The sequence below is a fragment of the Budorcas taxicolor genome, chromosome 11, assembly GCF_023091745.1.
Source record: "Budorcas taxicolor isolate Tak-1 chromosome 11, Takin1.1, whole genome shotgun sequence".
NCBI lineage: Eukaryota > Metazoa > Chordata > Mammalia > Artiodactyla > Bovidae > Budorcas > Budorcas taxicolor.
This window is the reverse complement of record NC_068920.1, coordinates 133,436,633-133,578,842: the sequence shown is the minus strand read 5'-3', so window position 1 is coordinate 133,578,842 and position 142,210 is coordinate 133,436,633. Positions and strand designations below refer to the sequence as shown.

Below are 142,210 nucleotides of genomic sequence, written 5' to 3'. Positions count from 1 at the left end.
GGCCCCCCATAAACAATTTCAAAGGGGGTTAGGTTTAACTTGTAGGGGGTATTACACGCTCGGAAGAGAGCGAAGGGAAGGAGAGTCACCCAGTTCCCACCAGTCTCTATTGCCAGTTTTGCCAAAGTTTCTTTTAAAGTCCGATTCATTCTTTCTACCTGTCCTGAGCTCTGGGGATTGTATTCGCGATGCAGTTTCCATTTGGTCCCCAGAGCTAAGGCCAGTCCCTGAACAATTTGACTCACAAAAGCAGATCCATTATCAGAGCCAATGGTTACCGGCAGCCCGAACCTAGGCACTATCTCTTCTAGGAGTTTTTTAGCTCCCATTGTTGCTGTTTCCCTCTTAGTGGGATATGCTTCTACCCACCCAGATAAAGCATTGACCAGAACTAACAGATAATGGTACACATACTTGCCTGGCCTTACCTCTGTAAAATCTATCTCCCAGTGTTGTCTTGGCCTTTCTCCCCAGTACCTTATACCCGTGTGCTGTCCTTTTCCTGGTCTCATCATCTGGCACGCCTTACAGGCACGGACTATGTCTCGTATAGTTGCCTTTTGTCGGGGAAACCGCAGACGCGATGTCTGTAAGAGTGCTAGAGTCTTTTTCTCTCCCAGATGGGTGGTCTGATGTAGGTGCGTGCAAAGGTGTCAACCCAAGTTAGCCAGAAGCAACAAGTTGTTATTTTGGTCTCAATACCATCCGTCTTTGCCCTCCAGACAGTTGGCATTTTCTTGAATCCAGCTTAGATTGGAAGAGGAATACTCGGGGGTCGGGGGCAGGGTTCCCATTTCCGGGGGTGGCAATCTCACAGTCAATATGGGGGTTTTACAGTCTCCGAGGGCTGCTTGAGAATCCCTTCAATGGCATGGGGAGTGTAGACCAGGAGCTGTTGTCCATATGTTAACTTGTCGGCATCATGGACCAGGATAGCAGTGGCTGCAATGATTCGGAGGCAGGGTGGCTACCCCGTGGCCACTGGGTCCAGTCTTTTAGAGAGGTAGGCTACAGGTCACTTCCAAGGCCCCCATTGCTGCATCAAGACTGCCTTTTCTACTCTCAGTTTTTCATCCACAAACAGTTGGAAGGGCTTAGATGGGTTAGGGAGAGCAAGGGCCAGGGCTTTCAGCAGAGCCTGCTGAAGTTCTTGAAATGCCTGCCTCATTGGCTCAGTCCAAGTCCAGTTTTTACTTTCTTTGCTCCCTTCATATAATGGCTGGGCCTTTTCAGCAAACCCCAAGATCCATAGCCTGCAGTACCCAACAGTCCCAAGAAATTTTCTCACTTGACGAGGAGTAAGGACTGAGTATTGGGCCCCCGTGTCCACCATGAAGCCGACCGGTTTCCCCTCCACATGTATAGTTACCCAGGACTCGGGGAGGGGGGCTGAGCCCTGACCCCCCTAATCGCTATCATCTCCTGCATATAAGACGTGGGCCCCCGGGGAAGGTGCTTCTTCCCTGGTGGGCTTTTCCCCCGGTTTTCTTTTAGGGCACTCTCTTCTCCAATGTCCTCACTCTTGACAATATGCACATTGGTCCTTTCTTAGTCTCTTTCTTTCGTCTCTCGGCCTGACTTTACTAGTTCCCTGAGAATTAGCTCCTTGTCTCACCCCTGCAAAGAATATCTGGGCTAATTCTTTTTGATTCCTGCGGTTTTCCTTGGCCCTGAACTCTCTCTCTTTCCCTCTAACACATTCTTTTCTTTCTTCTGGAGTTTCCCTATGGTTAAAAACCCTCTCTGCTGCCCTCACCAGGTCTTGTATGGATTGTTCCCCTAATCCCTCTATTTTCTGGAGTTTCCTCCTGATATCCGGGGCTGCCTGATTCACAAATGCTAGCATAACTGCCACGCGTGACTCATCAGCCTGTGGGTCCATGGGTGTATACTGCCTAAAAGCTTCCATTAATCTCTCAAGGAAGGCTGCCGGGCTCTCATTTGGCTCCTGTCTACCCAGATTTACCTTAGCCAAATTTGTTGGTTTTTTGGCGGCTGCTCGGAGACCAGCCATGAGAGTCTGGCGGTACACTCGGAGATGCTCCCTACCTTCAGCGTGCTCAAAGTCCCACAGGGGCCGTGTCAGCGGGAATCCTCATCAATCATATTAGGTTGCGTTGTAGGTCTCCCATCTACCCCTGGAACATTTTTCCGTGCTTCCGACAATATCCGTTCACGTTCCTCTGTAGTGAAAAGCACTTGTAATAGCTGCTGACAATCATCTCAAGTGGGGTTATGGGTGAAAAGAATGGATTCTAAAAGGTCAATGAGGCAGGCTGAAGGTTCCCTCTTGCGGCCAGCTGACATTAAAGGCAGGCCACTCGGTGGAACAAAAAATCATTAGTTTGTTCTTCTTCACCAACACCGATAGATTTCGTGCTCTAGACTTAAAATCAGAAAAGTGGTTAGTCATAAGGGACAAAGGAGTAGAAGTTGCTTGCCCCGTGATTACAGAGAAGAACACAGGAGACAAAATGAACACATAAAGAGCAGAGACAATGCTGGCACTCACACAGACACGACAAACAGATAACAAATACACATTGGCCGAGAACACAGCACTAGGTCTTCCTGGGCCCCCCGAAACTTCCTTTCCCTTGAGGTTATCTTACCAACAAGGTGTCCACAGAGTCAGCCGCCTTCCCAGCACGATGCCGGGCCTCGGCCTTATGCCAGCTAGGTCGACCTCTTTCAGGTTAAGGAACCCCTTCTGCCAGGAGGGTGTTATTCCCCTCAGTTAAAAGGTATCCCGGACGAGCCCCCAAATGTTATGCCCAGGGTCTGAGTCCCCAAAACTGAGAGAATAAGACGTCCACAGCAATGCAAAAGCATAAAGGGGTTTATTGCTAGCTCGAGCTAGGGCTCAAGTCTCATCCAGAGCAGTGGAGTCTTGACGAGAGCCCCGAGCTCTGAATCACAGCTGCTTATATACAGGCAGTCTTTTGTCTCAGCAATAGTGTAGTTGGCGTGTGGTGATTGACTCAACCTTGGATCATCATGGTGATTGACTTAACCTTGGCGTCATCGGGGGGGACCTTGGTGTCATCGGGGACCTTGGTTTTATCAGGGACCTTGGTGTCATTGGGGACCTTGGTGGGGCTTCCCAGAATTATGACTCATGCTTACAAGAACCTGAGGCCTAGATCTAGTGTGGCCGGTCGAGACTGTCATGGCTCAGGTCAGGTCCCAACACCCTCCAGCTGTGGAGGAGGGAAGGGAGGGCACAGTGCGGAGAGAGCCTGGAGAGGAAGAGACAAGCTGAAGGGCCCCAGGGAGGAAGGGTCAGAAAAGGGCCAAGGCCGGGCCTTGGGTCTGACTGGATGCTGGGCAGAGAGGATGAGAGGAGGAAGTCAGGCAGGATTTAGGCATGGCGCTGGGGGAGTGGACCAGGAGGACCGGAAAGGGGGTGGGGTTGGGTGGGGAATGGCTGAGACACCATGACTGTGAAGCAGCTGCTGTTCAACATGCCCTCTGCCCAGTGCCAGGCCCCCAGTGGGCGCTCACACGGGGCTTCCTGGGCGGTGGGGAAAGTGCGGCTCAGAGAGCCAAGGTGGGGGCTTCATTCATTTGAGGAATGTTTATGGACCCCTCCTTGTACCAGGAGAGATCCAGTCTATGCTCCCAAGAGGACTTTAGTTCTAAAGGGAAGTCGATAATGAATTAGTCCACAAATAATTTCAAGTTGTGATTAACACATATTCTTGTCTGGAAACCCATAGACAAAGAAGCCTGACAGGCTACAGTCCATGGGGTCACAAAAGAGTGGGACATGACTTCATAACTAAACAACAGTGATAAAGACTATGAAAGAAGGGGAGGGGAAAGGCTTCTTAGCAGAAGGAAGAGTGTGAAAAGGCCCTGGGGCAGAGAAGAGAAGGGGTTCCTGGCGCTGCTGGAGAGGAAGCAGGGAAGGGGAGCAATCCTTGGAATGAGGGACACAAGGCGCCAGGCCTTGGAAGCTGTGAAGTTTGTCAGATGACAACTTAGATTTTATGCCAAGCACAGAGGGCAACCATTGCTGGGTTTTAAGCAACAGAATGACAGGATCCAGTACAATTTCTTGAAAAGACAGCTTTTAGGGATCGAGAACCAGAGAGCAAGCAACCAATGGCCTCTGAGGGGGAGGGGGGTCAGAATCAATAGGACTTGGAGCAGATGCGGAAATGAAGCAAAGGAGCAGGTGAGGTTAAAGATGGTTCAAAGATTTCTGTCTTGAGCAGCTGGATGAGGTGTGGGGCCATTCAGTGATCTGGAGAAGCCTAAGGGGCAATTTGGCTTGGAGGGAGAAACCACGAGTTCTGTGATTTTGGGCAAGTTATTCAACTTCTTTGAGTTTCTCTGGGCACCTCCAAAGCTTCAGCCCACAGTGCTTAAGACTCATAAGCAGGGACTTTCCTGGTTGTCTGGTGGTTAAGAATCTATCGTTCAATGCAGGGGACACATGTTCAATTCCTGGTTGGGGAATTAAGATCCCATATGCCACAAGGCATCTAAGCCTGCCTGCCACAACTGCTGAGCCTGTGTGCCTCAACCAGAGAGCCCGCATGCCACAATTAAATATCCCACATGCTGCAACTAAGACCTGACACAGCTATAAGTAAATAGACTCATAAGCAAATGCAAGAAATTCTAACTATTATTGTAATACCATTAGATTCTTGTCAATAGAAACACTAATTATGAATTCCTCCAAGGGGAGCTTGATGGGCCTCAGGGAGCAGAGGTAGGGCTAGTCTCTAACAAAGGACCCTGAAGTCTGGAGCACCATGAAGGAGAAGGTCTCCTGGGCCCCAGATGGCCCAGGGACCGGGGGAGGGTCCCACCAGCCCCCTTGATCCCCAGCAACACACTCCCACTCAGAGCCCCTTTCACTCACTGCACGCCCCCATTCAGCACTGTGGCTGGACCATTTCATTGGCTTCCAGTCTGACCCCAAGGGCAAAGAGGAATCAATTTGTGCAAAGAATGGGAATGGAAGCGATTTCAATTGACCTTTGAATGGGGTTTTAATTTGCTTTATTACAGCCAAAGGAGCCTCAAGAAGACACTCTTGAGACTGCTTTTATCCGCTAATGCCTGCACCCTTGCAACCTCCTGGGCCTCCGTCTAGATGCTCAGGATGCTGGGGGGCAGGGGGGCAGGGTTAGAGGCGCTGGGGAACCAGTGTTCATGACCCTCTAGGGAACTGGTCTGCAGCCCCCTTCAGGCCCAAAGTGGAGTCAAAAGTACAGGCAGGGGCAGCAGGAGGGTAGCCCACCCGGGTTCCAGCCCCAGCCCTGTCTCAGGCTCTTTATCTGAACAGAGCCCGGGATTAGGGACATGGACAAGAGGGCCCCTCAATCCCTTCCAGGCCTGATGGTCTATGTTGGCTTGTTTGTTTTAATATTTACACTTAGTTATTTGTTTGACTGCACCGGGTCTTAGTTGTAGCCTAAGAACTCATAGTTGTGGCGTGTGGGATCTAGTTCCCTGACCAGGGCCCCCTGCATTGGGAGCAGGGAGTCTTAACCGCTGGACCACCAGGGAAGTCCCTGATGTTCTGTGGTTTTAAGCTCAGATCTAGAGTCAAACTCTGTAGTGGATGATAACTAGTCTCACAGAACACGCCTAGAGTGAAGACAGCAGAGCCCACCAGGCCAAGGAGCTGAGCCCTTTCTGTTCATCAGTCTCTTGGGTTTCCCTTATGTCTTATTTTTCTCTAAATTTCTACTTGAGTCCCCTTGCAGGAGCCAGTCAATTCTCTGTTCTCTCCTCTCCAGATTCCAAAGGAAGCCCATGGAGTCCCTTGACTAATTATCTACTCTCTTCCTGGTCAGAGCTACCTTGGGGGTCCAGCAGCCTGCAGGTGGCCAGCCCCAGGCAAAGAGCACCCTGCAATTGCTTCTCTATACCCTGTAACACCCCCAGGAGAGGGGTCTGTGAGTTTGGGTTCACAGTCCCAGGTTAGAAATCTCAGGCTCTCCTCCCTGGCACTGTGAGTGTATGGCCACATGGAACCACGTGTGTGTTCCTTTAGAACAGCTCCCTGGGACTACCTGGTGGTCCACTGGATAAGAATCCACCTGGCAATGTAGGGAACAGGGGCTCCATCCCTGGTCTGGGAAGATTCCACATTCCGCGGAGCAAGTAAGCCTGTGGATCACAACTACTGAGTCCAGACTTCTAGAGCCTGTGCCCACAAGAGAAACCACCACGACGAGAAGTCCACGCACTGCAATTAGAGAGTAGCCTCTGCTCACCGCAACTAGAGAAAGCCTGCGTGCAGCAGTGAAGATCCAGCACAGCGAAAAATTAGGTAATTTTTTAAAAAAAGAACTGCTCCCTACCCTAATTCCTTTTTTTCAAACAGAGGAGCTGTTCCTCTGCAACCAGAGCAGACTTCTTGAAGGTGGGGTCTTGCTGAAGGTGTCGTGGACACTGAAAGCACAACAGACTCCAGAACCCAAGCACCAGCAGTCACCGCCTGACACAGTGGTGGTCGTAATGGTCCTTTTGTGGGGAAATGCCTTTGTTAGGGCCTTCAGAATGACAGCCACTTTTCCAGAAGAATGCCGAGTTCTCCAGCCAGGGGTGGAGGTGGGGAGAGTGCTGCGTGGCCAGGAAGGACGCTGCTAATGTACATCCATTAGTGCATTCAGAGCCCCCGGAACCATCCTCCTTCCTCCCGAGCCAACAATGGCTGCATGGAAGGGGCTGAAGTGGCCTTTTTAACAGGCACTCAGCTCAGTGCCATCTCTGCGCCCTGCCCGCTGAGGGCCTGACTTCCATTTCCATGCTCTCCTCAAAGCAACCTGGACAGCAAATCCTCAAGCAGCCGGCCTGCGCCCCAGAGAGCCCCCATGTCCGGTTGCCCTGGGGGAGTGACGCCAGGCCCGCACAGAGCTGGTGCATCGTGACCTGCCCTGCTGTGGCCGCAAGTCCGTGACTCTGCATCTGCGCCTGCACACGCGTGTGAGCATGTGATCTGAGTCGCGCAAGGATGTCTGAAAGGTGGTTTTTTGGTTTTTTTTTAAAACAAATTGGCCAAAACCTTTACATGAAACAAAAGTGGTTTCCTTCAAAACGTCCCCTGGGCCAGTGTCTTTGACGCCAGAGATCTGGGGCTGGGGTTCCAGCTTTTGGCAAACACTCTGGGGGAGCCACCTCCAAGGCCAGTTTCTAAGTCACCCAAGAAGGCCTGTCTTTGAGTCCAGGATCACATTTTTTTAATGTATCTATTATGTTCCTTTTATTTCTTCTTTACACAGTAGTTGGGTCTTTATATTGAAATATTTTCTATTCATGATGGGTGTGGGAAGGTTATCTTATGTATAAATTTCATTTCAAGATAGTAAATAAGATCTTATAGTATATTTACTCTTTTTTTGTATATTTACTAAATGGGAGTTTTGTGACTGGTTGGAATGTAAAATAATGTATCAGTATCAGTTCAGTCGCTCAGTCATGTCCAACTCTTTGCAATCCCACGGACTGCAGCACACCAGGCCTCCCTATCCATCACCAACTCCCAAAGTTTACTCAAACTCGTGTCCATTGAATCGGTGATGCCATCCAGCCATCTCATCCTCTGTTGTCCCCTTCTACTCCTGCCTTCAATCTTTCCCAGCATCAGGGTCTTTTCTAGTGAGTCAGTTCTTAACATCAGGTGGCTAAAGGATTGGAGTTTCAGCTTTAGCATCAGTCCTTACAATGAATATTCAGAAATACTTTCCTTTAGGATGGACTGGTTGGATTTCCTTGCAGTCCAAGGGACTCTCAAGAGTCTTCTCCAACACCACAGTTCAAAAGCATCAATTCTTCAGCTCTCGGCTTTGTTTATAGTCCAACTCTCACATCCATACATGACTACTGGAAAAACTATAGCCTTGACTAGACGGACCTTTGTTGGGAAAGCAATGTCTCTACTTTTTAATATGCTGCCTAGGTTGGTCATAACTTTTCTTCCAAGAAGTAAGCGTCTTTTAATTTCATGGCTGCAATCACCATCTGCAGTGATTTTGGAGCCCCAAAAAATAAAGCCAGCCACTGTTTCCACTGTTTCCCCATCCATTTGCCATGAAGTGATGGGACCGGATGCCATGATCTTAGTTTTCTGAATGTTGAGCTTTTTCACTCTCCTTTTTCACTTTCATCAAGAAGTTCTTTAGTTCTTCTTCGCTTTCTACCATAAGGGTGGTGTCATCTGCATATCTGAGGTTATTGATATTTCTCCCAGCAATCTTGATTCCAGATTGCGCTTCATCCAGCCCAGTGTTTCTCATGATATACTCTACATGTAAGTTAAATAAGCAGGGTGACAATATACAGCCTTGACATACTCCTTTTCCTATTTGGAACCAGTCTGTTGTTCCATGTCCAGTTCTAACTGTTGCTTCCTGACCTGAGTACAGATTTCTCAAGAGGCAGGTCAGGTGGTCTGGTATTCCCATCTCTTTCAGAATTTTCCAGTTTGTGGTGATCCACACAGTCAAAGGCTTTGGCATAGTCAATAAAGCAGAAGTAGATGTTTTTCTGGAACCCTCTTGCTTTTTCCATGATCCAGCGGATGTTGGCAATTTGATCTCTGGTTCCTCTGCCTTTTCTAAAACCAGCTTGAACATCTGGAAGTTCACAATTCACGTACTGTTGAAGCCTGGCTTGGAGAGTTTTGAGCGTTACTTTACTAGCTTGTGAGATGAGTGCAATTGTGTGGTAGTTTGAGCATTCTTTGGCATTGCCTTTCTTTGGGATTGGAATGAAAATTGACCTTTTCCAGTTCTGTGGCCACTGCTGCACTTTCCAAATTTGTTGGCATATTGAGTGTAGTACTTTCACAGTGTCGTCTTTTAAGATCTGAAATAGCTCAACTGGAATTCCATCACCTCCACTAGCTTTGTTTGTAGTGACGCTTCCTAAGGCCCACTTGACTTTGCATTCCAGGATGTCTGGCTCTAGGTGAGTGATCACACCATCATGGTTATCTGGGTGATGAAGATCTTTTTTGTACAGTTCTTCTGTATATTCTTGCCACCTCTTCTTAATAACTTCTGCTTCTGTTAGGTCCATACCATACCAAAATAATGTGGCTTCTTTGGAAAATAGTTTGCAGTTCTTCCAAAAGTTAAACATTTGTTAAAAACAAGACAACAGGCCCAAGATGGAGTTGCTTATGCTAAGCTCCATGTCCCCAAACCAAAACTTAATTAGTTTCAGCTGTCCCAGAAATGGGATCTTAAACCAGTCAATCAAGAATTCAGAAATCACCTGACCAGCACTAATTAGGTCATCTGCCTGATGGACCCTGGCCATCCCCTAAAGGGAAGTAACTTTGCAGTAACCAACCTGCTTTTTGCTAGTGTAATCTCTTTGTCCCCAACCCCTTCTGACATAAAAGCCTTATGTTTTGTTTATTTATTTATTTATGGCTGCGTTGAGTCTTCTTTGCAGTTTGCAGGCTTCTCATTGTGGTGGCTTCTCTTGTTCCAGAACATGGGCTCTAGAGCACAGGCTTAGTAGTTACTGAGTACACTACTCAGTAGTCACAGTACACTACTACTTGCTGCACGGCAAGTAGAATCTTCCCAGATCAGGAGTCGAACCCACGTCCTCTGCAGTGGCAATTGGATTCTTAACCACTGGACCACCAAGGAACTCCCAAAGTTTTTTATTTTGGACAGTTCCTCAGACATCCTCTTTATCTGCTAGATTTGGATGCTGCCTAATCGAATTAATTTTTGGTCAAGTAAACTCTTAAAATTGTTAACATGGCTTGGTTTATCTTTTAACAATATAGAGTTACCATATGTCCCAGCAAATCCAAACCCAGATATATACCCCCAAACTTATACATGAATATCCATAGCTGTGTTATTCATAGAATCTAAAAAGTGGAAACATCCCAAAAGTCCATCAATTGGTGAATAAGCAAAATGTGGTATATCCATACAATGGAATATGATTTAGCAACAAAAAGAAATGAAGTAAAAATAGATGCTACAACATGGATGAATATTTAGAAACATTATACTAATTGGAAGAAGAGACAAGATAGTAAAAGCTACATACAATGAGATCCCATTTATATGAAATGCCCAAAAGAGGTAAATCCGTAGCAACAAAAAGTAGATTCTTAGTTGCCAGGGGTTGAGGATGCTGGGAAAAATAAGGAGTGTTTGCTAATGGGTATGAGGTTTCTTTGTAAAGTGATGAAGATGTCCTAAAATTGATTGTGGTAATGGTTGCACAGCTCTGAATATTACAAATGTCACTTTATTGTACAGTGTGTGAATTGTATGGGATGTGAATTACATCTCAGTATAAATGGTTACTAAAAAGAGGGTGATTTTTTGAAAGACAGAGAAGTGACTACAAAGAAATGCATCGTCTTTCAACATAGCTAAAGAGGAGGGAATCCTCCAGGTACAAAGATGTGACCTTTCATCCCTTTGTGCAAGCAAAACCACACAGTTTTCCCCTCCTGTTGCTCTTTCCTGTGTGTTTCCTTTATTACTCACACCGAACACTTCACTGCTAACACTTCCGGTCACCAAATACGTGGGGGGTTCTCCCCACACGTGGCTGGTGGTGTTCTCTACGACAGCCGAGCGTCCTACAGTTTCCCTCGATTCGCTGCCTGCAGACAGCGTCAGATCCCCCAGGCTGAAGGCTCAGTCCCACCCACAGGACTGCTGCCCCCCAACTTCAGATGCCAATTGTAAGCATTTGGTCCCCAAGTTCCCCACAACTTCTGTCCAGTTTGGCTGAAAACTGAGATTCTGGTGACTCCCTCTTCATGTTTGATTCACTTGCTAGAGCCACTCACTGAACTCAGGGAAACACATTCACCAGCTGATTAAAGGGTATGATAAAGGACACAGATGAACAACCAGAGGAAGGGATACACAGGGTGAAGTCTGGGAGGGTCCCGAGCACAGGAGCTTCTGTCCCTGTGGAGTCGGGGTGCAGCCCCCTCCCAGTGTGGATGTGTTCACCCACTTGGAAGCTTCCCAAACTTTGCACTGTTGGGATTTTATGGAGGTTTCCTCACGTAGGCAGGAAACTCAATTTCCAGCCCCTCTCCCTTCTCTCAGGGGTGAAGAGTGGGGTTGAAAATTCCAAGCTCTAATCATGACTTGGTCTTTCTGGGGACCATTTGCCATCCAGGCCTTGAAGACACTGGCCGTGGGACGATCACTGAGAGGAAACAAATGTCATCGAAGGGCCCTGGCTTCTCAGCTGAAGCCAGAGGGAGACAGAGGGCCCACCAGGCCCTGCCTTCCCCTGACAAAGACGTGGTCTCGTCGGGCAATTGCTGCCTCCGCTCCACAGGCCTAGATGGGGAGGGGCGGAGGGAGGGGGCAGAGCGGTGGGGGGGGTGGGGTGGGGGAGCACAAAAGGGGTACATCTTCTGCTGCTGCTTTTAAAAAGCTCAAGAGCTGAGAGGGGAGGTGGTGTGCTGGGCCCTGAGGTGAAGAGGCAGGTTTCCCAGATGGAGCTGGAGGGGCGGTGAGTTGGAGGAGGGGAGAGGCTTTCAGGGGAGCCCAAGGGGCTGCATCAGCGCAGGCGGGGAGCCATTTGCCGTTGTGTCCGCGGCCTTCAGCCCGCTGCGCTCCACTCAAGTGGATGGATGACAAAGGCCTGGGAGCCCGGTGACTCGTGGCCCTGCGAATGTTTTAGATGCTAATGATGGCCAGACCAGGGTCATGGGATGTGAAGAGCAGAGGCCTGCAACTGGGGATAAAGGAAGGGAGGAGGGAGGCTGGGATGGGGGTGCCTCTCAGGAGTTCTCAGAGACCCTAGGGTCTCTCCTCTGCAACCCACCTCCCCTGCTCCCCTGACTTGGGAGTCTGCTTGGGCATCTGGAAGGACAGACTCACACCTCAAGGTTTTGAGGGGAGGGAAAAGGACACACACCCTCCTCCAGTCCTGAAACTGGCCATACGTATGGCCCAGAATGGGGCGTGGGGGAACCTGGGGCCAGAGGGCAGGGCCAGCAATCTAAGTGGATGAGAAGGCTGCTGCAGACGTGAGGGTCCAGAAGTCCCTCCCACAATATGAAACTCTGTAATGATGTGGCAAGACATTCAAGCTGTTATTAAGTAATAAACAGCAAGTGATAAATCAGTACCTATGATGTTTTGACACCATTTTCACCGTTTTGACAGAGTGTACAGAAGAGAATCAGACGCTCCAGAGGATGCGCAGCACATGCTGATGGTGCTTATTCAGGGACTATGGGGAAATTTTGATTTCTTCCTTTCACTTGTCTCTAAATTTTCCAAATTCTCTAAAATAAGCATATAGTCCTTTTGTGAGAAAGTAATTTTATTAATAATAAATTTTAAATGAATGACACACAAAATAAATACAGTGCTCCCTCTTTCACATCCTGCCGTTGTGTCTGAAGCCCCCCCACCCCATAATAATCCTTCAGGTCAAGACTTTGTCTTTTTTTTTAATTTAAATTTATTTATTTTAATTGGAGGCTAATTACTTTACAATATTATATTGGTTTTGCCATACATCAACATGAATCCGCCACGGGTGTACATGTGTTCCCCATCCTGAACCCTCTTCCCACCTCCCTCCCCGTACCATCCCTCTGGGTCATCCCAGTGCACCAGCCGCAAGCATCCTGTATCCTGCATCGAACCTGGACTGGCAATTAGTTTCTTATATGATGTTATACATGTTTCAATGCCAAGGAGTGAAGGACAGGGCCCTGAAGGGTCGGTGCTGGTGCAGCTGAGCCCCATCTCATCACACCTCAGGCCTTTGTCCTGTGTCTTCTGCCACAGAGGCCTCAGTAAGTAAGGAGTGAAGGACAGGGCCCTGAAGGGTCGGTGTCGGTGCAGCTGAGCCCCGTCTCATCACACCTCAGGCCTTTGTCCTGTGTCTTCTGCCCCAGAGGCGCCTCAGTAAAGACGTGTCACCATCTGGAGCGAGTGTGTGGTCACAAACCGGACCCTGGTGTGACAGGAAGAAGAGCCCAGCCTCAATGTGGGGCTCAGGGGGTCTGGGCAAAGTCTGTTTGGTCTTTGGAAATACTCTAATCCATGACCTTGAAGAGAGGGCTTCAACTGACATCAGTCTTTCAAGGCTACAGGTCTACAGGAGAGTGAGATTCTGAGCTGCTGGGGACAAATGCAGAGCAAGGAGGATGGAGGGGTTCGGGGAGTCTAACGCAAAGCAGGAGCTCTGTGTTTAACACAGTTGGGTTCTCTATAAAGACCAGGAAAGGGGTCGGAAAGACAGCCTGTTCCCTGAGGGCTGACAGTACGCTTCAGAGAGACCAAAGCATCAGTGGGTGTGAACAAGGAGGTCACCAGAAACAAAAAACAGAACGAGGTGCAGCCACCGTATCCAAGACGCCTCCGGAGTCCCGGCCACCACGTCCACACTGGACACAGTGGGAAAGTGAGTCAACGACAGTTATTTCCCACTTTCCAGATCCACAGAAATGTTCGAGTGTGCTGATACCTGGGGCCGGGGGAGGGGCAAAAAAGGGACTCTCACTCATGACACGACTTAGTGCCTGAATAGCAGCTGCAGTTGACTGGGCGTGGGTGGGGGTCAGTAGGCTGCAGCAGCTTGGCTGAACATCAGCCTGGTTTTGCATCTCCATACTGCCGATGTGCCTGCCCCTTCCCACGGAGGTCTCACTTCTGGGATGCTATGCTAAGGAACTAGCCAGGACGTGGAAGCAACCTAGATGCCCATCGACAGATGGATGGGTAAAGAAGTCGTGGTACCTATATACAACGGAATATTACTCGGCCATAAACAGGAATGAGTATGAGTCAGTTGTAGTGAGGTGGATGAACCTAGAACCTGTTACACAAAGTGAAAAAGTCGGAGAGAGAAAAACAAATATCGTATATTAATGCAGATATATGGAATCTAGAAAAATGGTACAATGAACCTATTTGCAGGGCAGGAATGGAGATGGAGATGTAGAGAATGGGCTTGTGGACACAGTAGGGGAAGGAAAGAGTGGGATAAATTCAGAGTGGCATCGACATATACACCACCGTGTGTGAAATAGACAGCTAGTGGGAAGCTGCTGTAGAGCACAGGGAGCCCAGCCCAGCAACAAGTTAGATGAGTGGGATGGGGAGGGGGTGGGGAGGAAGGCTCACGGGAAACAGGATACAAAAATGCTTAAGACTGATTCAAGCTGTTGCATGGCAAAAACAAACACATCGCTGTCAAGCAATCATCCTCCAATTAAAAATAAAATAATTGTTTATGTTTTAAAAAAGAAAATGCATGAAAATGTACATGAAGATATATAAAGGAGGGCTTTTGTATTTGTAAGAGGAAAAAATAAAAACCACCTAAATATTCATCAACTGGGGACTGGCTTGATAAGCCGTGGTGCTTCCACATGTTGGAGTGACTGTAGCCCCTCAAGGACAGAGCAGACATCCGCTCCATCAACACAATACACTGAGCACATAGAACAGGGTCTGGCACACAGCCGGCATTTGTTCAATGAAGAAAAGAACAGGGGCTTCCCCGGTGGTCTGGGGGCTAGGACTCCGCACTCTCAATGCAGAGGGCCTGGGTTCAAACCTCAGTCAGTGAACTAGATCCCACGTGCTGCAACTAAGACCTGGCACAGCCAAAAAAAAGAACAAATGAACAAACATAAAATGATATTGTGAAGTGTTTTAGAGGAATGAAGCTGAGGTTGGTTCTACTGATACAAAAAGACAGCCACAGTGTGTTGGTGAGTAGGAAATACAGATCACAACCCAGCACCATGGCTTTGTATATACATTTGTTTAAGCCTGCAAGGAATTACAAGAAAACAAACACAAAGAGTCTGGAGAGGACACACTGGAGATATTAACAGTGCTCATTGCTAGAGGAGGGAGACTATCAAGTCTTTTCTATCTGATCTTTTGTTTACATTTTCTGACTTTTCTACAATAACCATATTTCAGTCTTATAAGACAAAACACAAGTTAGTTAAGCTTTGAAAGCAATGCAGAGGTCAGTTCCTGACACACAGAATCCTTGAGGGTAATAAAGTAGTCACTTTGAAGCTGCAAAATTTAGGAGATTTAGCAGCGATAAGAACCAAAACAGTGATAATCTGGAAGAGTATGCAGCCTTCATAGCTCCTTGTTTCTAAATACTGAATACTATCATTTAGAGATAGGTTCTACAATTTGCCTAACCAACCAGTCACTGGTGGCCATATATGTTGCCAGTTTTTGCCGTTTGTTTATTCAGTAAATACTTATTGAGGATCTATTAGTACTGGGTGCGGGGAATACCCTAGTAAACAAAACAGGCTTTGTTCTAGAAGCTTATGTTCCAAAGAGAGACAGATATTTAAGAAGGTGAACAATCAAGTAAATACATAATTACAAATTGTGATAAGCACCATGGAAGGAAAAAAAAAAAAACACCTTAGACTCTCTAATATAGTGCCACACTAAAAAATGATCAGGATTAGAATGGTGATAATAATAAACATCGCAGGGAATGACACAGGCAATTAGAAGCTCTAGGAAAAGAAAAAGCTGTTTAAGGAAGGAAACATCATGAGGGGGCAAATTTGTCTGCAGGGAACGATATTTCCATATCCTAATGATTTAACTCAATGTAAAATATCAGTTTGGGGATCATGGAAAGAGGTAGCAGGGTCAGAGGAAGTTGATAGATGTTTAAAATTGATAAGTCAGAAATAGCAGCAGTTGCACGTTATTTAGAGAAACAGGGAAACAATGGAGAATGGTTACCCCTGAGGTAGAGAACTGGAGGAGGGGAAAGAGATAAGAGGCAGAACAGTTGAGTTTCCTTCATTCATTTATTCATTCAACAGGTATCTACTGAGCTACTTGGCTGACAGGTCTTGTTCAAGGCACTAAGGATACGGAAGTAAACAAAACAGCCAAAAAATGGAGTTTATCTTCTAGAAACGGAGATAATAAATAAGAAAAATCCAAAGTAGGATACAGGGGAACTCCCTGGGGGTTCAGTGGTTTGGACTCTTCACTTGCCCTGCCAAAGACATGGGTTCCATCCCTGGTCAAGGAACTAAGATCCTGCAAGAAGTTAAGGAGCAGCACCTCGACACTAGTGGTAAAGAACTCGCCTCCCAGTGCAGGAGACTAAGAGATGTGGGTTCAGTCCCTGGGTGGGGATAGACCCCCTGGAGAAGGGCATGGCAACCCACTCCAGGACTCTTGCCCAGAGAATCCCATGGACAGAGGAGTCTGGTGGGGTACGGTCCATAAGGTCACAAAGAGTCGGACACAACTGAAGTGACTTAGCACGTGCACAAACACCCCCACCAAAAAATGTAGGAAGCAGGGTGATGATAAGTGCTATGGGGGGTAAAAAACAAAACAAAACAGGAGAGAAAGATAAAATAAGAGAAGGAGGGTTACAGTTTTAGAAGATGGGCCAGAGAATGTATCGCTTAGTGATGTTTAAGCAAAGAGGTGAAGGAGGCAAAGGAGAGAGTGTGCCATCCCAAGCAAAGGGAACCACATGTGCAGAGGCCCTGCAGCAGGAGTACTCCTGGCGGGTTTAAGGGACAGTGAGGAGACTTGGGAGGCCGGGCTGTAGTGAGCCAGGGAGAGAGGCAGGTAGTCAGAGCAGGGAGGGCCTTGTGGGCCATTGTATTATCTCATAATAGTTGATTCCTTTTACCATGTGTATGTATGCCTTTTGGGATTCCCAGGTGGCTCAGTGGTAAAGAATCCACCTGCCAATGCAGGAGATGCAGGAGAGTTAGGTTTGATTCCTGGGTCAGGAAGATCCCCTAGAGGGGACATTTCCATATTCTTGCTGGGAAAATTCCCATGGACAGAGGAGCCTGGTGGGCTACAGTCTATAAGGTCGAACAGTCAGACATGACAGAGCAGAAGCACAATGTATAACTTTTACTTAAATCTTCTATTTTTAAATTTTATTTTTTATTTTTTTATGTTTGACCTCACCTTGAAGCTTGTGGAATCTTAGTTTCCCAACCAGGGGTTGAATACTCTCTCAACAGTAAAAGTGCAAAGTCCTAATCACTAAACTGCCAGGGAATTCTCTTACTTGAATGTTTAAAAATTTACTTTAGTGGTGGGAGACAGACGTGTGAGGCATGTATAAGAGGCAGAGGGAGGTGGCAGGGGGTATAAGATGGAAAGGACTTATGTATACCTGTGGCTGTTTCATGTTGATGTATGGCAAAAAAAAATCACAATATTATAAAGTAATTATCCTACAGTTAAAAATGAAATATGCAAAAATTTATTTTAAAGAAGTGACTCTGCTAGAGAATAGATTGGAGGGAGCAAGTTGGAGGTGAGGATCCCAAGAGGAGATGACTGTTTGAGTGAGTCATGTTGGTAGACAGGGTGTGTGCAGGGAGATGGAGGGACTGACAGGCTTGAGGCTTATTTACAGAGATAGAATTGAGAGGAATTATTGGCTGAAGGGGTCAAGAATGCAGGCGGTTTGAAGAATGGTTCCCAAGTGTCCGGCTTGCACAGTTGCGTGTCATTCATCCCAGCAAAGGAGACAGTGCATCCCGGTGCGGACCTTCAGGAGGCTGGGGGTTGAAAGCCTCACACACTGTGGGTGGGGATGTAAAATGGTGCGGCTGGTTGGAAAACAGTTCATCAGTTCCTCAAGAAGTGAAGCAGAGGGACTTCCTCGGTGGTCCAGTGACTAAGAATTCGTGCTCTCAGCTCCGGTCAGGGAACTATTAATAGATCCCACATGCCGCAGCTAAGACCCTGTGCAGCCAAATATTTTTTTAAAAAGTGAAACAGGGAGTTATCAAATGACCCATTCAATCCATCCCTGAGTATAGACCCAGGAGAAAACGTATTCAAACAAACACTTGTACACAAATGTTCACAGCAACATTATTCACGATAGCTAAAAAAAATGAAGAATCCAAATACCCATCCACTGATGAATGGGTAAACAAAATATGATTTACACTTATGGTATACGATGACCCTTTATTTGGACAAAGAAAGGAATGAAGTACTCATACGCGCTACAACATGGGTGAGCCTCGAAAACATTATGCTACGTGAACGAAGTCAGACACAAAGGCCTTCTGTCACGCGATTCCATTTATAGGAAATGTACACAACAGGCATATTCACAGAGACAGAAAACAGATTAGCAGCTGCCTAAGGCTGAGGGGAGAGGGTAACGGGGGTGGCTGACTGCTCAAGGGTCCAGGGTTCCTTTTGCAGGTAACAAAAATGTCCTGGAATGATACAGTGGTGATAGCTGCACAACCTGGTGAATACACTAAAAACCACTGAAATACACACTTCAGAATGGCAAATTTTATGGCATGTGAATTATATCTGAAAAATAAAAAATAAAAGGACAGTTGAGTGGGAATTCCCTGATTCTTATCAGTGCCTACGAGTTCACCTGTCTATGGGGGGGCTTCCTAGGTGGCTCAGTGGTAAAGCATCTGCCTGCCAATGCAGGAGACATGGATTTGACCTCTGTGTTGAGAAGATCCCCTGGAGGAAGAAATGGCAACCCACTCCAGTGTTCTTGGCTGGGAAATACCATGGACAGAGGAGCCTGGTGAGGAATCTGTCGGGCTACAGTCCATAGGGTGGCAAAGAGTCGGACATGATTGAGCAACTGAGCACACTCACGCAGGGGACACGGGATGGATCCCTGGTCTGAGAAGATCCCACATGCCAAGGAGCAACTAAGCCTGTGTGCCTAGAGTCTGTGCTCCGCAAAAAGAGAAGCCCGCGCAGCTCAGCAAAGAGCAGTCCCCACCCACCGCAACTAGAGAAAGCCTGCACACAGCAACAAAGACCCAGCGGAGCCAGCAACAAGAAAGGCAGGAGGTTGAGTGAGACCCAGACAGAAAGGGAGAGAGGGAGGAGGCCTTGTGCCCAGAGCAACAGCCACATTCAGGGCTTGGGTGGCAGAGTCACAGGATGCAGGGGCCACTTCAGTTAGTCAGTTTAGTCGCTCAGTCATGTCTGACTCTTTGCGACCCCATGGACTGCAGCACGCCAGGCCTCCCTATCCATCTCCAACTCCCAGAGCTTACTCAATCTCATGTCCATCTCGTCGGTGATGCCATCCAACCATCTCATCCTCTGTTGTCCCTTTTTCTTCCCATCTTCAATCTTTCCCAGCATCAGGGTCTTTTCCAATGAGTCAGTTCTTCGCATCAGGTGGCCAAAGTATTGGAGCTTCAGCTTCAACATCAGTCCATCCAATGAATATTCAGGACTGATTTCCTTTAGGATGAACTGGTTGGGTCTCCTTGCAGTCCAAGGGACTCTCAAGAGGGGTCACTTCAGAGGGGGCTATTTCACAATGCAGGGCCCTCCGTGGCGATCCCTGGGCAAGAGTTTCCATGTGTCTCCACAGGATAAGTCCTGCAGGGGGATTCTAGGTCTAAGGACATGGCACTTATACTTTTGACAGACACTACAAGTTCTCTCTCTCATCAGCACTGCATGACAGCGTCAGCCATGGATCAAATCTATTTCTGCTCTGAATTACGAGTGAGAGAACCGGGGAGTCAGCCAAGTGGAAAGAGGACCAGAGCCGGCTGGGGGTCCTGGGAAGAACAGGGCAAGGTTGGGGAGGCTGGGAGCAACTTGGCCAAGCTGGCGAGTAGCCAGACCTCGGCAGGATCCCAGGCCAGGAGTGACTCATACTGTGGGAACAGAGAAGAGCCCACCTGGGAGCCTGGGAAAAGGAAGGAAGCAGTGAGAGATACACAGTGCAGGGCAAGAGTCCTCATTCCCGAGTCCCAGGTGGCCACTGTGACGCTGGATGAGTCACCTCACTGCCCTGGACTTCAGACAGCTCCTCTGCCAAATTCAAGGTCTGGTTGGGCATTTCTAGCCAGGAGCCTTGCCCTGTTAGAATTCTGGTTCCTGATGGAGAATAGTGGGGGGAAAAAAGTCTTCCTTTTTATTATCCCAATCACCAAAATTGGGGCAGTTTTTCCTTTGGAAGTTTTGTTCCTGTGGTGCTTTTTCCATTCCCCACAGCGAGCCAGGGAGTCATGATTTCAAGCCAAATCAGACCAGAATAGCTTAGTTCAACAAGCGTTTACTGAGGGTTCTGGGTGTAAAGCCACTATCAACTCACCTGGATAACCAATCCCCCTGTGGCCACCTTGTGCCTCCCCAGACTATTCTCAGTGCAACTGCTGAGAGGGAAAGGCTATGGCCTGCAGGGTCTGTGGGGTCGTGTGCTACTCCAGGACATGTGTTCCCACCCGTACACACATTCCCACCCGAGCACTCTCCTGCCTCAGGGCCTTTGCACACCTTGTCCCTGCTTCTTTCTCCCAGAAGGCCATTAGTTCTATCCCTTCACTTTACTGAGGTCTCTGCTCAAAATTAACCTCCTCGGAGATTCCCCTGACTTCTTGATACAAACAGCACCACCAGCCCATCACTCTCAATGCGCTTATCCAACCTGTGTTCCTTCATAGGGCTCATCACCACTGTCACACTCTGTTTCCTTGTCTGTCCCCCCATCACCACCACCAACAAACTGTGAGCTTCATGAGGCTAGGGTCTGCTGCCTCCCCGGGGCCTTGAGCAGTGCCTGGGCAGAAAAGGGACCTGGTGCCTATTTGGGGAGAATAAATGAATCCTCTCACAAGTCCTAACTTCCGGACCAGTATAACTTGCTGTTTGAATAGACACAAAAATAAATAAGGTGGGTTCCTAAATCAAGCTCTCTTTTTTTTTTTGCCAAGCTTGGCATCTTTTCAGGCCCGAGTTTCCCCGTGTGAATCTGAAGGTTATAATCAGAAGGGACAAGCTTCGTGGAGGTAACCAAGTCCCACTGACTGCTGATCCCAGAGAAGATACTCAGAAGGGGCTCGGCACTCAATAAATTAAAAGCTGGTTCAGAGAAGGTGCAGGACCCAATGGGACAGGATGTATTCCTCACACAAAAGCTTTTGCCTCTAATCTGGGAAGCTGAGATCTGAGTGAGGGAGAAGTGGAATTGATTCCTGTCACCAGGAAGGTCCCAAGGGTATAACTAAACCTCTACGTGACTTCCAGGCTTTAGAAGAAACTTGGTTTGGTGGTTACTGTCCCCAACAGTAGGGCAGCCCTGCCCTCTGGTGGCCACCTAGTGCAATGCCACCTCGGAAATGCTTTGACCAAAAACGTAGGGAAAAAAATTTCATTCCAGGAGTTGCCTAACTCCATTATAGACAATGGGGAAGACATAAAATAAGGGAATAAGGACTAATCACGTCACCTTAATACCTTTGATGCTGCTGGAACCTCCAATCCTATGCCAATTTTATGCCCAGTTCATTCATTCAATCAAGCATCAGCAGAGTGCCCACCATGACCCAGGCACTGTTCTAGGCAATGGCTGTGAACAAACAAGTAAAAGAAACCGGTTACGTATTTGTGCCACTTACATCCTGGCTGTAGTCAGTGTGTACCTTTTGCACTGATGCCATCACCTCTACCATCACTTATGTTGCCGCTCAGTCGCATCCAGCTCTTTGCGACCACAGGGACTGTAGCCCACCTGGCTCCTCTGGCCATGGGGTTCTCCCGGCAAGAATACTGGAGTGGGTTGCCATGCCTTCTCCAGGGGACCTTCTCCACCCAGGGATCAAACCAGGTCTTCTGCATTGCAGGCGGGTTCTTTACCGTCTGAGCCACCAGGGAAGCAGAAGTAGGTAACAGGAATCTAACGAAAAGCTGTTAACTTTACTGAGGCACAAAAGAGAAGACTCGAATAAATGGAAAGACATGTTTGGTCTTGAACAAAAGCCAGTATTGTGAAAATGTGAAGTTTCCCTAGGCTTATCTGTAAGTTTGCCACATACCTATGATATAATGTTCTGAATTATTACACTCACCCAACTCCTACGACCTTTCCCCCAAATCACATACCACGATGCGATTAAACCATTGTGTAATACATATTTCAGCATCTGCCTGCAGTGCAGGAGACCCGGGTTCAATCCCTGGGTTGGGAAGATCCTTTGGAGACGGAAATGGCAGCCCACTCCAGCACTCTTGCCTGGAAAATTCCGTGGAGGAAGGAGCCTGGTAGGCTACAGTCCATGGGGTCGCAAAGAGTCGGACACAACTGAGCAACTTCACTTACCCACTATATTGATAAAATAACACTAAAATTCATCTGGGAAAAAATATGAGTGAAGAATGACCAGCAAGTTTCTAAAAAAAAACCTAAGTAGGAAAAAAATACACGATAAAGCTGGGGTAAATAAACCAATTTGGCACACATATAAGAATAGGTAGAAAGATCAGTAGAACAAAATAAAGAGTCCAGAAACAGACTCACCTATAGGTAGACATTTAGAATATTGTAAAGCTGGCATTACCTGATTAGGGGAATGGATTATTCAGTAAATAGTATTGGGAAAATGGCTAGCCATTTGGAAAACAATTAAATGCAGATCCATACCTTTCTCCTTCACATCGAATAAATTGCAGGTGGGTCAAAGATCTAAATGTAAAAATCGAACCATGAAAGCATAAGAAGAAAGCATGAATATATTTCTATTGTAATGGCAAAGCAGAAAAGCATGGTACTAATTCCATAAACCGAGAAAAAAATGATTAATTAATTTGATTCTAAAAAGCATAAAACTCTTTCCTGGCAAAAATACAGAAAGTCGGACCATTGAAATTGGGAGAAATATTTACTACAATATGAAAGACAATGTCCCAATTTCCTTAACTGCAAAGAATGCTTGGAACTTAAAGATAAGAACCCAGTAGAAAGAACAGGCAAGGTGACTCAACAGAAAAGGAGATCCATGTGGGTAACAGATATGTGAAAAGCTCAGCCTAACTCATAATTTTAAAAATACAAACTAAAATAAGTTGCCAATTTTTACCTATAAAAGTGACAAAAATATGGGGATGTTGGTGAGGGTGAGGCAAAATTGCAGACTGTTGGAAAGGAAATCGGAAGCCATTCTGAGAGGCTCTGGACAACAGCTATCAGCTTTGAATCGTGTGTCTCCATTAAGCCAGCAATTCCACTTGTAGGAATTGATGGCACTGCAGCATTATTTATAAGAGCAAATCGCTGGGAACAACAGGACAGCTGTCTTTGGACATAGCCACAGGAAAAGAGCCCCGGCATGCACTCACAAGTGAAACACAAGGTGCAGAAGTCTGCACCGTATGTTCTATAAAGTTGCGCACATATACACATATACGCTTATATGCGATTACAAATGCGCATGCACTGAAAAGCAGCTACATGCTTTTAAAAAATCAGAAGTACATAGAAGAAACTGGTTGCCTCTGAGAAGCAGGTCTGGAGGTTGTGGATGAGGGAGAGAGGGTTCTGTCTTGGACATTTTACCTTATATCCTCCTTTACTATTTGAATTTCTACCATAAGCATCCACATAGGTCAAGACCTAAAACTGGTGAATGCTGCTGTTTGTGAATTATACCCCAGTAAAGCTGACAGGGCTTCCCTGATGGCTCAGTGGTAGAGAATCTGCCTGCCAATGCAGGAGAGATGGTATATGGTTCAATTCCTGGGTTGGGAAGATCCCCAGGAGAAGGAAATAGCAACTCAGTCCAGTATTCTCACCTGGGAAATCTCAAGGGCAGAGGAGCCTGGTGGGCTACAGTCCATGGGGTTGCAAAGAGTCAGGCACAACCTAGCAACTAGAGAAAAACTGATAGAGAAAGTACAACATATTCGAACCGCAGAGTATCTGTGCTTTGCAGTTTACCAAGCACTTTCCTTCCACTCACTTTGTGTAACCCTGACAATAGCCCCATTTCACAGATGGAGAAGCTGAAGTATCTATCTCTTGCCCGGATTCCACAGTTGCCAACAACCCTGGACCCACACTCAGAGATTGAGGCTCACAGGAGATGGATACAAGGGACACTTTCAGAGGCTGTGGGCTGGTCATGGTTGGGAAAATCCAATGTGCTCTCTCTTCGGCGCCACTCGGTCCCTTTCTAACACCTGGGGGGACAGAAACAGTGACCACAGAGGCTTGTCCTGGATTCCTGCTGTGACGCCTGCCATCTTGTTCTCTGGCCCCTGTAGAGATGCTGGCAGTCGGTTCAGCCCAGTGGGGCTCTCCAGGCCCTCCGGGGGAGGAGCGAGGGCACACAGAATCTTCCCTCCTGCCCACCCCCAGTTCACATGAATTGCCTCAGTTTCTCTGTGTCAGGTATTGAGGCTCTCAGTCAGCTCCCTGCAAAGAAAGGCTTTCTGCCACTCATAGGGTGGCCAGATTTAAATAAAAGTACAAGACAGAATATTTGGAACACACATATATTAAATAGGGCATACTAAACAAGAAAAAAGTATCTGCTGCTTATCTACAATTCAAATTCAACTGTTTTTAATCTGGCCATCTTAACTGCCCCCTCAAATCGAATCAGATTAATAAAACCTTATATTAAATTAAGAATAAAAAATGTAATAATAAAACACAATATAAAAATAAAGTGAAATTATATGATTATTTTTAATAATATAAAATAAAATATTAACATTTTAAGTGAAGTATAAAGTAAACAAATTTTTGAATAATAAAACAAATTCATTAAGATAAAATAATATGAAATAATACAGCCCCAGCAGGTGAAGGCTGGCCCCTGGCTCCCAGCAGGCTATGTGGCTAGTGGCTCCCACACTTGGGCCCACCTGCACCCCGAGCAGTGCCGGCTCACCCCGGAGGGTGGGGCAGGGCCCAGGCCCGCAGAAAGCTGAAGAAGAGCCACTGCCCAGGGCTCACCCTGCTGCACCTCCTGGGCGGCAATCGCCCCAGAAAAGTGTGGGCTCTCCCCACCTGGCGCCCCTAGCCGAATCCCAGAGTTCTAGAAAGGAAAGGAGTGCCCTGAAGACCGAGCAAGTGGCCGCTCTGTTTTGGGGGAAGTTGCAGGCCCCACCTAGCCTCTGCTGCTTTGTCTTGCTGGGGAGGAAGTCTTGGGTGTCACCCCACCCGGATTGGCGAGGTCCCGGGATGCCTGCCAAGGCCCCCGTGGGCGGTGACAGCTCCTCTTGCTGAACTTTGCTGCCCCTGCATTCTGCCACTCAAATCCCAGGTGACATTGTGTGGGTAGGAACAGGTGGGGCTGTCCTTGGTTCTTTCCTACAAATCTGAATGCTGAAAGGCACAGCAGAGAATTTTCACTTGCTTGGGAAAAAGCCAGTCTGTAGGTTGGAAAAGGCAATAATAAAGGTATCAAAACATTAATAAAATACAGTACAACCACAGAGCTCCAGCCTTCCTTAAGCCCAGTACTGCCACTTCCTGGGAATTTATTCTAATGCAGTAGTTCAAAAGAATTACAAGTGCTATATGCACAGTAATGTTCATTACTGCATTATTGACAGTGCCTAAAATTTAGAAACAGGGACGCTGGAGGTCCACGAGTTAGGACTCCAAACTTCTGGTGCAGGGGGCACGTGTTCCATTCCTTGTCAGGGGACTAAGATCTCACATGCTTCAAGGCACAGTCAAAAAAGAAAAAAAAATAAAGAAGTTAAGATGTAGTAAGAAGAATGGTTAAATAAAGGATTTTACACCTTCACAATGAAATGCTGTGCAGCCAGGAGATGGTTATTGCCAGGGTTGCAGAAATGTTTACAATATCATCTTAGAGTAAAATGGTTTAACATGAAATGCTGCCTACTCATGGATTTCAGCTTCATGCAACTGTTTTTCTTTTAATTGACGTTTCATTTGGGTAACTGCAGATTCACATGCAGTTGTAAGAAATAATACAGAGAGCTGCCACTTTTACAGTCTCCCCCAGTAGTGACATTTTGCAAAATGGGGATATTGGCAGTGATATAATCCACTGGCCTCGTTCAGATTTCCCCAGTTTTATTTCACTCGTGTGTGTGTGTGTGTGTGTGTGTTCGCTACAATTTTAGCACATCAGAATGCTTTTTTAAAGAACATGTGCATGTGTAGGGCTTCTCAGGTGGTGCTAGCAGTAAAGAATCCACCTGCCAATTCAGGAGACATAAGAGACGCGAGTCTGATCCCTGGGTCAGGAAGATCCCCTGGAGGAGGGCATAGGATCCCACTCCAGCATTCTTGCCTGGAGAATCCCATGGACAGCGGAGCCTGGCGGGCTACAGTCCATAGCGTTGCACAGAGTTGGACAGGACTAAAGCGACTTAGCACACACGCATGTGTAGAACTGTGTGAAGGTGGTGGGATCTGAGATATTTTCCTTTCACTGTTTCTCTTTCAGTGTTGCTATGTTATCAATGAAAAGAGGAGGGAGACCTGGACCAGAGCTGCAGGAGGCTGAGCTGCCCGCCCAGCCAGGCCCAGCCTAGCCCTGTGATCCTGGGCAAGTCAAGGAACGTCCCTGGAGCTGCAGTTGCCAGCAGCCAAGTGGGGCGCAGTGCCCCAGCGCTCCCTCTCTAACAGGGCTGCTGTGGGGTTGTTTTTGCCGGACTCAGGTAATGTCATCCAGGCCCCGAGAGCAGTCAGTCCACCAGCCCAGCCAGAAGATGAGTCCTGGGTTGGGGCATGGGAGATGGGCGGCTCCCATGGCCCAGCTGCTACGGAAACGAGAGATCTCACCACCTGGCAGGCGACACGCCCAAGAGCTTCCAGGACATCTGAAGCTGAAGAGGGCCTGACCCGAGAATCGAGAATCGGACCGTCAGCCTTAAAAGCAAACTCCCGTGGAGCAGCTGGAGGGAGCTGGGGCCTGATGGGAGAGGAGCTTGTGATATAGCGCCCACTGGCCTCCTCCAATGATGCACCTGAGAAAGTCGCCTGACCGGGGCTTTCTCCGCAGCGGACCGCCACGGCTCCTCCCAGGCGTCTCCTTCCAGGTGTGCCCCGTGCAGCTTGTGCAAAAGGGCTCCCATAGCCACTCCACCCGGGAGCGTTTCTGAAGATGTTTCAACCGGAGATGCTTTGTGTCTTAACTCCAGCTCCTGAAGCACCTGGTCTGTGACAGCTCCAGGCTCATGGTGCCTCAGACACATCCTAGTTTTCACTGTGGTTAGCCTTGCTGTCTCTTCAGCCCAGGACGCCCCACACCCCCAGCCTTCTCCTTCTGTGGACTCCTACCGCCACCCAATCCTTTAAGGAGGGGTCAGCAAATATTTTCTGTAAAGGACCAGATAGTTAAGTATTTCACAATTCACATATGGTCTCTGTCACAGCTAGCCACAGAATGAGCAGGGTGGTGATCCCATTGCATTTTATTTAGGAACATTTGTTATGGGTTGAATTGTATCCCCAAAAAGATAAGCTGAAGTCCTAACTCCCCAGTACCCGAGACTATGACCTTCTTTAGAAATAGGGTCTTTGCAGATATCAAATTATGATGAGATTATGAAGGAGGCCCTAATCCTGCAGTATGACTAGACATCCTTATAAGAAGAGGGGCAGGGATTTTGGCGTCCAGTGGCTAAGAATGTGGTGATCCAGTGGTTACGAATCCACCTTGCAATGCAAGGGACTTGGGTTGGATTCCTGGTTAGGGAACTAAGATCCCACATGTTGCCAAGCAATTAAGCCTGCACACCACAACTAGGGAGTCCATGTGCCGCAACAGAGATGCCGCATGCCACAGTGAAGACCCAATGCAGCCAAAGAAATATTTTTTAGGAAAAAAAAGAGGGACATTTGGATACAGGCACACACAGAGAAGACCATTTGGAGACAGCGAAAAGATGGCCATGTGAAGATGGAGTGACGCTGTCACAAGCTAGGGAGCACCCGGGGCTACCAGAAGTTCAAGAGGCCAGGAAGGATCCTCCTGCAGGCTTGAAAGTGTACCTGGCACTGCCAACACCTTGATTTTGGAGGGCTTCTACACCTCCAGAGCTGCGAGACAGTACGTTTCTATTGTTTTAAACTACCCAGTTTGTGGCACTTTCTTACAGCCGCCCTAGGAAACTCACACAGTGCTGAAATTTGAATCTCATGTCACTGAATACTTCTCTAGGTATCATTGGTCAAGCTAGGACACAAGGCAGCCTTGGGATGTGGCATGGATGCAAGTAGGCAGCTGAGGATCTGGGGCGAGGGCTCTCTGGCCTTTCGCCAGGACCTCTAAGGGAGCCGGCTATGCCCCATCCCCAAGCAAAGGCTTCAACATCACAAGAGGCTTCACCCCTCCCAGTTTATTGGATTAGCAGTGAGCTCCACTCCAAGCCAGGCAGTCAGATTCTGTCCCGGAAACCTGGTGTGGAGTGAGAGATGGGGTCAGCCAGGGCTGGCGCCCAGGTGGAAGATTAGGGAGACTGGGACACCGGCCCTTTAGCAGGTCCATGGCAGGGCAAGGGAAGGAAACGGATAAGCAGGAAGGGCCACAGGCAGTGTGCACACAGCCCCAGAGAAGGAGAACTGGAGAGAGCTGCTGTCCAGGTGTCCCACCTTACTCTGGCTCTTGCCTGCTGATTCCAAGCCCCTCTTGATGTTAAGTAGATTAGGGGGCTTGAAGCCAAACCTTCGTGCAATAGGCTTACAGGGAAGGCAGAACAGACCAGCCCAAAGCAGGTCCTCAGAGCACCTTTCTCCACCCTAAGGGGTCCCACCTGCCTTCTCGGGCTGGGATGCCTTACTTCGGCCCAAAGAGGGCATCTGGGGCGACTTGGTTGTTTTTGTTTTTTTTAATTTTTATTTGTCCTGAATATTCACTGGAAGGACTGAAGCTGAAGCTCCAATCCTTTGGCGACCTGATGCAAACAACTGACTCACTGGAAAAGACCTTGATGCTGGGAAATATTGAAGGCAGAAGGAGAAGGGGACGACAGAAGCTGAGATGGCTGGATGGCATCATTGACTCAATGGACATGAGTTTGAGCAAGCTCTGGGAGTTGGTGATGGACAGGTAAGCCTGGCATGCTGCAGTCCATGAGTCACAAAGAGTCAGACACGACTGAGCGATTGAACTGAACTGACAGTGCTGGGTCTTCGTTGCTCCTCGGGCTTTTCTCTAGTTGTGGCGAAAGGGGGCTAGTCTCTAGCTGTGGTGTGTGAGTTTCTCATTGCAGTGGCTTCTCTTGTTGTGGAGCAAGGGCTCTGGGGCACACAGGCTTCAGTAGTTGCAGCTGTTGGGCTCCAGAGCACAGGCTCAATAGTTGTGGTGCACAGGCTTAGTTGCTCTGTGGCATGTGAGATCTTCCTGAGTCAGGGACCAAACCTGTGTCTCCTGCATTGGCAGGCAGATTCTTTACCACTGAGCCACCAGGGAAGCCCCTGGAGCAACTTCTGAGAAGCAAGGATCCCCTAGAAAAAAGGGAAGAAGGTGGGATACCAGCAGCTTCACTTGTGGCAGCGTAGGTCAAACACTCATACCATAATGTTAGAACTCGTTGACTGAGTGTGCATACACATACTCTGTTGAGCTGTCTGTCTGACTTTCATATCTTAATCCTCACAACAGCCCGGGGAAGGAGGCCATCAGTTATTTCATGTTACAGATGAGGAAGTGGAGTCTTTGAAGGGGTCAAGCTGATTGTCACGCAGCTAGTAAAGAACTGGGATTAAAACTCTGGCCATTATGTCTTTTCTGCTTTGTTTCACTGCCTTCCTACCATTACTAAGATCCATATTTTTAGATTCGATTCCTCAAGCTGCTGTGGCCTTGGAAATGTGAACCAATCAGTTGCAAGATAGGGGTATCCCCGCTTCTATTCTACTTTTTCCAAAAGCTGGGCAGTCTCTCCGTGGTCTGAAGACAAACAATATTTTTAATGAACCTCTCTTGCAGTCCCATCTCCCTGAGCAGACAGTGTGTTCTGTGACATGGGCCCTCTGCCTTCTTCATCCTTGAAACCATATGTCATGGCATCTGGTTGCTACTGTTTGGGTTTGACCAGCCCCTTTCAACTCCATGCCCTTCTGGAAGCAAGGGCTGCCTCCCCCTCCCCCATATCACTCTGATCTGGGCAATCAGGGTACCCAGCTTCCTTGGACAAAGTGATTGGACCCAGTAGTGAGTTGGTACAGGAGAAGGCAATGGCACCCCACTCCAGTACTCTTGGAGAATCCCATGGGCAGAGGAGCCTGGTTGGCTGCAGCCCATGGGGTCGCTAAGAGTTGGACACGACTGAGCAAATTCACTTTCACTTTTCACTTTCATGCATTGGAGAAGGAAATGGCAACCCACTCCAGTATTCTTGCCTGGAGAATCCCAGGGACGGGGGAGCCTGTTGGGATGCCGTCTATGGGGTCGCACAGAGCCAGACACGACTGACGACTGACGGGGTTTAGCAGCTTAGCAGCACAGGATTAAGCAGGGCCAATCAGAATACTTCCCTGAGCTAGATATAAGGCTATCAGGAGAGCTCCACTGGGGCCGTCAGCTGACAGCATGTAAATACTGTGCTCTCATTGGCCTTCTTCCCCCAGTATAGAATCAGCCTATTTATAGATGGAGGCCAGAGGGAGCCAAAACAAAAGACAGAAGTGGAGCGAGGTTGAGAGATAAGGAAAGAGTGAGAAAGAGAGAGAGAACCAGTACTTGGAGGCAGGTCCTGAGATCCGTTCAATTCTGTGAATCAACACCGCATCCTTCCTAACTGAAAAGGTCTGTTTCCTTTTTGTTAAACACATGGTTCTATAATATGTCGCCAGGATGGAGACAGTGTGATTCATCACGTAGGGTTCCAGGGGTGGAGGATGAGCTGATCAGAGAGTGTCTGTCATGGGGACAGCTGGCATATCTTCCTGCTGGAGATGAGGACAGCCCCCGTAGCACCACTCCACGGTGCCATCTGTCCATCCTCTGCCCTTGGACTAGACGGTACGTCCTACACTGCCAGACCCAGAGATCTGGAATGCCTATTAGACCTTCCCAGTGCAGGCTCCAGCTGTACAGAAAGCTGGGCAGCAGTTTTCGGGGCCCTGCCTCTCTCATAGACCCTGTATCCATCCACACATTTCCCCCCACTCCCAACCCTTCACACCTATTCCAAGCTCTGCCAAGCCTCCTTCCCTCAGTCAGGCAGGACGCTGTGTTCCTTCTTGTGACCGAGCCCACCCCATGGCCACTGGCCGTTCCTGACCCCTTGAGTGGGCCTCCCTCCCTGCCCAGGCCATCCTTAAGTTCCTGGATGCTCTCACTTCCACATCCCTCCATCAGGGTTGCCTCTTCCCTAGGTTCACCCACAGGCTTGATACCTCCTCTTTCCTCTTTTCTCCTTTTCTCCTTTTTCACAGTGCCTAAAAGGCCTTTCCAGAAATTCAGATGAGAGAGGCCTAGCCAGTCCAGGAAGTGCTCCTCTCAGGCTCCCCGCCCCAAGAGACTAGTTCACGCAGCACTGGATGGGGGCCTGGTGTGCACAGCCCAGTCCCATGAGGGTGGGTAAGACCTCCTGAAGGTGGAGAGTGCCAGCTGCCTCAGTGGAAAACCTTCACAAAGGGCACACACATTGTGGTCCATCTTTATTTAAAAGACAAATATGTATATATTCACACATACATTTAGAATTCAAGACTTGTTTAGAGTTTGTGTACATAGATTTATACATAGACACAAACATTTACATATGTATATATAATAGAATATACACTATATACCAATAAAAGTCTAGAAGTAAATATACTAAAATGTCAATAACATGGGAGTCTTAAAAATAAAAACTTTATTGAGGTATAATTTACATACAATAAACTGCAATGTATTTAAGAGCACAGTTAAATGAGTTTTGACAAAAATATACACCCATGTAACTACCACATAATATTTTCCCCTTTGTGCCTTTTTAAAATTTCTAATGTTTTTAATTCAGTGGCCAAGTATGACTTAAGTAATTGGATAAAAGCATTTCCAGAAAGGAAGAAAGAGAGAGACAGAGAAGCCCTGGGTCTCTGGCCCTGCGTTCCAGTGGAAGCCAGTCCTGAGATGGGGCAGGTTGACCGGGCTTTCAAGGACTCCCCACAGCCACTCTCAGAGGACCTACTCAAAGCAGAACATAAATCCATTTTGGGGGTGAATAAACCACAGTTCAGAGAGGTTGGTGACACTGTCCACTAAGTGGAGGGTCAGAACCGATAAGGGATGCTCTTGAACCTGTCTCCATAGGCTTCACTCAACTAGTTGTGTGGAGCCCGACTGGACCTTCTCCAGGCGCATTCAGGGGTCCCTGCCTCCTCAGAGTAGCAGGGAATGAGACCAGCGGCCTGTCCAGACACAGCAGCCTCAAAGCCCAGCCCTCAAGGACAACAGCTCATGCCCCGCTGCATTAGTTACCAATGTGATTCGGGTGGGAGGTGGTGAAAGCTGACCCATATCAGGAGACCTGCTCCTCTGGGAACCTAGCGATACCTCATCCTCACTCAGAAAGGGTGAGCACCCTGCCAGCAGGGCCCACCTCCTGCCCTGGTCCCCAGGCAGGTAGACCGTGAGAGCGGTACCCTCTGGGCCCCTGCTCCCTTCCCCACGCACATCCAGGGAGAGGTCCCACCGTAGCTGAGTCCCCTTGGGCTGCACACCCAGGAGTCATCAAGGCCCCCGAGAAACCCAAGGACTAATACGGGGAATGTGTGCATGCTGAGCCGCTTCAGTCGTGTCCTACTCTGCAGCCCCATGGACCGTAGCCCACCACGCTGTCCATGGAGATTCTCCAGGCAAGAACACTGGAGTGGGTTGCCACGCCCTTCTCCAGGGGATCTTCCCAACCCAGCAATCAAATCCACCTCTCTTTTGTCTCCTGCATTGGCCGGTGGGTTCTTTACCATTAGTGACACCTGGGAAGCCTGTCTGCACAGAGTAGGAGCTATAAAATAGGAAATCTCTCACCGAGGTCCCCCATGCCCGGGCTTCCAACTCCTGCATTTCCCTCATTACAAAGAGAAGGCCCTCTGGGGTGGTGGGTGCAGAAGGAGCCAGGACTAAGTAGAGAAGGGTGAGGGGCTGCACACCCAGACCCTTGAAGAGGGAGCAGGGAGTTGCCACAGAGACCCTAGGGGACCAGTCCAACACACATGAGAGGCCAGGTGGGGACAGGTAATCCCTCGGGCTGCAACCTGCAGCCTAGAAGTATGCAGACAGTTTTTGAAATCCAGACACTGCCACTGTGTGCCCAGTGATCATGACCAAGTATGTATCCCATGTGTAAAATGGGATAATAGTACCTGGCACAGAGGTTGTGAAGATGTTAACACAGAATGATTTCTGGTACATACTAAGCACTCATTAAGTAATAACAATGATTATAATAACTAGAAAGAGATTATGTGCCAGACCTGGTCTGGGCTGTGGGGATCCTGCTGAAAAGGCTCTGCTCTCGTAGGGAAGACAGGTAAGTGCTGTGCTGTGCTTAGTCGCTCAGTCAACTCCTTGCGACCCCATGGACTGTAGCCCGCCAGGCTCCTCTGTCCATGGGGCTTCCCAGGCAAGAATACTGGAGTGGGTTGGCATTTCCTTCTCCAGGGGATCTTCCCTACCCAGGTCTCCTACATTGCAGGTGGATTCTTTACCATCTGAGCCACCAGGCACACAACTGATGGGGCTTTTTTGAAGGTTTGATTTTTTATGAGATTATTCTGTGTACTGAATGCGCTAGCAGGGACAGGAAGACAAAAAGATGGGGAGAGAGACCAGTTAGGGGACAGATGATGGGGACTTGGGCTAAAGCAGCAGAAGCAGGGTAGGCAAGGATGGCTGAATGAAGGATACATTTAGAGGTGAGGACTGTTAGAACAAGCTGGTGAACCAGATATAGGAAATGACAGAAAGGGAGGAATCAAGGATGAGCCCCAGGGTTCTGATGCCAGTGAAGGGGCTTCCCGGTAGCTACATACTATCAGGTATTTCCCTCTCTGTAGGGTGATAGGAGGGCTTCCCTGGTGGCTCAGTGGTAAGGAGCCTGCCTGTCAATGCAGGAGACTCTGGTTTGATCCCTGGGTTAGGAGGATTACCTGGAGGAGGATTCCCTGGAGGAGGAAATGGCAACCCACTCCAGTATTCTTGCCTGGAAAATTCCATGGAGAGAGGAGCCTGGCAGGCTACTGTTCATGGGGGTCACAAAGTGTTGGACACAACTGAGTGACTTAGCACACACACACAAGCGCCAGTTACTGACAGAAGTTAGGAGCCGGTTGAGAGGAGACGAAGAACTCGGGTTTTCAGGTCACATTTAAGGTGCCTGTGTAACCTCCAAGTGTGGGGGCCAGCTGGATATATAATCACAGCTGGATACATGAACCTGGGCCTCCAAGGGAAGCTGGGGTGGAGTAGGATGTGGGAGTCCCAGACCCTCCCACATGCTGAGGACAGGAAGAGGAAGGGACCCAGGGGCGAAGGAACATGCACAGTGTGATGTCAGCAACCCAGGGAGGAGGGGAGTCCCCTGGTCCAGCTCTTGAGAGGTCATGGGATGGGGGTGATGGCCCTGCTGGGGGAGGTGGGAGGGGAACAGGAAGTGAGCAAACACAGCCGGTGAGGGCTGGGAGTGCCTTCAAGTTTTGCTGTAAAGTGGAGCAGAGAAACAGGGTATCTGAGTGGGGATCAGCACAGCCCCCTCTCGAAACAGGCGAGAGGGGTGGTTAGGGGAGGAAGGACAGGGAGGTAACGGAAGTCCCCACACTGGGCCAGGCAAGACCTCGGTGATGGAGTAAGCTCATGTTGCTGTTACACAAGCCGAGTCAGGGTCAGACAAGGGATGGACAGGTGGGTATATTTCTGTATGCTGGCATTTTTCCTTCCTCCAGTGACGCAGAGGGGAGGGGGGCTGCAGGGTTTGAGACCCATCAGGGCCTCAGGGCCAAAGGCTCCGAGTCTCCTCCCTTTACACAAGGGTACCACCAGAGGCCACATGCTTGACCACAAATCAAAGCTCAAGTTTCCAGTGAGAAGGACCCAGGCTCAAGAAGGCTGGCTGACCTGCCTGAGGCCACACAGGATCCAGACAAGCGCATTCTAAATGATGGTCTTTCTTCTAACACAGTTCAGTGTACCTGGGACTTTGGGGTTGAACAGAGAGAGCTTGGCAGGGCTGCTTTTTGACATTTGAACCCAACTCTGGAAATTGCTGTTTGAGTTGTTCACCCTTCAGAGGCTGTCATCCCCAAGCCTCCAGCCTTCCAGCCTGGCCGCAGCCCCTCCTAGCATCCCAGCTGAGGGGAGGGAAAGGTATCACTGAGGTGAGTGGGCCATGGCCTTTTAAACTGTGAAAAGTGAAAGTGGCTCAGTCAGGTCTGACTCTTTGAGACCCCATGATCTGTCCATGGAATTCTCTGGGCAAGAATACTGGAGCGGGTTGCCATCCCCTTCTCCAGAGGACCATCCTGACCTAGGGACGGAGCCAGGGTCTCCCTGCACTACAGGCACATTCTTTACCATCTGAGCTACCAGGAAAGCCCATTTTAAAGCCTGTTGGAGCTAAAGAGAAAGGGAGCTTTGGGGTGATACCAGGGGACTCTCCAAAGGGAGCCTCATCCTCCTTGGATGTGACTTCCCTGTGCCCCCACCTCTAACATACATTTTCTTCCCCCCACTGCAGCCTCACCCCCAAAACCGGCACCCCCCAGGAATGACACCCACTGCCCACGCCTGCCCCTCTGGCCCTGCTATGTACGGCTTTGGCTCCGCCAACCAGCCAGCTCCCAGCCAGCCTCTTCTCTCCTCCCTCCTCTAATTCCACTCCAGACCCAAGCTAACCAGGGAAGGATCTCTGCAACCAACAAGCCTGGACCTGGTGGATGTGGCACCTTCTCCCCACCCAGGGCAGCCTGTCCTCCCCCGAGCAGTCGACCCCCATCTACCTTGATTCCTGCCCAACCCTGACCTTTCCCTATCACTCCCAACCCCTCTATCATCATCAAACAACTTCACAGGATGGTTTCTAGTAATGAAATGGCCCCAGCAGCTCCCTCCCATAAGCTCTGGCCAGACCTCCCACCCCCCAGCTGATGACACTGGGGTGCTCAGCCTTGGCTTACAGAGCAGGAAGGCACCAAAAACACCCTCCCCATTTCTCCTTAGCTTTGGAGCTAGACTCTCAGTGTCTACCAGGCTTCCTCCAGGCCTGCACTCCAAATGAGCTCACTTTCAAAATTTAGTGACCAAATAGTATTGCTCCCATCTCTGGCTTGTAGCTGTAGATTTCCAGCTTCTCTCTCACACAGAGTCTTGAGTCTTTCTCACTGAGATGAACACATTTTGGAGTTTGTCCAACAAAAGACTACATTTGTTTCTTTCTGAACTCTGAGTTGAGGATTGGGTGGACATCAAGCAAATGTGTCAGGATCCAACAACCACATTCATCTACTTTGCCTCAGTAAGTTTCATTTCTGGGAATGTATCTTAAAAGAAAAAAAATACAAAATATAGGGGGGGAAAGCCAACATATAAAGATATTTATTGCAGCTCTATTTATAGCTAAAATAAAATGCATATATATATATATATAAACAAACATCCAACAAGAAAATGCCATGCAGCCATTTTTTAAAAAAGAATTCTACATCAACACTGAAAAATACGAGAAAAAAGTAGAAGTTAAATACACATTTACAATTTTGTAAAGAAAATAAAAAGTGCCCACGGGGGGTGGGGGGATGGGGTGGGGAAGCCTGTTATTTTCTTTTTCTCAAAATTTCCCCTTATCATTTCTTTCAAAGCTGCCAGCAAAGTGGTGCCATCCTAAACCTCCCCCAAAATCTAATGTAGGAAAGAAACCTTGAATAGCCCTCCCTTAAGAGAAGAAACTGTTGGCTGGATCTGCTTGGCGCTTAGGATGGAAGTGCAGCATGACATGGGGGTCTTAGGGAGGAGATGTGATGGGAAAAGCCCAATTCTTCTGTCTGTTCAGAACAGTCTCTTAGATGGAAGGACAGGGAACTAGTGACCATCAGGCAAAGAATCACGAGGACAAAGGGGATGTCGTGTGTGAACAGGCTCTTCCAACCACAAGGCACTGTCTACTAGCAAGACAGTGCCGAGGAGGGACGGGTCAGCCAGAAGAACCCAGACTTGGAGTCTCGGGGAAGCCCAGCATGAGCCCCAGTGGCTGTTCAGCACCTCTTGATCAACCAGGGTTTTGCTGTCCTCAGGGCAGCCCTAGTACTGCTGGCCAGGAGTGAAACAGGATCTCCCTATGCTGAGCTGAAACAGGCTCACCTCTGCCCACAGGCCCCTCTTCCACCTGCCACATAGAACGACCCAGAATCACCCACCCCTGGGGTTCGCCCTGTCACTGTCCGCACTCACCCCTCATGTCTCCCTTTTCCAGGCCAAACGCCTGTGTCTCGCAGGGTCCATTGCCCAGTCCAGACTGTCCGCCACACCACTGCTCTCTTCTGGATGCCCCTGTGTTTTGGGAAAAAAACCCAAAGAGAGGGGAACAGTGCCCATGACCAAAGCCCTGTGACCCCTCTGATGATCGTCTTCCCGGCTCAGCCTTGGACAGAATTTGCTTTTCTAGCAACTACACCTCACTAACTGATCTTTGACCTTCCAGTCAATCAAACCACCCTTTTTTTCATCTAGTTTACAATCCTTATCCAATGTTCATGCAGGTGGTGTTTTAAAGGGAGGAACTGCATTGTCTAAACCCAATGCTAGGACCTCCCGACTGGGGCACTTAAACCTCTCTGGGGAAGGCTGAGAACAGTCATGTCAGGGGGAAGGAGACGCAAGACAAAAGGACATTATTACGGTGCTTTTTCCGTTTTTCTTTTTGCACAAAAACAGTCCATTTATTCAAGTGTTCTCCAGCACAAGTACATTAGAAAGGAGCTTTATTATATTCTTCTGGGCACAAAAAAAAAAAATGTGATGAAGGCGGAATTGACAGACTTTCTACATCTGCTGTACGCACTGACCTCTTTATAATTATTTCATAACAGCTATGTCACGAGCATCACTTACACAGAGATACAACAGGACATGGGGGCGTGGTGGTGGGGACCCACGCAGGGCCTTCTCACACCCCCTCCCCGATGTCCCAGAACCAGACTGTGAAATGTACATTATTATTGTCAATAAATAGAGAAGCAACCCTAAAAAAAAAAAAAAAAAAAAATACAGTGGTGAAAGGATGCTGGAACCAGGAAGAAAAAAAACAACAACAACAACAAAGAGTCAGAAGAGGAACTGAAGAAAAAGGAAAGAGGGCCGGGAAGGGAAGGGTCGGGGAGTAAGTCCTGCATTTAGCTGCGTGGAATGTGCAGTCAAAGTGTTCTCCCGCCGGGGTCAAAGCGAAATCGTCTGTAACAGTAAAAGTTATTACCAAATCAGCTACGGAGTTTATTCTTCAGTATGAATACATGATTTCCCACAAATAAGTAAGCACCCGCTACTTCAATGCCTCAGCTAAAACACATGAAATCGTTCATTTAGTTTTCAAGTACAAAGTTAAAATGCCTTTTTAATAATAATATATCAGAGTAAAATAATAGTCTCTTTTAAACTCCACTACAAGAAAACAAAACAAACAGTCATTGTCCAGACAGCAGACTTAATTTAACAATATATATTTTTAATAAAATGTTTTAGCACCTTGTTGAGTCACCTCCTCCCTCTGCGTATTCTAAGGAATTTCGGTATTTTTGTGGTTGGTTGGATTCTAGGGCTGTGCTACCAAATCAGTCTGTGAAGTGAAATGGGACTCAGGTGATGCTTTCGGATCCCTGCTCATGTTCTCGGGCCCAGGGCTGGAGGCCATGAGACTGGAGGTTGAGAAAGCCACCCTCCCATGCCCCTCAGGGGAGTTTTCCAGTTAGGGGAGTTACAGGAGTCTGGGGGCTTCCGCCAGGGCAATTTCCGCCAGTCATGACCAGCCAAGGACCTTCCATCCTTGTCCTCACTGCTTCTGACCTGCTTGTCTGTCCCTCTCCCCTGGACTCCACTGTCGAGGGCCAGCGGTGAACAGGAGGTGGCCAACTAAAGGCCCGCTCAGCTGGGTCTCTGGAACACACAGTGCAAGAGGGGCTGACCTCACATCCTAAAGACCCCAGCCTTCCTTTACCAAAACGTAAAGATCCAAGAGCTTCTGCTAGAACAGTGGAGTCCATTCTTGATATAAACCTATCCTCTTTCCTCTTAGATCCTCCAAACACTTGTGGTTAATCCTTGCCCCAGCAGGGAACAGTCGGGCGGGGGCGGGGAGGGGGGGGATTCCAGCTCCAGCCATCCCTCCAAAGGTGGAGGAAAAGAGAGCTGGACAACTCCAGTGTCATCTCTGACCACAAGCGCTGGAAGCGTCCAGACTAGACCCTGCCTGATGACAAATTCAGATTCCTCATCTCCCAGGATCAAAACAGGGCCTGGCTAGAAACCCAGTTCTCACCAGCATCTGGGCTCTGCTAACCACAAGTAACAACCAGCTCTCGTCAGATCTGATTGCGGTGCCAGGCAGGTCCCATGGCCCTAACCCTGCAAGTTCCCTGAAAATGACACCTCTTAAAGACACCCTTGCCACAGCATCTCTGCACCAGGCAGGACAACAGGAATTCAAAACCGCCTCCGAGACCCACTTTATATATAACTTATGTCATCAGTGAGATGAAGACTAAGACTACTCCCTGGATGGCAATGCTGAAAGAATCCTTTCCTTGTTCCTGTTGTACACCATCCTGTGCTGGAGATGGTGGGCTATTCCCATCGAGGTTTCCCCAGAATTGCCAATTGCTCGGGAAGTGGGGGGAGACTAGTTCAATGTCCACTAGCCTTCCTTCCTGCTGGGTCGGCCTGTCCCAATCCGCATCGTACAAACTCATTAAAAACCCACACAGGCACCTTCGCCAGCCAACCTCTCCCAGGCCCATCTCAAAAGCAAAGCGGCCCCCTGTACTCTTTTGGGAAGTATTTCTAGAATGTTCAACAGCAGGAAGATTCTGAGGTCTAGAAAGAAAAACAGACAGTGGCACACCCGGGTGGCTGTCCTCTGACTACAAGACCCCACCAGCCTTCACCCCCGGCTCCCCAGCCTACGTGCTTCAGCTGGTCCCCAGGGAAGGGGGTCAGCACCAACCAGCTCGAGGCCCCCAGAGTACAGCAGCTTACGGCCGAGGACCAGCTTCCTCCTTGGGCAGGCAACCCCCAGCTCTGTGACCTCAGCCAGTTCCCCCAGCCCAGAGCCACGGATCTCTTTGGCACCACACTCTGCTTGGCACCTGCAGTAAGTAGGGGGTACCACCCTAAGTCCCTGGAAACCCCCATTTCCAGGAATTTGTAAATGAGCCTGCTCAAGAGAAACAAAACTCCACCAAGAACATGCTCCAGAATTTTCCAAAGGCGTTCCTGGTTTCTCCCACTGCACTGCCTCTACCAATGATCCCCCACCTTAATCCACGCACAACCTTGACTAGGCCTATCCAAGCACAACTCTCCTTTAGAAGGTATACCCAGAGGCACCCCAGGGGTTGGAAGGAGATTGTGAAAAGCATCCCAGTCTGGCCAAGTTGGCACATTCCCAAGGTCCCCTTGGGACTTGCCAAGTTCTACTGTGGGACCAAGCCCCCGGGTGTGGCTGGAAGAAAAGCTGGCAATTGTTAATGCTCATCCCTGCAAGGGGGCCTCTGGCCAAGTCAGGTTGCCAGACCAGGAGGAAAAAGGATCAGCCACAACAAGCAAGCTGGCTGGCCCATGCTGACCCCTCAAGGCTTGCCACATCCTTGGCTACCAAGTTTCTTCCCCATGCAAGCTCCCTGGATGGAACTTGGGCCACTGGGAAAAGCAAACTCCTGCACACAGCAGCAGACACATAGCCTAGCAGAGCAGAAGGTCCGCAGAGGAAGAGACAGTCCTGACACGGGCTGGGAAGACCTTAGCGTCGGCCGCCACCAGGGGAGGGAGCACCTTGGACTGTCTGCGCAGCCCTCCTCCCCCGCCCTCCAGAGTTGTGCTGGTGGGCTCTGGGCCGGGAAGATGGAACCTGGCTGGAGGAGGGGGGCAGGGTGAGCACCACAGTTGGGTACAGACTCCAATGAGGGAGGGGCAGAGGGAACCCCCCCCCACCAGCTGCTCCAGCCCCGGGGGAGCCCACCGTCACCACCTGCCATCACGGCATGGAGCTGGCAGGAAGCAACTGGGTATGATCTTAAAAACCAATCTGATAAGGAAATGAGTAGCTTGGGGTGTGGGACTAAGCACCCCCTAAAAGGAGTGGGAGACCATGGCCACCAGCTGTGAGCTTACTCCTGAGCAATGAGCAGGGATTCAAAGCTTGGTTAATTTTTTTTTTTTAACAAATTACTAATTTGCTTTATTCCAAAGATGAGGTTTGCTGTCCCATTTCTTTCCAATGGAAGCCCCCTGGCCAAGACAGCCCTGGACGTCAGATTCATTTTGGACAGGGGAGAATAGGTAGGGGGAGCTGAGGGCTGACTTGACTGGTGCCTAGGGTTGCAGGTCAGTGTCACAGGTTGCTAACAGAAGAATCTTTTGACATCACCAGGGGCAAAAGAGATAGAACGCTACCTGCTAGAGGAGAGCACCTGCTAAAAGAAAACCTCCTCCTTTTCCTGTCTTCAGCACCTAGCAACTTCTGGGATTGACAGTCTACCTGCAAACAGGGCAACAGAGGTAAAGAGCTGCAGGGCCGACTCCGCAAAGTCCTGAATCCTGGGGAGAAGAGCACTGGGAGCTCCCTGGCTGTGTGTGTGTGTGTGTGTGTGTGTGTGTGCACGTGCATTTGTTATGCATCGGTATAGAAACATGTTCCTGTGTGTGCGTGTGGGACTGATTGATTGGTGTGGGGCTTGTCTGCAGTGGGGCCCGAGACTCAGCCTTCTAAGCCTCCTTCCCCCACTCCCCACGACATATTTCTTATACATGACCCTATCTATGTATTTATATAGCGCCTATCACCATAGGCCCTATCTTTCTAGGGATGCGAACATGGGACCATGTGCTTGACAGCACACCTCCCAGCCCTGCCAGTCCCAGGAGGTGCCATTCCCCCCTCCCATTATAAAATATATATCTCTATATGCCACATATCTACACCCCATCTATTCAGGCAGGCGTCTGCCCGTTGGGCCCTCACCCTGGAGCCACCCACGCCATCCCTGCCTACCGCCAACGCCAGGCCGCCTGCCTCGGTGGGAAGCGGAACCAAGTGTCGTGCACTTGGGGCTCCAGGTGCTGCCGACTCGAGGTAAGAGCACAGCTTTCATCAGACCAAGTACTAGAAAAAAAATACACACCACTCCGATCACACACGCGAGGAGAGAGGGGCCTGGTCCTCCCTCCAGCCCTGACACACGTGACTCGAGAGGAGGGAAGCAGAAGAGAAGAGGGATACGCCCGGAAGGCCGGCCTCAGGGACACCCTCCCTGGCCGCTCAGCTGTTGCCCACCACGCCTGGTGGCCCACCTGGCCCGAGGGGTGGGGAGCCAGGGCACCAGGGCCACCACTAACTTCAAAGCACCCTGCTCCCCGCACCTTGGTTTGAAACCTAAAGGGAGGGGGGGTTGGGTTTTTGTTTTCTTAAAAGAAAATCTGAAAACAAACATAATTATAACCAGAACCATAAGAATAATTATAACAAAAGGTGTCATCAGCCTCCCAGTATAAAACTGCAGCCTTTGGAGATGACCAAAAACATCACATTCCAGGGGCTGGAAGCCGCCTTGTGCACAGAGGGTGGATGGCGGGGGCCTCATAAAAGAACACACAAAAAGCGACTTAGACAGGAGAGCACCAGTACGTTTTGTATGTTTTTTTATTTGCTCCAGGTGGGGTCTGAATTGTCACTTGCCCGCACTCTGGATTTTTTTTCTGATCCCACCGCAAGGAGCCCTCAAATCGGCTAATGTGAGAAATTGGGAATGAAGACCCCTCATCCTGCCATCTTGCCGAGGGAGTCTCCTTTTCGAAAAAAATCAAAAGGTTATTGCGTGAGCCTGGATGGATCCCACTCTCAGCTTTCCACGGTCCCAACCACCGAATCTCACCCCCCTTTTTTGGCAGGGAGAAGCGGGAGAACGCTGTTCCCAAATTCTCCTTCACACCTTGTTAAACACCAAGGGGAAATCAAACACCCCACCACGGAAACGATTCACCTCCAAGCTGTCTCCCTTTCTCCATCCTTGGTTAAAACCCTTTGCACATAAGGCAACGTGGAAGCTGATGTTTTTACTCATCTCGCTGTTGTAAAGCACCATTATGAAGTCGGGTTGTACAGTAGTTAACAGTACCTTTTATATATATATCTCATTTCTATCATATATATATAAACTGTAAACAAGAGGTAACAGCGGCTTCTAGAAACTGATTTTCTTCAAGGTTTCCTGTGTGGTAGGCACCTGAATACTGTATAAAAGGGTCTTGTGTGGTGTTCTCGTCTCTCTGCTGCTAGTTGGGTTGTGATCTGCATGACCAGGAATGGTGCTGGCAAGACAGCTCAGTGGCTGGGAGGGGCCTCTGCCTCCTGAGTGTCTGTTTTCTGTCCCCTGCTTGTGCTCCTATCTGATCAGGCTAGAGACAACAACAAAAAAAAGATATATAGTAAAAAAAAAAAAAAAAAAAAAAAAAATCCAATATATAGATTTCTATAGAATTTCCTTTTTTTCCTTCTCTCCCATCTTTCCTCTGCAAGGTATGGTTACTATTTTTTGTTACTGATTTTTTTTTTTTTTTTTTTGCTGCAATAAACCCTCTTGTTTCAGTCACAGCAAGAAACAAAAACCCAAACAAACAGAAAACCCCTCTGAAAAGAGTAGAAAACAAAGGTTTGACCAGAAAAAAAGGGGGTAGTGGGGGTAGGGAGGGAGCTTGGTTTTGTTTTTAAATAGGACTGAAGATTAACATCGAAAAATCAGGAGATGATGTCCAACCCTTTTTGCAAGGCAAAGCCCTCCGGAATTTCCGCCTCTGTGGGGTTTGTTTGTTTTGTTTTAAATTCCTTTTTCTCTTCTGGGTGCTGATACTTCTCTCCATCCTCACGTTGTTGGTGTTTTGTTGTGTTTTGTGTTTTTTGTTTGTCTGGTTAACCTTGTGTCACTACCTCGATTTGCCCTCACGTCCCTTACACACAAGCAAAATATTCCTTCAGTGGAGCGAAGAGGTGGCGGATGACCGGCACGCTCCACGACCGGCCCAGCAGTCTCTGCCTCGCCAAGCGGCTCATGTTGGAGACGTCGGTATAGTGGACAGGGAAGCCAAACACCCTGGGGAGAAAAGGCAGAGAGGGGCAGGGGTCAGCGCCGGCCTGGGGCGATCCTGTGTCTGTGATAACCAATTCGAGTCTCAGGCGCCTGGCTACTTTCTGTGGGTCCAAAGGCAAGTTAAGGTGATGACTGTTGAGAGATTTACCACGCAGTAGAAACAAACGTGTGTGTGCTCAGTTGTGTCTGACTCTGCAAATCCCATGGACTATATAGCTCACCAGACTCCTCTTGTCTATGGGATTTCACAGGCAAGAATACCAGAGTGGGTGGCCATTTCCTCCTTCAGGGGATCAACCCAACTCAGGGATCAAACCTGCATCACCCGCTTGTTTCCTGCGTTGGCAGGTGGACTCTTTACCACTGACCCACACAGGAAGCCCAGAAACAAAGTCAGTGTTTGTGAAAAACACATCCAGGACACGCTTCACCTGAGACTGAGATCCACAGTGGGCATCTCAACTCTGTAATAAATACACACCCCTGTGTCTTCCCAACCCCACCCCTGGACGAGGGAAAACTCTACAAGGCTCCCAACTCATGCCTGATGCCAGGAGCTTCTGCTTGCTCTGGTTGTGTGTTACATGTCTCTTTGTTTGGCTACATCGCAGTTACCCCAAGAATGAGGACTCAAGTCCAGTCTGCACAAATGAGGGCACTGAGGCTGTAAGGCCCATTTGCTCCCATGCTGTCTTGGTCTACAAAGAACCTAACACGAGCGGCGTGGAGCAGGGAAGCTTCCGCAGCTGCAGTGTCTCCTGAGAGTTGAGCAGGACTGCTGGGAGCCAAGGTACCAGGGACAGATTCCTAGATGCCCCCTAGTTTAGCCCAGCCTCACAATCCAGAGTCTTCCCCAGGCATCAGCCATGTTGGGAAATGCCTGGGAAAACAAACCCACCGCTCACACGATGTCTGCAGGGGATCTGAGCCTGACACAGAGGCCGGGATCGCACCCCCCACCAGCACAAAGAGTGGGTACCTTTCCATTTCAGTGCACCATAAGATGTCCTCTTTCTCATTCATGAAGACGGGGAAATGCTGGTCTTTGCCCTGCTTTATGGAGTTCGACCTAGTAGTAATGGTCCTCACTTTGCTGAACTAGAAGATGGGAGAGGAAACGGGAGATGAGCACTCATCCGCAGCTGACAGCGACTGCCACGTCCAAAGCCTACAAGGCCTGCTCCATCCAGGGGCCAGGGTTGCCCTGCTCTTCCTCCTACACAGAGGGCACCCAGCCGTCCTCACTTCAATCCTGCTGGCCAAGGACTAGAGAGACAGCAGCTTGAGTCACCATCCTTCCCAAGTCTTCTAAGAACTGTTTTTCTTCCGCAGGAGTAATGATTTACAGGCAAAAGGATGCCGAATTACCCAGGGGTGCAAAGACACCCCTGGGGTGCCAGCAGTCCCAAGAGATTTCTCCAGAGAGAAATGGAACTGCCACATCATAGGAGAATCTGCTCTGAAGGCTCATGCAATGATGATCCTGGCCTGGTAATTCAAAAGCCCAGGAATCTTGGCCAAGACTCCTTAGCGTCTGCCTCCCATGGGACCAGCGGGGCGATGCTCAGCAAGCAACAGTTGCAAGCAGCAAGGATTCCAACCTCTTCCCCTGCCCTTCAGGCTTTCCTCCGGACCCTCCCCCTCTGGCCAACTGCAACCCCGAGTTGCATCCTCCGCAGGCAGCACACAGCCCTGGTGCCGCTCCAGCGCATCCTGCCCTTCTCCTTACCCCTGGCAGAGGGCTTTGATGCTGGGGCTAACCTTGGCTATTCGGCCGTGCTCCAGACACTCCTGCAGCTCCAGCTTATCATTCACAGTGGATGCCAATGGCCTAGGAGGCAGGAGAGAGAGGGTAACGACCGAAACCAGGAGAATGGCAGGGATGCACTCTCGGCACTGACCCAGCAACCATCTGATTCACATGGAGAAGTAAAGAACCCCCATCAAACTCCCCCAAACACAGGTACAGACACTGTGGCCACTCACGGACACAGGGCCATCAAGCACCAAATCCTTTAAGGTAAACTCAAAATTGGTCCCAAACTACAAACAGATAACGCCTGCCTGCCAAGAAGGGGAAACATCCAATTATTTTTAAATCTGTTCCCTAAAGACTGCATCTGAAAAGTACTCATCACGAAGCAAGCTTTGGCATGACAGAATGTTCTGTATTTCGACTATGGTGATGGTTACAGGTGTGCACGGTAGATGACACTCATCAACTGTGCTTACTGTACTTACTGTAACTGTACTTACATGTACAGTTAACAAGAACTTAAATTCTGCACAGTCCCCAGACGACTAAAATTCTGCGACACTAAATGTGTCACTTCTCAGAAGGTAGACCAGATCACTAAGTATCACTTTAGGTGATGGCCTTTTCTGACATTTAGGATTATTTACTAAAGGTTTCACATAGTGGTCCACCACCCAGGACCCACAGTCAAACTGCACCTCCAAACTCCCCTCTGTTTATGTGCACATGTGCATACACACACACACACACACATCCTGTACTTTGTCCCTTTGTGCTTGTACTTTGTCCCCTGCAGTACCTCTGCTCCTCCTGGAAGCTCAGAGTTCTAAAATTTTAGGCTTGGAAGAAGCAGGTAAGAAAAATCCCACAGGCCCAAGGTCTGTCAGGAGATAATCACTAAGTGGCTCTATAAAAATACTAGACTACATAAGCCAATCCACCCTATCCAATATTCACAGACATCCTGGGAAGGTTAGGGGGACACCAAGACAGTTTTTAGGTCAGGTGCCCACTGACCCACCTCCTTCTGAGCCACAAGCCCTCAAGAAAGACAGGAGCTTTGCCAAACAGGTCTGAGACTGGGAAGTTCCTAAAACCTTCTGCTATTGGCAGAGAGGCATAGTAGATGACTGAGTTCAGGTTAAATGGTTCATCTAGTTTATAAGGAAACCATGGAGATTTAAATCCACACTTGGGGTGGGGGTGGGAGGCGGTTTGGAAGGGAGGGGACACATGTAAGCCTATGGCCGATTCATGCTGATACATGGCAAAAATCACAATAGTGTGATTATCCTCCAATTTTAAAATAATTTTTTAAAAAACCAAACTTAAAACACTCTGGAAAATACTTCTCTTTGTAATATATTATCGCAATTGGGGGAGTCTCCCTCTGCTTCTAAACTGCTGACTCTCAACCAGAATTCTTTTCTCCTCATAAAGTCAGTGAAGTCGGCTCAGTTGTGTCCGACTCTTTGCAACCCCATGGATTGTAGCCTGCCAGGATCCTCCGTTCATGGATTTTCCAGGCAAGAATACAGGAGTGGGTTGCCATTTCCTTCTCCAGAGGATCTTCCCGACCCAGAGATTGAACCTGGGTCTCCCGCGTTGGAGGCAGATGCTTTACCAGGGGGAGAAACCTGGTGGTCTCTTCTCATAGGCCTTTTTATGACTATTACACTGAAGAAATGAAGTTTTCTTCATTCCGGGACATTAACATCTCTGTGCAACCTACACAAAGGGCATCTTCCCAAAAAAGGACTTGATGCTGACGATGTGTGTGAACAGTAAGTGGAGGAGGATGCTCTAAGCTGTGTGGTGCCTGCTGTTTCAAGACAGTGTCTCCAGAGCCAGTATGGCCCAGCAGTGGGCACCACTCTTCCCCATTCCCAAACACATCCTCCCATGGCTTTACCTCAGGAAACTAAGGACTAGCTGACTCTTGACACATCACCAGTACAGGAGAACCAACCCTGTAACTCAGCAGCACAATATATGGTCTTCTGTGTCAAGAGTGTGCTTTTTAAAGGTCCTATCTGAGACCACTAGTTTTTTGATTCTTAGCCAAGTTATTTTCTACACCCTGACTCCCCTTCTTCCTCAAAGAAAAGGAAAGACAAAGAAAACTTGGCAGAGCAGCAAGCTGGTCTGCAAGGGAGGCTGGCCACCCCTTGCGCCATCATCCTGCCTGCAGACACCCACCCGCGGCCTCCTGGGCACGGAGCTCTCACCAACCTGTTCATACCAGGAAGGTTCCCCCAGAAGTAGCGGGCCCTGTGCGCAGCTGACACTTCTTTGGCATCAATCATCACAGGGTTGGACTATAAAACAAAAGAGAGAGACGAATATTATAGCGGGCCAGGAAACTTTGTTAGTTTAGAGCCTCAAAGGCTCTCACTTCTCTCTCAGGAGGTCACACTGTGACAGCCTAAAGCTCCCTGGAAATGCCAGAATCAAACTCAGCTACATTCCACATGCTCCCACGGGAACATTCTAGACCCGCACATGGTCCACACTGCCAAGATGGAGATGTTCTATCTGCACTGTTCCATGTAGTAGCCACTAGCCTACCAGGTGCTGATGGCTGGGTACTTGAGGAGGCTGGGGCGACTGGGGAATCTTAATGTCAGTTTGAACACCACATGTGGTGGATGTCCACCTCGTTGGACCACACAGCTACAGCTAACCCGGAGGCTTTGGGAAAGAACATTCCAACAAGTGTGGAAGTCTTTACTGCATGTCCCGATAGTGAGCAAAACAGATGCCTGCTCCAACACAGTCAACACCAGCTTGAGGGGTCTGAACCCAAGACTTGGGCACACAGACTGCTCAGCCAGAGAAGGGCTCTGGCCCAGAAACCCTCGGCACAGGCCCAAACTAGGCTCAGCCAAGTTGGGACCCACATTACGTGAAGTAAAAACTGAGATAAACCGTGTTTTCTTCCCAGGTGGCGTAAAGCACCCATTATGGAGGCTGGGAGTGAGGACAAACCATCCTGGTTGGGAAAATTGATTCTGGCATCTCAAAAGGTTCCCCCAGAGAAACACCACACAGACCTCCAAGCCAAGTCTGGCACTCCACCTTGTTTATGACAGTTAGGTCCTCCAAGCGCTAAGGCCACAATGACATACCACCTCTTAAGAGTGAGACCACGGGTTCTATCAGGGGTGGGCTTCCTCCTCGCCTACTCGGGAAGCCCAGAGCTTCCCAACGGGCCCCTTGCAAAGCAGAAGTTCCCAGTCCCCAGCTCCACAATGCAGATGAGATAGGGATAAAGCAGCAGTCCAAGGTAGAAGCCATTAGTGAGCTGGCCAAACCAAGGGTGCTGGCTATACCTCGAGAAATCGCGAGATGTCCCTCTTGTCACTAACGCCCATGGCCACCACATTCTCAAAGAGCCAGAAGAAGGGGCGGTCATCTCCCTCCTTGGGCCGCGCATCATGCAGGAGGCGGTAGAACTCAAAGAAGAGCCGGCCAGTGCCCTCTGAGAGGTTGGAAGAGAAAGCCATCAGCTGGGGCTGTCTGCAGGAGACAGTGGTGTGGCTCGGGCACGGGGAGGGCAGGGTCGTTGGGAGTAGCCGTCCCAGGGCAGAAATATCCAAAGAGGAAACCGATGTGCGGAAGCGCCAGCTCAGGAGGCGGAGGGGCGATGAGGCACCTACCGTAGAGTCCCTTGCGGGCAGGATTGACGATGGAGAGATCATTGCAGGGACTGCCCCCAATCACCAGATCGAACGGGCCCCACTCCTGGATCTGGGAGGATAAAGGTAATGTGATGGGCCTGATGTCCAGGGACAGAGGCGGAAAGGAAGAGAGAAATCATCTGTGAAGTTGGCAAAAAAAAGTACTTCGCTTGGGAGAGAAGAGACCAGATGCTTTGTATGCTGTCTACACACACATACACACTCTCTTTCCAGCCATGGGCAAGTCAGTGAGGCTCTCTGGGCCAAGTTTTCCAGACAGTAAAATGAAGGGACTCAACTGAACATCTAGGAGGCCAGCATGGAAAACAGCCACGCAGGGACAGTAGTCTGGGCTGCGCCAGATGAAAGGGGCCCTGTGCCCTCTGAACCCTTCCAATGCCCTTCAGGGCCTGGGATTCAAGGTCTACATGTTTACCTGGAAAGGCAAGGGGGTCACTCAGGACCCCACCAGACCCCACTACCGCGACAAAATGCAGGCTGGTGAAACTGGCTAGCAGTACCAGGAGGATGGGAACCTACTGTACCCCACAACGCTTCACTCAAAGGGGCCCAGAAACCAGCCAGGGAGGAGCCCAGGCCCTAAAGGCCTGGCCCCCCAAGTCCCAGCGGAACCTGCCCAGCCTCTTGAGACAAAAGAGGGAGATGAAAGAGGAGGGAGAGAGTGCAAGCAGGGAGAGGAAGATGAGAGCAACGGGCGCTGGCCCAGGAGCTGAGTGACTTGAAAAGGGGGCGGGCCCAGGAGCTGAGTGACGTGAGGAAGGGGCGGGTCCAGGGGCTGAGTGACGTAAAGGGGCGGGCCCAGGAACTGAGTGCCGTGGAGAAAGGGGCGGACTGCGGCGCTGACGTACATGCTTCTGTGTAACGCTGCGGACGTCCCCGACGTACATGATCTTCCCCTGGTGCCGCACCATGCCCACCGTGATGGAGTCCTCACACACCTCGGAGGCGATGTAGCGGTCCACCTGAATGCCCAAGTCCTTCAGCACCAGAAGCCCTGTACCAGCCAGCAAAAAGCAGAGTCACTGGGCCACCTGCCTGGCACCCTGGTCTTCGCAAGGGGTCCTTGAGCCAAGCTGGACACATGGGTCAGAGTCAGGCCCAGGCCCCACCCTGCCCAGAAACTTCTGGGTCCAACTGGAATTATCAGTAACAAAGACACTGAAGCTGTTACCGTTGAGGCTGTCTCATGCCTAATTGGATCTATTCAGAAAACATTCCAGGCAGGACATTCCAGGGCTTTCCGGAACCAGGGGAGAACAGCAGCTGAATCTCGAGTGGGCTTTCCTTTTCTATTTCTGTACACGTGTCCTTCCTTGGCCCTTAACATCACGCTGCAATTCAGCCATCCAACAACATTCAACATAAACGCCGCCTGCTCTAAAAAGGTTTCACTGATGCCCACCCCATTCCATGGCCCCCAGGATGGCCTTCCCGCCTCTTTAAGCCCCCAACACTCGGGCACCCTCTCCACCTCAGAGCACCACGCATGCCTGATCCAACCCTTCTTTTGGGTCTTCACAGCACAGTGGGTGGTCTCATTGAATGTGCTTCCTCCTGAGCTAACCAGTATTCACACTTCCTGACCAGGACCCTTCCACAAACTGGCTGGAACAGACCAGCATTTGGAACAGACGCTGAGAGCTTCAGGAGACCCTGTATGATCCCTCATTGTTCCCAGCAGATCTGCTCCCAGCAGATCTCCCCACAAGGAGCCTGCCCAGCCTCTTGGGGTGTGATGCTGCTTAAGGAGGCTTCCAGGTTCTAGCCTGGGAAACCCAAGCTGTACATGAACTCCTCTAGGTTCACACAACAGCACTGAGCTGGGTACAGAAGACACACATCCGTCTGGGGGGACCAGCCCCACCCTCTGGCCAAGGTCTCTGGGCCCAGGCTTCCCATCTTCCTCTGGTCCTGGGACAAGTTCTGAGGAGGACTGTTCTTTCCTAAAGACTGAAAAGCCTCAGCCTGGGGGCAGGGCAGAGGAGTGGATGTCAGGACTCAGGTTAAGAACACATGAAATTAAAAACTGGCTTACACAGTTAAGTATATAAAGACGCATGTATGAGAATGTTTATTACCGCACTGCCCAGAAGAATCAGGAAAAAAACAAACCACCCAATAGGGGTTCATTAAATTATGGTACTTTCACTCCACAGAATCCTATGTAGCATTTACAAATAACACAGTCCTATATTGGTTGATGTGAAAAACTACTCGTAACACTATAAATGAAATGGCAAAATATAACACTATGCATTTTAATATCTACATATGATTATATAAACATACAAGCCCAGAAAAAAAATCTAAAATCTAAAAATGTAAAAGGACATATACCAAAACACTAATTATAGAATTATGGGCAATTTAAATATTCTTTAGACTCTTTTGTTTACAGTTTGTTTTTCACTGTGACTTATAATCAAAGCACAACAGGACTGCCTATGTTTTTACTTTGGTCGCCAAGTCTGTCCTTTGAGGTTTTGTGAAAATCTTCAATAATCTCTGACCAGCAACTGCTCCATTTTCTGCTGAAGAGCCCCCTAGCCCTGCCCATTTAAGGGAATGCCCACTGAACATGCTGGTTTACCACCTATTTTCAACTTCTCCTTCAACACAAGAGTTTCCTCCTTAGGCTAACATTTTAACAGCTGTAATATTAACTGTCACCCTGTTTTGCCAGAGTGACATACACACAGTCCCCCGAGCTCAGCTCCCATGTCCTAGGACCAAGATGCCAACCACTCTCACCTGTAGCGATTCCATCAAATAGAGACAGCACCCGGATGGGCTTCCTCTTCTCGGCTGGGACAGGTGGGTAAACCTTCGGAGGGTCCTAGCAGCCAGCACAACAGGCCAGGTGAGCATCCAGGAATGTACCACAGACCCACACCTGGGGCAGGCCTCTCTGCCAGTTGTGAGCACTTGGGCCCTCCAGACCCCCACACTCCTGGCTGGCAGTGCAGGCATGGCTACACGGTGCTCAGGACCTCAATCCAGTGCTCTCGCTTTGGCAGACTCTGCCCTCTGGCTCTGGCAGGTGGGGGTGAAAAGAGCTGCCCTCCACCCAGCACCCAGCACTCACGAATTCCTGGTCATGGTTGTTGGCGAAGAACATCTGGAGCCGAGACGGCCAGTCGTCCCGCCGCCGCAGCAGCCCGTAGGTACCCTTGTGCCCGCACATGTAGCAGTTCCAGGGGTCTTCCTTGATGGCTGCCTGCGCAGCCCCTGGCCCCACCAAGAGATCCACACACTCCACGCAAAAGCACCTGGAAGGAAGCACAGTGGAGCAAAGGGGACGCTCACCCCCAGGCTAGGATGGAGCGTGGCTGTGGCTGCAGCGCTGGGCAGGACGGGCAGTGAAAGCCCAGGTGCCGGGCAAGGAGTGCACCGCATTCGGGGCAGGGCCTCACCTGCAGCAATTGTTGTTCCCACACATGAGCACCTCACGCCCCCCGCAGCAGATGGTGCAGTAGGACTGATAGCCGTCGTCATCGTACTGGTACGCGCATTCCAGGAAGCAGTTCTAGGGAGCAGCATGGAGGCTCAGAGACCAACGGGCAGCACCCAGGCCAGCCAGTGCAAAGGCAGGCGGTAAACCCAGCCTCCGGGCTCCCGCCTTGGAACCTCCACACAGCCCTGGAGACATGACCCTGCCACCCATCCAGTCAGGATTCCGCCCAGACCACACATCTGGGAAGGGGACGCCGTGTCTCCCCACCCACTGCAGTGGACACAGCGGGGAGAGGCACCCTAACCCTAACTCAACGATGTGTTCTGCCCCTACTTCACACAAGTGACTGTGACATTGTGAGCACGCCATCTGAGGACGAGAACCAGGCCTTAGAAGGGGGGGCAAGGATCTCTCAGAGGAAAAGCAACAGCAGGTCAGACACTTGAACCCCCAGGGTCCATTTTATCAGGACTCTGCGTCAAGAGCAAACCTCAGAGTCACCCTTATAGCTACCACACGTACTACAGCCCAGAGGCCAGAAGGTGTGGCCAGCCTAGGGCCTCATCTCTGCTGGGCGTGCCCTACCTTGCAGTTTTGGCACATTCCTCCGATGAAGAGAGGGTGTTCCAAGGTGACGTTGAGGCTCCCACAAGAGATGCAGATGTCTGGGGAGCAGCGGAAGCAGAGTGTCATTGAAGGGCCCCCCTCCCGCCTGGGGCCAAAGCCTGGCTCCAGAAAAGAAGGCAGGAAAGCGTCTGGGAGGGGCCCCATGGAACAGGGAGGCCATGCAGCCCCATCCCAGGAGCCTACTCATCTCCCAGAGCAACGATGCCACCTTTCAGGAAAGGCATGCTATGAGGACAAATGCCTGCCTGCGAGAACAGGCCTGACCCCGGGTCACTCCAGAGATGTCCCTGATCCCATCCTTCCCAGCCCCGAGGGCCCCAAGCTGGACACACCATCATTTGGCAAAGGGAGACAGACATCGGAGGCACTAATGACCACCAGATGAGAGAAGGTGGAGAAAAGGTAAAAGGGCCAAGCTCAAATCCAGGCTTCCCCAGTGGCTTAGGTGTAAAGCGTTAGGTAAGTAAGTAGTGAAGTCGCTCAGTCGTGTCCGACTCTTTGCGACCCCATGGACTGTAGCCTACCAGGCTCCTCTGTCCATGGGATTTTCCAGGCAAGAGTACTAGAGTGGGTTGCCATTTCCTTCTCCAGGGGATCTTCCTGACTCCGGGATCGAACCCGGGTCTCCCGAATTGCAAGCAGACGCTTTACCCTCTGAGCCACCAGGGAAGCCCCATGTAAAGAATCCACCTGCAATGCAGGAGATGCGGGTTCAATTCTTGGGTAGGGAAGATTCTCTGAAGGAGGTCATGGCAACCACTCCAGTATTCTTGCCTGGAGAATCCCATGGACAGAAGAGCCTGGCAGGCTACAGTCCCGGGGGTTGCAAAGAGCTGGACACGACTAAAGTGACTGAGCACGCGTGCAAGTCCAAACGAGGCCACCACTCTCTGACCAACAACCCTAGTGACCGGCCCCTGCCACTGACAGGGAGACTGTAGCACCGGGAAGGCACGGGTGTGCTGAGCAGGCTGGAGGCAATGGCAGGTACAGGACAGAGCCACCTCCAAGCACCCCTGGCCCACGACAGCGGATGTTCCCTGGTACCTTACTGCTCTGTGCCGGCCACCACCTGTGGGCCTCACGTCCACCCCACGGGCCCTCACACCCGGCCCACATACAACAGATAACTGACTTCCCAGAGTCAACACCCAGCAGCCCCTCAGGACTCACCCTCGATGTTCCGGCACTTCTGCCGTACCTCGTACACCAGCCGCTCTGGGAGGGGAGGAGAGTGAGCTCGGGATTAGAGGGGCCCTCGAGGGCCACGCCCACCCCTCTGAATGCCAGCCCCACCCCACCACGCCCTCCAGGGGCCCCGCCCTCCACAGCCAGGCCCACTACCTCTTGTGCGCTCATCAATGATCTCCTTGACCTTAGGCTTCTCCGTTGTGCTCTTTCGGGGCTTTTTGGCTGGTGGGGGCGGCGCATAGGCAGCTGCCTCGGGTTCAACCCACATGTCTGTGTAAACTTCTTTGTAGGGGTTCTTCTCCTCTGGATCAGGGAAGCAGGTGAGGAGACCACGGTTACCGCTGACAAGGAACCCCAGCTCCCTCCCCTGTACATCTGCCTACAACAACAAGGGGGTGCAGCCTGGTCCCTAACTTGTTCCTACTCCCAACTCCGGGCCCGCAAGCCAATGGGGAACAGGTCATTCGGAGTCCCAGAGCAGCCCTGCCCCTACCCTGACCCCAGGGAGATGGGGACGGTAGCATTCCCACAGGTCACTGTGATGGGAGAGAGACCTGGTAGGCCCCCCCTCCAAGCATGGCTCCCCCAGCCCAGGCGCGGAGTTGCTGGTGCACCTGCATGTACCTTCTGGGGGCTCCAGGCCCTTGGGGCCAGAGGGCTGGAACCCTCCCAGGGCCCACTCGATCATCTGTTTGTTTTGCACCTCCACGGCCTTGGCAGTGTCGCTCTCGTCGCTGTCATGGCACATTGGAAACAGCTTCCCCGCTCGGCTGCTGGCCACCTGGGGGCAACACGTGTGGGGGAGGCTGTCAGGAGAGTAGCGAAGGTGGGCTCAGCCAAGATGCGGGAGAAGGTGCAGAAAGGGGGCAAGTGACGAGAGGAGGCCAAAGGGCCTCACAGGTGGACCCTCTGCCCAAGCCTAACCCTGGGCTCCAGCCCCCAGACGGAGCCCACCCCGACCCGCCGCCCACCACTGAGCCCCTTGGAGGAGCACTGACCTGCAGGACCTCATAGATGGCCTTGCGGTACATGGGCTGCTTGTTGTAGGTGGCCTGGTGGAAAGCACTGCAGAAGGAGCTCAGCGGCATCAGCTTCTCCACGCACACCTGGAGGCACAACCCGCCTCATTTGCACCTCTTCCCAAGTTCATCAAGCACCCACCACATGCCTGGCATGGTGGGGTGGGGGGGCATGGTGGGGTGGGGGGGCATGGTGGGGTGGGGGGGACAGTAAGACCCGCCTCTGCCCTCAAGAGGACCAGATGCACCAATAAGTAATCACAGAATGCAAAGAAAGAGTCCAGCCCCAGGTGCGGGGAGGACCTGATGCACGTGGAAGGGCATTCCGGGTAAAGGGTTCCTGGAAGGCAGCCGAGCTCTCCAAGTGCAACCTAATTACCTCTGGGGACTTTTCCAACCACACATTTGCAGAGTGGGGATGAACACAGCTCCCTCTCCTATGATCCCACTCCAACCACACCCCCAGCCGAAACCAGAGACCCTGGGACCAAGACCCCTTCCCATCCCCACTCCCCAGGCCACCACCGAACCCCGGACTCACCACTGAGAACTTGCCGTCGCCGAACCACATGACCCAACGAGTGCCTTCCGCTGCTCGGCTCCGGCCCGTCATCCACCAAGACACAATGCGGCCTGGCCACCAGGAGAAGCCCCGCAGTTTCCCCCACACCAGCTCCCCAATGCCAAAGCCCCGGCCGTCCTGGAGCCCCAAGGAGCAGAAGTCATTACAGGGTGGTCACAAGGCCCTGCCACCCTGCTTCCCCCCACAGCACCCCAGCCCTGGACGTCTGAGGGTCACGACAGCCGGGAGGGAGCTCCATCGGAATGGACAGAGCAAGACTGGAGAGACCAAGAGACGTGGGGTCAGGTAGAAAGAGCAGGACAGAAGGAGCCGGACGAGGCAGGTGAAGAAGCCAGCGGCTCACCTCGTACTCCGGTTCATCGTCAGCTGCTTTGGTGGCGTTCTTGTCCCCGGCATCGGCGCCCACGGGCTCAGGCGTGGTGGCCACTGTGGGGGACGCAGGGTCGGTGGGCTGCTGCACAGCGGGAGGACTGGCCTCCTCCACCTTCTGAGACTCGGTGGACCCCTGGTTTTCTTCAACAGCATTCATTACTGCGATCACCTTGGCTTTCTTCTCAGCCTGGGGAAACAAGGAACAGAAGTTACCTTGATCTGATACTCAAGGGGCACTTCTCCATCTCTCCATGGTCTGGAGATCATGACAGAAGGTCCGGGGCTAGAGACAGAAGTTCCCTCATCAACTCAACGGGCTTGCCGTGGAAAACAGAAAGATCTGCAGTTGAGAGGTGAACTCAATCACTTGGCTCAATTCCAGCCTTCTCTTCTGCCTCTTAGGAAATCTTCCTCCCTCAGCTAATCTTCCTCAATGGTCAGCATCATCCGTTGCCCACCCTCTGATATGCATCAATTATATTCAGAGACTATTCTGTTTAGATACCAAGGTTAGGCACAGACCTTGTGTGTGCACCTAAGATTAGGCACAGACCTTGGTTTCGTCCTTTCTTCTCTTACTCCCCAGTCTAGAAACAGATTCTCTTGTCCTTTTCTCCACAGTTTTCCTGGGTAGTCGACCCCTTCTATTCCTGGTCTTGGCTTCCACACAATTCTAGTTTTGCTGTGATGCCTAACAATGAAATCACTATTTTGTGTTCAGAGTGCTTTGTTCTTTTCCCATCTGCTCAACCACCACCACAAGACCCAGAAGAGCTTGCCTGCTCTCCTGCTCACACGCCATCCTGGAGTTCTCAGGATTATATCTAACTTACTTGGTCACCAGATTCTACGCCTTCTTTCTATGTGCACCTTTTCAGATCCATCAATATATTCATTCTTTCAACAGTCATTTAGAGAGTCCACAGTACAGCCAGGCATCCTCTCTGCCATCCCACTGACAATCCCAGGGACTTGCCCAATCTCAACAGCCTCCATCCTTTCACTGTTTCATGCTCCTCTCTCAAGCTGTGACCACAGGCCCCTTCCTTCTCGAAACCTGCTCCAGGATTCCCACAGCCTTTGCTGTTTAGTCGCTAAGTCGTATCCGACTCTTTGCGACCTCATGGACTGTAGCCCACCAGAATCCTCTCTCCGTGGGATTTCCCAGGCAAGAATGATGGTGTGGGGGTACCATTTCCTTCGCCAGGGGGATCTTCCCAACCCAGGGATCAAACCCACGTCTCCTGCATCTCCTGCACTGGCAGGAGAATTCTTTAAAACTGAGCCACCAGGGAAGCCCTCCCATCACCCTACAGAGGATGAAATGCCTGAGAGTTAGCTCTGAGGGGCATTCCACCTAACCTCACCCCAACTATCGAATCTAGGACACGTGGCCCTGAAACTTCAAGGCTCTGCCCCCATTTTCACCACACCAGATTCAGGGGGGAAAAAAAAAATCCCATCATCAAAATAACACTTTCCCTGAGAGTTTAGAGCTGTGAATACAAACCCAGCCTCAAGATTACCTGGAGTACAAGACCTCCAAGCTGGAAGTCACAGCATTTACATTCCTGTCTTAGCCTTGCTACTAATTAATAGCTGACTTTGGAGCAGTCCCTTGAGTTGCTCCACCTAAAAAAGGAGTTTGAACTGAAGGGTTGCTGTTAACCTTTTCTGACTGGTTTAAAAATATGATTTATGCATGTACCAGGAATTCTAAGGACTCTCTGAAACCTATCCATGGATCCCCAGGTTCCAGGTTAGAACAGCTCAAGGGTCTACTGTCTCTTAGATTCATTTTATTTTGTTCTATCTTCAAGTCTTTGCCTCCTAGCCACAAACCAAACCTGCTGCTTGTGGCAATTCCTAAAACCTGAGGATGGAAGTCCTAGTTCTTTCTCTAACTCAAATTCTACAGTGGGATAAAGCATCCTTTGCCCCCAAAGCACGAACAGCTGGAAGAATGAGCCCTTGGAGACCAGGGGGCGGGAGAATGCAGGGTTACTGCTCCTCCCTCCCCAGCCCCACTCTCACCTGGGGACTTTGCCCCACCCCAACCTAAATCAATTATCTACCTCTTCCTCCCCTACAGGAAGGTGTGTCTAGGTGTGCACTCAAGTCCTGGGGGGAGAGGGCTTCTTCTCTAGAACTGTCAGCTGCAGCAGCACTATCCCAGTACCAGATGTGCTCAGATATAAGTGTGCCTCGCCGTCTCTGCTCCCTTCCCTCCACCACGCGCTCCTCCGTGAACTTCAGGCACGGATGCTGATCTACACCAGGGTGCTGCCTTGGATGACCCAAAGCCCCAGTTTCTAGGGGTGATGGCCCCCTCAGCCAGAACAAGGTGTGCAGATGGCAACGGATCTACAGTCAGCAGCATTGGTTGGGGGGCACGCCGGGCACCCCCCTCCGCTTCCCCTAGTCTAGAAGGGAGTCGTGCCTGCCACCACCCTCCTGACTCCCCCTCAGCCCCTTTGTCTCTCTTCTCACCCCCTCCAAAGCAAGTTCCTGAACATTCTTCTTCCCCCACAACTTCCCCCAGCTTGTCAGAGGATGCTGCTGATGGCTGTTAAGCGCCCCCAACCCAGTAGGTGCAGGAGAACATGCATCCAGCATGGTCTGGCAAGCAGAGGAGGAGGAAGGGGCCTCCAACAGGACCCGGCCAGCAGGAGTGGGGGAAGGAAGAAGGGGGGGTGGGTGGGTTAGCAGCAGGAGGCAAGAGGAAAGGGGAAGAAGGGGCGAGAGGGTGGCTGGGTGGGGGAGGGGCTAATTAGAATAGACTTGCCTAGGGCAGTGAGGGAGGGCTGGGCTTCCACGTTTGTGCCAACCCTCCTCCCCGGGCAGACAATAGGAGAAATAAGGGTTAATTAACTCTGGGCTTGGGCTCTGGGGCTAACAGCTCCTACACACCTCCCCGCCACCTGAGTTCAGAAGGTCCCAGGCCAGAGTAGCCAAGAGAGTGGGCAGGATGAAGACACCACTGCAGCTCCACTACAGGCCACCCGGGAGGCCACTTGGCCTGGAGTTTGTTCAGCCTGGAGAGCCACTGGCAACTCCACTCTGGTGGAGGCAAGGCCTCCCCGTCCAGTCCCCCATGTCTTCCGGCAGCTGTCCCGCCTCCACCTCCCTCCGGACTCAGGCTGCTTCCCATGCCAAAGGTCAGAGGTCCAGGGACCCAGGCGGACGCCCGCTGGGGCAGCAGACCCAGGGCTGTTTCCAGTGCCTCTGCCATCCCAAGCCGGCATAAGGCCACCCCACAGCCCCGTGTTAGGGTCCCAGTGCTCCCTCCCACTCCAACACCACTTCTTTCTGGTGGCCTAACGGTGGCTCCCAGGAACACACAGGAGAGGAGACCATCCCTCTTGGGAGTCCACAAGGTTGGCACGGCCTGAGGACAGCGTGGTCCATTAGCCAGGAACACAGGTCAGCCAGGAAACGCCAACAACCCATCTGCCAGCCAGCTCAGCAAAACCGCTGCCTCCAGCTCAACTCCACGGGCCGGAGTCTGCCCCCAGCCTTCGCGGACCACTGCTCCAGGCTCAGGCCAGGGCTGCTCTTCCTGGCCCCGGAGCCACTAGGTCCCACCTGAGAGCAGGGAGGAGTGGGGCTTGGGGCTCCTGAGCAGAGAGTGGGTGGGACGGCAGTAACTCAGCATCTCCAGAACTCAGGCCAGGCAGGGGAGCCAGCTCCCGCGGGCCGGGGAGGCAGACTTGACTCTTCTCAACCCAGAGGGCTGCAGGCCCAGAGATCCTCCCACCAGCCCCTGCCGCCTCCCCGCCCCCAGTTTCCCCAGGGCTCCGTCCAGGAACCTACCCATAAGGCCAGGTGCAGCCCCTCGGTGGTCCAGCTCAGGTGTGAGCCCCGGCCCTGAAGCTCTGTAAGTAGCTGCCCGTCTGGGGGGAGGGGAAGGGGGCGATGGGGCTGGGGGGCGGAGGGGGCCAGAGAGAGGGGGAGGGGGGAGGTGGGGGGGAGGGATTGAACATTTTCTTTGTCTAGAACTCCAGGTCACGTGGGCCCCGCTGGAGTGCCTGGTTGGCTGCGAGCGGGCCGGGGGAGGGGGCCGACTCTCAGACGCTGGCAGTGGGCCAGCCCCTCTCCTCCGGTCCGAGGGGCGCGGGCCGGCGCTGGGGCCTGGGGGCGCGGCTGGGCCTCCGCCCATTCCTGGGGCCCCGCCCAAGCCAGGCCGGAGGCGGCGCCCGCCCCATCCCACCGCTCGGCCTTCCCTGTCCCTGCCCCCGCCCCAACTCGGCCCGAACCCGGCGCGGAGCCGGGGGCGAGGCGGGGAGCCCGCGGGCTGCGCGGGGAGGGAAGGACGGGGGTCGGGAGGGAAGGCGCTGCGCTCCAGCTGCGGAGGTAAGCTGCGAGCGCCCCGAGAACCGGGAGCGCAGACGAAAGGAAAGAGGAGCTTTCGGACCGTCTGGGACAGCCAGGAGAAAGTTGTTAAAAGTGAGTCTCTCCGCAGCGCAACCAAAAAGAAAAAAGGAAAAGCTTACAAGTGAGCGGAGAGGCCCAGGAAGCTGAAGGAAAATTCAAAGCACACAGCGGGACAGAAAGCGCCCGCACAAAACCGGGAGCGCTCCAGAACGAGAACTTGGGTGGGGGGTGGGGGGCGGCGAGAAGGGTGGGGGAGGTCTCCTCTTCACACTGCCCGTGGATAGAGTGGTGCCTTAGCGTGGCGTGAGGAGTTCAGGCTTAGAAAATAACTTCCTAGCCAAGTTCTTGGGTCCCCTGGGTCATTCTAGGTCTGCTTTCTATGTCTCATTTTTCCTGTTTGCAAGGTGCAGGGTTGGGGGTGGGGTGGGGAGGAGTGCAAAAATATAACACCTCCATTCGCAGCACTAACATCTGCAGCTCAAGACTCCATTCTTCCTCTGGAGCCTCCAGGTGGAGCCTCCAGTTGCACCTTCAACCATTTCATGCTCCCTCCTCCTGAGCAGAGGCCCCTCCCCACTAAGAAAATATATACATATATATATATACACACACACACACTCACTCTCTGTCCCTCCACACCCTGCCCACCCTCCCACCCCCGCAACAACCCAGAAGCAGACACTGCCTTCAAGGAGCTAACAAATTCAACTAGACTTGGAGTAATTGGAAAAGGTCATTGAAAAGCATCTCTAGAGAACTATACCACCAATACCAAGTCCAATGGGCCAGGATGGCTTGGAAGCCAACCAAAAACAAGTAGTATGAGTGATAAATAAGGTTAATGAGATTAATGTGGAGCAGAGACTGAACCTGGAGGATGAATCAGATCTGGATTGAGGCTGGCCAGGTAGGAAATAAGAGATGTTAGGCTGGAAAGGGAGGAAAACCCTTGCCCACCTCCACCTCCCATCCCCTCAATACAACTAAAGCGAAAGTGCAGAGAAGAGATGTCAGTGGATATATCCTATTGCAGTGAAGAGTAACGGCAGGTTTTCTGACATAAGGTGAATGGGTATTTTGGAAAAAGATCAGTGTGGTTTCAGTTTGCAAGATGAATTAAAAGGCAGAGCAGGGGAACCAAGAGTAAATGTCCCAGTGGGAAATGGCTGTGTGGCCGGCTGCACTGCTCGATAGATCAGGACTGGAGTTCTGGTTCTGTCCCTGTGACCTTGAACAAGCCACTTAACTCCAAGAAGTTTTTTTTCACTTGCAAAACAGGAGTGATGACATCTGCCCTCCCAGGCCCAGGATACCAGCATCTCAAGGAGATAATGCCCCCAGGTGCCTGCCTTTCAGCCACAGACAGTGGGAACAAACCAGCTGGAACAGGTGCTGGTATAATGAGGTCAAAAGATGTGCTGTGAGGAGAACCCACCATCCTTGCCAGGGCTCAGCACCCTCCTGGGGGCCACCAGAGAACAAGAAGGCTCTGAAAAGGGAAGAGGACCCCACATCAGAGAGCCTTCTCCACAGAACACCCAAGCCGTACAAACCCCCTCCCAGCCCTGACTGAGACCCAGAACCTCTACAGCAAAGAGGAGCCCTTCCACATAACAAAGGCCCTAGTCTGCTCTTAGCCATCTTTCAGCCCAATCAAGGTACCTGCTTGGTACAGTTTCCATGCTTTTATACCTCTTGCCTGCTCTCACCCTTTGAGGAATGTAATAGGACTTGCTTGGCTTCTCTCACTCATGCCTCCCCGGCATCCAGGCCCTGTTAACAGGCCACTTTAGACCTCACCCCAGGCATCCTCTCAAAATGAAGTTTCTGATCTGGCTTGGCCAGCTCCTTAAAAACACTATCTCACCTATGACATCTCTCTTTCTATTGTTATGTGGGTAAACATTTAGACTCTACATTCCAGGGTCTTGGTCTTCAATAAGTAATGACACCTGTGTATGCAGCCAGGACTCAAAAGTGTCAGAACGGATCAGGACCATCAGTTTTGCTTTCCCTTGGCCCACTCAAAAAGTGCCTTCTCCCTCCAGCTGCCAAACTTACTTATTCTCATTCTCTAAAATTAAGCTCGAATTGGGGGGGAGGGGCAAGATAAAAGAAGGGAATTAAGAGGTACACACTATTGTTTAACATAAACTATAAGGATATGCAGCACAAGGAATATAGTTAATATTTTATAATAACTGTCTGTGTGTATGTCACTCAGTCATGTGCAACTCTGTGACCCCATGGACTATAACCTGCCAGGTTCCTCTGTCCATGGAATTCTCCAGGCAAGAATACTGGAGTGGGTAGTAGCCATTCCCTTCATCCAGGGGAATCTTCCCAACCCCGTGATTAAATCAGGTCTCCTGCACTGCAGGTGGATTCTTTACTGTCTGAGCCACCAGGGAAGCCCAAGAATACTAGAGTGGGTAACCTATCCCTTCTCCAGGAGATCTTCCCCATCCAGGAATCGAACCGGGGTCTCCTGCATTGCAGGGGGATTCTTTACCAGCTCAGCTACCAGAGAACCCCATAATAACTATAAATGGAGTATAATCTTTACAAATTGTGAATCGCTATGTTGTACGCCTGAAACATAATACTGTAAATCAACTATACCTCAATAAAAAATTGGGCTTAGTAAAATTAAGCCCAAATCTTACCTCTTCCACATAGCTCCCAACTTAAGCAAAAAGGAAGCTCAACTCAAAGGTGTCCTCTTATTACTTAAAGCACCACCCCTCTCCTATAGCTACACCAAGGGGAAAGGTTCCCCTTTTCTACACAGTGAGTCACTCAGACTGAGATCTGTGTCTACCTTGTACTTGGTGGGCACAGAGACCTCAAAGCAGAAGCGATCCCAGGATCTAGGCTAAGAAGTGACTTTAGCCAAAGGTCAGGAAAAAACCAGGGCAGCCTTCTAGGATCCTCAGGTCATATATGTTCTCGACCTTCCAAAGTAACCCGCCCAGGGTAGTTATTGGGATAGGTCTTTTGATCAAGATAAAGATAGTCAACCTAAAATAGCAGAGCCACGTAAAATGAGCCAGGTTCTTGGACGTGTTCTAAAAGTATGTTGAAAGGAGGAACCCCTGGATGAAAAGAAGATCTGGTGGATGTCAAGAGCCTAAAAGAAGCATTGGAGAGGGAGTATCCAGCATGGTCCAAAAGAGAGGGCAACCTGAAAGAGAGGGCGTATTTCCTGTTTGGCAGGCAGATTGCAGTGCTCCAACAGGCCTGATGAAAATACCTCTTAAGGACACCTGACTCAGCACTGATCCTGTGTTCATCAAGCAAACTTCTAACTTTGATTACATTTTCCAGTGACTCTGATACCGGTAAGTTGCCAGATAAAATGGGGACAAGCACTTGGATGGATCTGTGTTGGAAGGACAAGTCCTATTATAAATCTGTAAACTGAGCATCCGGGTGTGAGCCTCACCCCTATCTCTGGGAGCATGAGTGTAGGGAGCGCTGTGAAGCTGACTTTCCAGCTTGTGGAGCGGAGATGAGATGCTAAGTCGTGATCCTCCCCCCAGGAGCAGCAGCTCCCACGGGTGCAAGTGGGAATGCCTGACTGATTTTAACTCGAAGTTCAGCGTTCTGAAGCATGCTTTGTCATAAAATCCGGTGCTGGTGGGAGGTGGGGAGGTTATGTGGCGTCCATTGAACAGGACGTTTTAGCACCTAAGTCCCTGAACTCAAAATTGGAGGAGCCAGGATCCCTGGGAAGCCATCTACAAAGCCACATATTGGTAGACACTGTGCATTTCTTGACACACAAACATTCCCACTGCCCCCATGACAAATGAGAACTTATCTAGACAAGAACCACAAGGTCAAGATGGATGTCTCTTCCAATCCTGCCCTTCCACCTATAGCTCAGAAGCCTCCATGATACACAGCAGACCTCTGACCACCTGCTGATTACATCCTGCGCTCCTTGCATGGCACTTAAGGCCCCCACCATCTGCAGCCCTTACCTCACACAACCTACACTCAGCCCACCCACTTGCTGTTTCCCAAATATGCCCTTTCCCTGCCTCCATGCCTTTGCTCATGCCGTTCCTTGCTCCTCCCCTTCACCTTCCACCAGTCAAAAGCCTACCTATCTTTCTCAGCCCAATTCACCAGTTACCTCCACCATGAAGGTTTCTCTAGACCTGACTTGGCCAGTGAGAGAGCCACTGGCTGCACAAAACCATTTAAATTCATTGAAATTAGATAAAAATGAAAATTCAGTTCCTCGTTGCACTAGCCACATCCCAAGTGTCCAAGAGCCCATGTGGCTGAGGGGGACTACTGTAGCGGAGGGCACAGATTTTAGAACATTTCTGTCATTGCGGAACATTCTCCTGGACAGTGCTGCTCTGGCCCCTCACCCTTAAAGTTACCTTGTCCCGCCTCCTCTCCCATACTCCCAGAGCACCTTGTAATCCTCTCCTAGCACCTGCCGATCTTTGCTTGGACTAAGGTGTACTCCTCTTTCCTCTTCACAAGATTAAAAATCCCTAGAGGGCAGGGCCCGGCTCTCACTCGGGTTCTCGTGGAAGCAGTGTGGACCAGAGCCTCTTGCACACTGTAGAAGATTAAAGCAGTGTTTGCTAAACTGAATCCAACACTGTCTCCAGAGCCTCATCTGGAGTCTACTGACCAAGTTCCCAAATGGGGGCAAATACTTTCCACAGCAAAGTTCCGATAGGTGCTTAAGAGGTTTGGGTCCACGGCTGCCAAAAGAGGCCGGGAATCTTTGTTTTCCTGCTCCCCTGCAATCCACATGGAGGTTGCAAGCAAATGACCAGGACTGGGCTGCTGGCAGGGAAGCTAAAAATAGCCACAGAGCCAACAGCAAGGAGTTAGCAGGACTTGTTGCTAGGGAGACCAGTCACAGAGAGAGCAACCAAGCGGGGAGAAAGCGTCAGACCTGCACCCAGAGAGCAGAGGCCACAGTCGGGTTGGGCGGGGGGGACTCAAAGTTGACAGGGGTCCAAGGCTCCCACCTAGAGATGGTTCTGCCTTCTGGCAGCTCCTGACTAATACACTAAGTGGGGCAAATGTTCCCCCTGTCCCTCAGTAACCCATCTCCATGGAAACCACCATTGCTGGGGTGAAGTACCAGCCCCTGGAAGGGAGGCCTCTGCCTGGAGCTGGTTGTTATGGCAACCTCCCCCCCACCCCCCAATCCTCTCTCTCCTGGCTTCTCCTGTGGGGAAAAGGTGGGGGCCTGGTCTTGGCTTAGCCAGTGTGACTAGGAAACACCAGCTTCCTGACAAGAGTGACCTACGATGGGCTCTTCGGAAGCTCCAGGGACCCCAGAAAGGCCAGTCAGTCCTCAGCACAAGGCAGAGCTTCCTTTCCTTCCTGTGGGGGCCTCAGAGGTCACCTTGACAGGAGAATCTCAAACTCATTTGTATCAGGATCACCCAAGGAGGTTTTTAAACATACAGATTCCTAGGCCCACCTATGGCGATGAGCTGGCTTGGGGTAGAGCCCAGGAATCTATTAAAACCCCCTCCCCCTAAGTGATTCTGCTTCCAACCAGGTATGGAGATCACCGAGGGCCCTGGCTGTTACAAATGAGGAAACAGGCCTGCAGGGTACTGAGCCCACCCAAAGGGTCAAAACTGAGGAGGGGGAGGTAGAAGAAGGGGAGTCACCCCCTCTCCTGGGCCTGTCTCTCTTGCTCCCCCTTCAAACCAGAACATGCTGATGTCTGATATTGGACTGTGACTTAAAACTGAGCCTCTCCACAAACTGTCCCATCTGGCAGAAAGTGGAGGGGAGTGGAGCTGGACAGCCTGGTCCCCAGAGTGCTTCAGAGTGGTGGCGGCCCAGGCAGACGACCTGGACTGAAAGAGGAAATCCATCCTCCTTCGTAAGGAAACCAAAAGGGTCACCATGGAAACTGCAGTGTACTGGCCTGGTTGGGCTTGGTGCCATCCCCAAACCTGGGCCCAAGAGAGGCTCATCTTTAGGCAAAGGCCATGAGGCAGGGGCAGCCCACCCCCTCAAAACCCCTCACCCCTGCTGATCTAGTCTACTCTCAGAACTGTAAGGAGGCTGCGCTTTATCCAGGAGCCAACCTCTGAGCCTGCCTGATTCACACCAAAACCCTAGCATCCAGCAGCAGCACCACACCAGCAGGGGCAGGGTGGGTTGGGGCGGGGGGCGGGGTGGGGGAGCACATGGGGGAGGGGGATTGGGAGTTGGGGGAGGGAGGGGGCGGAGCCAGTGCAGGAGCTGACCTCCCTCCTGTTACTCCTCACAGCCTAATTGTGTGCCCAGGACCCACCGCACGTGAAGCCACAGCCCTCATTCAAGACAGCATGCAATTAGATGGTAAATTATGTGGTAGAGATGCTTTCTCCATGTGCTGAAGGAAATCTGAGGCGGCCGGGACCAGTCAAGGCAGGAAGACAGGGAAGATGAGAGACGGTGAGCCAGGACAGGGCCCAGCCTCCCAGGTTGCTCAGACGGCAGATCTTTGGGGGCATCTGCAATTGCGTTAGCTTCCCAGAGAGATGCACAAGCACAGCTGTGTGCACACCTGTTAGGGAGGCGAGCCGCCCAGGGCCTCCTGCCTGTTCTACATTCCACTGATGACAAACATCTGATCCAGAGTAAAATGCAGGGTCTGGGAGCCACCTCCTCGCTGACCCCTCACGTCTCCATCTCTTCTGCCTCTCTCCCTGGTTCTCCCATCCCTTCCTTCCTGGCTCCCCCGTCCCTTCCCAGTCATTACATGCTTGGAAGTCTCAACTCGCCAGACCTGCCAGCAGCTCCCGAAGCCTCAGCTGCAGCCTCCTTTCTGCCCTCGCCCATCTGACCCCTCTTTCCCGACGGCTCCAGGTCTGCTCCTTAAGAGGAAGGCTTCTCCACAAACCCGACTCTCCCGCCCCATCACTTCCAGCCCCTAACCGGGAGCTGCAGGGTGAGCACGGCCCTGCCTGTGAGCAGGCTGTGGGCAGGGAGCAAGGGTGGAGGCGGTGGTGCTGCAGGTCCCCAGGTCTCACCTGCCCCTTGCCAGGAAAAAGAACAGAAGGGGCAGGATGGGAGCAGAGGATCACAGCTGATGACAAAGCTTTCGGTAAGTGCCTAGCTTCTTTGGATCTTAGTTTCTTAATCAGTCCGATGGGACCACAGATATCTGCTGAGTATTACAGGTAAGGTCAAAGGAAGTCAGGAGGGCATATCATGTAAGAGGTTTGGAAAGAACCTTTCGACAAGTTAGCTTGACCACATACAGTCACTTTGCTTTAGAAACTAGACTCTGGGGAGACTTGTTAATTTTATACCTGGGGGGTGTGGGTCCAAAGAAACCAAGTAAACCTGAACTGCCAGGGTTGCTTTCTCTTCCCCTCCCCCACCCCAGGCTCCAGGGGTCAAAGGGAGGGACCTCAGGGACCACCATTCAGATTCAGGCATGCAGACCCTCTCAAGTTTCAGGGTCCAAAGGGAAGACCCAGGAGGAACCCAGCGGACAAGCCTTGGGGTAAACCCGTTGCTGAAAACACTAGGAACGCCTACCATCTCCATCCCAAAGGAAACATTTGAATTCCTGCACCAAGTCCTTTCCGGTCTTCTCCCCCCGCCTCTACGGGGAAACAGTTCTCTAGCTGTGCCAGCGTTAGAGCTCAGTGTTCACTGTCTGAGTTTCAAGCCCTTAGTCACCTGGACAGCCTTAGGAGAGATCTGCGCCTGGGCCCAGAACTAAATTCCAAGCGTAATGAATCCAGGGTGGGGGGCCCAGAGAGCAATGGTTAATAATGGGAATGTGCAGGGAGACCCCGCGAGGGTGACCGGATGGTGGTGGTTCGGTTGCTAAGTCATGTCCAACTCTTTGCAACTCTGTGGACTGCAACATGCCAGGCTTCCCTGTCCTTCACTATCAGGGTGGTGGGTGACACAATAAATGCATCTCTGGAGGCATCTCCTCCGTGTCAGGGGGCTTCCTGGTTTACTCAAGTGGTAAAGAATCTGCCTGCCATGCAGGAGACCTGGGTTCGATCCCAGCTTGGGAAGATCCCCTGGAGAAGGACGTGGCAACCTACTCCAGTATTCTTGCCTGGAGAATTCCATGCACAGAGGAGCCTGGCGGGCCACAGTCCATGAGGTTGCAAAGAGTCGGACACAACTGAGCAAGTACCACTATTCACTACGCTTCTGTGTCGGGTTTGGTTTATGTCCGATCATCTGAAGCTGGGTGGTTCTCAAACTTGCACAAGCCCCAGAACCATGGGCATCTGACTAGAGAGTCAGATTTCCCAGGAATCACACCAGGGTCTCTGCCTCATAGCTCCAGAATGTGTGTGTCAGTCACTCAGTTCTAACCCGTCAGATCTCTGGCCATCCTGGTCCTCCCCCTCTCCCATGCCAACTGCACACTCTGAGCAAATTTTACTGTTTTTCTGACTTGCCGTCCCTTAATAACAACTCTTCACAGATGCTATATGACTCTTTAGTTAAGGAATAATGGGCAATGTATTTTTAATTTTTCACTTTCAACTCAGATTAGGAAAAAAAAGTAGGAATAAAAAAGTGCAGTCTCCTGTTTATGCGAATCTCTGTACTATTTAAAAGGCAACTCTTTTAAAAGCCTCCAGAGACAGGTGCAAAGGGGGCCTTTAGTGGTCCTTCAGTTGTTCTGGAACTCCTGCCAGCTGGTTGCTCCCAGAAGCCCCAGGTAGGTGAGCTGACCCTCCCTACCCTGGTCCTTCCAATGCAGGGTTCCTCCCTCCCTGCTCGCCAGCCTGCACTTACCCTCCTAGTGGATGACTCCTGAGTGCCTGCTAAACCCCTCCCCATTGTCAGCCACCCTGCTGGCTTCTCAAAAGCAGCTTGTCCAAAACCTAACTTAAAAGTCCACTCCTGGGACTTCCTGGTGGTCCAGCAGTTAAGAATCCGCCTTCCAATGCAGGGGACGGGGGTTTGAGCCCTGTGGCACATGGCAAGGCCTGTCCGCCACAACTACTGAGCCTGCACGCCGCGACGAAAGATCCCACATGCCGGAACTAAGATCTGACACAGCCAGACAAGCAGATATATTTACTCCTCCTAAGAGAGTATCTTCATGACTTTAGGGTAGGCAGAGAACTCAGAGATCACACACACACACTCACTCCAATAAAAGAAGAATTTGGTTAACTGGACTTCGTTCAAATGAAAAGCTTCTGACCATCAAAATAAATCCGTAAGAAAGTGGTAAGTCCATACCACCTTCCTGCTCCAAACCTGCTCTTCCTCCCTAGCTCAGGATTTCCTAGCTCATATCATGACCGACCACTCACCCCAGCCCCCAAATACCAGCCCAGTTTCTCCCTCCCCTCCAACCAGAGGCAAACTGTATCAGTTCTATCAAGTCTGCCTCCCACTGCCTGGCCCCTTCGTCAAAATCAGATGAAACGCCCTCCTAATTGGTCCTTCTAACCTTCCTTGGGTCCCTTTGCATTGCAGCCAGGGAGGGTTACCTTCCCAAAATACACACCTGGTTCTCTAACATTCCAGCTCCCTCCTGCACAGTAAAGCCCACGTTTCTCACTATGACAGGGAGGCTGGTAACAATCTGACCATCTCCCTTTGCAGTTTTCTCTCTTCTTACACTTCCTTGCCAACTCCCACACCTAGTTACCAGCTCTCACGCTGTTCCCTGACCAATCCAGAAGTTTTATGCCTCTTTATCTTTGCCCTCAGTGGTTCTTTTTCCTGAAATGCCTTCCTTATTTATCCTTATTGGAATTCTCAAAGGACATCTCCTCCAGGGAACCTTCCAGGAGTTCCCCCAGAAGTTCTCTTGCCCTCCTCTGTGCTCACCAGACTCTTGGTGGCAGAAACACAGGCCGAGGCCCATGCTCCATCTGATGTTATGGCTCACGGTGGGCACTCCCACCTCCTCCTCTAGACCATGTGTGCCCTGGGACAGGGACTGTGTCCACTGTCTCCTCCAGTGCCAGCATGGCGCTGCGTGTGTTTAGTAAATACAGACTCAAGTCCGTTTACGACATCTAGAGTACTGGCTCCTTAACAGAGTCACACAGTCCAGCTGAGCCCCGCCCCCCCCGCCCCGCCCCCTGCTTGAGCATCCCAGGGACCTCCTTAACGAATGCTCTGATCATGAAAGCAAAGAAGAGAGAATAGCACCATTGGATCTTCTCTGTTTGCCTCACAGCGAGGGCCAGGAGGTGGTTTCTGAAAGCTGAAATAAAAATGCAAGAAATCTTGAGGTGCTCTAGATCCCAAACTCCTAGAGGGTTTTTTTTAGATCCTTAGAGGGTTTTTAGAGGGTTTTTTTTTTCAGTGCCCTTCCCCCACTGTTCCCATCAGGCAAACTCCTATTCCAGGAGCAGGCCTGCAAGGTGTCTCTTCTACGGCAGGCCTTCCCGGCCTCCTTGGGCAGGGCTAGTTAGCTGCTCCCATGGCTCCTTTCCTCCTATTTCTGTCCTAGTCCTTACGGGGTTGCAGCACTTAACTGCCTACTGCTGCCAGGGTGGGGTTCTGATGTTCCTTTAAACGTGTTTCTTTAGTGTCTAGAAAATGTGGGAACGTGGCAGAGACCCAGATGAATATGGAGTTTTCTGAAAGCCTGAGCTCAAAGTATTTGCTCAGTCAAGGTTTGTAACTCTCAAAATGATGAAGGGTGACTGTGTGACTAAAGAAGAGAAAACGAGCAGTAAGGGGCAGACCTAGCTAGACACCTGGTGACCAAAGCCAGAACAGGGATGTGCAGTTCCTGGGCTGAGGAACTGCCCCCAGGAACATGTGCCTGTTAAGACAGGGCTGTGTTTGCAACATCACCTTTTTAGTGGTGGCTTCAAGCCTCTCCCTTGCCCAGGTGAGTAGCAAGCCCTACTATTTCTGATCCTGGCAGCAAACACAATAAAAGGGGTCCACCATGAAGAGGAAAGGAAAACTAGATTCTAGCACAAAACATTAATTTTGTGAAAGTTTTTTCTAAGCATCTTTATTAAGATGCTTTATGTATGTGCCTCTAAAAGAAGCATATATGTGAGGTATGAGAATTCACTCAAACATTTAATTTAGGACGTCCATACAAGGAGACATAGGGAGCTACAGCTCATGACTTCAGTCCGCCTCCCCTTAAATTATGCTATTTCCGAATCTCAGGGGTCATCTGGTCCATTTGTACCCTGCTACAAACGAGGAAACTAAAGTACAGAGAGGAGAACAACCTTCTCAAATTGATCCTGGGTAGAGGCTGTACTCCGGAGAAGGCGATGGCACCCCACTCCAGTACTCTTGCCTAGAAAATCCCATGGACAGAGGAGCCTGGTAGGCTGTAGTCCATAGGGTCACGAAGAGTCAGACACAACCGAGCGACTTCACTTTCACTTTTCACTTTCATGCATTGGAGAAGGAAATGACAACCCACTCCAGTGTTCTTGCCTGGAGAATCCCAGGGACGGGGGAGCCTGGTCGGCTGCCGTCTATGGGGTTGCACAGAGTCGGACACGACTGAAGCGACGCAGCAGCAGCAGCAGCAGCAGAGGCTGTACTCAGAAACCAGGCCTCCTGAATCTCATTCCATTTACTTAATCCAATTTCACAACATCAAAACCAATCGTGAGAAAAACAGCAGTTCAAGGGCGAGGGCTCAGGACCAAAGGAGTGGAGAAGGAAGTAGGGAAGGGGTCCCCAGGGTGAAAGGGACCCAAACCTGGCAAGACCCTGCGGCCTGAAGACCTGCAGCCGAGGGAGGGACAGAGAGCTGGGCGAGGGAGGGACAGAGAGCTGGGCCAGTGAGCTCCCTCCAACCCTATCCAGTAGTTTCAGGGGAAGCCAAGACTGAAAACCAAGAAGACACAGTTCTAGTGGAGTTGTTTGCTAAACGGAAGCAGCCTGCGATCTGGAGTCTGGTTTAGCCCAAAGGCCTCTCCACAAGGATGTCCACATGGCTCTTATCTCATCTACAGGAATCTTAGCTTCCTAGTGGTAAAATAGGGACGAAAATTAGCTTACTTATAGTAATTGTGAATAGTATACCTGTGAAATGACAAAAATAATACAATTTAGTAACAAGTCTGATGTCCTTTATTTAAGGGAAAACAGTCCACAGACTGGGGAAGTACAGAGGCTTAGAGCTGCAAGAGCGCCTTCCCAAGGATGCTGGGCCAGCGTAAGTTCCGCCCACCGACAGAGGAGGCATCCGGAACAGGAACAGGGCGTGATTGGCCAGCAAGGATGGGATTTCCTTATAAGGTAGCGAGTCTTGTTTCCTAGGGGAAAGTGAATCCACTAAACTGAGCTGAAGAGTTAGCAGGAGTTTCCCGTACCTGCACTGACCTAGCTTTATTATTTAAAAAAAATTTTTTTGGCTGAGGCATGGCATACAGGATCTTAGTTCTCCAACTGAGGATCAAACCTCGGCCTCCTATATGGAAGCATGGATTCCTAACCACTGGGCTAGCCCATGGACCACCTAGGGTTTCCCAGGTGGCACAGGGGTAAAGAATGTGCCTGCCAATGCAGGAGATGCAAAACACAAAACAGAGGGTTCAATCCCTGGGTCGAAAGATCCCCTGGAGAAGCAAATCCCCTGGCTACTCACTCCACTATTCTTGCCTGGAGAATCCCATGGACAGAGGAGCCTGGAGGGCACAGTCCATGGGGTCGCAAAGAGTCAGACATAACTGAGCACACACACACACAGGGACGGCCTATCCCATGCACTGACTTAGGTTTAGATTTCTGATCTGGGCCGGGCCACAGGGGTGGTCTCTATTTTGTGAAACCTGAAATACAACATTACTTTATCATTAGGATTGTGGTAGAAGTTAATGCTCTCGGCACTGTCCCTGAGATGAAGTGAAAAGCGAAAGTTGGTCAGTCATGTCTGACTCTTTGTGACTCCATGGACTCTACAGTCCATGGAATTCTCCAGGCCAGAATACTGGAGTGGGTAGCCTTTCCATTCTCCAGGGGATCATCCCAACCCAGGGATCAAACCCAGGTCTCCCACATTGCAGGCGGATTTTTTACCAGCTGAGCTGCCTGAGATGAAGGAGGTGCTCACAAAGCTGCCCGTCTGGCCTATTTCAGGTGTGGACGTGGCCACTGCTGAACCCAGGGCCTCCTTACTGTTTTCTCACCACTAAAAAGTAGGGGTTGTTCTCAGCACTCTTCTCTCTGTACCCACCGCCCCCCCCCTCCCCCAGATGGAGTGAACATTTCAGTGGGCGAACAGCTGACCCACTGGAGAGACAACAGGCGCCTCTGTGATGACAGTTTCACAGCCTGTCCTAAGGGCCAGCCCTGGAACTCACTACTGATTACAGGCTGTCACAACAGTGCCTTTAAAAGGTGTTCGTTCAGCCATTCGGTAAAGCACACTTGTCACATCTGCTCTAAAGAGCATCATCTCCTTTAAGGGCAATGTTTTTCCTGAGGCCATAGTGTAAGGGTTTGGGTTTTCATTAGTTTATATACTATATGGTGAATAAGCAAGGAACGTCTGTCAGTTGGAATCCCCTAAAACTGCTACCCACATACTTGGCTAATAGTTCGGTTTTAGTCCTTAAAGGTCTACTTTACGTTGCCATTTCTCACATCTCCTGTACTAAAGCCCAGGAGATCACACTTAATTCATCTCCTTCTCAAAGTGCCCGCCACAATACCCTCAACCCCCCAACACCGAAGGTGCTTGGGGATAGCTTATTAAATGGACTATAGCACAGCAGGAGATGACCCGCTGGACACTCAGAGGCTGTTCTTCCCATGGCCGACAGGAAGCACAGTCTGTTGAGACTGCAGGGTTATAAAGCAAGAGGAAGCAACATTTGCTCAGCTCACAGAAGCAGCAGCACAAATGGCCAATAAGCATATGAAAAGATATCCAACCTCACTTATCTGGGAAATGCCAATTAAAATCATAACAAGATAGTGTTTTTCCCACCCATTAGATTAGCAAAATATTGATGTTGGCACAGGTGAAAATCTTCTCATACCCTGTTTACGGGAGCCTAAGTTGCCACTGCCCTTTTTGGAGGACAATTTGGCACACTGTATAAAATGCAAAATACACATTCCTTTCAACCCAGCATTTCTCTTTCTAGGTATCTCTCTGAGAGAAACAGATGCACACAGAGATATGACCAGGGATGTTCACTGCTGTGGTGCTTATGCAGTAAAATATTGTAAACCACACAAATGTCCACCAATAAGAGAATGGTTAAATAAAATCATGGTAATCCATACAGTGGAAGAGAACAGTAATTATGTGGCTTGATTGCCCAGACTTATCGTAAGTGAAAAACCAAGCTGTAAAACGAAACTATAGTGTGGTTCTATTTATATAAAAAAGGAAAAGAGAAAAAAAGCAACTGTGAAGCAAAATTATAAATTTACACACACACATAGATGGATAGAGACAGCACCAGATACCTCTGGTAGGGGAATTAAAGTCACTGGGGAGGGATGGTTGTTTTTGTTTTTTTTTAAAGAATGTATTTGTGTAATACTTATATAAAATCAGTTTTAAAAAACTATGCATGTCCTATATATTTTAGCCCTGTGCTGTACATGTTATATATCCCCTATTAACTCACACAACTCTGAGATTAGAAGTAGTCATTCATTCATTCAGCAAACTTTTACAGAGTACCTCCTGAACGGCAAGCCCTGGGAGCAGAGGTGCCCAGAGGGCCTGTGCTGAATAAGCTCGGGTTGGGCAAAAGCAGAAAACACACTGGTGAATGGGGTTCCATGAAGATGAGAGGCACACAGGACAGCAGAGTACAGCCAAAGTCTACAAACAGCGCAGGGACCTAAGCTTGAGGGGCGGGAGCAGTGGCGGGAGAGCGGGGCGGGGATGGGGTGGTTAAGTGATGCAGAAGGTCCCGGGTCTAGCGAGTGGACAAGTTGGCACCTGGACTCACTTCCAGGAAAGTGAAGGCTGTGTTGCCTGTGGAGAGAAAAGGGGCCTCTGAGTGCAGGAGGGAGAAGGGAGGAGAGGACAGACTGGAATATGTGCACCAGACATGACTGTTGCCTGTGTGCACGCTAAGTCGCTTTAGTCGTGTCTGACTCTTCTTCAACCCCACACACTGTGGCCCACCAGGCTCCTCTGTCCATAGAATTGTCCAGGCAAGAATACTGGAGTGGGCTGCCATTTCCTCCTCCAGGGGATCTTCCTGACCCAGGGATCTAACCCAAATCTCATATCTCCTGTATTGGCAGGCGGGCTCTTTACAACTAGCACCACCTGGGAAGCCCCTGATTACTTGTTATCAGTATTTAATAAGTGATGGCATATTCAAAAGCAGAGACATTACTTTGCCAACAAAGGTCCATCTAGTCAAGGCTGTGGTCTTTCCAGTAGTCATGTATGGATGTGAGAGTTGGACCGTGAAGAACGCTGAGCGCCAAAGAATTGATTCTTTTGAACTGTGGTGTTGGAGAAGACTCTTGAGAGTCCCTTGGACTGCAAGGAGATCCAACCAGTCCATTCTAAAGGAGATCAGTCCTGGGTGTTCTTTGGAAGGAATGATGCTGAAGCTGAAACTCCAGTACTTTGGCCACCTCCTGCAAAGAGTTGACTCATTGGAAAAGACTGATGCTGGGAGGGATTGGGGGCAGGAGAAGGGGACAACAGTGGATGAGATGGCTGGATGGCATCACTGACTCGATGGATATGAGTTTGAGTGAACTCTGGGAGTTGGTGATGGACAGGGAGGCCTGGCATGCTGCAATTCATGGGGTCACAAAGAGTCGGACACGACTGAGCGACTGAACTGAACTGAACTGAAACATCTAGTAAGTCTGAGGATGCAGGAGTCCCTCCATTTGGGTTGGGAGCCAGGAAAGAGGCAAGATTCTAGAACAGCAGGACATGGTTTCCTGACCCTGAAGCAACTTAGAATAGGTTGGGGCGAAGACATTAAAAAGAGTCATAATATCACCGGGCTATAACCGCATCCTAAAACCACAGCACTGACACACACAGGGAGCCCGCAGGCCCTCTGGCTGGATGACAGTTCCAGAACTCTGCCTCGCACTCGTGAGGGTTAACGAGGTAACACCTGTGAAAAGCCCTTCCTAAGCCTAAAGTGCTCCTTCAGGGCCACGCTGTTCTGAAAACAGAAAGAAGAGTCTGGAACTGCCCTCCTTTGGGGGAAGGTGCCTCTCGTCTCTCCTCCCCACACCCCACCCTGGGCTAGTTCTGCCAGGCCAAGGTAGGTGCCCCTTGGCTCAAGCACAGTGGAGAACCAGACGGGACAGCAGGAACGTGGGATGGAAGAGACTCAGGCACCGCCTTACCCGTGGGAGCCTGCCCTCAGTCCTCCAGCCTCACACTATTCTCCGGGTACACTTGTCAGCACCACCAGAAACCAATGGCCTGGGCCCGAGCTCCCTGAGAAGTTGTCTCATATTTACCCACCTCCCAACTGCTTAGCCAACCAACAGCTATTCACAGAGCCTGTTCTCCCTGCCCAATTATCAGGTTTGGCATAACTGGTAAAGACATAACATGTAAGAGTTAGTGAAAAGTACTCTATGAAATATAACTGACTGCTAAACCCAACAATATTAACAGTAAGGACTACAGGAGTGCAGAGAAGGGAAGAGGGCAGTGTGGACTGGAGAGATCCCAGAGAGCTTCTTGGAGGAGGCAGCAGCTCTCGGACTCAACCCTGAAGAATGAAAAGGGAAAAGTATAGCAGAAAGGAAGCAGAAAGGGGAGACCAGTCTCTCACAGGGACTGTTCTATTAGAGAATGGTAGTGGGGGGCTTTGGGGGGGGGGGGTGCAGCCATTGTGGAGGTCACAGTGAGGGTCAAAGTCTCGAGAAACAGCCAGAGGATTTCTGACATGACAGGGAGACAATGGAGAGTTGTTGCTGGTTCTATTGCAGGGCCTGGTCACGACTAAGGCAAAATTTAATCCTTCCCAGGACGAGCACAGAGGTGCAGAGAATAGGAGATGGGACAGACAGACGTGAGCATCCCAGCTCAGGGAGGAATCCCCACTTCAGCCTTGCCAGAGGGGTTGGAAATGCCCCATTTTTCTCATCCAGTTATTTTAAATTTCATTTATTTTGTGATTTTCTAAGTCTTCTTAGTTTCTGGTTGTTTTTTTTTTTTCCAAAGCTTAAGGTGGCAGGTAAACTCAGATGGTAAAGAGCAGACCTCACAGTGTGGAGCGACCAGGGAGGTCATGGGAAAAGGAAATTAAGCCGAGGGGGATATTTTGAGGGTAGAAGGCACTACAGGCGAGGCACGTGGACCAGGGGCAGACGGGTCAGGTGAAGCCCAACAGCCTTCACACAAGCCCAGCTCCCCAGCCACCCTCCTGCTGCTCTGAGCCTGCAACCTGCGCTCCTTCATCCACCGCCATGGACCTGCATTCCCGAAAAGACCACACAGCCTTGTGCCTCTGAACTTCTGCACATACTGTAAGTCTCTTTCTACCTTGCCTTTCCTCCCCTTTCCCTAAATTCTCGCTCGTCCTTTAAAAGCCAAAAGCCACCTCTTGCTGATGCAAAGGTGACCCAAGGCAGAATTAGTCTAAGCTCCTTGGCGATGCTCTGCCTGAGGTGCCCGATCCCTCACCCTGAGTTTTAGCTGGGGGGACTTCCCTGGTGGTCCAGTGGTTAGGACTCTGTGCTTCCACCACAGGGGACACGGTTTCAATCCTTGTTTGGGAACTAAGATCCCACATGCCACATGGTGCAGCCAAAAAAAAAATTTTTTTAAATAAATTTTAGCGGCAACTTTAAGATTGAGAAAATGTATCTATTATCTTACTTTTCCCTGTGAGTTGAGAAAAGACTGCCTTTTTTTTTTTAACTGCAACTGAGGGCAGGCCTCCATAAGGGTTCTTCAAGTATAATTTGAGGATGACCAAATTTCTGGAAGCCCGTCAAGTGTAAAAGTCATTATATCTAGCTTCTGGCCCCAGGGCTAAAGGAGAGAAAAAGCACAGACCCCATGTAACAAGTAGTTAAAAAGCAAAGCCCCTCCCACCGGCCACAGAGGAATAGCCCCAAGTCCTGAACGAAATTTCCATCCCAAAGACCACACTTCTAGCTCAGAGACCTTGCAGAGGCTGTCCCTTTTCCAGGCTCTTCCAGGAGAGAAATTTCTGCTTTCCTGGATCGCAGAGGAAATGGAAATAATCAAGTAGCTACCACCCTCTCTCTCTCCCACCTGGTTCGGAACTTTCTCTAGAGCAAGCTTTCACACAATGCAGATGGGATAACACCCTCCTTTGTAGGCCTGGGGTAAAGACCAGTGAGAGTGAAGGTGAAAGGCCCCAGGTGGCAGTTCATGGCGGGTCCCTTCCCTTCCTGGTCAACACACTTTCTCTCTGCTCATCAGACACACAGGAGGGCAGTCCCCCAGTGGTTGCTCGGGGGGACTGCTTTCGCCCCTTGGTCTCTACCGCCTCACCGCCTCTCGCTGCCGAAGCCCTGGCCTGGCTTCCTCCCTCCTGACCCGCACGGAAGCCTCTCTTAGAAGAGTCACCGGCTGCCTCCAGGTGGGCAGGTGCAAACAGCCCGTCTCAATTCAGCCTCCACAGGGCAAGGTGGCCACTGCCTCTGGAAAAGCTTCTCTCCTTTTTGAGACGCGGCTCTTCCTCCCAGGCCCCTTCTCAGTACCACTGCTGCCACTGCCCCTACCTCATGCGGCCATAACTGCAGGGTTTCTGTTGCCCGAGGCCTAGGATGCGGCTCAGTTCTCTCCGGTCTCCTAGGTGAGCTCATCAGTGTTCGTGGCTCTATGCCTTCCCACCTTTGCATCTGCAGCCTGGCCTCCCTCCGCTCTGGGATCCGGGCACCTTAGTATCTCAGACTAAACGCTTGCTTCCCTCCCACCCAAACCCATTCCTCCTCTAGTCTTCCCACCTGAAGCAGCAGCACACGCATCACCCCTGTGGGCTGTGTCCATCCTCTCCCCTCCCACATCCTTCCCATCGGTTAGCAAGCCCGGGTCTGTTCCTCTCCTTCACCATTGCTGCTCTTTTAATCTACATCGAATCACTCCTCTGCGTAGAAACCTTCAGGGGCTGCCCAGGATACTCAGCGTTAAACCAGCTTCCAGCCCAGATCTCAAGGCTCTGTATGATCAGCCTCTGCTTACCTCCCCTCGCCACCTCTCATCTGGCCCCACTCTCTCCCGTTTGGTTCACTCTGAGAAGACCGGTCTTTTACACAACCAAACAAGTCAGGGCCTTGCTTGTGCTGTTTGCTCTGCCTAGAATACTCTCCCCCACCCCACAACTCACAGAGCCAGCTCTTTTATTCCTTCAGGTCTCAACTTCAATGCTGCCTTCTCCAAGAAGCCTCTCCGTACCACCCCACCTAAAGCAGGCCTTTGTTACCCTCTATTTCAGGTCTAATAAGAGCTCTAACTTGTTTTCTGTCCATCTCCCCCATCACAATGTCAGCTCCATGAGGGCAGGAATTATACGTGCATGAGGCCTAGACACTGCCTGCTTGCACGCTGAGTGTCCAGTAACATTTGTGAAAATAACAAAGAACGCGCAGTCACTGCCTAGGGAGCCAGCAGTTCCCTGTAGAGTGAGAGGTTAACCTGAAGGGGAAGGGGAAACTGAGGCTCAGCCAGGGCCTGACAACAGCCACAGACGGTGGCTGAAGCTAACTTCCAGGTTCCCGGTTCTGTGGGACGGGCTGGGGCCCAGGCCAGAGAAGGCACCTCACCTCCCTTTTCCAGCGTGCCAGCCACTCGTCCCGCTTGCGCTTGCTGATGTAGTAGGGGTCCCCCGCCTGGAAGGTGAGCCGCGGCATGGGCCGCTGGCGGAGGCTGGACTCCCAGCCCAGGCCACCCCGCAGCCGGCCCCGGGAGCCCTAGGACAGAGAGACGACAGACAGACCGGCATTAAGGTGGGCATGGACAGCCCTGCTGCAGGGTCGTTCCTCCTGGAGGGGAAACCAAGGAGGCACTCACCTCGTACAGAACACAGGAGCTCTGACTCCTGGCCGGAGATGCCGGCCCTGGAGTTCGGGACAAGCCCCTGCTTGGGTGGGAGGAGTGAGGGATGGGGCGGGATGTGGGGCGGGACATAAAACAGGAGGGGACGTGCTTGGTCTCGGAGTGGGGACCAGCTGGCTGCCTCGCTGGGGGCCTTCCAACCTCCACACCCACTTCCTCTGCTCCTCACGGAGGGACAAGTACAGAAGGGGCCAGGGGCCACCTCGGGCTCCCCTCACACACACTCGCCACAGTCGGTCAGAGCGGTGGCTTTCTTCTCCTAGAATCAGGATCCACAGAGCCCCTGGGGGCTGAGGAAAACACTTGCCTCCATTTTCATGGATTCGATGTTGGTCTCCTTCTGTTCTTTGCCTGTGGAGAGGGAAGAACAAAGGGACTGTCGGCAGAGTTACAGGAGTGGCTCAGAGGCCTCACCTTGTGCCTGGGGTCCCTGCCTCGGGGATAGGGCTTCTCCAGCCATTCGGTCGCGCCTGTGTCAAACCTGATGGCCTACTGTGTGCCAGACATCATATCATGCTGGCCCCAGGACTCGGAGCACAGCCAGGGCAGAAAAAGGACCTGGGCAGGGTTGGAGGCCCAAACCCAAAGGAACAACAGAAAAGCCAGGGCTGTGGTTTCTGGCCCATGGAGTGAGTCAGGCACACAGGAGGGTCTGGAAAGAGCCCCTTTGGCTACTCCCAGTAAGAGAGCTCAGTTACTGGAGGGGAGGCCAGACTGCGAGGTGTGGGGTGTGGCAAAGAAGCTCTGGGGGTGGAAGGACGGGGGCGCAGGAGGACCGGAGCAAGACTACTGAAGCAACTTTGTCTCTCTGAGACTCAGTTTCCTCATGTGGAAAATAAAGATGCTGGAAACGGTTTCTAAGGTGCTCCTGCAGTTCTCAACACCGTGCTTCTACCATGAGTATCTGCCTCTGTACCCCATTCTCAGGTCCTTGAGTTCTGTCTTTATTCTAGAAGCCTTGGATTCCCACTCTCCACAGTCATTCTGGAATCTCTCCCAGCTTTTTCCTCATTGAGGATAGGTACATAACCCTGCTAATGCTTCAGACAACATTTCCCTACTCCTCTTCCCCACGGTTCCTCAGCTGGCCCGGACTCCAGTTCCTGGAATGGAAGGCTCCCCTGGGGGCTGAAGCCCCAGCAGTACAGCCTTTAAAGGTGGGGGGCAGGGAAGCCTTATCCTCTCCTGTCCTTCTCCAGGTCCCAAGCTCCAAAAGGTCCCGGAGCTCCTAGGCTGGTCCTGTCCCCCTCAGGCTCCTCACTGGCACACTCTGGAGTATGCAGCCCTGCCTGGCTGTGGGTTGGGTTAATTTTGCCTTCCAGCTTCCTGCTGGAGACTGGGGGTGCTGAGGCAGGGAGGCTGGGGTGTGTGTGGGGGGCGGGGTGAGCCTCCCCTCACCTGGGCCCCAGACCTCCTTTATCTGAAGTCAAGATTACTGTGCTTGGCCCCAAAGCAGGAAGGTCACTAAGGCTGGCTCAAGGTCACTTGGTAGGCTGGGGGTAGGGGGTTTGTGGGCGGCGTGAAGGGGAGACAAAGAGCCCAAAACGGAAAAAACAGCCCTTCTTGCATCTCCTGGCTGTGAGGCGGAAACCAGCCACAGCACTGAAGGTCTCTGAATCCCCAAGCCCCTGAAGAGGCTGTTTCTTCCCCCTTCTCTCACTCACGGAGGGAGACCTGCGGCTCCACTCTGGGCTTCGATGACCTGGAGCCTGGGGACAGGGCAGGCAGGGCTGCACCTGCGGGTTTGCTGGGAGGTGTGGACCCCGCGGTGCCAGATGCCCAGGGCGCCGGGAGGAAGCGGGGGCGCGTGTTAACTCGCCAGCGCTGTGTACACAGCAGGCCTTTTAAGGTACGTCTCACCGGACTTTCCCTGTCGCTTCCTCGTGCTTCCTTTAGGCCGTCTGGCCTCACCACTGCCAGCCCCCCCTCCCCGCGCCCCAACTGTTTCTCTCGCCTTCTGGGGCAGGACTCCCCCTCCCGCCCGCCGGCTCCGGGCCTCCCTCCTTCCCCGGGTCCCCGCCCCCCAACGTCTCTCAGACCCCCCGTGTTCCACCCGGCGACGCTCTGGGCTGGCCAGGAGGGGGCGCCCACCCTCGGATCACGCGGCGCCTGGGACCTTTCTTCCGGGGGACCCTCCGTGGCTTTTGGCTTGTGGGGAATCCTCTGTTCACTAGAATTACCGAGAATCGGGGCTGAAAGGAATTGTCGAGATGAGGGGATACTTGTCTTGCCCTTCGAGGGGGAAACTGAGGCGCGGCGGGGGGGCGTGGGGTGGGGCGGGGAGCGGAGCGACTTACTACCAGAGCTGAGATTTTAGGGCTCCTGACTCCCAAGCCGGCTATCTCCTTTTCACATCACACCGCCCTGAGGCTCCCCTCTTCCTCCTTCCCCAGCCCCCATGCTCCCCGAAACAGAACTACTTTTCCTCATGCGGTTTCCAACTGGCTTCTTTCTGGAATGTTCTCCCTGACAGATTCCGCGCATGCCCACTTGAGTGATATCGCACACACACTTTCCAGCCCGGCCCAGCAAAACAACCAACTGGGCTGCTTCAGAATGCAGCACTTGTCCTGAGTCAGGGGGTGGTCAGCTGCTCCCTGGACACTCCCTCTGCCGTCCATCTGCTCCCGGCCCAGACCCAGGGTCGCAGGCTGGGCCAGGTGGCTGTGTGTCTTCCAGGATGGCCCTGGCAGGCTTGGACATAACCCTGGGGCATCTCAGGTCCTGGGGGCAGGGGAGGCCAGAGTGCTTCTAACACTTACCTGCTGGTCTGAGGCTATACTCTGCCAGGGGGTCACCTCCAAATTCCCTTTAAAATGAACCAAAGTCCCAAGGACAGGACTGAGGTCAGGCTGGCCTCAGAGGGTAGTTACTAGCCCAGGACTAGTGTGTCAGTCTAAGCAGAGAGAGGCTCTGTGCTGACCCTCATCTGGCCCTTCACCAAGTTGTATAATCTCAGTAACTAACTTAACCTGTCTGAATCCTCAGTCTCCCCATCTGAAAAATGGGGATAATAAAAGTCTTCCTTAGATGCTTGCAAGGATTAAATGAGAGAATTACATAAAGAAAAGGGCTTCTCAAATTTAATATGCCTCAGAATCATGAGGATCTCTTTCAAATGTAGATTCTGATTCAATAGGTCTATGGGTGGGGCTGGAGACTGCATTTGTAACATGCCAGGTGATGCCAGGAGACGCTGCTCGTCCATGGACCATTTTGAGTAGCAAGAACATAGAACACTCAACACATGGTTAATATTCAGTAAAAAAGAAAGCTACATTACCATCATTACTACTATCACCATGATGGCCTTAATGCTAGGAATGCAGGAGCAGTTCCAAGGCCACCACCTGCCTGTCCAGGTGGCTCGTGTTCTTATTACTCATCATCTCCCCTGTTCCTCCTTTCTCCTGGCTGTACTATCAGGATTTGGGGCTCCTGTGTGCATACAGGAGGGTGCCCAGGCCAAGACTGTTTTAAAGTCCTCCATGTTTCCTGTGTAGGAAATAATGAGAGGAGTTCCGGGAGAGACAGATGGGGCCCCTGAAAAGAGACCATGACCAAGTCACTTTCTCCCTGGGGCCTCAGTCTCCTTCCTTCTTGGAACCAAGCAGCTGCATATGCATTCTATGGGGCCAACTGCTGAAGCAGTGGCCGAGCCTCCAGTAGGCCACTGCCCACCCCTCTAGGAACCAGCTCACCAGTCTCTGCATCCAGGCAATTCACCGTGACCTTCAGGGATCCGAGCTCTGATCCCTGCCAGCATCTCTACAGCCTCAATAGCTGAAGCCACACAGGAGTGCTCCAAGGCCAAATTTTGGAGATCAAGGACACACAGGACGTTCTCGCCCACTGCACTTTGCACTAAGAGTCTGAGAAGGATCCCTCAGTGTGCGAAAGTCCCAAACCCAGGAGTCACCCTGACATCATCTCTGCCCGCCCCCCTCCTGTCCCTGGCGCTCATCCACAGCTCTCCAGATCTGCCATCCTCCCCTCGGCGCCTGATTGCTCATCCTGCTTCCCGGCCCCTCTGTTCCATCCCAGGATCCAGATGGCAAAGGGATCTTTTCAAAACGTAAAGCGGATCATGTCACCCCTCGAGAGGGCAGCCTTGAAGCTGCACTGGCCGTATCTGCTGTCCCCCTGTCGCACACCCTTCTCCCTCCTTCCCCCCATTCCACACGTGTGCGTTTCTGTCGGGTCCCTGGATACCCTGCTCCCTCCCACCTGTTCTCACCCCCTCGCTTGGTAAACCCCAGCTCATCCTTCTGCTTAGGTGTAACAGCCCAGCTTGTCTGGGGCTCCTCTGTTACAGTTCCTGAGAACCATGTTTATTTTCTCTTCAAGAACTTATCTCTGTGTATAAACACACACTTGTAAGTGTGCATTTCTCATTAATGTCCATCTCTTTAGTGGACTGTTGAGGTCCTCCAGAGCAAGAACCAGGTTTTTGTTCGTGATAGCTTCCCCGGATCTCGGCACACATCAAGTAAGTGTTTAATAAACCCCTATTGACCAACTAGAGGAGTTGCTCCTGAGAACGGAGAACAGGGAAATCCCAAACCGAAAGCAAACTCTCACAAGTTAAGAGCAGCCTTACAGTGCTGGCTCCATCCCAACAGGCAGGAAGGCCTGCCCCAGCCCTGGGCCTCAGCTGGGTGCAAGCTATGGTGGGGTCCCAGGAGCTGCCTGTTTGGTGGGCAGGACCAGTGGGTTCCCAGTTCTGCTCTTGCACATCTGGTCTTTGTAAAGGGAGATGGTGTTTTCTCCCTTTCTTCCTGTCTCAAATCAGGCGTCATGGCCACTCCTCTACATGTCAGGACACATCCCCAGAGGTGCTGAGTTCAGGACCGGCGGCCACATCAACCCCACCCCCCAGAACAGCAGGGGGCATGGGAAGGGCACACGACTCTGAAGCTAGAGACCAAGACGAATGAATTCCGAATCTGCCAACAGGCTTGGGGTCCCTGAGCAAGTCACTGCATCTCATTAAGCTTTGATTTTTTCCCACCTTAAGATGAGGCTCATAATACCTCTTGAAGGAGACTGAGAGAGTAAATAAAACCACAGATGCAGAATGAGTACCTCAGAAAGCCCTTTGCACGTGGTGGGAGCATCGTAAATATTAGTTGAATAGTAAATGAATGAAAGATTTTTTTTTTAATAAATTGGGAAATCTCTTCTGGAGATGCTCTCTACCCTGCATGAATATGATGTTTGGAAGCATGTGAAATTAAGTCACGCCAATTAATCGATTGATTCACTCCCCATCATGTACTCTTGGAAGGAAGGCATTCTGAAATTAAAATGCACATATGCAAAACAACCTGGCAGGGCCCTGGGAGGATCAAACGTGATAATGTATGAGAAAGCGCTTGGTAAACTGTGAAGCCCTGTACAAATGCTAGTTGTCCTCATTACTAACATGTTTACAGCTCTGTTGGCCCTGAAATCACTGGCTTAACCTGAAAGAAAAAAGTGGGCAACTTTCCAGGGCTCCAGGGCTAGGCCAGAAAGTCCCTAGAGGAAGAGGTCTGGGCTGGGCAGTGCACACCCCACCCCCACCTGCCCTACCCCTCCCCTACTCTGTCACCACTGAACTTCAGTCCCGTCTGCTGAACTGTGGTGGGCTTAGGACATCTGCACTGGGAAAGGCTGACGGGGCTTATAACACCCACAAGGGCACCTGCTGTGCTTGAGTGCCCAGGCCAGGGGCTTCCAGCGTGTGGATCCCTAAGAGCTACAGGTCTTGTGGAAGAGTGAGCAGGCGAGGCCAAGGCTGATGGAAAGCAAGGAGAACAACCAGCTGTGGAGAGACAGCCATCACCCCAGTTCAGCAACCACTAGCATTCTGCAAACTCACTGTTGTACCAAATCTAGTTCTTTTGTTTGTTTTTTTTGTTTTTTTATGAGACCCCAAAACTCCAGATTTTTATGTGAAATTTCTTGATTTTCAAATATTGGCAAATAATATTTTTTTAATGTTTAAAATACTGCCTGGGTCAAATAAAACATGCGCGGGCTACATCCAGCCAGTAGCCTCCAGAGCACACAGCCTTGGCAAGCAGACCTTCAGCCACCACCCAGCTGGGGCCTCCTGGGACCTTCCAGGCCCTGAGTTCTAACCCTCACGGGGATCCCGGCCAGCCCAGCAGAGGCTTCCCCCCTTGTGCCCGGGACTTACCCTCTTCTGCAGGGGCTCCCCGGCCATCCTTGGGGGTGCAGCAGCCATTCTCTACAGCTCTGGAGGCTTCGGGCGGGGTCTCAGTGGCACCCTCTCCCTCTGCTGGGGCCCCGCCCTTCTGCCCTCCAGCGGGGCTCCCCTCCTCTGGCTGGGGCTCACTCCGCTTCTCCAAGTCCCCGTTGGGTAACAGCTCTGAGGGGCCCGAGTCTTGGGCCATGGACAGGGACTTGGAGGTCAAGGCAGGGTCCTTCGGTGTGTCACTGCTTTCCACCTGCAAAGATAAACATGAGGGGAGCGTTAGACCAGTGGTTTCAGCCCCTCATGCATCATTGGCCCAGTGGAGATTCTGGTGAAAATTACACACCGTCTGTCCAGAAAATGGTGTTCACATAAATGTGTATGTAGTCAAACACACTCAATTCTTTCTCTCAGATTCAAGGGCTTCACCCTCTGAAGTCCACAGGTCTGTGGACTCCAGAGAAGAAAATGGGAAAATGTATGAGAAAAGTGCTTTGTAAACTGTGAAGCCCTGTACGAGTGCTAGTTGTCTTCATTACTAACATGTTTACAGCTCTGTACCCCAGCCCACAGCACCCACACTCACTGAAGTGACAGGGCGGTCCCAAAGCCTTCCCTGTGGCCCCCACTGAAAACGAATGCTCCTCATTCTATCCCCACTTCAAACCAGGACCCTTCCCCAGAGGATTCCTAGTAACCCGGGGCTGATTTGACTCCTGTGTCAACGCCCTTCTGGCTGTCCTCTTGAGCTGCGGCCTGGCATGTGGAGTGCGAGGGTGAAAGGGGGGGCCTCCTCTCCCCCAACCCCAACCCGAGCACTGTTCCTTCACTTAGCTTTGGCCCCACAGCCTCTCGAGGGCGCTCAGACCCTAGGAGAGCCAAGGCCCCCGGCCAGCAGCACACAGTGGCTTGCAGCAAGTCTGGAGTACGTGGTGCCATGTTCCCCCCCAAGAGGAATTGTCGTGCTTTGGCCCCAAGAGTCTCAGAACTGAGCTTGCTACAGGAACCACACTGAGAGTTGTCACAACTGTCCCTCCTAAGCGTCACTGCACGGTGGGCGAAGTTCCCTCTCAGCCGTTACCCCTCAGAGCACCCGGCCTCCTGGGGAGGCTCTCGGAGACTTTCGTGATTAGCTTGAGGTCACTCACACACCTTGTGAGGACAGAGCCTGGCGAGCACTTGGTCCTCGGCCATCTGGGGGCAGGTAGGCCAGGACATCTCAGAAGGGACAGAGGTGTCCTCTCAGGGCAGGAGAGACAGGATTCCCCCTGTGCTTGGCGCTCTGCCACGCCCGCGGGCACCGGACCACCTGCCGCAGCCCTGCCCGCTGGCTCCCCTGCAGAATCGGTGCCCGGAGGAGGGCGGGAGCAGCACGAGTTCAGCAAAAGCCTCAGGAAGGTGCTGCTCAAGAGTGCGCCTCAGTTTCCCCACCTGCAAGGTGAGATGACTAGGCTAGTCCTATAGGAAGGTTTCCTTCAAGTCATTTTTTTTCTATTTATAAAAGCCAGTCGTATACAAAAATTCTAACCACACAAAAATGAGTAGCATTGGAAGGTTAAAGCCCCTATTTCAATTCCCTATCTCCAGACTCACTCCCCACAGGTGAACCATCATTTACAGTTTGGTGAGTGTCTTTTCTCGACTTTTTTCCTGTGCATCTACAGTCATGCGTAAGTTGCATGTTTATACACATGTATTTACACACACATCCAGATCCAGAATTTTTTTTTCCCCCCTAAGAAGGGATCATATGACTTATCCTGTTCTGCAACTTGCTTTTTCACTTTGCAAGCACAGCGGGCATCTCTCCATACCAACGCGTATGGATCTGGCTCACTCTGCCTCGGCTGCTCAACATTCTATTGAAAGGATGGTCCTTAATTTATTCAAACCGTCTCCTAGTGGTGGGCTGTGGGCCGACTGGCTTTTTGTTGCAGAGAACCTCTCGCACTTACGGCTCTCTGCTCCTGTGAATTTCTATAGGCCAGAGTCCCGGAAGTGGCCTGGCTGGGGAAGAGGGTCTGCTCATCCAAGTGTGAGGAAAGAGATCCTGCCAAACTCCCTCCAGATAGCTATACCCATGAAGAACGCACCCCGAAGCCTGACGGAGCGCTGGGTTCCCCAGCTCCTCCCTGCCAGGCCCTGCAGTTTCCAAGGCGGCTTCTGCCCCAGGGATCCACACTCTCACCGGTGAGCCCACTGCTGTATGGCGAGGAAACCCCAGAGGTGGCAAAGAGGAACAAGGGCCTTGGAGAAAACAACAGAAATAAAAGCCAGAGTCCGCCCTGGACGAGGTTCCCTACACAGAGCAGCCTGAGGGCATGCAGAGCGCCCTCGAGGCCTGGCCAGGCTGCTTTCTCCGGGGGAGGGGGGCATGTGGGACCGGCTTGGGCAGGCCTGCTTCCAGGAAGAAACCCTCCCACGGAAGGCTACACGTGTGTGCTCCTCAGCAGCGGGGGTGGGGTGGGGTGGGGTGGGGTGGGGTGGGGTGGGGTGGGGTCGGGGGTGCTGCAGCAAGAGGAAGAGGTAGGCCTCGGCGATGGAGTGGAGAAGGGAGAAGTCCTCCACCAGGCTTGGGCACTGGAGGCCAAAGCCAGCAGAGCAAGCAGGCCCTGTCCTTCTCCTCGGTGGCTACCCCATGGGTCGGGACTCACACACACACACACTCTCCAGGACTCAGGAGGTCTTTTCCACCTCCCTGCTCAAGCCAGTGGGCTCCCTGGCCTGGAGCTCCCCTCCTTGGATGAATCCTCTCAGTCCGCAAGCCTCCTGTGTGTGACACAGTCACATGGCCCGGGCAACCGGAGAGCCAGGCACGCCTAGAGGAGGGGCCCGCAGCGGGGGCTCTGCCCACCTCGGGTCTGGCTGTGCCACCGCTGGAGCCCCAGACATGGCGCTCCCAGGAGGAGGGAGTCGGGGGGTCCCGCTGGCCAGGCTGAGGAGTTTGGGTCAGCGGCACCAATCTCTTACCATAGCCGTGTCCTCCTTTCCTCTAGCTACTCGCTTCCCCACACACACCTCGAGTCAGGGTAGGCTCCCAGCCCCACAGACTGTTCAGACAGCGCCGCTGTCACTTACTTCCTGCCCGGGGACCACACCGCCTCTTCTCACCCTGGGACTCACTTCCTGTTGACTGCCAGCTCCAGAGCATAGAGACCCAGGAGTACCTGCTCTGAGACCCGACCCAGCCCCGGGGTCCCGAGCCACCCTGACTGGAGACCCCTCTCAGGCCTGCCCCGGAGGGACCCCCAATCTGCAAGAGGGTGAGACTGGCCATCCTTCCAGAGGTGGGCGGAGGAGGCGTCAGGGGGCACTCTGCACAGCTCCAGCCTGGGGGGTGTCAGTTCAAGTGGGCTGAAATCAGCCCTGATCTCACCATTCCCCCTCATCCCCCTTCCCCACCAGCCTGAGTCAACTGGAGTTCTGGGCTTAGGGGAGCTGCTGACTCTTACCACCGTCAACTTGAGATCCATTTAACCCATGAAGAACTACCCCCCTCACCCCCAGCTACTAGTGGGCCCTCACTGTCCCTCTCTCTGAGGCATGGAAACTGGGCAGGTCAGATCCACCCAGAAGAAACCATTGAGAGGAAGGAAGGAAGGAGGTCCACCAGGGGAGCTGGATGTTCCATCTCAGGTGAGAAGAGCAGACCTGGAAGCCGCCGGGAGTGGCCACCCCAGCCCGGCCTGTGCCCTCCCGGTTCCGTCTCCTCTGCTTCTACCTCCTCTCAGCCCCCTCCTCTCCTCTGTGGCCACTAGCCGCAGAGGCGGCACGGGATCGCTCTACTGGGTTAGACTGGGTGTTGAGTAGGGCACCTGGCAGCTCTTTAGTATTCATAATAAACTCCTTAATGCCCAAGACCAGGTTACAGTGAGAGCATCCAGTCCACACGTCTAGAGGGAGTCTCGACTTCGTTGCATGTCAAACCTAACTGGTTAAAGATCTGGTTTTGTTTGCTTTTACTCTTTACTACTGCCTTGAGTGGAGGAGACACAACACACTCTGAGACACTCTTTTCTCCTGTGGGAGAAAGGGTAGCAGCAGAAGCACCCCACCCCCGACCCCCAGCCCTTTCCGAAGGGGCCACCAGCAGCTGTAGGTGACAGTTTCTCCTTCCTCTGCCTCTTGCCTGCAGAGGCGGGGAGAGGGGGTCAGGCGTGGTGGCAGGAGGGGAATGGGAGCCTCACTTCTCTTCCTTTGGGTGGGTGGGCACAACAGAGTGGAGTAAAGCTAGACTCCATCACCCACTGTGCACCTCCCCCCCCAACATGCCTCACTCTGGGTCTTCAAACCCGGCCTACCACCTCCTGGGGCCCCCTCAGAGTTTGCTGGCCTTTGTCTTCCTTCCAAGCAAGACCCCTCCATCCCAAGATAATGCCTCCTGCTTCTCTGCTGCCTACCTGCTCCTTGGACCTCTCCTGTGAGCAGCTTATTCCAAGCAGTGAAGGCAGTGGTTCTCAGCTGGGGTGGATTTAGCCCCCCAGGGGACATTTGGCAATATGTCTGAGACATTTTTGGTCACCACACTGTGGGAGTGGCAGGGGGTGGGGGCAGGCATGGACTGTGGCTTCTGGTGGGTAGGGGCCTGGGATGCTGCTAAATACTCTACACAACAACCCCCAACACAGAAATTATGCAGCCCCAAAGGGGGAGGGAGGGTGCTGTTGTTGAAAAGCCCTGGGCTGAGGACAGGGGCACAGACACAGGGACCTTATCTAAGGACCATTTTTTTTTAACTTTTTAAAACGTTGTTGTAAAATACATGTAACATAGAATCTACCATTTTAACCATTTTCAAGTGTACAATTCAGTGACATTAAGTACATTCACACTGTCGTACAACCATTACCACTACCCATCTTGAAAACATTTTCATCATCCCAAACTGAAAGTCTGTACCCTTTAAAACAAAATCTCCCCATTTCTCCTCCTAGCCCCTGGCAACCACTATTCTACTTTCTGTCTTCTAAGGAATATTTTAAGTCTGTCTGTCTCTCTCTCACACACACACATACACCTCTGGAAGGCATTTGTGTCAGGCCCTGCTTGCTCTTTAAGGCCCTCAGCCTCACCCCTTTCCCAACCTCTGCCCCCCAAGAGCCCCCGTGGAGGCTGGCCCTGCAGTCCACTCCAGCATTTACTCACATCTCCCAGTCCACCGCACACCACATTTGTTTACAAAGCACTTTCACACCCTATCTCATTAAAGCACTCCTCACATGGTACCTAATTATTTGTTTACTGTGTGTCTCCCTCCTAGGCTGTGAGCTTTGCCTTATTTATCTTTTTATTTCTCTTCCTTCCAACCACTCCACTGACAGCTCCCCAGTATTAAGCAGAGGGCTCGGCATAAAGATGCTTAGACAATTAATAAATGTAATTATCACAGTTATCCCGATGGGTTATGTTGCTCTTACTTTTCCAAAGAAAAAGGCTCCATAGTTTGCCCTCCAGTCACACACCTTCTAAGTGGTAGAGCTTCCAGAATGACCCAGGTACAGGAGAGGCATTCGAAAGCTGGCCTCCCCACCTGGGTTGAGTCTCCGGAAAAGCCAACCTCAAATCCCAAGGGCTGCAAGGAGGAAAAGGAGGCTTTGATGTGCCTGAGCAGGGCCAGGGAAAGGCTGCCGGCTGTTTCCTTGGCAGCAGCTACCACAACGAAAGGCCAGAGGCGAAGCAAGAAGGAACCTTCTGCAGTGAACCTGTTCAGGCCAAAGCCAATTCCCCAGCCCCACCCCCCACACCCTGCTCCCCTCCCTCTCTGCTGGAAGTCTGGACCAGACCCCAGTACGCCCACCAGGCCTCAGGAGGTGAGGCCTTGTCTTCCAAGGTGGGGAGGAGTGTTGAGGCTCCAGATAGGGAAGTGATTTCTGAGGCTTTTTACAGTTATAATACACACACACACACACACACACACAAGATTCACACACACTGGCAAGTTAAGAGGTGATGGAAATAATACATGGGAGATAGGGCCCAGGGCCCAGCTCTCCAGCACAGCCTTGGCATGCAGGCTTACCTGAGCTCAGGTGTGGAGGGGGGAGACCCAGGGACCCTGCCTCTCCCACTGCACGGCCCTGAAAGTTGGAGCCAGGTCCCGGCCTGGCTCTGAGCACCTGACTCACCCTCTCTTCCCATGCCAGGAGCCGCTGCTGAAAAAGGCCTTCACTCCCGGAGGAAGGAGGCCCTGAGGCTAGCAGATGTTGGGCGGCCTCACCTCGCCCTCCCGTCTTCCTGCCCTCCTACCCCCACCCCCAAATGGCCATTGTGCCTTTAAGGCCCTTGGCAGCAGTCAGCTCTGTGCCAGCCAGGAACCCTGGCATCCTGCCAGTTACGTCTTCTTGATTAAAGACACACAGACACACAATCACATGTGCAGACACACAAGGAGTGCACCCATGGCCCAGAGACATCTGCTCACCGGCCATAGGACAGAGCTGTGCTCAGATGCCCCAGAATGATGTCAACAAACACACACCAGCATCCCCCTCCACCCACACCCACTGTTCATCTAGTCCCTCAGCTGCTGCAGGCCCATCGGGTCCCCACCAGGCCCTGGATTTTCCCAACTTGATTCTAATTTCAGGAAACAGCCGAACTGTCCACGTAAGCAGGGCGGCCCTGTCCCCTAAGCGCTGGCACTGGGCCCAGGCTCCCCAGTCTCCTCTGTTCCAGGCCTTCCTGCAGCCCCTTCCCCCGGCCACTGTCTGTTCTGATTGGCCGGAAGTGGCCTTGAGGCAGAGAGAGCCAGAGAGGCCCCCCGTGCCCACTCTCGAAAGAGGCTCTACATGCCTCCCTGCCCAGTCTTCCTGGGGTGATTGGAGTTGGGCCCCAAGACTTTGGAAGCAGGACCTTTGACCCTTCCAATTTCCTTTTAGCCACTGGAGTAGCTAAAAGGGCCACCAGTGGGGTCAAGAGACAGGAGGACCAGAGGCCAAAGAGGGCCAACTCTGGCAAATCTGATCCCCCAGGCTGCATGCGACTTCTAGGTCCTACCATTCCTCTCACCACTGAGGCCAGGAGCTGCCTTCCCACCCACCCTCCTCCCCAGAGATCTCTTCAGTGTGTGTGCGTGTGCACGCCCACTTGCAACTGAGGATGGAGGGGAGAACTTCAGGGTGCAGAGGTCACTCAGTCGGGGCCCCTGCTGGCTGTGACACATGGATGTGAGAGCAAGCAAGCACCTGGTGAGCGGTGGCCCACCTGGGGTTCCGCTCTCAGCCAGGGACACCTGTCCACCTGGAAGAGGGCTTGGCTGTGCTCTTTGAAGTCATCCTCAAAGGATTTCAGGGTGAGTTGGAGGCTGCCTTGAAAAAGCCATTATGTGGAGAAGATCCCACGTAGGATTTAAGTCAGCCTCTTTTGAAGTTTTTTCTGTTTTTCAGCCTCTACATTCAGGCCTCGGGTGACAGGTTCGGTGAGAAGGGAACTCACCATGGAAAATGGGGCTTTCTTTTCTCCGCTTCACCTACCTTTCTAAAGTTTCTTTGGGTGTCTCCCCGCCCACCCTCACCCACCCCCGCCGGGGTTTGCTCATCCTGCCCCACCCAATGCCGTGACTTCATAGCTTTAATCACATCCCGACTCAGCCTTTGTCTCTCCAGACTGGAGGGCCATACTCTCTCTTGTCTGTCCTCACCTGGCAGCCCTGCCTTCCCCTGGATCGGTTTAGCTGCCCTTCTCTGGAGCTCTTCCAGCTCCGTTACATCTTTCTTGAGGTGGCAGAACTGAAACGCACAGAATTCTCTAGGTGAGGATGATGAAAGAAGACCGATGTCAACAACTCTGCCCCAAAGCGTTCATGGAAGGTCCCTGCCACTGGGGGAGTGTGGCAGGTGCAGCTCAGGCTCCCAAGAAGCCCACGGGGTCCTAGGAAGCCCTCAGGGCTTGGAACTGGAGGGAATGAATGCCTCTCGCTGGAGGTGGCCTGGGACGTGTGGCTCTGGGGAAGGGGCCAGGGAGGGATGAAAATAGGCAGGGATTTTCGGGAAAGCAAAATGGAGATTCTGAGATTTCACTCAGATGCTTCCCTGGTAAGACCAGCTATCTAGAGCGGCCTCTGAAAGGGCCCCTGCCAGACCTTCCAGAAGTCTCTGTCTCTGGCAATAACACTGTCACCATCCCTGGAGGCCAGCAGCACCTTCCCGTCTCCCCCTTGTCTGCAGCCCGGCAGCGCAGGCCCCACCCATCCTGTCCCATCGCGGCTGCCCCCAACCCAGGAGACCCTGCACATGTTTTCTGGCCTCATCACCCTATCTCCCTGCATTCTTGTATCTCAAACTGTCATACTCACAAATGCCAGAATGACCTTCCCAAAACTTGACTCCCATCACTTCACACCCTATGCTGTCTCAGAACTTCTCCAGATAAACACAATGTATTTTCAAGAGGATAAAATGTAAACCCTCAGGCAGCCTCCAAACTACCTCTCCAACCAAGATAGAAGGTGTTTTAAAATGAAACCTCCATCCACTCAGCCCAGCCAGTCTGCTCACAGTCCATCCTCTCCCTGCCACATGGGTCCCCTCTCTGAACATGCTGCTCAGGAGGGTCCCAAGTGGGAAAATCTCTTACTTTCCCCTTCCAGGGATCACCTCCCTTTGAAAGTCCAGCCCCTCCCCACAACATCTCTTTGGCACTTCAGGTGCAGACCTCGGACCAGGCTCTTGGGTACCGGATGCCTCCATGAGTGCTGATCTGACTGACCAGCTGTGGGAACAGCAGAGGCGTCTGCAGGGCACAGTTCCAAGAAAAGTCTCTGCCCTCCTGAGAGGCCTGCCAGCCCTGTTTTCCCCCACCCCTACAAAAGCATGAGGAGACGGGAGTGGGCAGCCGTGTGCCTGATGCAGGCTCACAGGCAGGGACACCCCCTGAGGGGCTGGGCCCCAGGAATGGGAGACACCCTTTCAGAAAGTTTTATACATAAAAATAAGGGGTGCCAAGTCACTGAGTCAAGGTTCCAGAGGTAAGTGAAGGAGCCCTTCGAACCTGGACACAAAAAGCACTGTCTTCAGAAGCAAAGGGATCTGTTAGGTGGGAAAATGAGCCAGTACTGCAAACTCTCAATAACCGAGTTAAAAGGTTCTCAGCTAGCTTCCCTGGTGGCTCAGACTGTAAAGAATTGACTTGTAATGCAGGAGACCCAGGTTCGATCCCTGGGTTGGAAGATCTGCTGGAGAAGCGAATCCTCTGGCTACCCACTCCACTATTCTTGCCTGGAGAATCCCATGGACAGAGGAGCGTGGTGGGCTACAGTCCATGGCGTTGCAAAGAGTCAGATACTACTGAGCAAGTTACATAGCAGCTGGCTTTAAGCTGCCATGGGACAGAATCCCAGCTTCACACAGCTTACACCCCCAAATCCTTCGCTCTGAAGTGGGGCAGTGTGGCCCTTGTGAGCTCACTCATTGGGGCACTGTGTTGGAGGTTCCGCCTCCAAAGAGGAGTGAGTAACACTGGCTTTGGGCCGGTCTGGCTGAGCTCAGCGCCTGCTCCCAGCCCCCTCCTCCCCTCCCCCTCCCTCCCTCTCTGGGTTATTCTTAGCAAGAAGTGACCTCAGAGTGCTCCCACTGAGCAAAAATAACCCTGGAGGAAGTTGATGAGTATAAATCTTCAATGAATAAGTACATCTACCTAGTAAACAGGGCAGGGAGCCCCAAAGGTCCAGTCCCCCACCAGGGTCTGGTGGGCAAGGGTGGATACTGTCCCTCCTAGAGCCCTAGGTGTAACCAACACGAGGGACAAAGTTGGTCGCAGGGCTGTCTGGGCCTGCGATCAGGCAGGAACCAGCTTCAGACACCCTCACTTGTTACTCTCAATGTCCTTGGAGCCGGAGAACAGAAGAGATGCCTCTTGCTCCCAGCCCGACACTCGCACCCACACGCGGGCCTCTGCTCTCCGGCCAGCAGCGACCAGCCCCACACGGTGCTGTCCCCTCTGCGGGCCATGAGAACTGGCCAGCCAGCAGGCCCTGCACGCAGGTGCCAGCTCCCCTCCGAGGCCCCGCCCAGCCCTGTGGCTGGCTTCCTGTTTCCTGTTGCTGTGGGGGCCGTGAGCATCCTGGCTCCTAGGCCAGTGCCACAGACCAATGCCGCCGCCTGGTTGAAACGGGCCCACCTCTTACTCCTCAGACTACCCTTCCCCGCTTAGCCACAGGCTCTCTAGTATGTGGGTCAGTCGCCCTGCTCAGTTCTGTTTCCTCTAGATTCTTTTCAGACCAGGTCTACACATGTTTTCAAACAGCCCGGCCTGCGTATCTTAAAGCGAATTTAGGGTTCCCAGTCTCCCAGGTGGTGAGACTGGAGTGGCGAGAGAGGATAAGCACCCTGGGCTTTGCAGCTGGGAGGCTGGAGGCCAAGTCTAGGTCGCCCTCTCGGAACCTAGCTCTCTTCCTCTGACTGTAGGGACAGTCACGACAGCAGTCCCCACCTCCCCATACAGGTTTGCTGTCAGCATCAAATGAGGCCCACGGGGGTAGCAGGCCTTCGTAGGGAGTCGAGCACTGCGCCACTCTCAGCTTTTCTTCAGGGTTGCCAGTCTCAGTGAGCGGGTACCCGGTGCAAGGGGAAGGGGTGGTACACCTCTGAATGGAAGATCTAGTGGAAGCGACATGCTCTCACCACCAGCTTTTCTGTGCGAAAAGCCAGGCTTTGGTTCAGGTATCTTAGATTCCCAATCCATCAGGGAATGATACTTCTGTAAAACAAAATTGTGCCTGTAGATGTGGTAACAGCATCAAGTTGATATAAAGGTTTCTAAACTGATTCTCAGGTTTTGTACAGACCGGGGAACGAACAGCTCTCAGACTGGTGCTTCTCCGTCAGGTGTGCGGACCCAGGTCCGGGATCGCAGGGCTGTTATCTTGTCTTAGTTCTTAGCGTTCATTTTAATTCAACAATTGGTTTAAAAGGGAGGGCCGGCGTGGCTCACGATGGCTGCCCTGGGCTTCATTTGCAAGACAGGCTTCGGTGGGCTGTGACACTGGATGGGCAGAGAGCAGGTAAGGCTGCCAAAAACATCAGAACAAATGTGCCTAGGGTGCTCAGGGAGCAGCAAGGTGACGGGGTTTCTTTGGCAAAAGAGGTGGACGCTGAGCACCCATGCAGAAGCAGGAGAAGTCACGTGGTGAGGAGCCAGACGGAGTGTTCCAGGTCTCATCCCATGAGAAACGGAGCCCCTGGAGATTTTTTCTTTCAATATTTAAGTTTTAGCTGCACGGGGTCTTCATTGCTGCACACAGGCTTTCTCTATTTGTGGCAAACAGGGGCTGCTCTTCACTGTGGCGCTCAGGCTTCTCACTGCAGTGGCTTCTGTTGCGGAGCACGGGCTCTAGGTACACGGGCTTCAGTAGTGGCACCACGCAGGCTTAACTGCTCCACAGCGTGTGGAATCTTCCTGGACCAGGGATCAAGTCCACGTCCCCTGCATTGGCAGATGGATTCTTAACCACTGGACCACCAGGGAGGTCCCCCTGCAGATTCTTGAACAGCGACGTGCCCCAGGCTGTATTTACTGTAATTACATGTGGTCTCCTCTCGAACACACTAGGTTGAAATAAGTCTTATTTATTTGGCAGGTGCTCAGTTGGTGTAATGTGTTTGTGGCCAAAAAAGAGAGGGCTGGGGAGAAGGCAATGACACCCCACTCCAGTACTCTTGCCTGGAAAATCCCATGGACGGAGGAGCCTGGTAGGCTGCAGTCCATGGGGTCGCTAAGAGTCGGGCACGACTGAGCGCACGACTGAGTGACGTCACTTTGACTTTTCACCTTCATGCATTGGAGAAGGAAATGGCAACCCACTCCAGTGTTCTTGCCTGGAGAATCCCAGGGACGGGGGAGCCTAGTGGGCTGCCATCTATGGGGTTGCACAGAGTCAGACACAACTGAAGCGACTTAGCAGCAGCAGCAGCAGCAGGGGATGTTTAGAGAGATGCTGCGGGCAGGTGGGGCCTGGTCTGGGTGAGGACACAGCCAGGAGGCTGATGCAGGAGAAAGTGAAAGGTACCCAGAGACAGGTAGGCCTTGGGAGCAAAATCTAAAGACCCTGGGTGGGGAATGGTGAGGACACCACTGGATATACCTGATCCCTTCCCGTCCAGCAGTGGGTGTGCAATGTTGGCACAAATCAAGAGCCCGCCTGCAGCCAGGTTTTCCTCTTGTGCTTCCCAGCACTGCCTGCTCTGTTCCACCTGCCAGGGTTTGAGCCGAGCCCACCACTGCCTGCCTGGTTCCCAGGCTTAGCTGGATGACACACACCTAGCTGCCTTAAAGCACCCTGGTCAATCCATTCCCAGGGTGACAGTTGCACCAGGTCCCCAGAAACTCAGGCTGCTGTGCTCCTTGGCTGGGGAGGGGAAGAGGCCTGGGCAAGCATGTGCTCTGCAAGAGGCCCAGGAGACCGTGGACTGGCGCTGGGCTGCAGCACAGACTTCCCCTATGAGGGCTCCCTTCGGGGTCCATGGAGCTGCTGCCAGGAAAGACCGGCTGGCTATTCTCTGTGCCCTGAAACGTGCGAGGGTCCCTGTCACAACGCTGCCTTGGATCCCCCGCCTCCCCAATCAACATTGCCTCCCCGTGCTCTGTCCCCCTTCCCAGGGCCTCTCTTGGGAGTCCAGGTGGCTTCAGATGTCAGTTAGGACTGGACCACATCAACACTGACCTGCACGGGATGTGCGCACCTCCCATGGAGTTCTGAGAGGCTGATGCCAGGCTCCCACGCGAAAGGCCTTCTAGACCCTGGCCCATTGGCCCCTGTGGGGGCCAGAGGGGCAGGCTTATGACACTGTACATTTGAAGCCCACCTTGCTGTTTGCACAGCATCTGTGGAAGTAGACAGGGCAGGTATGGCTGGCAGCCATATTTTTTCCAACAAGGAAGCAAAAGCTCAAAGAGGTTCAATAACTTGCTAAGGTCACACAGCTGGCGAGCAATAAATCTAGCGCTGCTGCTTCTGTTCCACATAAGAACAGGACCGACTTTGGCTGACCATTGGCTCTTTGGTGTTTTAGCCCATTTAATTTTCCCAGGGGTCTAGGGGGAATGCATTCATATCATCTCTGTTTTTCAGAAGGGGAACCCAAGATTCAGGCGTTGACTTGTTCAAGGTCACATAGGTGGTCAGTGGTGGAGCTGAGATTTAAACCCAGGTCTGCTGGATTTTAAAGACAGTGCTTTTCCTTCCCTGCTGGGCCCCTTTTCCAGGCCAAGGTGTGTGACCGACTGACCCTTCATCCACTGGGCTGTGCTGCACCCCCTTCTCTCTCTTCATCCAACTCCGGACACATACTTGGCCCTGACTTCCTTGTACCCGCTGATTCAAGGACCTCCTGCACCTCTCCATCATGTGCCCTCCCTCTGGTTCAGGGACTCACAAAGATGAGTCAGAGGGCTGCCAGTTCCATTTGCTACAGGTGGTGGCTCCCACCCCTAGCACCAGAAAGTAAGGGCGGAGCGTGCTCTGCAGATGACAGGCACATGCATGGCTCAGATATGGAATGACCGATGGGTTCTGACTCCATCGGCACTGTGCCCCCCACTTTCCCCGACAAGCCAGTCTACCTGGGGAGTGGAGTGGAGGGGCACCCAGGAATCTGGAAGTTCAGCCTGGAATCTGCTGCAAGCTGGAAATTCCTTTGAAGTCCCCAGTTATCTTTCAACTGCCTGTGCATTTTTCATTCCAGGCCATAAAATATCCATGTGTGCTTGAATATTAAAAGTGTTCAAAATTACTTACCAGTTAAATGACTTAACTTCTGCCCTCTTCCACTCCAAATCTCCGAGCAGCATTGGCAGCGGTGCACTTCAATGCCCCACAGGTTCCCAAACCTCCTGACTCCGAAAACCCCATCACCTCCAGTAGGTGTAGCCCTCCCTCCCTCATTGCAGCCACTGTTCACCCTACTCTCTGCCCCACGGGAGAAAATCCTGCTCCTCTGAGAACATGTTCTTGAAGGGCTGAGTTACAATTAATGCGGGGCTCCTGGCTCCTCCTTACCTTCTTGCTCCAAGTTTCCCATTCTCAGCTGGAAGGGACGAAAAGAAAGGAACCAGCTGTCGTTGGTGCTGGCAAATAACTACTGTTCTGCCTCTGAGTTTAAGGCATAGGGAAGGCAGGCTCCTGCAGCCCCCGGGCCCTGCCCCACAGAGCACTCCTCATCTGGGGCAACCCAGCAGCCTCGCCCTGGATTCCGAGGCAATGGCACCCAGAAGCTGGAGTCCTCCACTTCGACTAGACTTAAAACAGTGCCCAGCCCTCCTTCTCTCAGACAAAGGGACTCATGAGCCTGCATGTCTTCCCTACTCACTTTGATCAGACTTCCAGACCTTAGTCCCCTTCCTTCAAGTTCTCCAGGTAGGACAGAGGCCCAAGGTGGGTGTCTGGATGGGGAGGGAGGGGCCCATGCTGGCAGGCCAGGGAAAAACAAGCCCTACCCTCTTGCTGGCCTTCTAGAAAGAAAGTGGGAGTCAGGGGCCTGCTTCAAGTCCCACAAGATTCATAATGCAAGTCCCCTGGCCTCTGGGGGCATGCAGTTCAATGTAGGAAATAGGAAAGTTGTGGGGGGTGGTTTTGGGGTCCAGAGAATAGGGAATGGAATTGGGCTCTTAACAGCTGGAGGGGTGCACCCCATCCCCCAGTCTTAGTGTGCCAAGGTCCTTGCAGGCCACACATCACGGACGTTTAGAGCCTATACATGTGGGTACGTGTGTGTGTGCACATGGGGCTGGGGTGGACGCCACTTCACTCACCGGGGGGTGCTTGCGCTTCCTTCCAGGCCGCCCCACCTTCCGGGCAGTTGTGCTGGGCTCCTGCCGCTCCTCCTTGGCACGAGCCTCCTCCTGCTCCTCTCCCTCCTGTGGGCACAGACACAGCCTGTAAAGCCGGGGCTGGACCCCCAGAGCCCTCCCCAGCGTCCCACTCACAGGGCAGCCATGCTCCCAGGGCGGTGTCACGCCGGCACCCTGGTAGGGATGGTCTTCACCCGCCTCCTGCCTGGCAGAGCTGAGCCACTCCCGCGGGCCGATTTCAGTATATCCTCGGGGGGACCTGTGGGCCGCCCCGCTGCCCCGGCAGAACACAGCTCTCCCTCGGGTGGACACGTTTTCTGAACCACAGACTCATCACACAGGCTCTGACAAAAAAGTTGTTTCTGGACATGAGTTTATTTATATGGGAAAAAAAAAAATCTAACACAAGTACAAAAATGAAATTAGCTCTATAGAGTGAATCACCTTTATTGAAGAGAATCCCCTGAAGAGACACACGAAGCTGAGCGTCTATTGGAAGCGCACGAGGCCCTTGGAAGCAGGCTTGTCGTAGCCGCTCTACCACGCCTGCCCTGAAGCACCTGCCACAGTGCGCTGTCACTCCCGGGAGTGTCTCAGGGACTGTGTCTTGGTTCATTGTGATGCCCCTCTTTCGGTGACTGGGTTGGACCAGAAGCTTGGTTTTGTTACCACCCTTCACCTGTGCCAGGGCCAGGCCCTGCAGGGCTTGTCTCGTGGGGCAGACACATAAACCTAGAAAGTCCTCCTGCCTCACTGCTCCAGCCTGGCCACAAACCACCCACAAGTCGCTTCTGACTCAGCGGCTCCAGCATGACTAATCACGAGCACAAACTGTTGGGGCAGGAGAGAGAAAGGGACCCCGACCCAGCAGGGGGCCCACTGGCTGCCCTTCATGCCCCTGTGTGATGATATCAGCAGCTTTGGGTGGCATCACGGTCCTCCCAGGGGAGGGCGCTGGCCCAGAACCATGCTGGGGCCACAGAGAAGGGGAGGCACACAGATTCCCAGGGGATTTCATCGAGGTAGCTCTCAATGTCCCACTCAACTTTCATTTTTTGTGATTTCAAAATAGCTTGTGGTTTGCCACATTAATTTTCAGGTGATGGTGAGACATGCGGACGAAAACCTACTGTGACCAGTCGTAGACCTTAGACTTGTGGGAAGAGCAACCCTGGCCCCTCTTTCCATCTATCCATTCAAGGCCCATCTGGGACAGACCCAACCAGGAAGGAGATTTGGGGGCATTACATTTGAGGTTCTGGGAGTTCTCGGAAGACATGCAAAGAGATGATGACAGAGATGCCAGGCCTTGGCACCAAGGGGAAAGCTATGGTCGAGCTGGAAGACACGGAGAGAGTGTTTAGAGGAGCAGAAAGTGGACACCAGTGTACTGTGGGTGCAAGAAAAAAAGGGAGATGCCAACTCAAGAGGCAAAAATTGACAGACACAGAGAAGTTGAGGGCAGCACGATTTGGTTAGGGATGGGCATGGCCAGCCTTTGGAGAAGCTGTGCAGAATGACACAGCAGTGAGGACTGAGAGCCCCGAGAGGGGCCGATGAGACAGTTTGCGGAGCCCAGCTGAGGGAAGTCTGGATAAGAAGCCAAGGACAGGGAGCATGGTGCTGGCTGTGGACAGGAGGGGAGGGTGCAGGGCAGCGAGAAAAGGCTACCTCGGGACCAGAGGCCCTTGCAAGGCTCTGTTCAGGAGAAACTGGCAGAGACTGTGAGGGCAGAAAGGCTGAGGTGGGACACAGCCAGGTGCAGGAGAGGCCTCTAGGAGGGGCCTAGGGTGAGTGGGCCAGACCTGCTGGTTCTGAGCAATCTTCCGAGACCCCACAGACACCTCCGTTTAAGAAACAATCACCTATATGTGTGGATACTTGCTGTAAACAGGTGAATTAATGCACATGCCTTATCTAATTGCTGGCTTTTTTCAAAGCTGAATAACAACAAAATATGTGTTTCAGTTTCCAACAAATTTGTTGGTTGTTTTAAAAATCAGACTTGAGAGTACCATTCTATAGATTGTCTTTCTGAATAGAAAACAACATGCCATTCTAGCAGTTGCCAATGGTAAATTTGTTTTTAGCACCAGTCAACTGCTTTTAAATCAGTGTGAGTATGCAGGGGTGGGGGAAAGATACAAGAATATGCACCTTACAGGGAAAGTTGTGAGCAAATGTACGAACTTTAATGACTTTAAATGTTAATGCTGATAGTTTACTGGCAACATTCATCGAGGCATCAAAAATGGCAGAGAAAAATCAGGACAAAAAATTGCTGTTTGGGAAAAAACTTAATTTTTGATGTTTAGTCTCCCATTTCTTAAAAAAAAAAAAACCACCTGAAATTTCCTCCATTGGCCTGAAAGCAGTAAAAGTTGTCCATTAATCTTCCTTTAGGCCAATAAGAGAATGGTCTCACACGATAAAACAGGAGCCAGAAATAAGGACTGAAGGGGAAACGGAAGCACAGTTAATAACTGTGCTGTATGTTTATGTCAAAAACTGAATATCCCGTCATCCTACTTCATATACAGTTGGGTTCTAAGATTTGTTAAGTTTTTATACATCCTTTCATTGAATAAACATTTGATTAAATGGGGAAAAAAAAAAAAAGAAACAATCACCTGGATCACACAGAGAGCAAGGATTCCCAGTGCAACTTAATGTTTGTGAAGGTTGCAACTGAATCTAACCAAGTGTGGTGAATTTAATCTGAGATGGTGCTTTCGGTCAGACTCCACAGTGGCTAAAATGGCACTGTCTTGACTGCGCTGACCAGGTAACTCAGCATTCACAGAGCGGTGGATCATAGAAAGGCAGAGCTTAGAGCAAACCTAAATTGCTATGTGCCTGGCTTGTCTGTGTGCTGCTTTCAGGACCATTCTCTCTGAACCTCAGTTGCTTCATCCATAAAGTGGGGGCATTAAGGTGTCTGGTGCCCATTCTGCCTGCTTCTCGGGTTTTTAAGAAGACAGATGAATAAAATGGTTTATCCCCTTGTTGAATTCCCAGAGCCTAGAACAGACGCAGCCCTTGGTGGGTTTTCCACGTGCCTCTCAGATGAGAGGAATAACATCTTCCCTGGAAAAAAGAGGGCCCACCAAGCCCCTGGACTTGCCTACAGAACACAGGGCAGACCTAGCTGAGCCTCTGACTGTTCTTGTGTCCGGGCTGACGGGCCTGGAAGGCACAGGCAGCAACTGGGGTGGGGTACTGAGGTGAGTTGGGATCGTTCTGGGCAGCCAAAGGGTCTGGAAGGACTCCCACCACCCAGAAATTCTGGCCTCTGAACTGTTTCTTTACCACACTGCATTTCTTACAGGAGGATTCATCTGATTTTCTAACTTTTGCTCTGAATTAATCAGAGGCATGAAAGCCGGTCAGATGTTCAGAACAGCACTCAGGAACCAGTCACCAGGCCGCCTGCACAGACTGAAAACAAAGATACCTGACTTTTAAGGACCACCAGGCCCACCCCCACATCAGCATATGGAGAAAGCCTCTGGGGGCCCCTGATAGGCAACCCCCTGCCATCTGGAGACTTGCTGTCATTCCTCACCTTAAGCCACGCACTCTCGGCCCGATGCACGGAGGCGCTCAGTGCATCTTCCCTTGTTGAATTTTATTCAACTCAACATCCCCAAGCGAAGAAGGCAATGGCACCCCACTCCAGTACTCTTGCCTGGAGAATCCCATGGACAGAGGAGCCTGGTAGACTGCGGTCCATGGGGTCGTGAAGAGTCGGACACGACTGAGCGACTTCCCTTTCACTTTTCACTTTCATGCATTGGAGAAGGAAATGGCAACCCACTCCAGTGTTCTTGCTTGGAGAATCCCAGGGACGGGGGAGCCTGGTGGGCTTCCGTCTATGGGGTCACACAGAGTCGGACACGACTGGAGTGACTTAGCAACACCCCCAAGAGGAAGGGGTGGAGGACCCTGACACCAGACCATCTGTCCAGTCCTGGTGTGTTGAGAACAGGGAGTCCCTGGGGCCCTGTCCTGAGCCCGTCCCTGGGGCCTAAGTAGGCCTTTGCTGCCCAGTCCAACACTCAGGCCTCAGGTACCCTGGGGTGTGCTCAGGAAGCCAAGTGGCCGTGAGACTTGGCAGGAGTTGCAGCCAGGTCTGAGTGACTCTGGCCCATACCCTTTCCAGCCGGCCCCGCACACAGCTTTGTGAAAAGCGCGCTATTTTCAGTCGTGTCATTCTTCCGTGATGTAGCGACATAGCAGGGCAGAGGGAGGCGGTGATACCTTCTGCTCTGGGCCTGCCCACGTTCACACCCATGAGGGAGAGGGGATAATACGCTGAGCAGGGTGAGCAGATGGCTTGGGGCCGTGCCCCTCAAGGAGGCATATCAAGTGGTTCATTCCCGCATCTGTCAGGGGGCCTGTTTCATTCAGTATCCCTGCTGATGGGTTGAGCGAAGGAATGTAAAATATGCTTATCAAATCTGCAAGTAGCATTGAGTTAGGAGGCGTCACTAATACTCTGAAAGGGAAGAATCTGATCCACAATGACTTGGAGCAGCTGGAAAACAGTAACAAATTGAGCAGAACAAGCTTTGAGCCCAGGTTGGTTTCCTCATCTGTCAAGTGAAGGGACTGGATTAGTCAATCCTTCCAGTGGGAATGGGCAGAAATTCTAGGGAGGTGGGCTTTTCGGGGAGTGGGCAGGGGAGGGGCAGGCTAGACTTTCTGCTCTGCTCTTTCCTCACTGGGCCCTTCCAGCTAGTTGACCTCTCCAGCCTAGCGTTCCGCACCTACAAAATGGGGATACTAATACCTCCTTCGCAGCAATGGTAGAACAATTAACTGAGGTAATATATGGAAAGCTGACATGTGCGAGGCACTCCAGAATTGCTAACTTCCTTTGCTCCGCACGTATGGACCAGAACTATTCCCAGAAGTGTCTCCTCCCCACCCCCATGCAAATCCCAGCTCAAGGCCTGCATATGCAGCTATCACTCACTGCTCAGACAAACCCCAACATCTGGCTGGTACCCGCCGCAGTGCGATCCTTAGGAACACTGGGGCTCCATGATCTTTCCAAAATGCAAAACTGATTATGTCACTCCACAGAGCTTAAGCCCTTGCGGAGGGGGCTCGCAGGGCTCAGCGGAATCAGCCCAAGCTCCTTAGCCTGGTAAAGACAGGACCTAGGATTCTGGCTGGCAGCTCCGGCCATTGCAAAACCACCACACCAGGTGCAAATGTGGGCTGCTTCCTCCCTGGGACTTTGACACAGACCCTGGCTTCTGCCACGATTACCTTCCTCTCAGGTTGACCAGCAAACCCTAATTTTTCTAACCTCACTTCCTAGATTCCCTTCCTTCCCCCCCAGGCCCCTCCTCCCATCCCTCTACTAGACTGAGTCTCTGGATTCTTCCTCTCACAGTGTACCCATTCTCCAATGCTGCAACTGACTGCTGGCTCTCCTCCTGGCCAGGCCATGAGCCCCTCCAAGGAAGGAACTCTCTTATTCACCTTGGCCTCTGTCCCCAGTGCCTCCATTCCTTGCACCTGGCATAGGGCAGGGACTCAAAATACTTGATGAGTAACTCTCACATAGTAGATGCTCAATAAACAAGTCCACACAGAGAGAGAGACACGCACATGTGCAAATCCACAAACCTGCACCAGTACAACCAAGCAGGAGGCTCAAGGGCTGCTTGATCATTAAAACTGTAAATCAGGCAAGAGGGTGACTAAAATGTACCTTCTTGTCTTAAACATGATCCTGTCACTTCAATTTATATAACCCTTTACAGGTTTCAAAGCCCCTTCACATTTGGAGGTCTGTTAGATGAGGCAGTTATCATCAGGCTCTCTCAACTTCTGAGGCTAGGATTTGACCTACATTTTAACACAGCTCACTGGATGGATTATTTTAAGCCACATACAACTTCTCATTCTGAGGAGCTGGGCCATGACGATAATAATCTCTCGCATTTGTATAGTACGTGGTAATTAACAAAGCATTTTCACATACGTTATTTCATTTTATTCTTATGCCTTACAGAAAGTAGAGCTGTTTTGTTTTTTTTTTTTCCATTACGCAGGCGGGAAATCTGAAGCTCAGAGTGGTTCTTTCAGAGATCAGAGAGCCAGCAAGGGAGGCCTTAAGAACCAAAATTTAAATCTTTTCATTCCCAGCCCCTGGATCTTTCCACAGCAACATGCCATGATACCCCCCTCTGCTGTGTGCCCCTGGCACGTGTACATATGTGTGACATGAGCAGGCAGGAAAGCCAAGGTAAAGGTATGTGCTGGCATTCACACATCCACACATCCACACACACTTATCTCAGGGGCCTCATGCCTAGACAGGGACCCCTCCTGCTAAGAGAGAGCATATTCCACGAGGCCCTCGCCTAGAGATAGCCAGCCAGACACACGTGCTCCTTTTGGAACGCACACCGGATAATACCAACCCGGCATCCACTGAGCAGATGTCTCAAGTTGGTGTTTGAGTTGAGGGGATGAACTTGCCGGATCTAGCCAGCCACTTGCCCGGGCCCCCCTGGGACAAGAAGCATGTACCAGCCTTTGCCAGCTGGCTGGCCGGCCTCCCAAGACCTGTCTGTGGTCGTGGAATTCAGTGAAACGAATTGGCTTCTCTGGCAGGCAGAGTCCGTTCTGGGCACCTGAGTCCCCAGCCTGCAGAGCTACGGGCACAGGACCCCCACCCCCACCCCCGGGCCACCCCACACACGCTCATGCACACGCACACACCCAGCAGGCCCAGGCCAGGCCACGGAGAGGTGGCCTCAGGGCGAGCTTCAGGAGGCCGGACGGGAGGGCAGAGACAGCGGACACTACTGTGGGTGCTCACACTTCCACACAGTCCTCCTGGGCCCCCTCCTCCATGCTCTCAGTCACCTCCCAGAGCTCAGCAGTCCCCTGTTCCAGCTATCCAACAATATTCAACAAGCATTCACCGACTGCTCGGTGGGCTTCGTGTAATAATTATTGATGAAGGTCTTCCATGGCTCCCAAAAGGCTCCGGTCCTGGGCGGGCAGCGGCCGTGTCCTGTGCGCCCCTCCCACCCTCAGAGCTCCTGGGCACTTGCACACCATGGCTTCTCCCAGGTCCTTCACACCCCGTGCGCCATGCTGGGGCCTCACTGCCTTCCAGAAGAGAAACTCCTCCAATATACACCCAGCCCACTGCAGCCTGGCCATGCCCACCCTTGCAGTCCTAGGGCTGCCATGAGGCCAGGCCTGTGGATGAGCTCAGAAACATTTATTGTGCACCTACTGTGTACTGGATATAAAGATAAGCAAATAGGGAACTCAGTTCAGAGCGGGAGACACCACCTAAACAGATAAGGGCCTGCGCTGTGCTGAAGGCTGGATGGAGCACGGCCACTCGGCTAGCTGCCACCCCTGCGGCCCCCAAGCACCTCTGCCCTCACCCCTTCAGCAGCCCACCCAGGTTCTGCACAGCCCACCATCTCATCCCTGCCCCACCAGCCACCCTCACTTCGTGGACAGAAAGAATCCAGGTAAAACCACTCTGCCGCCATGTGACCTTTACCAAATTTCTCAGCCTCTCTCAGCCTCAACTTCTCACCTGTAAAAATGGGGATAATGACAGTGGGCACCTCCAGCTACCGTGAGGATTAACTGAGGAAATTGCCAGGCACAGGTAATTCCTCTAGACTCTGCCTTTCCATGCTGTGCATGTGCTAAGTGGGGTGATTATAAGTGAGAGCCCTCGTTGCTCTGTGGCCCTCCGTAAGGGCAGCTGCAGGCCAGGTCCAGTCCTTGTGCCCAGCCCAGGTGCCAGAAAGGAAGGGCATCACCCCACTTTACACTCTCCCTGGGACACACCCTCCTGCTCAGCTCCCTGCCGGCCCTCTTCACTCCACAGAACTGAGCTCGGCTTCCCCACCCATGGCCCCTCATGGAGCCTCCAAAGATAGCAGAGCCACTGCCATTGGATTTGCGTTCATCCCACAACTTCCCTCAGTTTTGCTTCTGCTCAGTGGGTGACAGAAGGGGCCAGGGGCGCTCAGGGTGCTTAAACCCACACCACTCACAGCCTCATCTGTACCATCCCCATTCCTCTCCCAGGCCCTCAGTCCTCAGGGCTACAGTAGATCTTGGGCACCAAAGTGCAGATAGGGCAGTAGGCAGAGAGACAGGCAAATGGGGAGAAAGGTAAGAAGGTAGATAGACAGACAGCTAGTTAACTATACAAAATAAATGATAAAAGACTCAATCTGTGCCAGGGCCCTGTGTTAACCACTCACACACACTGTCTCCTGGAAACCTCACATTTCAATGCTCAGCAGTCATGTAGGTGAGTCCACATTGAAACACAGGCCTGTCTCCAGAGTCCAGCTGATCCCTGCTCAAGACTGAACTGACTGCAAATTTAAATGCGACAAGTTGTAGCAGCTAACTTCGAGAAGTTGAGAGAGCCTGAACCCTACAATGGAGGTCCCGGTCAGTTCTGGGGCAGCTAGGGGCAGGGAGGGCACTATTTACATCACTCCATGCCTGAGCATCTAATCAACTCCACTGAGCTAAAAATGGACATTTTTTATTATCCGTGGACTGTTATTATTAGCTGTGTTCCTGAAGAGATAAGGGTATTTCTGCCTTTTCTGGAACTGTTTAAATGTGTAAGAGGGAAGGCTATTTCGGCTACCCCTATGGCGACAATTATAAAGCAAAGAGCCGGCCCTGAGTGACCATGTGCAATTTAAGTGCACTAAAGGGAAGGCATGCCTGGGGGCGGGCACCAGACCTGTGGACCAGCAAGAACAGCTGAGCCTGGAGTCAGGGGAACCCCACCCAAGGATGCGCTTGAAGCTCACAAGCCAGAGTTCAGGAAGTCAGTGCTTGCCAGGCCTCTGGGTTGGACTTAGGTGAGGAGGGAGAAGCCCCCTTCATGGCGCTGGCCATATGTGTGTATATATACACATGTATGTAAACACACACATACACGCATACACAGGCACACCTGCCGTGCTCCCCAGCACAAACACATATCTCCCCAGCACCACCACTGGCGCTTCTCCTAGCCAGCAGGAGAGGGCAAACTGTCCAAGGAGGAGCCTCCCTTCTCCGAGGGCAGGCATGGCTTACCCATCCTTGTATCTTCCTATCCCCTTCCCTTTGCTAGATCCTCCAGGGAGGTCTATTCAGTTCACCCAACAGACTCGGGGAGCCCTACTATGTGCCAGGTACTGGGAAAAAACCTAAGTTTGAAGAGAAAGAAAAGAGGGAAGGCAGAAGGGAAAGAAGCAACATGTATACAGCAGTGTCTTAACACAGAAGAGCATGTATTGGGTGCATATGTGTGTGTGTGTGTGTGCATGCACATGTGCGCACATGTACCCAGTCGTGCATACTAGCCTGCACACATGAGCTCCTGCTAGGGGTGAGTACCCCCAACATCCACCCTAGGGCAAGAGCACGGCTACGCAGAGAAAAGTGTTCTCTGACCATCCCAACTTTTAGTCTAAATAAACATTCTTTAACTTGCAGCAGAAGAAACGTTGCTAGGACCACGGAATATCACAGCATGGAGGCAACATCCACTCTGTTCCCCCTTCACATGGGTTGCAGCCTGAAAGGCTCAGAAGCCTGGGTTATAATCCCAGCACCACCATTTGCTAGCTCTGTGGCCTTAGACAAGTGACCTGACCTCTCTGAGCATCAGTTTAGTCTTTAATAAGACAGTGTTGGAAATAACAGAGCCTATCTTGGGGAACAGTTGTAAGAAGGCAAGCGCAGAGCTTAAGAGAGCACCTGGCAGACAGTCAGCACTCAATGCATCTGTTAGGTTTCTGAGGCCAGAGGAGAAGGGGAGCAGGAAGATGAGGGGCCCAGCTTGGGGCCTGGACTCCTCGTGAGACACCGATTCACATTTGAGGATCCGAGGAGGCCCTTCCAGCCCCGAGGCTTGGAACACTCTTGGTCCCCTGCCCTGTTTCTCTGCCCCACCTTTCCCCTCCAAGCGGGACCTAGAACCCCATCTCCATGATTCCCTCTGAGCCAGGACCCAGGTTCCTGGCCTTCCTGCAGTTCACCTCCCCCTCCCTTCTCTGTGGCCACATTTACCCAGCTGACCCTTCCTGGCCAGAGTCCCAGAGCTCAGCACCCCTTCCAAGCCTGCCTCCTCCCAGTCTCCCCAAGCAGCCCCGTCCCTGCCCAGCACATGGATGGTAAGGTGAGGAAGGCTGCAGGGAGAAGGGACGCTGGGCAGGAGCCAGAAGGACACCAAATAACGCAGACCTCTCTGCTCTCTCAGCCTACCGCCCCCAGCGCTGCGCCCTGACTGCTTGATCCGGGCTCTGGGATTGCTCTCCAGTGAAGGAGTCTCATCCACTCTCATTTTCCTCTCTGTCCTATCCATAAGGTATTTTCTGAGCATCTGCTCTGAGCTAGTCAGGCCTTGAGGATCCACCCCAATGACAGTATTGGGGTCCTGCCCTCCAGGGGCAGTGGCAGGGCTGGATATGATCTACACCGGTACTTCTCAAGTCCCCTAAAGGGCTGGTTAAAACAAGGATTGCTGGGTTCTCCCCAGAGCTTCTGATTCAGCAGGTCTGGGGTGGGGCCTGAATATCTGCATATCTAACGCTTCCAGGTATTGCTGGTATTGCTGGTTTATAGACCACAGTTTGAGAACTGCTGATTCTCTCTGTAATTCAAGGAGGACTGAAGCCAGGGCTTTGATCAGAAAGGAGGAGAGAAGCTTAGGGAAAGGGCACACCAGGCAGAGGAAGCAGCATAAACAAAGGCCTGGTAGCTCCAGGAAGCACTGGAGTGAAAGGTGCAGGGAGGTATGGCCGGTGGGGAGGGAGGGGGAGGTGGGAAGGGCACGTGGGGCCGGCGGCGAAGGGGCCAGTGGGCAGCCACACCCCTGCCCTCTGGCTCACCAAACAGCTCCTTTGTGCCAGGCGCCCCTGGAAACTCTGCCAGGTTCCTTGGGCTCTGGCCCAAACCCATCTTCCCCTCTGCAGCCACGCGGCACCCCTGCCCCAGGCCTGGCTTTCACGGGCTGCCGTGAGTGGCTGTCAGCATCTCTGCCCGCCCTCCCAGGGCGGCTCCTAGAGCCAGGAGAGCCAGCCTTGAGGTGCCAGGGAGATGTGCCAGGTGAGCCAGCATGCACACCGGGGAGGAGCGCCCGCCATGCCCCAGCCCCTGTCTATCAGCTCCTTCTATCAGCACCAGGCGCTTGGGCCTGTGTGTGTGTTTGTTGCCTCTTGAGCCAGAGCAGTTACTATGGGTAGATAATAATAGCAATCGTAATCCCTCATAATTGGACCAGACTTTGCTGTTTGCAGGGCACTCCATGCCTGTGACCTCATCTGACTTCCACTACCACCCTATAAAACAGGCACAGTAAGAGTTACTATCCCCATTTTACAGCTGAGCAAATGCAAGCCCAGAGGGCCTGAAAGTCCCATCTCCAGGAAATGACATCCACAGGCCTGGGGCCCAGGACTTGGGACTCTCTGGCCAGTGCTTTTTCTCTGTCCTGAACTGTCATGATAGCGAGCCCATCTGCTGCTCTCCCTGGGGGCTCTGCTGCCCGGGGAAGCCCTGGCCAGTAACGGGAGGAATGTGGCCTGTCTGCCCCGTCTCCTTCATCTGTCGGAAGCAGCTGACCACCGACTGCAGGTGCATGGACACAGAGCAGTGTCAGCACCAGCCAGGACACCGGGCGAGGGGAGGGCGTCAGGGTCAATGGAGGAGCAAAGCCAAGCCCAAGGAGGGAAGGGAATTAGTCATGGCCACAGCTGCGGATCAAGAGCACAGGTGGCCGCAGGTGGCTTTGGCTCTTTGACGGAAGGGTGTGGGTCTGCTATGGTCTGAGTCCTGGCTGGGAGGAGCCCAGAAAGCCCATGGGATCAGAAAGAAAGGGACTGACCTGCAGCCCCTAGGCGCCCCAGCAGGTGGGCTGCAGCATGCATTTTGTCCCCAGCTTGGAGGCATACACGGCCCCTCATCCTAAGGCACTCTACTGGAGTCTGGGCTGGGAAGGCAGGTTTCTGGGCTTCATGCATGCACATGTGTGTGTGTGTGTCCATACCAGGACCCACACAGGTGGGGCAGAAGACTGGGCTCTCATCCGGACTCACCACTGATTAGCTGGGCCCAGCTTCCTCGTCTATAAACCAGGACCATCTGTCCTTGCCCCATTTGTTTCAAGGGCTGTCCTCAAGGACCAAATGGATGGAAATTACCCAGAAAACAGAAACTGGCTCTAAGAATGAGCAAGCCTCAGAAGGAGCCAAGCACACACGGTGGGAAGAGTAGGCAGGGAGCAGGTCTCGGAACTGCAGCTGATCGCGGTCCCCAGAGCTGCCGCTCCTCAGAGGGCTCAGGGGCCCCATGCCTGGTGTCAGGTGTCCCCCTGGTTCCAGAAAGACCAACTGTGCCCCATGAGCACACCCTGCTACTCCCAGCTACCACCTAGCACCACCACCCCTCACTCCCGCTTAGGAAAAGGACAGCAGGCAGAGGACACTGCGGGGACCAGCCCGGGCCTGCCAGCTGGGACGCCCCAGGAAGGCCGTGGCTGGCACGGCTTCCCTGCCAGGGTGGAGGCGGGGCCTGCCATCCCTGGGGATTCTAGTGGCTCTGCCGACAGGTGGACATGGCTTGGTGAGGTCCTCAGCTAGCCAGTCAGGACCCAGCCGGGACTCCCACTAGTCTGCAGGGATCTCTTCTAACTGGCTTGGGCCCATCCTAGAGTTCAGCAGAAGGGCAAACAGGTCACTCCTCTTGGGGCCCTAAAAACAAGGACGTCACTGGCTCTAGGGCCAGAAGTGACGCCTACTCAGAGCCAGGGTGGGGTGGGGGCGGGAAACCAGTGTCTCCACCGTGGCTGGTGCCACCCTGAGCTCACCGCACCCCAGGCCCCGCGGTGAGCCGGCTGTGTGTGAGGCAGGGGGAGTCCTCACCAGGCCTCCCATCTACAGAGCTCTTTGAACTTGTCTTTGGCCTCCCCAAAGCTACTAACCCCTCGGGCAAACAGAGGCCACTAAACCAGGTAAAATGACTAAGGACACACAGCTAATTAACAGGCCGATTCAAAAAGGAAGCCAGGTTTGGGGCCCCTGCCAGCCCAACCCCTAACAATCACACAGACCTGGGGTCTGAAGTTCAGCTCAAACACCGAGGAGGGGTGGGGGTAGGGGCTTAGAGACCAGCTCCTGGAGCCTGACCTCCAGTATTTAACCTCTTCATGCCTCAGTTTGCTAATCACAAAAGGAGGAGGCTCCTTCCTCCCTACAGCCCCATATGGAGATAAGCAATGCGGTCCAGCGCCCAGCACTAACCCCCATCCCCGTACAGCCAGCTGCTCACCTTGCGCTCCTCCTCCCGCTCCAGAGCGGAGCCGCTGGTGTCCCCGGGGCCGCTGGCGGGCATTGCGGGCAGCTGGGCGGTGGGAGGCAGGCTGGGGCTGCACGGGGCTGGGGGGCTGCTGGGCTTTGGGGAAGGAATTATCGTGGTCTTGGTAAGCAAGAGTTACAACTTAGACATAGATCCAGGTGCGGAGCGGAAACCCTGGGGAACCGCGGCCTCAGGCTGCCGGTGGGGTTGGGCTTCCAGTGACTCCACCTGTGGAAAAAGAAAAGAGAAGAGGGGTCAGCAGGGCAGGCACTCCCCCCAACCCAGGCCCTCCCACCTGACCCCTAGTCCCTCCCGGAGCCAGCCCCTCAGCTTCAGGGCACCCCCCACCCCCCAGCCTGTGAGGCCTGCCCCTCCAACCTGACTCTTCTTCACGGGTGCTGGCTGGACCCGGCACCCTAGGGGCCAGGGTAAATCGAGGCAGCCAAGTTGGCAGCAGGGCCCTGCCTGGCTTTCCTCGGGGGGCCCACCACCTGCCTGCGAGGCGGCAATGGGACGACAGTCTCCCCCAGGGCCTCCGCACGGCTGTGGCACAGTGGGGCTCACAGCTGCCTCCCGCCTCCTCCCGTGTCTTCATTCACGTCTGTTCTTTCCTTTGAAAGCTTCCCGCAGCCTCCCTCCCACCCCTAACCACCCCCCTGGGAAATCCCAGAGGTCCCCAGCCTGGCTACATTTTCCTCTGATCTGTCCTCCCCGCACCCCCACCCCCACACCGCTCCCCCCACGTGGAGGAAGTGAGCGGCAGTCACAGGATGTAGTGAAATGAAAGTCACCTCACTTCAGGACGGGCGCCTGGGCCCAGAGAAAGCTGAGGTTGAACTCGGGGGCTGCGGCCGGGCTGAAGGCCTAGGTCTGCAGAGCTGTCCTGGGGACGCCCTGTGGGCGGGAGAGGCTGTGGCTGCAGCCCCGCCGAGGGAGGAGGCCAGGCCGCTCTGCCCCTCCACCCCATGGACTGGCCCCATCTGCCCTCAGAAACTGGTGGGCTCCAAGGGGCCCTGCGAAGGCACACGGCTGAATTTTAGGGGCTTTTCAGTCTCCCTGCTTCAGGTGTGGGCCTCAAGCCAGCGAACTAACAAAGCCTGGGCCCCACCCCCACCACAGGCCTCAGCTGGGGGTGGGGGTGCTGTGGCTTCACCATCCCCTCTTCACTCGGAGGAGACACTGAGTTCTCCTGGGCCAAGCCCCTGCCTCCAGTGCGCCAGCCAGGACGGGGAGGGGACTGGCAGGAGGAGGAAAGTGGGAGGCAGGCTGGATCGAGGCCCACCCACACCCTTCCCCTTCCAGTTCCCGGTTCTGCTTCCCCCACTCCCCCTCCCTCCAGGGCTTCTTCTCCCATCCCCCTCCAGCCAGGGCTCCCTGGAAAACCAGGAACCGGAGAAAGCGCAGGCTTGGGTCTCCCACGGGTGCAGCCCCTCCCCAGGGATGGGCGTTGGGGGCCGGGTGGTGTGGAGCGGAAGCTGGCACTAAGAGGGTCCTCCTTAGGGCTAGGACAGTAGGGGCCTCCGTAAGTTAGAGCCTGGACGGGCTGAAGATGCTCCCACCCCCCCACCCCCACCCAAGGGGAGCCCTAAGGAAGCCGCAGGTGGTCCACAGACACCTGAGCTGAAGAATGTGTGTGTGTGCCGTTAGCTGCTGGCACAGTGGGTGCAGAAGCAAGAGCAGGTCCAGGTGTCCCATGCTGTGCGAAGCCCAGAATGGGCCCTCCTCTTCGGGCAGCCACGAGTATTATTACCATCTCCATGAGTGGTTACTACCGTCTACAGGAAGATCACTACCGTCTACTGTAGAATCTAAGGTTGCAGAAGGCTAGGGCTTATCTGAGCTCCAGAGTCAGAGCAGAGGCTTGAACCCAGATCACCAACTCCAGAGCTCTCAGGGCATCTCTATAAAGCTCCATCCCCCCAGCTCATACCAACCCTCAGAGACAACCCCAGGAACCCATCAGACACCGGTCCGACCCAGAACTCCACAGGGCTTCCACCCATCATTAGCCAGCAAGTCCCCCTCAAACCCACTCCTTGTTTGTTAGCACAAACATCCCCCAGTCACCCATCATAATCAAAAGCTTCAAAAAGGAGGTGGAAGCCGAGAGAGGCAGAGTCTGGTTGGGAAGAACACTGATCCTAGAGTTAGCAGAGGTGGCTCTAATCCTGACTCGGGCTCCTCTTGCCCTTAGTTTCCTCATCTGTAAAAGGGAAGCATTGGGCTGATCTTCAAGAACCAGGTCTTCCAGCCCTGTCCTGCCAAGCTGCTGGAGGCCCCAAGGGCAAAGGGTGGGAGCAGACTGAGGGAGAGGAGGGTCTGGGTGTCTCTGTGAGTCCCGAGGGCCTAGCATGAAGTCCATGCAGAGCTGGGCACCAAGTACATTAGGGACAGAGAACCCTCTCTAGGAAATTTGTTTCAATGCTGCCCTGAGAGCTAGAAATGTCCAGGGGTTTCTGTTAGAAAAAGCACTGGTGACAAGAGGAAGGAAGCAAGAGGGGAAAAGCAGAATATCACAGGGTGTTGACCCTGAGGGCAGACACCCCGGAAAGGAAATGCTCGTCCCCCTCACCCTCCCCTGCTCACCCGCCTGAGCTGCACACTCTGTCCACACAGCAAACACAGCTGACCTGGGTCAGCCTTTTGGCTCCTTTGCATAACTCGATGGAACAGCCTTGTCAGTAAGTGTCCCTCCGAGTCAGCCAGCATCATTGAAAATCACCCAGCACAGGGCCGGGCAGGCCAGGCACTGCAGAGCTCTGGGGCCCAGTGGGGCGGCCAAGGTCCAGGCCTGGACACGGCGCTGCCCGCCTGTCCTTAGAAGCTTCCTTCTTCTCCCAAGCAGCCTTGCTGAGGGGAGGGACCTGCTCCTCAGCCCACGGTCCCAACGCAGCAGCATGTGTCCATCATGACATGACCGCCCTGCTGCTCCTGGCTCCAAAGCACCCTCCTCACCAGTGCCAAGGCTGCACCACCAAACCACCACCACCAGAGACCCTTGCCAAGAACCCTCCCACCAAGATTCGTTGTTGTTGCTTGATCGCTGAGTGGTGTCTGACTCTTTTGGGACCCCGTGGACTGTGGCCTGACAGGCTCCTCTGTCCATGCGATTTCCCAGGCAAGAATCCTAGAGTCGGTTGCTGTTTCCTTCTCCAGGGGATCCTCCCAATCCAGGGATCGAACTGGCATCTCCTGCATTGGCAGGCAGATTCTTTACCACCGAGCCGCCAGGGAAGGCCCACTACCATGATAGGCAGCTTTTATTTTCTCCTTTATACTGCTAAAGTCCACAGTGACCATGAATAATGTTTACAAGAGCTTTTCAACAATTGCTTTGAGGAATCCTACAGGAAAGTATCTTGGTATCACAGCTGACATGGTCACCGTCATCACTGCTCCAGCTACAAAACTGTTACGGAAAAAGATTGGGATTCTGAATACACACACCCAACTGCCCAAATGTGCGATCTGCTAAATCCAATATGGGAGAAAGATTGTTTAAGACACAAATTCACAAGACTGGGCTGAACAGAGAGGAGACACCACCAACAGAATGCGGGGGTCTGGAAAGCAGACTTGTGGCAGGCAAATTTCAGATAGCACATGACAAGTGATTTATGACAGAGTCCTTTAAAGACACTTGGGATGACAGCACCACGGATCATCCGTGGGACCAGGGGCGAAGAGAAGGTATGTGTGAAAAAGATCAAATGAAAGAAGTTAAAATCTAGATACACTTCCACCCTAAAGTCTGAAGGTTTTCTCTCTGGAGAGCACCAGACAGAAGGTCTTTGCATAGAATCGTCCAGCACAGCTGACAGCAAGAATAATAAATCAAAACCAAGGAGATGGCGACTTCCCTGGTGATCCAGTGGCTAAGACTCCCAGTGCAGGGGGCCTGGCTTCTATCCCTGGTCAGGGAATGAGATCCCACAAGCTGCAACTAAGAGTTCACAAGCTACAATTAAAGGTCCTGCATGCAGCAACAAAGATCAAACATCCCATGTGCTGCAACTAAGACCTGGTGCTGTCAAATAAATGCAAAAACACAAACCCAAGCAGATGAAGGGTATTTTCAATGCTGATGTTGAATACCTCAGGCTAGTCGCTCACTGGGTTCCTAGAATACCAGGAGCCAGACCCCTACCTTCTCTTCAGCAGAATCTTATCAGTGCAAGAAGAAAGGTCTAAGAATACAGATACCGGCAACCAGAACCCAGATGGTTTCCAAGTGGCTTGTTTACATCAGCCAACGTGGATCTGCAAATGAACCAGCTTCTAATCTGTACTTCAGTCCCCTGTTATTAATCCTGCAAGGACAACCAAGGACCACTAGCTATCCGAGGGAAGCCTCCTAACTTGGAGTGCTGACACAACCGTGCTCCCTACCCCCCAGGGCCGTCTTTTTAACCAGACAGAACTACAGGTGTGACTAGCTGTTCTTACTCTATGGTCTGGATTCAGGAGCTGAATGGATTTGGATTAAAATGGAGATCTGTCGTGGGCAATATGCTCCAAACAGGGGAGTAAACCGAGCAAGAAGACATGAGCTCCAGAAAACAGGAGTTCCAACCAGAAGGAAGGTGAAGGGAATGCCAAGACCACAGAAAGAAGTCAGTGAAGAGCAGCTACACTGTGCCGTATGTTCTGAGAGCAGATAACTCAAAAAATGGAACTGAAACATAATACTTGCTGTGACTGCCCTTGTGGAAAGCCATACAGATAGCTATTAGCAGGTGCGACAGGTATGGGCAAAAGGTATAAAGAAAATAAAGCTCATAAAGAGGCAAGGTAAGTAGTCACTTCAGGAGGAAAAAAGGAAACTATGGTAGTACAGTATAAAGCTCAGCTGTGAATAGTTGTATTAGTTGATTTAACAAGTGTGTGTGTGTGTGTACATAAAACATACAAATGAGTGCATGTTTGCATGTATGCATGTGGATGTATACATATTATATGGTGTATTAATTTCCTATTGCTCTTGTTGCAAATTACCAGAAAGTTAATGGCTTAAAAAAACACAAATTTGTTTCCTGAAGTTCTGGAAGTCAGAAGTCTAAACAAAGTCCAAAATGGTTCTTGTCACTGGGCTGAAATCAAGGTGCTGGCAGGCAGTATTCTTTCCTGGAGGCCCTGGGGAGAATCCATTTTCTTGACTTTTTCAGCTTTGGGAGGCAGCTCACATTCCTTGGGTTCTGGCCCCCTTCCATCCTCAAAGTCAGTCATCGCTGGTCTTTCTCCCATCGCACTACTCTGACCTGCCTGCCTCTGCCTCTCATGTTCAAAGACCCTGATGGTGACACTGGGACCACCAAGGTGATCCAGGATGAATCTCCCCAGCTCAAGATCCTTTGCTTAATCACTTCTGCAAAGGCTCTTTTGCCACACGAGGTGACACGTGTACACGAGGTTCAGATGTGGATGTGGCCACGTCCTAATCCCCTGAATTTTTGTGGAGCCATTACCTGCCAGCTACACACATACATATATTATTTTATGCATAAGACATTTTTGGTAGAACACTGGTAAGGTACTATTAATCATATGCCTACCATGAGAGCTGTTTAGGAGGATGGCAGGGTAGAAAGCCATGGCTGGCCATATAAGAGAGTTAAGTTCTTATTTACTACATAGGAAATCAATGGAAAAGGTCTACAATGGAAGAGTCAAAAATACGCATATTACTCAGATCCACGAGCTGTAAAATTGCTAGAAGAAACAGCTAAAAGTGGTTGCCTCTGAGAAGAAGGTGGAAGTAGGCGAGGAACAAGTGCATTTTTGTGAAGAGATGTTAGTCCTGTCTGACTTCTTAAATTATACACATGTACCACTGTGAAGAAAATAAAGAGTAATTTTTGAAAAGAGAGAATGGGTTTGGGAACGAGGACTTTCATCACAGCTGCAGCCATCAGGTGGGCTTGGCCTCCATCCTCCTCCGTAAGAGTGCAGCTAAGTCCTTCCACCTCTATTACTCTATGAAACCATCACGTCCCACGGAATAACCATCATCAGCTCCTCACACCCACACAGAGTTCCATCATCAGCTCTAAAAGTGGTACCTCCCTCCTCGCCCCACCACCACACCCCTCACGAAATGTTTAATTCTCCCAGCATCATTTCCACCAAACCCTGCCCATGCATGGCACAGCTCACCTCCCTTACATTCCTCCCAAACTGCATCTCCATGTGCCATGGCTGCCCACATCCCTAACCATGACGCCGCTTGCTCATCAGTCCATCTCAGACACAAGACCCACAACTCAACTGTCTCCTGCCCACACCCTCCTGCTGTTCAGCTCCCACCTCTGCCACCACACTGTCCCCAGTGCCATCCCTACCCTCTTCACCAACCCCAATGCCATCAGCACCCCCGGGCCATTCACCCGAAAGTCTCGCCTCCAAGCCTTCTCCAACCAGCACCCACTAGACCGTCACCCAAGTCTCACCTCAACAAGGGCCAGCATGGAATTATCCTCTTCCAGAAACAAAACCATAACAGCCCACAAACCCAAATTCTCCATCAAAAATGATCCTAACATGATCACCGTAAGGACAGACCACCCTGCTCCATCTCGAATCCTGTATGTGAACTGCAGACAAATATCTAACCATCTTGGCACTGGGTTCCTTCTTCACCCCTCAAGCTGGTAGTCCACTCTTCTTGTAGTTGACTTCACTGGTTTGGGTCTATCTGGTTCCTTTCCTCTCCTTCCCAGGGGGTTTTGTGGTGTTTGCACTGACCCCACCCCCAACCCTAGTCACAGAGTAAGCATGTGACCCGGCAGGGCCAACCAGAGGCCCCCCGGGAGCGTTTTAGTGCAGTGGAAAGATACTAACAATGATAGGATGTGAGTCAGGGGCTGCTGGCTGTGTTGGAGAAAGCCTGCCTGAGGGATGGAGATAGAGGGCTGGAACACTGAAGTCACTGTCTGGGGGCCCCTGGATCCAGCTGTACCTGAAGGCTGGTCATCTCTGAACCTCCCCTGAGTAATCTGAGACTTTCTCTACTTTGGTGTGAGTGAGTCTGTGCCTTGTGGCTGACGGCCATACGCTGACTCATACACTAATCTCAACCTCCTAAAGTCTTACCTGGAAGGCCTGACTGCATGGGTTCAAATTCTGGCTTAACTAGCAACAACTTTGCAACTTGAGGCATACCTGTACCTCAGTTTTCTCAGCTGTAAAATGGGGAAAATGACACTTGCCACTTCACAGGCCTGTTGTGAGAATTAAAATGAGATGTATTAAAAATGGTTAACAGGGAATTCCCTGATATCCAGTGGTTAGGACTCTGTAATGCCACTACAGGGGGCCCAGGTTCCATTCCCTGGTCAGGGAACTAAGATCCAGCAAGCTGGGTGGTATGGCCAAAAAAGAAGAAGAATGGACGAAATAACATTAAAATTATTACTTAAAAAACAACAACAACAAAAAAAACAACGCTAACTAGAGTGCCTGACACAAAGAAAATACTCAATAAATTTTAACAATTATTGGTCCCTGACTAACCAAGCCCACAGTTTTCTCTCTCCTTTGTTGACATCCCTGGAGTGCCTGTGAGTGTACTTCACTTAGACAGGAGCTCATACTGATTACGATTCTTACAACGCACGAGGCCCTGTGGAAAGAGCTTTACAGTTTCAACATCCTGTTCATCTTTATACCTCACTCCAACCCTCTGAAGTGCAGACTATTTTTATCCCCATTTCCTAGATGAGAAGAATGAGGTAGGAGAGGTTAGCAAAGCTGCCCGAGGTCACACAGTACGTGGGTGGTAGGGGAGCCAGCTATCAATACAGATGCAGGCTTGTCGCCCTCTAAGGCTCCCAGTTTTTCACTCCATCAGGATTTCTTACAATTAGCAAGTGCACTGGAGACTTCTAACTGCACTGTTAACTTTTGTTGCTTAGTAACTCAATCAGGTCTGACTCTTTTGCGACCCCATGGACTCTAGGTAGCCCACCAGGATCCTCTGTCCAGGGGATTTTCCAGGCAAGAATATTGGAGTGAGTCACCATTTCCTCTTCCAGGGGATCTTCCCAACCCAGGGATTGAACCCTGGGGTCCTGCGTTGGCAGGTGGATTCTTTACCACTGAGCCATGTTTTAACTTAGTGAAACTGAAAGTCGCTCAGTCGTGTCTGACTCTTTGCGACCCTATGGGCTATACAGTGCAGATCAGAATACTGAAGTGGGTAGCCTTATCCCTTCTCCAGGGGATCTTCCCAACCCAGGGATCGAACCCTGGTCTCCTGCATTGGCAGGTGGATTCTTTACCACTGAGCCATGTTTTAACTTTGGGCAGGAACTCATCAGAAAACAAAGTTTCCAGATCGTCTCTCTTTCCTGGTGAGGTTGGTCGGCAGTGGGCAGGGGGAGGGGTGGTAACAGGCCATGCGACCTTCTAATCATGGTGCTCAGTGCCCTGCCCAATGCGGGAGCCATTCGCTCATGTAGTCATCCCTCTATTTGCTGAGCACCTACTGTGTCGGGCACTGTGCTACGGGACATGCACTGCCTCCATCTCATCCTCAGAACCATCCTATGAAGTCTATGAAGTTGTTTGTACTACTATTCCCATTTTATAGAAGGATAAGCTGAGGCCTGGAGAGGTTAATTACCTCTCCAGAGTACTTCAGGGAGAAAGTCCCCAGGCAGGATTCGCAGGATTCTGAATTTGGGTTCATCTAATGCAGGAGTCCTTGCAAACAGGGCAACGAATGTGAGTAGCATGGCCCCCAGCTGAGCTGTCTGTGCCCCTTGAGCCTGCTGATAACAGGCTCAAGCCTGAATTTCCCACTTGAGCTTAGGAGGAGGTGCAAACGCGTCCTGTGGGTGACAGAAGACAGGAGAGTATCGTGCGCCCCACACCAGCCAATCATCCACCAGGGTGGTGATAAACTTGGTAGGCTGGGGGCAGCAGAAAGCTAAAGGGAGGCGGCATGGCCTCCCAGACGGAGATGTTTATCTGCCACGTCTTCCCCCTCCCCGCCACAGCCTCTCTTGGTCACAAGACTGGGGCTGGATAAGGGGGCGGGGGAGGCCCCAGTGCCACTTTCTGATTGCTCATTCTCTCTCAACATGAGGGAGAGGATTGTCATCATACCATCATTCTGACTTCCAGAAACGTCATTCCCACCCAAACCACCAGCGGCCCATAGAGCGCCAAAAGCCACTGGCAGCAGGTCAGCAATCCTGCCATGCTGTCCCCCACTTCAAAGCCCATCTGCCGGCTCTGGAGTCACGGCAAGATGGCTTGTGGCTGTCACACCACCCTCGAGGCTGGAGCACCACCAGCATGAGCGTTTATAATCACACCCAGTGCTGCCATTATGGTGGCCACATGGGCAGAGATGAGTTGAATCGGAGTCCTCTGCTCATACTTTACGGTTACCATGACACAGCCCAAAAAGCAGGGCGGGGGGAAATGGTTTTTACTCAAAATAGACACTGGTAAGGAGCTGAAGTTGTTCTTAGGAGCCAAAACGAGCCGATACAGAGTTCCATACAGGAGCACGCACTTCCGAACATGGTCACTCAGGAGGAATCCTGTCTTAGGGGGTTGGGGATGTGTGTGCAGCGATGGGCCACACATCTGGGAGTCGATGGGCGTCCCACATCTGAGAGGCAGGTCACAGAGTCCAGGTTGAAAGCTCCCATGAGGCCCTGGTGGGGCCTGCTGTCTGGAAAGCCACAAGCCTGGATCTGACTCTGTCCCCACCCTTCCCTGCCCCGAAGTGACCCACAGTCCACACCTGTGTGATTTTCCGCTTTTCTAGCCTTCAGAGTTCACAACTGCCAGCTCTAGAGGCTCTTCACTTACTCTCCCCGTGATCCCTGCATCTGGCCCCCACTTCACCCCTGTATCTCTGAAAGGGTCCAGGGGCACTGAGTGTTGCCCCCCAAGAGGATACTGCAGTGATTGCACTGGAACACAAGTCACTGACTTTTGGGGGAGCCCCTTATACTGCTGAATCAACAGACAAGAAGGAGTTAACTTCGTGAGCTGGAGTGACTAATCCCAGTTACCAAGAAGAAATCGGGTTGCTGGACACAATAGAAGCCAGGAAGATAACCTCTGGAACTAGCGGATTCTCTCAGGTACCTCTTAGAATTTCCATAACCAAAAGTAAGGGTTAATGAAAAACTACAGGAACCAAAAACAACAACAAAAAAAAAAGGGGGGTGGGGGGAGTGCCAAGGAAAACCGGAACCAAAGATTCATATCCTGCAAGAATCAAGGCTTTTGGGTCACTCCACCAGGTAAAAGCTGGCCCTGCTGAGGTCCCAGCAGAGTGCAGAGAACTTAAAGGATGAGAAACGGGAGAAGGAAGCCAGATAGCAAACGTGGTCTTGTGAACAAACTCAAAAATGAGAACTCTGGCAGTTTTTGCATGCTTTCTATTTACTTGATAGAGACGTGTGTTTGTTTGTACACGGTAACTAGTTTCTTTTTTTTCCAGCCATCTTCTCATTAGTTTATAAACAAGTTGTTGGAAGTTAATTTAGTTTATTTCGTTAATTCAGTTGCGAATTACAGTCTAGTCTTTAGGTAACAGAATATTCAGGGAGACTGTGATTGAATATGAGGCATTATTCATGTGGACAGTGATTGAGACAATTAGTGCTGGGACTCCCTGTTTGGAAGACAGGGTGAGAACAGGAAGCGGGAGAGCTGCTTTGATAGGTAGAAATACAACTATTCTGTTGTTGTGGGGGAGTCACATGGGTGTAAAAAGGAAGCCACTGGAAGCTGTGCAGCTGAAGCAGCAGACTGTGCCAGCGACTTGATTCACCCTTCATTGCCTGCTCTGTGAAGATGCAGCAAGGCCCTTTAAACATGTCCCCAGCTAGCAGACTAGCTGGCCTGACATCAAACCCCCTTAGTAGAGGGCACTGCAGAGACACGGGAGGAGGAGGTGCTTTCTCTCCTAGAGCCAGAGTGCTCTCTTGGAGGATTCCTGCACTGTATACAACTTCTCGAGCAACCAGATCCTATTGCCCCGTGCCTTTCCTAGTGCTCAGTCCTGTCTCATCACAGCTTCTCCAGTGCCCAGCTCCAGTAGCCAGGGCACTTCTCCAGCACTTGGCTGTAGCAGTGTTTCACAGTCAAGAACAGCCAGCAGCTCCACTCAATTCTCCTTTGGGGTAGTTTAGCAGCACTGTGCCTCCAGCAAGATAATTCCTCATGAACAACTTCCCTTGGGACCCAAAAGGATGGATTTCCATTGAGTTCTGGGAATGGGTGGCAGGGTGGGGGGGGAGGGCGGGGGGGGGTACAGGCAGCACAAATTTCCAGCGAGTAGTGCCAACATGGCACCATGGTGACTTTTCCGTCATCCGGGGAGCCAGGGCCATGCCCTTTCCATCACGGTCAGGCTCTCAACCCTGGGGCTCTACCTTGGGCACTCTGTGGCCACCTTAGGTGTAGTGGCTGTTCTCATTAATGCTACTTCTGTATCCTTTGCAGTTCTCTTTACTTCTTACTGGTCAATCTTTCGATATTCCAATCCCGTTATGGTTAATAAGTCTTTATATTAAAACTTTCCTGTTCAAATCACTATGTGGTTTCTGTCTCCTGAATTGACCCTGACAGATATAGTCACCCACAGCCTCAAAGGGCCTTTTTTCCGTCCTTGGCATCTTTGAGCTCAATTCAGCCTGCTTGCCAGCTAGTCATTCTCGGCTTCAAGCACTCACTCAGCAATCATTTATTGAGTGTCATTGCCAAGCTGGGCCCTGGGTGAACAGGAGACCTCTGCTTCTGCAAGTTCATAAGCAAGGGGACTCTCTGGCTCTCTCTCCCCTCTTGGCTCTATGCTCTCGGCCCTCAGGGCCCTCTGCTCCATCTCCTGAGCTGGCTGGGGTCTTGCTTCCACTACTGCACAGCGGGCACCCCCTCAGGTCACACTCGGCTCCAGCTGTACTCGAAATTCTCTGCTGAGATCCCTGGCCTTCAGTGAGCACAGACCTCCTACTGCAAGGCCTCCATCTTTATTCTCTGGACACCCCACCTGGATGACTTGCAGTTACCTAAGATCCTACTCTTCTAGAACCAGAGGCTTCATGTTTCCTCTGGCTCCGCTCTCTGTGTGGAAGTGGCAGTACCTTATCCTCAGCTGTCAAAACCCCAAACCTGCCCCAGGGAAAACTGAGGTCCTGCCTCCTCCTTCCATCCCCGCACTGCACCAGGCACCTGACTCTCGGGCGCCTGTTCCCATCCCTGTCCTCCCGGCCCCCAGGAACCACAGGTCTAGACCTTGGCAGTTATCTTGGAACGCCGCCTGCGATGTCTCTCCCTCCTGCCCCAGCCTCTCAGCAAAGATTCTCCACACATGGCTTCCTCAATCAAAACCTATGATGCCTGATAAAAATGTTCTGAAATTGATTGTGGTGATGGTTGCCCAACTCTGTGAATGTACTAAAAACCATCGAATCGCACACTTTAAACAGGTGAACTATATGGTATGTGAATTATATTCTGACAAAGCTGTTCTTTTTAAAAAACCCTCTGATGCCAGTGATTTTCACATACCATAAAGCCGAAACTCGGATCTGGTCTACACTACTGGCTCACCAAGTTTGACCTCAGCCTATCATTCTGACCTGGCCCCCACCTTGCCTAGTGGACTCCATCATTCCAGGCCCCGGGCTCACATCCCCTGTTCCAACACACTTGTGTCAACACTCACATTGTTCTCTCCTCAAAGGGGGGTGGTGGGGCGGGCTCCTCCCAGAGAGCCCCCTCAGGCCCCCTTTCCTCCATCCCTCAGCACCCCCACCCCCTATCGCCTCTCCTTGACCATCCACCCAGGGGTCTTTAATCAGGTTGTCGTGTGGTCATTTAGCGACTCACATGTGGACGGATGTGCGTGTTTTCCTAAACACATGAGGTCAGAGTCCTTCCCTGCACCCTGTGCTTCTGCCACCCGCCCCTCCCATCCTCCCTGGTCCAGGCGACCCTTGATGCCAAGGCAGCTGCAACATCCCACACAGTGCTGCGGTGCCTAGAGCGACCCCCCGCAACCCCTACTCTAGGGGTCGCGTGGCAGAGCTCCCCAAGGCACTGTGCCGAGAAGATCCCTGCTCCACCTGCCCTAGGCCAGGGCGTACACCTGCTGCAGGGTTTATGGGCCCCACCAGCCTCCAGATGTCCAGGGAATACGGGGTTGGGAGGCGCCTGGGTCAGTGTGTCTGTGAACCATGGGAAGTAGGGGGAGCTGGCCTCCCTGTACTCAGGCCCTTAGAGGCTGGTCCCCCGCTTGTCTGTGACCATTCTCTCCCCACACCACCCATGTGATGGATGCTTGCCCGCCCACACTTTGTCACACTCCTCCCAGGCCCAAACCAGGAGGTCCCCCAGAGGGCCTTCACGGTCTGGGAGCCGCTGCTGGGGCACGGCCCCTTCCCACCCAGGGCAGGCGGGAAAGAGTCTGCGGCTGTCAGAGCCACCCTCTGCTCCCTTGTTTCCTTTCTCCTACCCTCTGCCCCAGCCCAAACCAACCACTTGTAGAGGGGCGGGGCTGGGGAGCCGGGGGGGAGGACGATTCTGGGCGACACAGCCGCCCCTGGTGCAGCTCAGCCCTAAGAGGACTCGGCCAGAACCCGCCTCAAACTTCTGCCATGGCAGACGCGGGCCTCACTTTACCAACCTGTAGGGTGGGGTGAATAAGAGTCCCTGACTCCTGAGTCTGTTTTAAGATATGAGAGAATCTGAATCGAATGTTCAACATGATACCTGGGGCAAGGTAGGCACTTAATAAATATTCATTTTAAAAAATGGTATTAATTAGGGAGTAAGGCCGGTGAAGTGTCCTTAGGAAACCTAGACTCCTACTTCACACCATGCCCAAGAATGGCTCCTGCACAGCTGCTGTGGCCTGACCCAGAGTCCTCTCTCCCGGCTAATGCTGCGAGGCTTCCCCTAATCCCCAAGTGCAAAGGCCTTTGCAACCAGAATAAATAACATCTTTACCAGCACCCTTAACCTGCCACCGTCACCTGAGGTGTCACAGGCACACACTGAGACACAGACTCACACACAGACACATGCAGAAAGACACGTATGTGCGCTCGTGAGCGCACGCGCACAACAGACACACACACACACACACACACACACACACACACACACACACAGGCTCTGGGAACCTGGAGCAGGAGGATTCCCAGCGAGGCCTCCCCACACATGGATCACACATTTCACCTAAAGTGCGGGCCAAAGAGGCATTTGGAAACCAGCTTGGGAACCTCATAACCATTCATAACATTGTTCTGAGAGAAAATACAAAACATGGCCCTATAAACAAACATTTGCAATAGAATTCCTCCAAGAGCTAGGAATTGCCTGTGCTAGAAAACTAACAGAGCAAGAAGAGGGAAACCACATAAACTTAGTTTGCCTCTGCAAAATTAATACCAATTACAAAAACATTTATGTGAACTGCTTACCATTTACACCTAATTACCAGGCAGCACAATTATGCATACTATTAAGGGTATGCTGGATTAATTATGCTGTACGTTTCATGTGATGACACCACCACACCCTCGGTCCATACAAGCCCCGCTCCCCCTGTGATGGGGAAGCAAGAGCAGGTCTGTACTAGCCAGAGAAACACTGGTTTCCACCCTCGAATTGACAGTGGTCCCCACCCACCCCATCCCCAGCCAGAGACAGCCTGATTGGCCTTCTTGCCAACGTCACCACCACAGGAGCCCCCACTGAGAACCCACCTTCCCCCACCCCCGCCAGAGCCTCCTCTGCAAGGCACAGATGCTTCAAAACTCTCCCCGTGGGCGTGGCTGCATGTTACAGGCCACCACGTGTGCCCAATAGCCACCACGTGTGCCTGCTTCCTGGGAAGCTGGCCTCACTGTCCAGGCCAAGGTCACCCCGAAGTCATCTCCCAGAGAGATGGACCAAGGCCCCACAGCCCTTTTCCAGGCACAGGAAGCCAGGTCCTGGGCAAGTTCCCAACCTATGGTCCACCCAGGACCCAAGCAGGTGAGAGCCTCTCCCACCTTCGCCTTCTGTTCTCCACACAGCCAGGAGCCACTCTGCACAGACCTCCACCTCCCCTCCACTAAGAAGAGAAAAGGAGCTGAGCCCCCTCCCCTAATTCCCACTGAGCTCGACAGATGCTCTTCAGATACACTGGGGTGACCCAGGTTTGTGGAACAAGGGAGTCAATGGGACACGATTAAGCGGAACTTCCCAGGAACCTGGAACTCAAAACCCACTGGGGGCTGGGCCTCTGGGGAGGTGAACAGCAAGAGGAGGCTCAGCCTGTGAGACAGGGAAAGAGGGGCTGTGTCTCCTGAGCGCCAGACAGGGGCCAGGCACGGCTGAACTGCGATCCTCACTCACCTGCGAGGCCAACTGTAGGAGCATTCTTTTAAAAGATACATGAAACAAAACATGCAGGTTGAGTGCAAGAAGTAGGGCTCTTGAAACAAACAACACAAGCCTGGAAGGTGGTTTCCACTTTGCAGACGGCAAAACTGAGGCTAAGGGCACTTAAGTGATCTACCTGAGGGGGATGTGGTTAGGAGGCGGCAAGGCCGAGGTGAAATCACTGCCTGTCCAGCGCCAAGCCTGGTGTCCCTGGCGCAACGCCATGCTGCCTCTCACCTCTGCCCGGGTTCAGGGATGCTGACCTGGCTCATGCCGTTTTCTAGAAACTCTTTAGAAACAGCTCTTCCTAGGATACACAGAAGACTCATATATCTATTTTAGAGAAACAGTTTTTGTTTCTTTTCTGTTTGCTTACCGACACTGCAAACAAACACAAGCACTGCAGAGACACCATCTTCCCTCCTACCTTGGCAGACCTGCCTCTGAATGGAGGGTGGATGTCAACTTTGCAACTCCAGGGGGTGACGACAACTCCCTCCAGGTCGTGCAGTGGGAATTGAAGAACAGGGTCTAGGCCTTGCGGCTCATCGTTTGGGGGAACTCCTGAGAAGCAGAAGCCCCTGCTCAAGGGCCCCAACGTCAGGATCCCCAGTACATGTGGTACAAACTCCTGGTTAAGTCACTTCCATCCTCAAAAATCTAGAAGGACGGCTACCAGTTAAGGAGAAAAACACACCTGCCTTTCTAATCCATCAGCCGGACACTGCGCCTCCCTGGGCCCCCCTCCATCCAGGCCTCTCTCACCTTCCTAGCTCAGCCCAGGCTCCAGCAGCATAAAAATCCTAAGCACCGCCCTCAAGTCCCAACTCCAACCGGCCTCCCATGGGAAGCACTCCTAGATCTCTCCTAGACTCCCTCCACCTGCATCCTCTCAATGGACAGCACCCCCGGCCCCGCCCACCAGGCTGGCTGAGCCAGCTCCCTCACCCTCTCCATCACCCAGCCACTCCCACCTAAATGCCTCACAGAACAGCCCTCCTCCCCCTCCTCCTCCTCCACGCCTGCGCTGCTGCTCCCCTGGACTCCTGCACCAGCCTTCTGCCTGGCCAATCTGTCCCCAGCCTCAGCTGCCCAATTTCTCCTCCCTGATGCCCCTGAACCATCTTTCTGATACACAAATACGGGCACGGTACTCCAAGCCCAATGCTTATTGATGGGTAACATCCCAGCCTTCTGTCTAGCTCTGCTCAGCCCTCCCAGCCTCACATCCCATGGCTCCCATCACCCTTCACTCTTGCCGCACCAAGGGAGAACATGCCCTGGACCACTCGGCTAACTGCTGCCCACCCTTCAAGATTCAGCTCCAGCCTCACCTCCTTGAGAAACCCTTCTTGGATCTTCCCTCCCCACTTGCCTGAGATGTCCCTTCTCTGAGCTCATGGAATGCCCTGGGCACATGCCGCAGAGCTCTCTCCACCCACCTATGATGTAATGGTCACCTTGCCAGACTCTCGCCTCCGCTGCAGACACCCTGAGGACCGGCTCAGTCCTCTTTATATTTTTGTAGCCAGTGCCTGACACATAGTAGGTCTTTAGTGAATGAATAAATAAATGTTATTTGTGGACCTGAAACAAGGAGCCTCCGGAGAGAAAACTTAAGAGCTGCCAGGTCTGTCGAGTCGGGGGCCCCAGTCTCTCACCATGCCATCTCAGAGTCCAGGCTACACAGAAGGTGTTGACCAAAGAAAATGCAGAGGCGACTGCCCTGCCCCACTGGGCTTCCCAGCTGAGCTGCCAGTACCAGGCAGGCCCTCAGGCCACCGCTAGTTGGGCTGGGAACCACAGGCCTGGGAGAGGATGGCAACAAGCACCACATTGTTGCTGGTAATAAAACCATTAGGAAGCAGTGCTGTGCGCCAGCTGCCAGGCCCGGCTGAGGTCTAGACCCTCCCATGCCTGTGGGCCAGGGGGCAGAGCTGGCCCTGCCAGCGAGCCCAGCAACCAGAGCAGAGGCCAGTGCCTGCTCTGGACCCAAAGAGAGCAGAGGGCAGGAAGGGAGAGGGCCCAGGGCTTGAGGAAACTGCTTGGTTCCTGGTGGGCACGGAGACTCAAGAAACTGATCGAAGTACATCAAAATTAAAGGCCCAGAGATGAGATGCCCAGGGCTGGAGATCAAGCAGCCAAATCCAGGCTTTACAGAGGAGGAGACAAAGGCCCTGCAACCCCTCAGAGGTGATGAGGATGACAGACAACACGTGTGGGGTCTTGGAAGACAAGGGAGCCTTTGAAGGGGTCATCTCACCCAGTCCCCAGATGCACCCCTGTCATGACCCAACTAAGAGAAAAGGAATGCACACCACCTGAGTACCGACTATGTGCCAGGCACAGTGCTGATGTCATCACACAATATTTCATTATATTCGAGCAATACCAGTAAGAGGCAGATGCTCCTCTTATCCTTGATTCACAGATGAAGCACCCAGCTCAGAGACCTTTAGGTCTCTCAGTTACCGTAGGAGTAGCAGGGCTGAGATGCAAATCAAGGTCTGCCCGCCCTCTGGTCACTTCTGTGCCCTGCACATCTGTCTCCTGGCAACCTGGGACAAGGGGCGGTCCGCAGAGGGACAGGTTTGCTTCCATGCTGATGCTAATGGTCCTTTTATTTATCTTCCAGCCTCACTCCAGAGGCGGGGTGGGGCAGGGCTGGAGAAGTCCACATACCCTTTTTCCAGTCTTCAAAAAGGGCAGTCTCAGGGGGCAAAGCAAGCTCCAAGTTGGCACCCATGGCCCGGGGCTGGGAGACCCGATCGTGGAAGGGGGAGGTGGGCACTGTTGCCAAGCAACCAGCAGAGGAATTTGTATCCGCCCCTCCTCACCTCTCCACCCTGTCACCTGGGTCACTGCCACCTGCTCCTGGGCCTCTGGATCAGAGTCGGGCACAGCTTGAGCCCACATGCCAGACGAGTTTCCCAGGCCTCCCCTCCGCCCCTGGCGGGGCCTCCTGAAGCGCCATCTTGTCCTCCCTGAATGTGGCTGCCCTGGTGTGGCTCCCCAGGCTACGCCAGGGCTGGGTCGCCTGAGGTCCACACCAGGACCATTTGGGTCACAAGAGCAACCAGACTGAAGATCCTCGATGATCAGTTTGTCATCCTGGTCAGATCTGAGAGCTTCCCGTCCCTGCCCTCTAATGTGAACTCGGTCTGCAGCCCCGGCGTGAGCTGGGGTGCTGCCAGCTGCCTCTTTTCCGCTCTCACCCAACCCCAACCAGTCCATGCCTTCGCTTGGAGACCTCAGGGTCTGCAATAAATCTCCCTTCAACCTTTCCAGAAAATACAAGTACCTGAGTGGCTCCGCCCTTTGCTGTCACTCTCCAAGCCAGTTTCACATCCATTATAAAAGGGCCCACCCTTCCAGCCTAAGGGTGACTCAAATTTTTTTCAAGTTCTTATCCAGAAGCTTCAAAAGTGTGGTTTTATTTTTGCTGTGGTCATTAAGAAAGGAATGCATGTGCCTTTACGCTGTCGCAAAGGTTACAAAAGTATACAAAGTGTATAACCAAAATGCTGACACACTTGCTGGATGATCCTTCTAGAACGATTTTTTTCCTAAGCATCGCTAGCATACGTGTGCATACTGGTATACATTTTAAAGGAACTTGACAAAAATGAGATCAGACTCTGCACGCTGCTTGTGGGGGTGACCTCACACCATATCATGGACATCCAACATGTCAGAATAGACACACTGAGTATCCCATTTCAAAGGCTTTGGGAGAATCTGACTAGATTCCCTTTTATCCATTAACTTAGGTACCCTTTCAGAGTCTACAAAATAAATCACACAGGAACGTGCTGTCAAGAAGCCCTTTGCCAACAGGTTCTGCTTTGCTGGAGGATCTCAGGTGCCTGGCATGGGTCCAAGCACCCTCGCCTGCCCCTCCCTGACTCCTCTGGGGAAACTCTGAGGGAAGGCAAGCTCCCAGCCTCCCAGCTCAGGTGTCCCTGGGCATTCGCCATGACAGAGCCCACATCCAGCTCACAGCTCAGTCAACTGCAGATCTGACCGCGTAGCGTCCTTCTGAGCATCTTTTCACCTTGTGAAGTAAGAAGCACCAGGCCCACCAGGATCGAGCTGGCCTATTAGGCCTAGAACAGCTTCTGCACTGGCCCCAGGAGCCATCTACCTAGCAGCACAGCAGGAAGAGCGCCTGACTAGCGGCCGGGACACCCAAGTTCTAGCCGTCCCGTGACGAGCTGTGAGAGACGGTCCTCCATCCCCTCTGTGCACCCAGAAGGGGCATCCAACAACTGGCTCAGAATTAAAGATGACCTTGACATTTGAAACAGAAACAGAGAGGGAAGATCAATAGGGATGACAGTGAGCAGGGCCATGACCTCAGGAAAGAGAAAACAGGAACCTGCTTATAGATGTAAATAAGGCTGGGAAATCCTGGAGGTCAGGGGGGACCAGAGCAGGATGGGAATGGGCAATGAAGAGCTGCAGTTGAAAAAAAAAAAATTTGCATTCCCTGCTGGGATTCGGCTAGGAAAGCCCCGGGCGCCCACACCTCCTCCCCCTGTCTCTGTCCTCCAGACAAGCAGGGCTGCGATGTGATCAGCAAGGGAGATGTGGCCTGGCGGGCCCTGTCCACTGGCTGTCCTTGCTGGGGCTGCCAGTCACACCTGGGGGCATCTCTCCTCCAGGTGGGGGGCTCAGTTCTGCTGCATGTGGAGGAGGGAGGCGAGAGGGCAGGGCAGGCAGGGTCTGTGGTACCCCCTTCCCCCTTCCTGTGCTCTCGGCCCCTTACAAGAATGATGTGGGTGCTGCAATGCCTCAGCCTGGGGCAGGGGATGCCTCTGGGAGGCCAGGTCAGGGACCCTCCTGCCGCCCATTCACATCACGTTGCCATCACTGACAGAGACAGCCCCGCTGGTGTTCCCCTTAATTGCTGCGACACCCCGGGGTTCCTGTAATTTAAACCCTGCTCTGTTTCCCTGAGTCTGAGCTCTTAAGCTTCAGTCTACAGAACATAAAGGAATCATCAAGATCCTACACCAAACGAGCTCAGCTGGCCCCTTCCCCTCCCTCCCTTTCTTTTCCCTCCCTCTCTTCTCCCCCACCACCAGCTCTTCTCCCCCACCACCAGCTCTTCTCCCCCACCACCCGCCAGAGCCACCACAAGCAGGGAAGTTCGAAGTGGTTCCTACAGGCCACACCGGAGCTACAGGGCATGGGGGCCCACTCCCCTCAAATCAGCATAGGGCCTCAAGCTGGCTTCCAGCACACGGAGGCCCCACTCACTGCCCCAAGGTCTCCGCCACACTCCAGCCACCTTATCCCATGCAGCCTGGCTTCCTCTCCTCGGTCAGGATGCCCCATCTCTGTGCTCTCAGGCTCATCACAGGTGCCACCTCCTCCAAGAAGTCTTCCCTGATCTCTCCAGTTGGTTGTCACCTCACTGTCCTTTGAGCATTTTGTGTCTCCCTCTCCCTCGACCTTGGTCTGTGGCATTAATTACCTGGGCACACCCTAAACTCACCATGTACCCTCTCAAAGCCCGGCACAGGGTCTGGCCCGCAGGAAATGCTCAGCAAGTCTCTGGTACCTGGAAGTAAACAGGCTGCACTTGGGACAGAACCCAAATAAAGAGCTGAAGCTGGCGTGAGGGATTGTAGGTGGACACAAAGACAGCCTGTTGACTGTGACCTGCTAAACTCTGGAAGGATTGCTAAATGGCGCTGAGAAGCCTCCCTCCTCTGAAGACATTTCAATCAGAATCAGCACTTTGCTCATCTGTCCAAGATTTTGCACAGAGGCAGAAAGGTGGACGAGACTTCCCAGAGCACTTACTGCAGCACCAAGCCACGCAAACTACCTGCTGATGACGCTGCTCATGCTGAGCGCCTGCACTCTGCCAAGGGCGATGGGCATTATCTCGTTTTATCCTTCCAACAACCTGTGCATAGAGCCTGGTCTCATTTCCATGTCACAGGTGAGGAAACGGAGGGTCGAAGAAATTGCGCTTGTCCCGGATCCCACAGCTAGAAGCTGAATGCAGCTCCCTCCGACTCCAAGGCCCTCACTTGGGCCGCCTCAGACAGGCTCATGTCGAAGCAAGTCTCTGTCCCCACGCAGCTGCACACCGCGTACACAGAAATATGCAGAGACACACGTGCACCACACCCTGTCTTGCCCACACACTTAGCCAAGGGACACACACGCAAATCTGACACTGCATGGATCTTAGATCTGGTAGGTTGTTTGTTTTTTAAGGAAAAAGAGTCAAAGAGAGAAATGCCTGAAAATGAGCCTTTAAGATTTGAGTGGAAAGGAATCTGGCACCTTTGGTTTACTATTAAAGCCCTGCTCAGCAGCAGCAAAGCACACAGGCCCACAGAGATGCCCTGCTTCCAAGCACACTACTCTCCACTAAACACCAGAAGGGAAGTGGAAACAATTCCTACAGGCCATTCCTTGGTCCTGACTGTTGCCTGTTTCCAAGCGCAAGGCTTGGAAAGTGGGGCATGGGACCGGGCAAGGGGACCCGGGCACCAAGACAGGGACCCCAGGATCAAGAGAGCAGAAGGTGGCAGGAAGTGCTAAGGGAGGGGAGCATGTGATGGGCAGGCAGTTGGCCCTTCTGGCCTTGGGCTCTGGGTAGCACTGCCAACCCTGGAAGAAACCGGGCCTGGGTCCACACCCAAACAGCCCCCAACCCAGCCCAAGTGCTCCCAGAGCTTCAGGTTGTCTTTCAACCCTAAATTCTAGGGCTTGGATTCTAATGGTAACATTTCAGGCAGAGGATGGGGAGAGGGTGGTCTATTTTTAACTCACTCATTAGAGAGCTGGCAACACTGCTCTCAGAGTCCCCTTTCTATCTGGCTCCCAAAAAAAACAGGAGCCTTGATGGAGTCCTGGCTCATGCTGAAAAAGAATCTGTTTTTCAGGGGGGCTTGAGCCTAAGGAGCCTAAGTAGGCAGTGACTGTTTGGGGAAGGCGGAGCAGAAGCAAGATGAAGAGAGCCTGGCCACCAATCGTGCAGCTAGGGAGAGGACGGGGACGTAAACACAGATGTGCAGCAAGTTTCCTCACTATCCGAGAGACACCTTAGAAGCCCCACAAAATGACCAAGGGGACCCAGAGGTGGCCAGGGCAAGAGTCCTGTCCCGTGGAGACTATGAACCAAGAGGCGAGACCAACACGCAGTGTAGGAGACCAGGAGAGCTGGAGCAGGAGGCAGTCTAAGCTCCCCAGAGGGCAGCTCTGGCCCTGCTTCTTCCCAGCCAGGTCATCCCAGGCCAGGATTTTATAGCTTCTCCTGTCTTCCTTGCAGACTTTTTCAGAGGACCACTGGCATGAAACTAGGAGCATCTCTTGTTCTAATGAGGTGACTCTGGGTGGGCTCTGGGATGGGGGCTGGTCCCCAGGGAAACCAAGAAAGGATGAGAACGTTTGGAGTTTCAGCCTGAAGAAGATCCACAGCGAACTCAGACGCTCACTGCAAACTGGACTCAGGGAGGAAATCTCAGAAATTGTGCACACACACACACATGCCCATGTAAACCTACAAAAGGACACACACATGTGAGGGCTTAACCAGAGGCTAAACTTTTACACTCTTTGTGGAGTCAGATGTGACCGACCTGTTTCCTGAAGGCCCCCCACCCTTCACATCACCAGCTCCCTTCAAAGGCCCACCCCTCAGGGGGCCCCGCTCTCACTCAGACCTCCTCTCCTGAGAAGTCCTTCCTGATTATCCCTGTGTGGTGGAAATAAGACCACCCCACCCCACTTCCTGGGTCTGAAACTACACCAATGGAATCAGAGCCATAGAATTTAAAAGCTGGAATGGGCCTTCAAGCTGCAGTCCAACCCCCACCTACAGAAGAATCTTGTCCACAGACACCCTGACCATGGCCCTGGTTGTCCTCTCTGCTTCTCCAGTGCTTAGCGGGTGAGGGGAGGAGGGGAGGAGCCCTTGCACAGTGAAACTGACACTCCTTGAATACCAGAAGGAATTCACTTTTGAAGGCTGGTTTCCTATTGTGGGTCCATGAGCCTGGGAAGGAGGACAAGGAGAGCCTCGGTCCATCTGGGCCAGGAACTGTGCACTTGATGAGGAGCTGAAGACAGGCCCAAGGACCTGGACAAGAGGCTGGAGAGGAAGCCAGGGCCCAGAGGAGTGGGGCCTGGGGAAGGGAGGCGGGCAGGTGCCAGACCCGCTGCACAGGTTTGCCTGGGCCCCTGCCTGCGTGCGGCACATGTGCACACATGCACACACATGCACACAAGACTCACACTTTTCACAGAGTTGCCCGTCAAAGAGCCCAACCAGGGCCTCAGTGGGACCTGGAGGCAAAGGGGGACCACCTTGTCCCAGAAACCTAGCAAGAACTCCTAAAAACCCAAGCCTCCTAACCCAGGCAGCTCAGGAAACCAACCAAGAGACCAGCCCCTGCCAGCACAGGGGACGGCCCAACGAGGGTCCGCCTGACAGCTGGGCTCCTCAAATCCCACAGGCCAGTCCTAGCACTCCGCATCGCCCAAGGAGAAAAGCTCCCTCGGCTGCAGCTGTCACATCTGCCAGGAGGGAGCAGGCACAGCGGAGCAGCACCTGATCCCAGGATCCCTTCACAGCCCGCCAGCCCAGGAGGCCTGGTTCAGCCGCTGGCAGCCCCGGCTGAAACATGAAGACGGAACAGTCCCCCAGGGATGCGGATGGCAGTCTCTGGGCACGGCAGCGAGGGGCAAGCCCGCCGCCCTGTGACCCAGCTCCTCTCCCAAAGCCTCCTGTCCCTGCTGGTTTGGGAGGGGGCGAGTTGTGTAGCTTCGGGGCTCCGGGCCCTTCCTCCCTGCTTGACGCGGGCCGGAGCTGCCCAGCTGGGTGCAGGACGCCATCTTGGGTCAAGGTGCAGCCACAGGGGGCTCCCCTTCGCAAGCCGGGGGGAAGAGAGCCCCTGAGAACCAGCGAGCCCCTCACTCCCCACCCAAGGCGTCAACACCTACTCAACAAGCTTTGCAGCAGAGAGAGAAGGACGGAAGGGATGGAGAGAAAAGGGGGAAATAACAGGGGCTGGGGGGTGGGGGGAGAGGGAAGGGAGTGGGTGCCCCAAGAAGGGAGGCCTCCAGGAAAGCGAAATGCAGTTTGGCAGCCCGAGGGCCGCGGGCCCCAGCGATGGGGGGCTGGGGGAGGCCGGGGGCGGGCCCTGGACTCCGGCCAGCCCCTTCGGAGCCGAGGGGGAGGGAGGGCAGGGCTGCCTGGGGGAAGGGAGCTGGGGTGAGGGCGGGACACGGCCCGAAGCCGCCTGCGGCTCCGAAGCTTGGGGTCTCCCGGGGCACTGGGACGTAGGGGCCGAAGACCCCGAGCCGCAGCTTCGGCGAGGCCTCGTCCTTCACCGTGCAGATGCGAAGCTTTCAAGGACACGTCTGCACCGGCCCAGCGGGAGTGCGTGTGCGTGAGTGTGTCCGCGTGCGTGTGAGTGTGTGCAGGCGGGTGGGTGCTGCTGCAGGGGGCGACCCTGGGCGCCCCCGCCCGCAACGCCCCGGGCCCCTGCCCCGAGGCTCCCACCCCCCTGCGTTTTCCGGTCCCCGCGGCCCGGGTCCGGGATCTTCGCCCGCCCCCGCCCCGCCCCCACACTGCGGCGCCGCCACCGCCGCCGCCACCGCCACCGCCGCCGCCGCCCCGGCTCCCACGGCCCGCGGCGGGGGCAGGGAGGAGCCAGGCACGACGTCCGCCCCCCCCGCTCCGCCGCCCCGCGCGCGCGCCGCTCGACTCTCCGCGGAGAGGTGTGCCCCCCAACTGGCACTCTCCCCACCCCCGCCGCCCCTCCCAGATCCGCTGGCACCCCGCACCCCCAGCCACAGGTGGCCGGAGGAAGATCGCTGCGCAGCGCTCCCCGGCCCGGCCCCCCGATCACCCCTCGGCCCGCCCCCCGGGGGCCTCCAGGGTCCCCCCGCCCCGCCGGGCCGAGGCGGGCCGGGAGCCGGGGGGGAGGGGCGGGGGGCCGGGTCGTGCCAGGCTGCCATTTTCTGCCGCCGCCGCGGAGCCTGCGCGGGGCCCGGCCCCCGCCCCCCTCCCCCGCTCCCTGCGGGCCGCGGCGGGAGCCGATTATTCCGGGTCGGGGTCCGCGCCCTCCAGCGCCCCGGCCGCAGGCCCCAGGCTGGGCCCCGGGGCGGGGGCAGGCACGGCCCGGAAGGCGGGGGCGGCCAGGCCGGGGCCCTTGCGGCAGCGCCTAGCCGGGCACCGAGGCTGAGGCCGGCGGCGGAGGGGGGCCCCCGGCGGCATTGTATAGACTTGAACTTGAGCCCGGAGCCGGGCGGGGGCGCGGAGGGGGCTCCGCGCCGGGAGCGGGCGGGACGGGAGGGGGCGCCTGGCGAGCCCGCGGGGACATAAACAAACCCTCCAATCCCCCGCGCCGCCCTGGCCAGCCCGGCCCGCCGTCGCCGCCCGCAGCCCTGGCCCCGGGAGCGCCCGGCGCCGAGTTGCGGGGATCCGGGAGCGTGTCCGGAGCCGGGCACTGCCCGCCACCGTGCCCCCCGCCCGGCTACCCTCCTCCCCGCCCGCCTCCGGGCCGGCCTCCCGGGCCGCCAGCAGCGGCGCTCATTACCGTGTGGCCGGTGGGGTCGGGCCGGCCCGGCTGCGCGCCCTAGTGCCGCGGCGCCGCGTCCCGGCTCGTCCTCTGCTCTCGCCGCCGCCGCCGCCGCCGCCCGCGCGCCCTCCCTCCCTCCCTCCCGGCCCGCCTGCCTGCCTCGCTCGCTCGCTCCCTCCCTCCGCTCGCTGTCGCGCTCCCTCTCTCCGCCTCCTCCGCCGGGTCCCCCCCTCCCACCCCTTCTCTCCGCCTTCCTCCTTCCCTCCCTCCGGCCGCCCGCGGGCTCAGGCCTCCGCCCGCTGCTCGCCCCCCGCGGCCGCGCTGGCCCCGGCCCCGGCGCTGCGGAGCCGGCCCGCGAGGCAGCGCCGACTTGGGGGCCCCGGGGCGCCGCGGCGGGAGCGGCCTGGGCGCGCGGCCGGTCCTAGCGCCCTCGGCCCGACTTCCCGGCCCCTACGTCCCGGCTCGGGGGTCCCCGCACGCTGCGGGTCGGAGAGCCGGACCCCGCAGCGCCCCGACCCTGCGCTGGGCCCGGGCACCCCGCCTCGGCCGCTCTCCTGGCCACTCCGCCGGGGGCCTGCGGCAGCCCTCACCACCACCACCCCAACCCTGCGCGGGGCGCCCCGCTACCTGGCGCTGCCTCTGCGCTGGGTCCCCGCATCCAGCACTGGCCGCAGGGACAGCGGCCCCTCCTCTCCCGCGGCCGGTGTCAAGTGCCTCCCCCCCGGCAGCCCGCGGAGCCCCCGGCGGCCTTCGCCCTGCAGTTCTCCCGACCTCCACCAGAGCCCACTGCACTCTGCCTGCCTCAGCACTGGGGCTGGGGACAGCAG

The 142,210-nt window shown here is 52.6% G+C and overlaps 1 protein-coding gene across 5 annotated transcripts; it reads right to left on the bottom strand.

The window, feature by feature from the left end:
• Positions 1–37,565: 37,565 nt before the first annotated feature.
• DNMT3A (DNA methyltransferase 3 alpha) lies at positions 37,566–141,479 on the bottom strand. Of its 5 annotated transcripts, XR_008200101.1 has the most exons (26): positions 141,402–141,479; positions 115,411–115,665; positions 102,031–102,135; positions 87,268–87,538; positions 81,391–81,434; positions 80,792–80,938; positions 56,715–56,930; positions 56,330–56,488; positions 55,768–55,875; positions 55,394–55,550; positions 54,923–55,072; positions 54,752–54,796; positions 53,537–53,616; positions 52,911–53,023; positions 52,583–52,766; positions 52,249–52,333; positions 50,346–50,491; positions 49,456–49,546; positions 49,129–49,277; positions 48,029–48,114; positions 45,802–45,871; positions 45,020–45,138; positions 43,906–44,043; positions 41,949–42,059; positions 41,351–41,435; positions 38,015–38,137 (listed from the first exon to the last, which is right to left on the bottom strand). XR_008200101.1 is itself a non-coding variant. In XM_052647646.1 (24 exons), the coding sequence occupies exons 2-24, from the start codon at positions 115,471–115,473 to the stop codon at positions 37,854–37,856; spliced, it is 3,006 nt and encodes a 1,001-aa protein (XP_052503606.1). In that variant the 5' UTR covers positions 115,474–115,665; positions 141,402–141,479; the 3' UTR covers positions 37,566–37,853. The 5 variants fall into 5 exon arrangements, 3 of the variants coding, with proteins under 3 accessions (XP_052503606.1, XP_052503608.1, XP_052503607.1); XR_008200102.1 differs by lacking the exon at positions 41,351–41,435 and having other exon boundaries at positions 38,122–38,137; positions 43,711–44,043; XM_052647646.1 differs by lacking the exons at positions 41,351–41,435; positions 41,949–42,059 and having other exon boundaries at positions 37,566–38,137; positions 43,910–44,043.
• Between the last annotated feature and the right edge of the window lie 731 nt (positions 141,480–142,210).

What these genes read in the sequence shown, in the direction of transcription:
- DNMT3A (XM_052647646.1), bottom strand. Translation starts at nt 115,473, where the DNA reads ATGCCCGCCAGCGGCCCCGGGGACACCAGCGGCTCCGCTCTGGAGCGG. An exon ending in ACGATGAACCGGAGTACGAG is followed by an intron (nt 56,489 to 56,714) that starts GTGAGCCGCTGG and finishes TTGGGGCTCCAG; the next exon opens with GACGGCCGGGGCTTTGGCAT. An exon ending in GGGCCTGGAGCCCCCAGAAG is followed by an intron (nt 55,073 to 55,393) that starts GTACATGCAGGT and finishes TCCCTGATCCAG; the next exon opens with AGGAGAAGAACCCCTACAAA.